Below are 144179 nucleotides of genomic sequence, written 5' to 3'. Positions count from 1 at the left end.
ATGGCCCATGCCACGTAGGACCTGTATGAAAGAGCTGAGGCAGAGCCTGTGCTTTCTGCATGTTCATACTTCATGGCAGATATAATAGACTGACAGAGATGACTGAACAACTGTATGGGTGATGACAAATGTGCTCATTAGGTGCAACAGCTCATTAATTCAAGAATCTCAAATTTTGAAAAATAACAGCAAGCCAATAAGTAAAAATGAGCCTCTGAGCATCTAAAATAGAAGTCACTGGGTCTATCAACTAAAGCTCATGTGCTTTATTTGCAGAAAAACAGTTCAGGCCTTTGTTTGAACCAATTTACTCTTATCTCACACAAAATTTTAATGTGTTTGGGTATTTGCTTGTAGCTCACAGCAAATTTAAAAAGAAACCTACTTATCCTTGGGCATTAGTCAAAAGAAGAGATTAGATTTCCCTCCAAAATATTAATAATTTTGTTGAGGGCTGGTTCTGTTCACTTGAATTGGGAGATAGTATTGAAAATGCTTTTAGAAATGCAAGAAGCATAAAACAAACACATTTGATTTGACTTTCTTGTGAAGGATGTGATTGAGCTTAAGTCTGTTTTCAAAGCCACCATACCTTTTATTGAAAACAACTGCATCCGTTACCCTTTGCTTCATCCCCTCTCATTTTCCATTTGTGTGTGCAACTGACAATGGTTCTAGTGCATTGATAACAGGTCCAGTCAATTACCAACTACAGAGTTCCTGCAAACCAAAAGAGAGTGGCTTTTAATCTTATACCCCATAGTTTAATGAGGATCTGGACTTCAAATGGAAAATCTCAAATTGGAGTTACACCATTTTTTTGGCAAAGGAGTACTTCCTGGAGGCTGCCTAAGTTGCATCATGTCAGTGGCTAGACTAGGCTTCTCCAGAGAACAGCAAGAGTAACGAGAAAGAGGCTCTATGAATCAGTAGGGGAACCAGTGGGCACACTCAAATCTGGGGTGAAACTACTACTGGTCATCTGGGCAGAGAGATTATGGATCTTGGCATTAAAAACTTCCTTTTGCAGGTGGTACGTGGTTACTTCATTGACTTCTAAGGGCTTTTTTTTTTTAATTGTAGGAATATGTGGTAATATTTATTGGAGGAATGTTTTAGGAATATTTCTGAGAGTGGACTTATAAAGTACCATCCAATGGTATTTCTGTTCGTGAGGGGAGGAAAGAGGCAGTAAAAAGGAAGGGCTTCATTTTCACATTTTAAACAATTGTAATATGTTAGTTACCTAAGGAAAAGTTTATCTTTGAATCTAAAGATGCTAAAGATGAGATATCGATGATAAATTTCTGGTCTTTCTTAGTGATATAGGAAAGGGACGTATAGTGCTTTAGTCAATTTTAAGAATCCCATATTTGGACACAGAGCAATTGAGAATTTGACCAAGAGTAGCAGAGTAAGTAACAAAATGGGGAGAGCTGCAAATACAATGAAGATTGCTTGACTTGCATCTACATGTTTGCATGTGCTAGTCTCATGCTTTTGTAATCCATTTGGATGAGTGGCTCAGTCTTCAAAGATTAACATTTTATGACCAAATTACTGAGAAGTATCCATCTCTAGGTTAAGATGGTGAGTGAAGCATGGTATGAGGGATACCACTGGATAAGAACAAGACAAGGGATAATGTATTAGTCAGGGTTCTCTAGAGGGACAGAGCTAATAGAATATATATATTCTATTATATATATATAATATATATATATTCTAATCTATATAGAATAGAATATATAATATATATATTCTAATATATATAGAATAGAATATATATATTATATATATATTCTAATATATATAGAATAGAATATATATAGATATAATATAGAATATAATATATAGAATAGAATATGTATATATTCTATTAGTATTAACTAAGTATTATTAGTATTAACTAAGTATTATATTGTATTAGTAGTAGTATGTTATATTATATTAGTAGTAGTATATTATATTAGTATTTACTAAGTATTAACTCACACAATCACAAGGTCCCACAGTACGCTGTCTGCAAGCTGAGGAGCAAGGAGAGCCAGTCTGAGTCCCAGAACTGAAAGACTTGGAGTCTGATGTTCCAGGGCAGGAAGCATCCAGCACAGCGAGAAAGATGCAGGCTGGGAGGCTAGGCCAGTCCTGTCTTTTCACATTTTTCTGCCTGCTTTATATTCTAGCTGCACTGGCAGCTGATTAGATGGTGCCCAACCAGATTAAGGGTGGGTCTGCCCTCACCTAACATCTGACTCAAATGTTAATCTTTTTTGGCAATACCCTCACAGACACACCCAGGATCAATACTTTGCATCCTTCCATCCAATCAAGTTGACACTCAGTATTAGTCATCACAGATAATATATTTGGTTTCACTCTCAAATCTCTATTTCTAATAAAAAGGTTGTCTGTTGTTCAATGCCTATACATACAGTCAAATGCTTAAATTTGGTGTAATTTTATACGTAAAGAAATTCATAGAATTGGAGACTTATTTACCCAATGATTAAGTGCTTAAGGCAAAAGTTGCCTTAAAAATGATAAACATACATTAGACATATATAACAAAGTTTATTTACTCACTTTCTTTCTTGACCACTATATTTAATCACGCTTTGTACTTTTGTAGAATGTTACGTAGTTTGTAAATTATCCAAATATTTTCTTTACCTTACAGTCTTCTATTATAACATTGAGTACATAAAATCATCTTCATCACCATCATCATCACCTTCTCCATCATTATCATCTGCTGTGGTTTGAATGTTTGTCCCCTCCAAAACTCACGTTGAAATTTAATTGCCGTTGTAACAATATTAAGAAGTGGGACCTCTAAGAAGACATTAGGCCATGAGGGCTCCACCCCATGGGTGAGGTTCATACCCTTATAAAAGAATGAATTTGGACCCTCTTGCTCTCTCTTACTTTCTTGTCTTCTACTGTGTTATAACGCAGCAAGAAGGCCCTTGCTAGATGCCAGCACCTTGAAATTGGACTTTCTAGCCTCTAGAACTTTAAGCCAACAAATCTGTGTTCATTTTAAATTACCCAGCCTTAGATATTCTGTTATAGCAGCACAAGACAGACAAAGACACCATTATTGTTATTGAGCATGTGTTAACAACTTAACACATATCAACTCACTGGTGGCTTTCAATAAACCAATGAGGTGGATATTATTATCCTGATTATTTTTGTGAAACTGAGGCAAATTTTCATAATTTACCCAAACGTGCGTACCTGGTATATACAACTGAAGACAGTCTCTTAAACATTATTCTATATTGCCTTTGACCTGGTGAGACCTTAGGCAATTTTAATTTTAGTCCTTGGTTTTGCAAAATGAGCAAACTAAGGCCCATTGAAAGGAACTGGCTTTTCTTTGACATTCAAAATTCTTGATAGAATTTTGATTAGAATTCACATTTTTTGACTTTTAGTCCAGTGATCTAGTATTATGCTTTGTCCCCTATTTTCTAGGTAATATAATCTCCAACAGAATGTCCACTTCATAAGGGAAAAAAGGTAGAAACCAAAGCTTTACACTCTTTCACAAATACAAAGTTTGGTAGGAGTGGGGACTCAGCCTATTGATGAAATTGGACTCTAGGGATATTTTTATATCCATTACTACCTGTGAGGCCCTGTTAACCAAGATATTTCATAAATAGCATAGAATAATGATTCATTTTTAACCTTTTAGGGAAGGCATTTTATCTCCAGCATCCTTAATTCTGGAGGGTTGTAGTCCAGTATTTTTATATCTATTGTCTTCATATCATTCATAACTGAGTAATATTGAGTTATATCACAAAATCATAGCGTACCTTTCTAATATGTAATAACAATAAATTTAAATATTCACAGTCCTAGAACAAAGTTGAACTGTGCTTAAGTAACTTTGAACGAGACTTGGCTTGCCTTTTTTAGTCCTTGCCCCATTCTATTCCAGTTCATGATTAGTTCCTTAGGTGTATACAAGAAAAATAAGTTGCTTGTTTTGAAAACTGAAACATTATTATTGGTTAATAGGTGTTGAATACAACTAAAGATTCAAGTACATGAAAGAACATGTGGAAAATAAGCTTTCTTCTTCTTAATAGCTGACATTCTAAAAAATATGGAAGGGAAGGTCTTCTAGTATTTTAGGGTGCTCAATAGTATTCAATTGGGAAAACTAAAGAGCATGTTTCTTCTTATAAGTTCTATTAATTACAGAACAGAATCTGGCTTGAATGAATTAATTTTAATCCTTCTTTGTGGTGAGGAATTTAGATTATGGAGTACCCAAAGGGCTTCATTATGAGACAGTTTCACTTATAAGCAGAGCATCAATCTACCTATTTGCTTTTGAGCAAGATTTAAACTTAAGGGTAAAATATTCCCTTGGGTTGAGGCAGATGACTTGAGAAGTTGCATTAATAACTATTTAGAGTAACTCTTTATGATTCATGAGCTAAACAGGGTTATTTTCCTGTGGCCCACCAGACCATCTGTAAATTGGCCTGACATAGAGCTTCAAAAGAATAAATACATACTAAAAAATTCAGAGTTAGAATTGAGGCTGTTTGCTTAACTTAATTTGAAATCCCAGTTGTTGTTTTGAGACTGAATCAAGTGTCTTTTATTTTAAGCTCTTTTTCATCGAGGTCTAAATGTTGACTATAGGTTAATTTCAGCATATAAACTTTAACATATGGTACGCAAGTAAATATTTTTCAGTTATTTGATATGTATTTCCTAATGTTTGAGTATTTTGAGTATATCAAGTAGAAAATACCATAGAAACTCAGACAAAAATAATAATATTATATAATCACTGGGTCCCTAACTTATCCATCCTCTGAATACAAATAATGTCTCCATGACTTAAATTATGAATAATATACATTTTTAACCATGAATGTAACACATTACTTTATAAAAATCAAACAACACAGAAGTGAATTAAAAAAAGTGGTTACCCACCTCCACTCCCTATTTCTTAGGTATCCATAGTGTATGAAATTCCAGGGTCTTTTTCACAAACATATCTATGTATATGCAGCTATAGGCACATTTAAAATGTTTGTTTTATAAACATTGAGATCAGATTATACTCACTGTATGGTAACCTGTTTTTTAAATCTTAAATTTAGCCACATATAAAGATCAAATTAATTTTTTAACAGCTAAATATTATTCCATCTATCATCTTTTAAAAAATCATTTCCATGTTTATAGATATTGAAATCATCTTCTAAATTATATTCTATAAAATGATTCCTGGTGAAAAGATTCTTGTAGATCTCCCAATAGCATTAATAATAATTTTTATACTTGATTAAAATCCATACTTGACTCAAAATGCAAGATACACACATATATGGTAAGAAATAAGTCTCCCCCCCACTCCTATTTCCTAGCCACTCAGCTTTTAAAGAGTTCTTCTGGGGATTATTTAGTGTGTATATATGTACATAAAATTTCTCTGCACATAAGCTACCATAATCTATACACTCCTATGTGCCTTGCTTTTTAACTTAATAATAGATCAATTGGTTTAAACCGCCTATCCCTTTTTTCTTTCTATTATGAAGTGTTCCATTATACGGCTATAGTGTAATTTATTTAACCCATTACATATTAAATAGTTCCGTATTAATTTGTTTTCCATCTTCTCTATTACCTTATACATATGCCATTTTCACAGATGACCATATGTCTGTAGCATCAGCTGTATGTGGAATTGGCGGGTCAAAAACTATATGCAATTTTGTTTTGGAAAATTTCAGATTTTAAACCTTTTGTATGGGGAAGTTGTAACGGTATACCTTTGTAACAGGAATGTATAAAAGCATTTTCCCTACAATTGTCTGGCACAATTTCTCTCTTTCTTTTTCTCTCTCCCTCTCTTTTTATGACGTCCAAACTGAGAGATTAAAAAATGATACCTCATTATGATTTTGTTTTCCATATTTTAAAATTATCAGTGAGGCTGAAAAATAATTCATGTGTTTTAGAACCATTTGTATTATCTTTTCTATTTATATATATGTATACATATTTTTTCCTTTTCTTCCCAATTTGATTCTTGGACATTTCTTGGACATTGAAGAGTCATGTAAACTCTTCACATACAAGGCCTTTTACTGGTGATGTTAACAGCAAATTCACCTACCCTGCCCCCTCAAGCAAAATTTATCATTTACCATTTGGCTTTGTGATTATTTTGCAATGAAAAAAGTTTTCATTTTTATCTAGTAGATTTTATCATCTATTTTTAGTGGTTTCTGAGTTTTGCTTGATATTTAATTTCCTCTTCCAATTTGTTTTTAAAAATCACTTAATCTTTTTAGTACTTCTGTGGCTTAGTTTTTTCTCCTTTAGTTCTCACATTTGTCTGAAAACTATTTGGTTTATTTTTACATACCAAGTTTTAAATCTACTTATACTGATTTAATGCTCAACTTACATTACACAAACTCCTATTTACCAGATCCAATTATATCAGCCATTCCATTAGTCTCCGTTGGTTGTTTTTTTGGATATTCCCAAAGGGTTACTTCACAAACTATCTGGTATGAGAGAGAATAATTCCTTGGTTATAATTTCAGTTATGACTCTGTTTACTAGCTGTGGCACCTTCAGGAAATGTCAGGAGAAGCTAATGACCATAGTAGTGGTCATGTCGCCATCATAAGGTTGCTGTGAGGATTAAATGAGATGATACATGCTAAATGCCTGGTATATAGTAAGTAAGTGGTAATGTTAGCTGTTATCTTCATCATCATTATTATTAACGTTGTTTTTGTTAATAATTAATAATACTGTTTTTGTTATTAATTGCCAGTAGAGTCTCAATGAGGTAGCTTTCTCTGCTGATCTGGAGAGGATTTCAGTGATGTCAAAGGTACAGTTAGTGTCCAGGCAAGGTGGCTCACACCTGTAATCTTAGCATGTTGGGAGGCTGCCTCCTTGAGGGGTGGATCTCTTGAGCCCAGGAGTTAGAGACCAGCCTGGACAATATGGCAAAATGCTGTCTAAAAAAAAAAGTGCACTTAGTGGGAATGTTATTGTCTAAGGTGTTGTCTCTAGTCATGCCATACTACAAAAGCCACAGAATTTTAGAGCTGGTTAGGACCTGTTCGCTAATTGTGCATTGCACATTATCATTTGACTTTCAAGGGTCCTGCTTATGCCCAGTGTCCACGAAGCTTTTCAAGAAGCCTGCAGACTCACATCCATCTAACTGTGAGATCCAAATCCAGGTCAGCAGGCCTGGTGGGTAACAGGTATAGAAAATAAAGGAGAATATATTTATAACCATGAGGTAGGTAAAACCTTCCTGGGAATTCCAAAATTCTGAAGTTATAAAAGAAAGCCTCAACAGATTTTAATATTTAAAAATTCAGAATATTTCCATGCAACTGATGTGAAAGAACAAAGTTAAAAGACAATTGTCAACCTGGTAAAAAATTTTGCAACATATATACATAAAAAGATAACAACTTTAATATCTAAGGATTTCATGCAAATTAAGAAGAAAAAGACAACCTAATAGAAATTCAAAGAATTACAAATGGCTAATAAATAATGTGAAAATGTTTAAATGCAAATTAAAACAGAGATATGTTTTTGGCCTTCAGATAGGCAAATACTTTAAATATTTATAATAGCCAAGAGCATGGGGAATTAGGTATTCATACATTGCAGGTAGAATGCAATTTGGGAGTAAGTAAAAAATTAATGATATATGTATACTTTGAACTGACAAATGTTACTCTTAGATATCTCTTCTACATACTTCTGTGTGTGCATTAAGATATATGACTGAGGGAATTAATTGCAACATCATAAAGAAGAAGAAACAATCTAAATATTCATCCATGGAGGAATGGTTGATTTGGAATGCTATATAATGGTTAAAAAGCATGTAGTAAATTCTGATATGACAAGATTTCCCAAGCATATTATTATATAAAAAAGCAAGTTGCAAAACAAAATGTATGTGATGAGGAATGTATAGTGTGATAGTGTCATAAGTGATGAGAAATCCTCCAGACAAAAGTACGTGTCATATATATATAAATGTAGAAAAATGTCTGGAAAAACATACAACTAAGTGTTAATTTAGAATGCTTCTAATAAGGAGAGTGGAAGAACGAGGAGGGCAGGGCAGTGGGGAGGTAAAAGAATATGGAGATTTTCGCTTTTTATTCTCTGTACCTCTTTGTTGTTAAAAACATTTATAACTAGAACGTATTCATGTGTGCTTCCGTAAATAAACTGGAAAAAAGATACCATGGTTAACCTTACATAATACTGTTTGCTGTGATGTGTAATGGAGTGATTGCTTCTAAAATTTAGCCTAGGATAATTTATATTTTCAGAATACAATTGGAGAATCAATTGTGAAATTACAAATACTTAGGGCATATAACAGGATTGTTCACAAACCACCAAATATAGGTGCTGGTTTTGCTGCAGCACATTTTAAGATAATGCCTAGCTCCTCATTAGAGTGGGACATGGGTTATAATGAGGTGATTTTTGCCAACAAACTGCACCCAGCCCCATCATACTAAATTCTGCTCTGCAGCAAGTAGTGTCACATTCTGGAATGGACTTTCTCTCTCTGCTGTAATCCTATGGAGCTTTTGCTCTTTAACATGTAAGAAAAACAGTGGCAGTATAAAGTTTCCCTGCTGTCATTGAAATTGTGAAACAGACTTACAGTTGTTTGGCAAAGCCCTTGCTCAAGGACCTTGTTAATCTTCCTTCTTGAAATTTCATGAGAAAGAGATTGATGCCCTAATATCACTAAATTTTCTGTCTCTTAGACTGGCCCTTTGGGTCTGTCATTTGTTTTCCTGTTTTTGACAACTATTTGTATAAGCAAACGACAGTGCAAACACGATGGTAAACATCAGTGATATTCATTCGCAGTGTCAGGGAGGCATCAGAGAATGAAGAGAACTGTGACAAAATGGTAAGTGCATGCCCCATCCAAAGAAGGCAGCTCTGTTCAGCTCCAGTTGGTCGTTATCATGTTGGAACAGAGCCCAGTGTTGTAGATTTTCTAATTTTTAAAGAGCAGCAAATTAAAAATTTCTTGATTTTATATAATTTCCCCTCAATTTTTAAATATTGGATAGTGTAAATATAAAATATAAAAATAACTTAGTCAACCCTATAAAACTTACGTGAAAACCAAATGGTGGGCACCATTTTGCAACCTGTAAAAGTTATTAAAAATACAGAATCTCAGGCCCCACTCAAATGTACTAAATTCAAAACAATATTTTTAACAAGCTTCCCCAATGTCTGTATACAGTTAGCTCAAACACAGCTTCTGGCTAGCTTTCAATCAGCTATTATTGGGATGGTAGATGGGATCTATCTGAAAGGCAAATTCCCATCCTTTAATGGTGGCTGCCTGGAACACTGATTTGAGGAGGACTGTCAGACTGTTCCCCAGGTTGAGGGGAAAAACCAATTGGTGATCTTTTAGTAATGTCTATCTTGGGCACAGGCAAGTGGATAGAGTGGCTAGAGGTGATACATGTGCAGTTTCTGTTCTGATCTATGCATAGATCCATAGTATAGGATCTATGCTCAAATAATATTTGTGTCCCACCAAGATATGGTCTCACCTTCTTCCCTAAGAAGTTTGTGTGTATGTGTTGAGAGACAGAGAGAGCGAGAGAGAAGGCAGAGATAGAGAGAGAGAGAGCATGCATGAAAAGCATGTTTGGAATCAGGACTCCAAACCATTACTTCTAGGTTTCTAAACTTGGATTTCTGGAAAGTTTTTGAGACTTGAATAACATAAATTTTCATCTAGTAGGTGTTGGTCTAATTAAAGTATTGGGCTAGGAAGAAAAACACTTTCTTTCCTGGGCTGTCAATCCCATTTCTAAGAAGACCTTTTTATTCCAATCTGTCCACTGGCTATTCTACATTCCTCATTCAGGCTGTCTTGTCGGTCACAATTTTGAGGAGAAGTGGCATGTCTGTGAATATCTATTTGAATAGTTCAAAACAGTTTGTCACTGTTTGCATCAATTAAGATGCTTTTGATTGAAAGCAAGCAGATTAAACTATATAGTTATGTACTATTTATTGCAGGAAACTAGAGGTGAGCACTCTCAGTGTTGGTTTGGTAGATCAACATTGTCATAAAGAACCAAGGTTTTTCTTTTCTTTTTCTTCTGCCATGCTCAGTGGGTCAGCATTGTCTCTCCTTATGGTCTCAGAATGGCTGCCCTGCTCTAAACATTACTTCCTCATGAGAGTGTCCCTGGCAGGAAAGCAGAGAGTGGGGGCAAAGAGAACCTTTCTCCTTGAGCACTAGTCTCATATCAGGGACATAAGACTAACCTTGAAGGCTTAGCTGCCCTCCCCTTATATATCATTGGACAAAACTGTGTCATAAGCCTAACCATTGGCAAAAGGGAATGAACTGGACCAATGGCAGTTTACTCCATGGAGCTGAATGCATTGTAACCAACACATCAGAAAGGAGAGGGTAGTGAGTGTTGAGGAAATAAACAACAGTGTGTGCTACATCATATCTAGAAATCAATTCAAAGAACAGGTCCTAGTGCTAGGATGTTGAGTGCCATCTCACACCAAGGATGGCATTTCTAAAGATTAGAGATTCATGTTCATAAACAACTTGGAGCGTAGAAGATGCACAGGAGTGATAACTACTATGAATTCAGTTGTGGTGTTAAGACATATTCTATTTAAAGACGCTCTAGTATCTGTGCACAAATGGGATGTATTTTGAAAAATTTCCATTATTTCAGGCCATTAACTGGTGCCAGTTAATAAAGAGATTTTAGTTAATAAGTAGGATTATTATTATACCAAGATATTCAATAAATTCTAGTTCTTCTCAAACCTGGCTATGATTCTGAGTCACATGGGCTTTAGAAATTCCGAGGGGCTACGGATGGGTGAATAGCACAAATGTGAAAAATGGAATGGCCCAAGGTATTTGTAATTTGAACAATAAAAAGCTAAGAGACATTTAGTGACCTATACAGCTTAGAGTAGCAGTATATAAAATAAACATGCATGCCCTAAGCACATTGATGTTCTTAAATGGTGAATAAGGTGTGGTCAGATGTAAGTAGAAACCTTCATTAAAAAATAGAGCAAACCAACTTGTGTTTGCCTCTATCCAGTGGTTTTTAACCTTCTGGGTTTAAAAGCCTCATTGAGAATTTGAACAAGGTTATGGAATGCTTCCCAGAGAGATGCACATTTGCATATTTACAACATGCTTTGAATATTAATAACTTCTTCTCTAATGTTCTTGGTCCTATTAGAAAAACTAAAGCAGCATCACTAATAACTAACAATAGATACTGTTAATTGAGTTCTTACAAGTATTCCAGGTCCAGATTCCACCCAGATATACTGAACTAGAAGCTTGAAGAGCTCAGAATACATAATTTTGTAAAGTTTCTTCATTGTTTCTGATGAAATTAATTGGCTCCTTCTCGATTAGTCAGAGAAGCAAGGGCTTTAGAGTCAGACAAACTTGAGTTAAAAATTAAAACTTTGCACTCGCTGAGCAAGGGCAAGTCACCCAAATCCTCTGGTCCTTAGTTTATATCACCTGTGAGATGGGAAGGATAACTATCCTCAGAAAAATGTGGTAGAGGTAAAATGAGATAATGTATGACAGCATCATAGCATGCCACTAACATATGGTGTGTGCTATATTTATTCTTTATCATAGGCACTCATAAGGGGGTTTGATTTATTTGCAGTGAAGATATTGTCCAAATATTAAATTTATGTTTAATTAAATTATTTGAGTTATTTTAATTAAATTATTTGATTATTTTAATTAAATTACTTGAGCTGAAAAATTCATGGCTATAATATTTACATTAAATGTTAAAAACAGAAATTATGACACTGAAACAAAGAAAAAAATAGCAATGGCGTTATCCTGAGATGGCTTTTATTGGAGCCACATAATGTGTAAACACATTAGCAAAGCAAAGCTTCAGTAAATAAAGCTCACTGACCTCTAGATCCTCAATTCTCATCTTGATTCTAACCCTAATTTTGTAAGGCTTTTGAAAAGTTTTCAATTCCTAAAGCTTTACGATGTTCATGTCAAAAGGGTACCTTCTTAGCTGTGTGGAGGGAAACTCATACAAGTGTCCAAAATGGTTCTGAATTGGGAAAAGAGTAAAAGAAACCATGCTGTATGTTCAATAACAAACCAAATAGAATCTTTATGATACAATGAACACTGTAAAGAAGAGTAAAGATTTGAAGATTTACTCTGGTTGTCTGCTGAACTACAACAAAAAAGAATATTCTTATTGCAAATGCCAGCTTTAACAAGGACAAAAATGGGGAGTCAGGGTTAGGCCAAAATAAGGTCAATAAAGGTGTGGGGAAAAATAACTCAGGGAATAGGAAGGGAGAGATAGCAGACAAAAACAGAGGAAGCAATGGTGACTACTGGCATTTTTGGAGGGATTTTAAAGTAATTTTGCATAGCTCAGTAACTTACCTGGGAGATTTTCTATCATTTCTAATATTAACATATCTTTGACTCAACCAAGGACATAAGGGGTGAGTCAGGAGCATTAAAGTCAACAACAGAGTGTCCAGAAATGGAATCAGAACAATAAACGCTTAGGGCCATTAACAGCCAATGAGGCCACTATTATTTCTTAGGGGAACAACATAGAAGATAGATGCATGCCCTGAGCACATGAATGTTCTCTCTAAATTGAGAGTGGGGAACAGTGGCTATGTCAGTACCTTCACGAAGAACAGAGCCAACTTATGTTTGCCTCTTTTCACTGTGTCTTTGCATTTTTTAATCATGGGCCTCATTGAAAATCAGAAAGAGATTATACATATTCTTCCTAGAGAAGTAGTTTACATTTACATATACATATATGCACAGTGTTTTGTGAATTGATCACCCCTTCTCTAATGTTCTTGGTCATGTAGGGAAATGGAGACAGCATAACTAATAGCCAGTAACAATAGCTTCAATTAATTATGAATTCATAAAGCTAACAGTAACTAATAGCTACTATTAAGTCCTTACTGTGTTAAAGACATTATGCAAAGCCCTTCATATGCATTATCTCATTTAATCCTCACTTCTACCCTATGAAATAAACAATATTATTGACCCTCATTTTAAGAATGAGAAAACTGAGGCTTAGAGAAGTTAAGTAGCTTGCTCTACTGCTAGCAATTGGCAAAACCCGAAATCAGACTGAGATCTGTTTGATGCCTAGCATATACTCTCAAGTACTCCCTTATGCTACTTCTAAATTACTTTTTATAGACACTTGACATCACATGTTTCAACCTGGGCTCTAAGGGATTTGTGAATCATCTGCATTTATATGCTATGTTCTATATGTGTGTATGAGTGTGTTTTTGGGGGTCCATAGCTTTCATCGGATTCCCTTAGAAGATCTCATTTAAAACAGCAAAGAATCAGTCATCTAGCTCTTCCGGGGTTTAGCTCAGAATTAAGTTAGTCGTTTACACAGTCACATCATTGGGTCACACTGATTCTCTTCCTTCCACTCCTCTCACCTCACAGAATTGCTGTTATTAAGTTGTTTTGGAATCAAGTTTAAGTCTGGAATTAAGGAACTCTACCAGAAAAAGGTATACAAAATCTACTACTGTATTTACTTCAGGAACATTTTTGAGTATGTTTCTTACTGTATCTTTCAGTGTCTTCAAAACAAAATTCCAAGTAATAAATTGTGTTTAGGAGAAAAAAAATCCTTATGCATAATAAAGAATACAATGGTGTTTCTCTTTACTCAAAAGCCAAAATTTCAGACTCAAATCTGCAATCCAACTTTAGTACCTATGTAGGAGTCTTTGACCTACATGTTGCATTTTCACTTCTCCCTCAGTCATAACCATCTACTCCAATTTGTATTTTCCTTTTTCTGAATATACATACTTATATTTTATTCCATGTATTCTTATAAAGCATCTCAAATTCTGTGTGGAACAAATAGAAATACAAATAAAAATTTAACTTTTTCTCCATCTTTCTCTTCTACCATGCCATGCTTCAAAAGAGGCAGAGTTTTGAAATTTGCAGAAATTTGTTCTTTAATACCTTAACCTTCAATGATGCAAGGAAACAATCCCCAGTTAGGACAACATAATAGACTAAAATGATATCTTCAATCACCGCTACTTTTCTTGCTGATAATTTAACTAGTAGAGGAATGTATCTTGCTTCCCTCCTCCCAGACAAATACTTTTCTCAAGGAAAAATAGACTTATTTCTTTCATGATTGGGTTTTCTAGGAAATAGCTGTATTGTAGCTATTTTGTGTTGTGAATGGAATGAAAGTCATATGGTTTAAACTCCAGCATTAAAGGGACAGAGTTCTCTTTCAGTTGTGTACCCTTGAGTACATGAAATTGAAGTCTATCTCAGTGAAAAAATCAACACACTGGCACAGGTGTTGGCCAATACAGTGGTATCTACACATAGAGTCAACATTTTTCTTAGGAAAGAATTTTAAATTGTCTTAGACAGTTACCATAAGTAATTGGTTAAGAGTCTAAACCTTGGTGCCATAGCAAGAGTCTTGGTAATGTTTTAAGTCAGGTTGAACCAATTGTGAGCTTTGCTAGAAGACTATAAAAAATCAGGGAGCACTTCAAGACAGTTTCATTGAAGGTCTAGTCTAAAAACATGTATCCAGAAAATCTTACCCATAATCTTGGCTTTAATTACCTTCTGTATAAGAGAACTCACAAATTTTTACTTCCAGCCACATCCAATCCTCTAAGCCCTAGATCTATATAGCTACCTACTGACTTAGCTGTACTTGGCATCTACAGCCGTTCCAAACTTAAGGTCGGAAAAGGATTTTGTACATATCCAGCCTGACCCTTCTCAGTGTTCCCTCTTGAGTGAATGGCATCTTTGTCCACCTAGTGCAGACATTAGAATCCTGGGGGATACCTTGAATCATTCTACTCGATTCCTACCTCCTCCTCTTCCCTCAACATAATTCTGTTTTCTCCATCACCCCTGCTCATACTGGTTTCTGTTAACATCGTTTTTCTTTTCCCAGATGACTGCATAATCCTCCCAGCTAGTGGCCTAGATTTCACTCTTGCCTAGCCACAGCCCACTCTCCATACAGAAGCTAGAGTGACATTTTTAACATTTCCATCTAATTATATCATCTCCTTGCTTGAAATTCTTCAATGACTTCCCATTACTTTAAAAATTAAGACTCAAATCCTTAACATGGCCTAAAAGCTGCCTGCCTGATCTGAATACTTTTTTGGAGTCATCTCTAGCACTTTTCTTATCTTGCTACATTGGCCTTATTTAGCTTCCTCTAAAACCAACTGCCTTCTTTCCTTGAGTCATTTATACACACACACACACACACACACACACACTCCTGATGCCTAACTAATGTCTGTTCTACTGTCAAGATATGTTTGACTCACTCCCTAAGAAAAATCTTTCATGCCATCTCTGACAGATTCAGCCCATTATGGTTTTTATAGTACCCTGTATTTGCTCTTTGTAATACTTATTGTAATTTAATAAATTGTGTAACTACTTGTTTAAGATATTTCTCTTTTGTTTGACATAAATTCCATGAACAGGGAATGGCATCTCTCTTTTTCACTCTATGTACCCTGTGCCTGGCATATTGCATTTCACATAGTAGGTGTTGAAAAAATTAATAAACGAATTAGGTAATAAAAGATGACCCATTCAAATTAGTTAGAAAATCCCACTCTAAATAGTTATATGATTTTACCTTGTGGAAATTATTAAAAATTAACTTTTAACTGCTATTTAATTATAGGAAAATTAATTCTAAGCACAAATTTTAGTAAAAACCAGGAATTAAGAGGATGAACATTTATATTTATTGAGTACTTGCAATGTACAAGGCCTTTAAGTAATTCAAAGAATACTAATTCTAATGTAATTCTTATAATTATTCACTGTGAATTAATGGGAAAGTAAAAAGACCCAAGGAGTAAACTGACCATAGTTACACAATTATCACATGGTAGAGATGGCAATAATTCCATAGTTTAACAAAAATAAGCCCACTCCCTTGAAACAGGACCAGACATATCTCCTTCTGTATGACAGGGCTATGATAACACCTTCCATGTGGAAGGCATTCAAGAAATATGTCTGAAAAATTATGTCAATTTTTTAAAATTTTGTTAACAAAAGGGGACACTATGACCTAAATCTGTTTGATGTATGTGTCAAGAAACGATTCCCTTCACACAGTAATATTTCTTCATTTATGGAATTAATGAAGAAAAGAAAGATATTAGCAATACTGTTTCAATATACTCTAAAGATGTATAAAGACCCTGAAAACTTACAATTTATATAAGACTTTGAGACTTTATGGAAATAATCAAATCAATACAGAAAACCATAATTTTTCTGTTTGCCTCTGTGCCATGGCCTGTCAAATAGTTTGACCTCTGAAGTTTATGAAATAATGTGGAAAATCATCTTTCTCCATTTCATTTTTCCTAAGGACATAGAGTTTGACAGGTGTATCAGTGCTATAGCATATGTTCCAGGACTTTGAAGAAGCAGATGACAACTGGTTGTCCAATTCTCAGCTCCTACCTTATTTTCTAGGTTTGGTCTCTTAAGGGACAGCTGCAGCAGGGTGATGGAACAGGCCACCTTCTTCAGGGGCAACTCATCTCTGGTGCTTTTGCATGCAAACTTGACTGTCAATCATCCACAAAGACATAAATCTAGTGCTGCAATGGATTGGGTACTTTGCTACTGTGGGGATGGGGAGTGTCATAGTGGGGGCAGGGGGTGTGTATGTCTGAGCCTTTTTTGGTGTTCTTTTCTTTTATTCTGATATGGTTCTTCTGTGAAGTGGTAAGGCCACACATGTTGGGTGGAGGAGAGTGAGGGGTCTCACTTGAGAGAGTTGGATATTTTTGGGTCCAATCATGTGGTGAAGAGGTGGATTCTTGGAAAAGAATGAGAATTTAGAAGGTGGGCTTTAAGGAGGCAAGAGGGAATGCCTCTTGCTCTCAGAAATTAGCCTCCCATTCATGTTAGAGGCTGCCTTTGCTGCCTGGGCCACAGGAGAATGAGCCTGGAGCAGAGGAGGAGATGCCTGTCTAGAAGAACACAAGATAAATCATGAGCAAATTATATTTTATGAACTATATTTCCTGGTTATGTGTTCCTATCTGGTTTTGTTTCCTTCTTTATTATCTGTGAGCTTTAAATGGAGTTTGTTGACATGTTCCAGCCCCGTGTTAACTCTAATACTAGGAATTCAGAAAACAATTTTGTACGACATTGGAGCTGGAGTATTAGAGGGTGAACATTTTCTTCTACTTGTGGTCTCTCATGTCCCCACTCTGGGCTCATGTACTGGTGGCAGAATGAATTATTGAGAGGTCTATTTATCTACCTCTCCCCCACAGGATAATATTCTCTGCATTGAAACTTCAGAAGATATTATACTCAATTAAGGCAGATTCTGGTCTTCTTACAGGAATACCTTTGACATCTTCTTGACAGTGAGATTTCAAGTTTCTCCATAGATCTCAAATTTCTGTCTAATGGGATTGCTATTTCTTGAAAGTCTTTTAAGAATAAATTTTCATTCTTCAAAACAGGCTTACAGACACAATATACAAATAGCTGGCTATAGTAATAGCCTGACAGAATCTTGTTTATTGTGAAATATAATTGATCAACAATAAACATATGATTTCTGAACATTTCTTGTTCGCATGGGAGGAACGGGTGAGAGATCAGGAGGCCATTGTATGGGAGGAAGGAGTAAAAGAATATGGAATAAGAAAGGCTGGAAAGAATCAAAGATGGGCTAGGGTTACTTAACTTTTTTGCATGGGCTGAGGCATATTTTCTTTTAACTAGATTTGGGCCAACAGGCCCTGCCCCAAGTCCTTTGGCCTTGTGTAGCTGAGGTATAGGGGATGATAAACTTTGAGCTAACTTGGCTTTGAGTGGTGGATCAAGTATTGGGCAATGTTTTCTCCCAAACACAGCAGAGTTTCTTAAGAAAAACTTGATTCTCAGAGAATTAATGACTATAGGTATCAGAGTTATTTTACATCTCTATACAACAGATAAAGACAGGGGAGCAAGTAAATAATACACTCATCTTCCAAAATGTCAGAGTGTGCTGTATATAGTAGTTCATCATTTTAAGGTAGGACTGATCTAAATAAAAATGGGTGGTTTGATAATGATTTATTATAAACTTATTAATTCCTAAGAGCAGAGACACATTTTGGGGCTCTTATTAGAAGAAAGATATCCTTTTTGGCAGTAGAATGGGAAAAGATATCGGATCACATGGTAATCAAACCGGATATTATTAGATTTGAATTTTTATTGAGATCTCTTAGCATCTTTCTCTTCATTCTCAAATTTGCACCTCTGGAACCTCAAGTGGTAGTGTTTTCTATCATTGTTGTTTTTTTTCAGTTTCTTTTCCTACTAGGTTTCATATTTGTAATCTGTTTCATTTTCTACATTTTGTTTTGAAAAACATGGAGAACCAAGTTCCTTCCGGACAACACAAAAACAAAAACAGGCAAATAGAAGAGAACACACACAATTGTGTGGTCCCTTTCATTTGGAAATGGGTCATTTATGGCAACCAATATCTGTACATAAACTCTTATCATCAGAAAAGGAAAACAGAGATCTAGCATTTTTCAAAGACGTTTATCAACCACATAACTAAATACTTGTAAATTTTAATTATATTTAGTATTTTTCTCTTTTTTCTCACATAAGTAATTAAGAACCTGTTCCTTGTATTTGTCCAATTTTTTTAATTCAAAAAGGCTTTCCCATAATCTTACCTCATTATCAAATGTTTTGTGTGTGTGAAAATATGATTTTTCCCATTTTGCTGGATGTTAAAGGACCTTTAAGCCAAAAAAGGAGGTTTGCAATTTTACCTGAAGGTAATATTAAGCCATGGAAGGTTTTATGTTTTTGTTATTGTTTTTATTTTATTGAGACATGATATTTTACATATTTATGGGTTACATATGAGTGTTTGTTATATGTGTAGAATATGTAATGATCAAGTTGGGAGTTTGGGGTACAAGGGTTTTTTTTTAAGTTGGTGTTCAGTGGCCTCAGGATCATGAACATCACCTTCATAACTCAACACGCTAAAGTGGATTGGTGCTCATCATGTGCCAGATGCCCCTTGGCACTTGCATGCTATGCCATTTAATCTTAACGTCAAGCGGAGGAAGCAGCTACAAATATTACCTTCATTTTACAGATAAGCAAACTAGAATTTAGGGAGGTTAAATAATAAATAATGCCAGTGTTAGATCAGGCATTATATTTTAGATGGGATGGTTTTTAGTGATATGCTCACATTTGTGCTAGAAGAAGATCTCTCTGGCTTATGGCTGTGGAATGGGTCAGAAGGGAGCGAGCCTCAGGAAAGGGAGGATTAGCTGGGTGTGGTGATGCACGCCTCTGATCCCAGCTAATTGGGAGGCTGAGGCAGGGGCATCGATTGAGCCTGGGAGGTCAAGGCAGTGAGCCCTGAGAGTGCCACTGCACTCCAGCCTGGGTAATAGAGCAAGACTCTTTCATGGAACTAGGCTGGATAGTGCCACTGCACTCCAGCCTGGGTAATAGAGCAAGACTCTTTTATGGAACTAGGCTAGTGGCCGTGAGGTGGAGAAAAATGAAAAAAACTGGAGAGACTTTTATGAAGACTAGAATCCATAGAAACTGCTGATTAACTGGATATGAGGGATTGAGGGAGAGGAAAGTGATAAGGAGAAAAATAAGGTAATTGGCTTCTTTAGTGACAATTACTGAAATAAAAGAGACAGGAGGAGGAGCAGGTTTGGGGAGCAGAGTTCTGCTTGACACATGTTTGGTTTGACTACTTTTGGGCTATTTAGGTAGAGATAATAGTATATACAGATTTGCAGTTTAGAAGCAAGATCGAGGCTAGAGACAGAGATTTGGGTGTCTTAAGCACATAACAGAAATCAAAACTGTAGTTGTGGGAGTGGAGGAGATCATCTAGGAAGAATGTATGGAAATGAGCTAGGGCAGTGGTTCACAAGATGTGGCCCAGATACCCCTGAGGGTGCTCAAGACCTTTTCAGGGTCCACAAAGTGAAAACTACTTCTGTAAGTAATACCGAGATGTTATTTGCCTTTTCCTCTCTTGGTCTCACACCAGTATATATTGAAATTTTTCAGAGGCTACGTGATGTATAATCATGTCATTGATCTGAAGGTCAATGAAATATGTCTTTGCATATATTCCTTTGTTTTAAAAATTTCTCAGTTTTAGTTTCTAATATAGCAAATATTGATAGATGTAACCCATTTAAACATAAACTCTTAGGGATCCTTAAAATTTCTGAAGTGTGAAAAGGGATAATGATATACAAAATTTAAGAACCTTTGTGCTAGAAAATTTTGCCTTGATTCCATAGGCAAGGGTGATCATCAAAGACTGGAGGGCAAGGAATAACATAATAAGAGTCGTGCTAATAGAAAGTTGTCCTGATGGCAACCTCGAGGATACATTAAGATTGGGATAACGTGAAGATACAGAGTTGATTTAGTCGGCAATTACAACAATTCGGGTATGAAATTACTCCAGCTCCAACTATGGTAATAACAGCTAACATGATAATAGACAACAGAAAACAAAAATAAATGTGACTTGCTTATTGACAGAATATGAATTATTATTGAATAAATGAAAAGAGTAATAGATAACTGCATTTGGAGCAATGTGATTGGAAGAAAGATCTTTGATATGGCTTGGCATCATGTCCCCACCAAATCTCATCTTGAATTGTAATCCCATAATCCTCATGTGTTGCAGGAGGGACTCGATGGGAGATGATTGAATCATGGGGGCAATTTCCCCCCCATGTTGTTTTCTTGATAGTGAGTGCGTCTCACGAGATCTGATGGTTTTATAAGTGTCTGGCATTTCCCCTGCTGGCACTCATTCTCTCTCCTGCCACCCTGTGAAGAGGTGCCTTCTTCCATGAATTTTTTTTTTTTGAGTTGGAGTCTTGCACTGTCACCGTTGCTGGAGTGCAATGGTGCAATCTCAGCTCACTGCAATTTCTGCCTCCTGGGTTCAAGCGATCCTCCTGCTTCAGCCTCCAGAGTAGCTGGGATTACAGGTGTGATGCCTGGCTAATTTTTTGTATTTTTAGCAGAGACAGGGTTTCACTATGTTGGCCAGGCTGGTCTCAATCTCCTGACCTGGTGATTCGCCCTCTTCGGCCTCCCAAAGTGCTGGGATTATAGATGTGAGCCACTGCGCCTGGCCTTACCATGATTATAAGTTTCCTGAGGCCTCCCTAGCCATGCAGAGCTGTCAGTCAATTAAACCTCTTTTCTTTATAAATTACCCAGTCTTGGGTATTTCTTCATAACAGTGTGAAAATGGACTCATACAGTCTTGCTGCTGGTACATTTCAAGTACAGGAAAAATAATCTTTAATGTTGAATAAGGATTCATTAGATCAGCATTATCCAGTAGAAATATAATGAGAGCCACATATATAATCTAATAGCTGTATTAAAATGTAAGAAAAGTAAAATTAATTTTAATAATATATTTTATTTAACCCAAAATATCAAAAATATTATCATTTCAACGTGTAATTAATATAAACATTATTGAGATACTTTAAGTTTCTTTTTTTTGGTATTAAGTCTTTGAAATCTAGTTTGCATTTCATATAGTATACATCAAATTAGACAAGTGACATTCAAGTACTCAGTAGCCACAAGTGGCTGGTGGCTGCCACCTTTGACAGAGCAGCTTTAAACTACTCATTTACTTCAGTCAAGATAATCAGAACCCTCACGTTTTTGTCTGGGGTTTTTAATAACTACCTTCTTTGAGTCTTCCCAGGAAGTAATAGACTTATACTATGCCATCTAATTCTCTTACATCCTTGTGACCTCATTCGGGTGGGGTGTAATTATGGGCCCATTCTAAGAATATGATCCAAGTGGTGTGACTTGCTTACTTGGAACTGAATCTCTGACCTGCCTTTTATAGGGCCTATATAGAATATAGCTTATCAGCCCAGCATACTGACATTGATCAGTGAAAGGAAAAACAGACAAAATTTGAGTTATAGGAAAATACCCTATCAATAGTATTAAAAGGCTACGACAATCAGTAGGGCAATGAGATGCCATTTTATACCAGTCAGAATGGCCATTATTAAAAAGTCAAAATCAACAGATGTTGGCAAAGAGGTGGAGAAAGGGGAACACTTACACACTGTTGGTGGGAAAGTAAACTTGTATGACCTCTATGGAAAGCAATATGAAGGTTTCTTAACTAAAAATAGAACTACTATTCAACCCAGCAATTTCACTATTGGGTATGTACCCAAAAGAAGATAAATCATTATATCAAAAATACACCTGAACTTGTATATTTATCACAGCACTATTAACAATAACAAAGTCATGGATTCAGTCTAAGTGTCCATCAACAGATGGTTGGATAAAGAAAATGTGCTATATATACATCATGGAATACTAATCAGCCATAAAAAGAATGAAATTATGTCCTTTGCAGCAACATGGATGGAGCTGGAGGCCATTATCTTAAGTGAAATAACTCAGAAACAGATAATCAAATACTGCATGTTTTCACGTGTAAGTGGGAACTAAACAAAGGGTACACATGGACATGAAGATGGGAAAAATAGACACTGGAGACTCCCAAAGAGGGGCGGATGAAGGAACCTGGTGGTAAGGGTTGAAAAAGTACCTATTTGGTACAGTATTCACTGTTCAGGTGCTGGGTACACTAAAACCACAGACTTCACCACTATGTATTACATGCATGTAACAAAACTGCACTTACATCCCTTGAATCTATAAAAATAAAAATAATTTAAAAATAAAGAAAAGAAAATTAGTGAAGGAGTGTAACCACTTTGGAAGGTGGTGAAAACAGATAATGTAAGTACTGAAAATAGACTTTAAGATTTAGCAGCAGCAGTTGAGCTAAGAAACAGTTTGATATCTGCTCGTTAACCATGTCCACAGAGGGGTCCATATTTTTCTTCTTTATGAAACCAGAGCTGCCTCATGAGGTAGATGCATTGAGGACACATATTGCAAAATTTCAATAAAGGTCCTGAAACACATGAGTATTTTCATGGAATGGAAATTAAGAAAAAAAAAAAAAGAATAGAAGTGAAACCAAGATTTCCCAAAGCAAAGATTTCTGGGATTAAGAGATGAGATGAGATGAGTGAAGCTGAGTGTGCCATGCACTTCTTTAGGGGTAATGTGAGTTTGGGGAAGGAAAAATGCAGTAAAATGAGAAAAGATTAGGCCTTGATAGTGCATAGCAAATTATTGTAGCATGCCTCCTCACCATATGCTCATTCCATGATAAATTCATGTTCCAAGATGAAATGAGAAATTAAGATGCATGGGTTTGGAGATTCTGGAAAGGATAATAATAAAAGGAACCTGCATGATAAAAAAAAATCCCAAACAAAAAACCACACCCAACAGATAGTCTTTTTCAAAGCTCAATTATTACACACCATTCTCTGCCTTATTAATTTGGGATGTTATTCTGCAATGTATCAAATCTTTACAATTTACAGTTCCTATACCTGGTTTCCTTGCTTATATAAGATTTACTCAGACAAAATCTGTTTTGCTGATGGGCTATGAACCCCTCAATTATTTGTTGTTGTTTTCTTTTGGTTTACGAGAATACAGGAGTCATGATGTAATGTTGCTATGGCAATGAATATGTACAAATAGAGATTAAGGTGGCGGGGGGGATGTTAAATCTTGAAAAACACATTTGCATGTAAATTCTTTCCAGTGAAATAAAAGAATCTTGCATGTAAATCTTTTTCTGTTATGTGCAAAAATATGAAAGAAAGACGTGTTATATCACATCTTGAATAATGCATTTCTATTGTTTATATTAGATGACATGAACAACTAAACATGGTCCAAAGAGTATTTTTTATTAATGGTTCATTTTAAAAGACATTGGATTAAGACCGGATTAATTTCCATGGGCGTGTGTGTGTGTGTGTGTGTGTGTAAATAAAGTATAATTGAGACACATTATAAGGATTAAGATCTTTTCTTGGTTGCCATGAGTGTGGTATTAAGAACTCAAGCATATAACGAATATTTATAATTTCCTAAGAGTACACTTTGCTAGCTATTAGGATTCCATACACTGAGAGTGGTTAACACCTTACTGCAAAGCTTTCATGGTACTGACATTGGAACATGCACAAGAGGGTGGGGAAAATGGTATTTAAGACCTAGTTTAAAATATTCCTACAAATAAAGTACTTAGATTTTTGATGTACTAACCTTTCTTGATGTTTTACAGAACTTTGAACCAATAATTTAAAAGATCCTGATTCCTTTATTGGCTGGCCATATACTGACTGACAAGATACCTAACTACTCTTTTTTTTTCTATATATATACTGTTCTTAAGACAAGGTAAGGATCCTTGCCATCTGATAAGGATTCTTTAGGCCAGTACTGTCCAGTAGAGATGTAATGTGGGCCACCTGTGTAATTTAAAATTTTCTAGTAGTCACACTAAAAAGTAAAAAGAAACAGGTAATATTGATTTAATAATATATTTTATTCAACTCTATGTCCAAAATACTATCATTGCAACATTTAAGCAAGATAAAATTATTAGTAATGTATTTTATACCTTCTTATTTTTGTACTAAATCTTTGGATCTAGCATGTATTTTTTATTTACAGCATATGTCGATTCCGTCTAGGCACATTTCAAGGGCTCAATATTCACATGTGGCTAGTGGCTACCGTGTTGATAACGCACCATTAGACTAAGAGGAAAGCATTGAGTTTGTGTAGAATATTGAAATTATTCAATATTTGACTTCTTGGAATAATAAGCTTTTTTTTTTTTTTTTTTTTTTTTTTGGCGACGGAGTCTTGCTCTGTCGTCCAGGCTGGAGTGCAGTGGCGCCACTTCGGCTCACTGCAAGCTCTGCCTCCTGGGTTCACGTCATTCTCCTGCCTCAGCTTCCCGAGTAGCTGGGACTACAGGCACCCGCCACCACACCCGGCTAATTTTTTGTATTTTTAGTAGAGACGGGGTTTCACCGTGTTAGCCAGGATGGTCTCGATCTCCTGACCTCGTGACCCTCCCGTCTCGGCCTCCCAAAGTGTGCTGGGATTACAGGCGTGAGCCACCGCGACCGGCATTTTTTTTTTTTTTTTTCTTTCAAATGAGAGCTTTACAACTTGCAGAGGATGTTGCTTTAGAGACAAAATAAGTATGTGGGGAGTAAATCCCTGCCATTGTTGTAATGTGTATGGTTTAACAATGCTCTCTCATACACTACCCTTTTTGATCCTGGTCAAAGTTCTGGGAAATAGGGAGGAATTAAGTTCCATTTACTTTTGAGGAAGCAGACCCAGAAAGTTCACTACATTTTGCTATTTAGGCTCCCGGTATCATGATCTATTGGCAGATCACAATTTAAGGTGCAGTTATCAAATAATTAGCAAGCCAAACCAGACAAAATATAATGTGTCCTAGCATTTTCTTGCCTTTTTAAAAAAGCATCTGTTTTGTGGGTGTCTGAAAGGGCTCAGATTTGTCCCACATCTCCAGTTTTTTGTTTGTTTGGATCCAGGATAAAACGAGAACAAAGTTTTTTTGTGCTTAGGAATATAAGATGGTGGCAGAAAAGATCCTCAGGATGCCACCCACATCTCAAAGTCCAGCAACCATCTCATCTCCAATACTGTAATCCTTTGATAATAAAGTCAATTACATACAACATTTCACCATAGGTCTTTCATAGAACTTAGAAAGAACACCTAGCATATAATTTAGTGTTGAGCTAGGTGAAGAAGCAAGCAATGTTTTACTCTAAAGCAATTTTTATGACGCTATCACTTTTCAAGGAACCCCCTAACAGTAGTAATAACACCAGTATTGTATTCTTGCTTTTTCGCGTTGTTCAGATTGAAATAATCCCATTCACTTTAATGTTCAGGCTCCATAGGTGAACTGAATTTAATTTCTATAAATTGGTAATGTTGCCGTTGTCCTTATATTTTCAGGCACAATCCACCTGGGAAACACACCCATTTGACAGTGAGCCTCTAGGGATTAAACAATACTCAAACAAGTTTTTCATATACTACTTTAAACAATTCTTCCCCTTCCCTTAATCCGTGTGTGTGTGTGCGTGTGCGTGTGTGTATGTTCATGTTCCCTTAGTTCTTCAATTGCTGAAATTGTAGCTGCCGAAATTATCTTCCATAGGTGAGGTCTTTTACCACCAGACGTGGGTCACACATTGTAGATGGCCACATCACCTGGCGCAGGTGTTCCAGCTTTGGTTGCCATTCATAGAGGGAAGGGTTCCCAAAAGGCACCCAAGAAGAGACGAAGTTTGTTAAACCAAAGCTTATAGGTCCAGAAGGCAGTCGGACAACTGGTCATTTCCAGGGATGAACAGAGAGGGCGCCCTTCCCCAGAGGCACAAACGGCCAGGACGCAGGGGTGGGACAAGCCAGTAGGAAGCCCGCGGGGCTCTAACAGCGCAGCCTGGTTGGACTTAAGGACCCTGGACAACAAACGTCAGGAGAGCTAGGAGGCTGGCTCTTCTGCGGGAGGTTATAGAGCGGATCACCTGGGCGCAATCGCCGCGTAGTTGAAGTTTCCCTAAAGTCTCAGTGGGGCTTTTCCTCCCGTGAGGAGCCCCGTTCCTGAGTATCTAGTCCCGGAGGCTCCGCGCCGCTTCCCCACGCCCCCTCTTTCTTCGCCCCAGCTCTGGGCGATCTCACTGCCGGGCACAGGGCCGCCTTTGCCCGCCTGCCCTGCAGCAGCAGGCCCGGGCGGCTGCGAGAGGGCGCAGGGGGCGGAGGCGCGGCAGGGGCGGGCTCTGCCGCCCGCCCCACCACCCCCTCCCCGCCCGGCTGCGGGGCCAGTGGCAGGAGCGCCGCGCACCGCCAGCCGCGGGGGGCGTGGGATGGGGGCGGCCGGGGAGGGGGGCGCCCACAGTGACTAGAGCCAACCGCGCACTTCAAAAGGGTGTCGGTGCCGCGCTCCCCTCCCGCGGCCCGGGAACTTCAAAGCGGGCCGTGCTGCCCCGGCTGCCTCGCTCTGCTCTGGGGCCTCGCAGCCCCGGCGCGGCCGCCTGGTGGCGATGACCCGGGCGCTCTGCTCAGCGCTCCGCCAGGCTCTCCTGCTGCTCGCCGCGGCCGCCGAGCTCTCGGCAGGTACGGTGCTGGTTTCTCTCCCAATGCCCGCGAGGGTGGGAGTTGGGAGGAGGTCTGCGGGTGGGCACGGGGGTGGGGGACAGCGGGTGCTCCGAGCAAACTGACCTTCGGGGCGGACGGGGAAGCGCCAGTCGGATTGAGGGGGCGCGGGATAGGGTGCAGCGTGGGCATCTGACGTCTGGCAGCCGTAGGGGTAGACAGGTGTGTTGGGGACGAAGCCACCGGAAGAGGGAAAAGGCAGCAGGGACGTGGGGGAATAAATAGTAGGGGTGAGGTAGGTGACTAATTTGTGGGCAGTTTGCAGCGAAGAAAATAGGAGAGCGTTTGTGGGTGCGCGCATGGCTGGGAGCTGGGTTTACCCTGCAGGGACCGGGAGGGCTGCAGGTGTGCGTCGGACGCGCTCTGTGCTAAGCCCCTGAGAGCTGCTCAAGGATGGTGGCATGGTGGTGGTGGGAGGTGGTGATTTAGTCTGAGTTTTAGGAGGCGGGGAATACCCCAAAAGCCGCAGATGCCAAGCTATGGAGGCGAGAGTGGGAGCTTAAATCTGTGTGGTTTGCAACGCACATTGCTTTCGAGGTACGATCTTTACTCAGAGTTCCTGGGGAAAAAAATTCTGGCAAGCGCCCCAGAGTTTATAACAGGTCTGTGCCTTGATAGGCTAAATAGAGCCCTCTACCCAATCTAGAAGCCAGACGTTTCTTTATAATGTTTACTAGAAAGTGGGGCAAATGCATCTTTGGTAAAATCATAATATGCTGTGACTAAAAGCCCTTTACCTCGAAAACTATTTTCATTACATTGTCCTGGATTATGCAGAGGAGGAGCAGATTCTTTGCTAACTCATTCTTTAAAAATTTCTATCAGACATTGAAGACATTTGCACATAAAAATCTGGTGTTTTCCCATAGAGCTGTGTTTTGTCCGAAGCTGATTTTGATGCATTTTGTTTTCCCAGATGACAATCTGTTTGACATTAATAGCTATATTCATGGTGGGTCGTTTTCCTCTTAGTGACATGTGCAAGAGAATGATTTGAATGATATGATTGCTGTCATGAACAGATTTCAGTGGCCTGAGAGAATCACTAAATACAATATTCAAACATAAATTTGATTATTGAAAAGAATTAATTGACAAAATCTGAGGATTAAAGCATTCCAGTTATCTTTTAGGAAAACAGCCCAAGACTGTTGGAAAGATGATGGGATGAAGTGAAATATTTGCATTTAGAGTTAATAAATTTATAAGTGGGAGAAAACCAACTACGGGAAAGTCTTTAAAAAATGGGTGAAAACTCTGCTAACTTGGGATACTGAAAGTGCTCTTGACAATTTAATAGAGCTTACAAAAAAAAGTCTTCAAGGTATCACAGTTTTGATGGGGTGAAACTGCCTCTGGAGGCTGTCTGTACAACTCTTTTTATTTGGAGGAGCTGATAACTTGGCTGCACACAATTTTACAAAACAGATTCAATTCTTTTTAATGTAGCTTCAAGGGTATATTTTGTTGTATACCCAGAATCTTTAGAAAATTTCAGAGACCTTGAGCATAGCAACATGCCTCATGTTCTTGAAAAGGCATGGGAACTTTTGACATTGAAATATGAAAAAAATAAAAAAAAAGATAATCCATTCAAAGTCGCTCACTTAAAATTTGAAGTCTAAGAAAAATGCATGATATGGAATAATATAGTAGAGACGTATTTATTGAAGTTGAACTTTTACAAAAAACTTTTCTATGTCAAGTGCAATCGTTTTCAAATCTCCTTAAGAAGTTTTTACCCCTCTGTGTCCCACGTTAACAATGTATATTGCTACTTACAGTATTTATTCTTAACTTTATATAAATCTCTGGCTATTTAGTAGAAAGATTCAAGGTAGTTTTGTTTTGCTGTTCACTTTTTCAATTGGTTTTATCACATGGTTAGCCAACTGTATTTTTACCTGGTCACTTTTACAAATTACACTGTTAATCATATTGGCCATTTATGACATGTACTTGCCGTTGTTGGAATGTTATATGAGAAGTTGTTCTTGATATAATGACATAGTCAGTGAAACTGTGTGACAGAAGGCACCACCTTTCATCTGGATCTGCAGAGCAGGCCTAGGACTTTAAATATCTGAACACATGATAAACCAGTAAACCTTTTTTACTTTGGCTGCTCATTCCCCACATTGTTGTCACCTTAGGGGTGTCCATTGCTCCTTTTTGAGAATCTCAGAAGATAACAGCTGGTAGAGACTTAGAAAAACTATTTATTGGTCTGGACTGGAATTAAAAAAATCAGGCTGGCTGGGTGCAGTGGCTCATGCCTCTAATCCCAGTACTTTGGGAGGCCGAGGCATGAGGATTGCTTGAGGCCAGCAAGTTCAAGACCAGCTCAGGCAACATAGTGAGACACCGTCTCTACAAAAAATTTAAAAACAATTAGCCAGTTCTGGTGGCACACACCTGTAGTCCTAGCTGCTTGGAAGGCTGAGACAGGAGAATTGCTTGAGACCAGGGCTCAAGATTGCAGTGAGCCATGATCACACCACTGCACTCCAGCCTGGGTGACACAGTGAGGCACCGTCTCTAAAAACAAGAGAAATGAAAAACTCAGGCTCCTCTGAGTTGCTCTGATTATGTAGGTTCTGGATGCCTTGATGTTTGATAAGAGAGACCTGACATGGCTTCACAACATTCATCATGTGTACCCAAAAAAGAAGTGGCAGAAAATGTCCTGGAGTTCTCTACTTTGAAGCTGTGATTTGGATGTTACATAGATTTACATATTGTGCATTCTCTTCTAATTTCTTGAAACTCCTTTGTCCTCTGGTCCAGAAAGGATTATTAAGAGTCCAGAAAGCCATATGTTGTTACTCCAAAAATTGAATAAATATTTCCTTAATAACCAGGGTGAGAGTGGGGATTTCAAGTAATGAAATTCTTCCCCCCACCCCCCTGCACCCCCTGCACCCCCTCACCCCCACCGCTAACAATAGTTAGCAGTTTCCACTAAGAGTTTTCCACAGTGTTGCTGGAAGTGAAAGTGAAAGCTCAGGGCTGACTGAGCTTATAAATGCAAAAGATGTTGCCACCTTTGCCCTTCTTTAAGCATAGACATTTCTTGGTTGATTGACACAGATGTGGCAAGAGGCTCCCTGGTTCCAAGGAAGACATCTCTGGCCCAGGAGAAACTATGCTTAGAGATTTCCTCTGAATTGCTAAACTCATACAAAAAATAAAGGACTTTGAGGTGTGAAAGTGAGTAGCTAAGGATGATGCTACATTTTTGACCCAAGCAATGGAAGAATGGACCCTTAATTGGGGTGGGGCAGACTGCAGGAAAAGCTGGTCTGGGGAGAGAAGGGTTGGTGCTGACAGATCACAGGAGCTCAGTTTTGGATATGTTGAGTTCAAAATGCCTCTCAGATGCTGAAATGGAGATGTCAAGTAAGCAATTGGTTTTCTGGGTCTGAAGTTCCGGGGATAAATCTGGACTGATGATAAAAAATTGAGAGCCAGGGGCATTTACTGATAACTTTTCAAAGACGCATTAAATAGAGCCACAGACTTAGCAAATGAGGCAGAGAATACCTTGTTAGATTGAATTTGAGATAAACAATGAATACCTCTTTAGTATAAGTGTGTCACAAGTATGACATGGAACACAAATATATTAAAAATTAATCGCTGTTTAATTCCAATTTAATTGGGTGTTCTGTACTTTTAGCTTGCAAACCAACATAAAAGAAGTCCTGTTGTGAGATAAACCATTCCTGATGCATGTATTTCTGGCTCTTTTATTAAAAAGAGAAGTGAAGACCTATTTTCTAGTCCTCAGCTCTAAAAACCTCTCCTGTTCTAGCTCCGTTACTGTCTTCATTTGCGTCTCCCAATGTGTCACTCCCAACTCTTTGCACAGGATATCTCTCTTCTTCTGTGTGAACCTGAAAGGATACCTAGTTTTCTCCAATCGTACATGAGTATCTAGAAATGAAAATATGGGTGAAAGAAACTAGAATAACTCTTGATTCCCTTGATTGTTGTATGAAAGCCGTTGGTTTTTCCCAAGTTTGCTGTATTTTGGAAGTGGTTATTTTCAGATGCGGTTTTGGAGTAGCTTCCTTTTGAATACACTTTCATGTTTCTCTTTTAGGGGAAATGCTTTCGGGCAGTAGCCAAGACCCACTTTGTTGTACTTTTCTTGGCACTACTTGCATCTCTTGCCGTAAATAAGGTTAAGAGGAGAGGAGATTGGATAGAGGCAGGAATAAGGAGGCTGCTGAGCCCTGTGGGACCTGTTATTCTGATATAGTTTGAAGTTTTAGAGTATGTTCCTAAGAGAGCAATGACAAGATTTTGGGGAAGGGGCTTGAATACATAAATGTCATCCTGAAGCTGTTTAGTTCCTGCTCTAGCTCAGTCTTGACCTACCAAATGATTAATGTTATCTTCAATTTGAGATCTGTAGTGTCCTATAAATGGACAACTGCAGGCATGGATCATTAAAAAGCTCAGATTATGTTGACATATATATAAAGACTCTTTATATATTTTAATAAATAATAGAACAAGAGAATTAATTTTCAAATATATTTAGTAAACAGAACAAAACAAAGGAAAAATTCTAAGCATAAAGAGTGTACTATGTATTATACCTTATCATTAAAAAATTTTAAATTATTTAAAAAAACTTTTGTGGGTGCATAGTAGATATATATATATGTATGGGGTACATGAGATGTTTTGATACAGGCATGCAGTGTGAAATAAGCACATCATGGAAAATGGAGTATCCATCCCCTCAAGCATTTTATCCTTTGAGTTACAAACAATCCAATTACATTCTTTATTTTAAAATATGTAATTAAGTTATTACTGACTATAGTCACCCTATTGTGCTATCAAATAGTAGGTCCTATTCATTCTTTCCATGTTTTTGTACCCATTAACCATCCCCACCTCCCCCACCAACCCCCTACTACCCTTCCCAGCCTCTGCTAACCAGCTTTCTATTCTCTCTGACCATGAGTTTGATTTTTAGATCCCACAAATAAGTGAGAACATGTCGTGTTTGTCTTTCTGTTCCTGGCTTATTTCAGTTAACATAATGATCTCCACGTCCATCCATGTTGTTGCAAATGACTGGATCTCATTCTTTTTTTGGCTGAATAGTACTCCGTTGTGTATATAGGCCAGATTTTCATTATCCGTTCATCTGTTGATGGACACTTAGGTTGCTTCCAAATCTTAGCTATTGTAAATAGGGCTGCAACAAACATGGAAGTGCAGATCTCTTCCATATACTGGTTTTCTTTCTTTTGGGCTATATCCATCAGTGGGATTGCTGGATCATATGGTAGCTCAAGTTTTAATTTTTTAAGGAACCTCCAAAGGGTTCTTCTTAGTGGTTGTACTAATTTACAATCCTACCAACAGTGTACAAGTGTTCGCTTTTTTCCACATCCTTGCCAGCATTCATTATTGCCTGTCTTTGGAATGTAAGCCGTTTTAACTGGGGTGAGATGATATCACTGTAGTTTTTATTTGCATTTCTTTGATGATCAGTGATGTTGAGCACCTTTTCATGTGCTGTTTGGCATTTGTATGTCATCTTTTGGGAAAAGGCTATTCAAATCTTTTGCCATTTTTTTTATTGGATTATTACATTTTTTTCCCTACAGAGTTGTTTTAGCTCCTTATATATTCTAGGTATTAATCCCTTGTGAGAGGGGTAGTTTGCAAATATTTTCTCTCATTCTGTGGATTGTCTTTTCACTTTGTTAATTGTATCCTTTACCATGCAGAATCTTTTTAACTTGATGTGATCCCATTTGTCCATATTTGCTTTGGGCATCTGTGCTTGTGGGCTATTACTCAGGAAATCTTTGCACAAACTGATGTCCTGGAGATTTTCCCCAGTGTTTTCTTGTAGTAGTTTCATAGTTTGAGGTCTTTAATTCATTTTGATTTGACTTTTTTTTGTATGTAGTAAGAGACAGGGGTCTAGTTACATTCTTCTGCATATGGATATCCAGTTTTCCCAGGACCATTTATTGAAGAGACTATCCTTTCCCCAGTGTATGTTCTTGGCACCTGTGTAAAAGATGAGTTCACTGTAGGTGTGTGGATTTCTTTCTGGGTTCTTTATTCTGTTGCATTGGTCTATGTGTCTGTTTTTATGTCAGTACCATGTTGTTTTGGTTACTGTAGCTCTGTAGTATAATTTGAAGTCAGATAATGTGATTCTTCCAGTTTTGTCCTTTTTTCCTTAGGATAGCTTTGGCTATTCTGGGTCTCTTGTGGTTCCATATAAATTTTAGGATTTTTTTCCTATTTCTATGAAGAATGTCATTAGTTAGACCTTATAGTATCTTCTTGGTTTTCCATTGCTTTGGTCTTCTAAGTCTTATATTTTTCACAGTCAATAGTCAAAATCTCAAGATTTATCCTTACATTGTTGAAGAAATTGGGATAGTATGTTTAAGAAATTGAGATATGTTCATAAATGATACACAAATGACTCTTTTGGTAATGGGACCTAGGAATACCAAAACACTGTCTTCTGAGTCTCATCTTCAGTTAAGAGGTGACATCTAGAAAAAGGAGGTGAAACAAGGCAAAGTAACTTTTTCTTATTACCTGGAGCTTTTGTCCCCAGTAGCATGGCAAACTTGAATACGCTCTTCTTTTCAACAACTAAATAGCCCAAGGATAAAGGTAGAGGAGCTGTGATAAACCCGAACCCTGGATCCTAACTCCAGGAAACCATTGAAAGGCTATTCAGTCCTGGCAAAATGAAGCCATAGAGGCTATGGAGCAAGGGACCTCTATTTGCAATACCTCACATTAGTCCAGGTCTCATGGAAACTGGCAGGAGTTCCAGGCAATAATTTCAGGGGCAACTGCTAGGTGAGGGAAAAAGTAGAAAGTCTGTGGAAAGAGGTGGCGGGATCTCTTCTACCAAGGAAGCAGGTTGTACCCTTCCCACACTTGCTGTGGAAAAGAAGGAAGACATAGCCATGACCATAAGCCCCTTGTTTTTCTTGTTCTTTGAAAGCTGGATCCCTAAATCATGTGGGCCACTTGGTTCCCTGAAACCCGAACAATACAAATCACTACTCCTCCTACTTAGGGATCCAGTAAAAAGTAAAAGGATGGAGGAGGTGAGTGGGAGTATGAAACAGACAAGCAAGACCTTATTTCCATAGAAGCCAACACTTTGCTTCTTCTCAGGAGCTACCATTGCCTCATGATGTGCCCCTTGAATTCACTGCTCTGATTGGCCAGCCAGGCTAACACGGCTCTGCTATGTCCTGATTCTTCACTTTTTTTCCTCTAGAATAGCTTCTACTTTCTGTTGTTCTCTTCTGTCTTTTAGACAGTAGGCATGCAAAGATACTGTTTCTTTGGAGCTGTTTTAAATTAATCTCAAGAATTCATGGGTGATTCACTAGGTATGACTCAAGAGCTTGGCTTATTATTATTATTTTTAAAACAATTTAAATTTGCCAATGACTTAAACATCCCAAATTAGATCAATTCCACTTTTTCATTAAACTTTTCACTTCAAGAAAATCATTAGGATGCTCCCATTTTGAAAGTGAAACACACATTTTCTCCCAATCTATTTTGTCATTGTTATCTCATGGTTAATAAAAAGACAGGGATGGATGCTACATCTCTGCATATTGATTAAGCACCTTATACTTTTTTTTTAATGCAACTCCATAATTGACTGAAATAAAGACTCTATGATCAAAAACAGGACTAGAAAAAAATCTAACTCAGGATGTGGACATGTTCAAATAGCTAGAAGACCAGATTTTGAATGTTCTCAACATAAAGAAATGATAAATGTTTGAGGTGGTGGATATGCTAATTCTCCTGATGTGATCATTGGACACTGTATACATGTATCAAAACATCACATTGTATCCCATAAATATATACAATTATGTGTCAATTAAAAAATAATTCAAAACAACAAATATAAATTTTTTTTAATGCATACGTATCCAAGAGATGTTAATTCAGAAACTGGTAATCCGGATTAATACAGCTTAAAAAACCAGATTGTTTTACAACAGAGCCAAAATATATTAAAGAGTATTAACTAATCATGTCTCACAACTTTATCTGATGGCATTTTCCTGGCCTACTCCCTGGAAGTGTATCTTTTTTTTCTCTATCATCTCCATTTTCATTCTCCAAGAGTAAAAATTCTACTCTGTGGACATTTGCTTGCTCTGATAGTCATGGTGAGATTGTGTTCTCACTTAAATTCTACTTGCAATCTGTCATTTGTATTTCCAGAAAATAGACATTACACAAAATTTGACAGGTTGAATACAGAATAATTATATAATTAGCAGAAGATTCCCTATAGAATAATAAATGTGTAACTGAATGAAACTCTTTTTGAAAATCTTTATTTCCTACAGCTACTCTTTAGCTATGTTCTATTAAAAGGCATTCCCTTTTGTAGAGAGAAGAAAGTTGACTTCGTTAAAACAACTGGACCCCTTTAGAAGTATAGAGAGTTATTGTGCCAAATCAAGATGATGTTCCCCAGAATGGCTTTTACTCAACTATGCTTTGGATATTGCCATTACCATGAAGTTTTTTTTGCCATATTTCCTTATTATCCTTTTAATATTTATAGGATTTGTAGTGATGGCCCCTTTAATATTTCTGAAATAGGGAATTTGAATTTTCTCTTCTTTTACCGTGATCAGTCTAGCCGGAGGTTTATCAATTTTATTGATTTCTTGCAAATAAATAGCTTTTGGTTTTATTTATTTTCTCTGTTTGTTTTCAGTTATTTTCTTCTCTTCATTATTTTCTTCATCTACTTTCTTTAGGTTTAACTTATTGCTTTTTATTCCAGGTTCTTTAGCAGGTACATTATATCAAGTGTTGGCAACATTTTCTCAAAGGGCCAGAGTTTATCCTATTTTAGGCTTGTGAAACAAATAGTCACTGTTGTATCCACTTAACTCTGCCTTTGTAGTATGAAAGCAGCCACGGACAATACATAAACAGATAGGTGTTGCTGTATTTCAGTAAAACCTTATTTATAGCCAATAGGCCATAGTTTGCTGACCACATTCAATTATTAATTGAAGACCTTTCTTCTCTTCTAATATAAGTATTTAACTTCTAAGTTTCCCTCTCAGCAACTGCTTCAGCTCATCCATAAATTGTGGTATTGTGTTTTTATTTATACTGAGTTAAAAATATTTCCTAGTTTCCTTTGTAATTTTTTTGGAGCTGCCTGTGTGTTATTTGGATGTCTGTTATTTAACTGCCAAATATTTTAGTAATTTTCAGAGCTTTTTTTCTTCCAGAATTCTACTTTAAATCCATTTGGGCTGAAATAACATAATATATATGATTTCATTTATTTTGAATTCATTTGTGTTTGTTTTATAGCCTGGCACATGTCTGACCTCGTGAATACTCCATATGTACTGGAAAATACTGTGTATTCCACTTTGGATGAGTGGAGTGTTCTGTAAGTGTCATTTAGGTCAAGTTGCTAGACAGTGTTATTGAAGTCTTTTCTATCTTTACTGATTCTCTGTCTTCTTGTTTCACCAGCTATTGAGAAAGGATTGTTGACATCTCTAATTTACTTGTGGATTTATGTATTTCCTTTTTTTGTTTTTTTCTAATTGTTGCTTCCTATGTTTGAATATTTTGTTTTTGGGTACATACACAATTAGTATTATTATGTCCTCTTGATTCATACTTATGATTGGGAAAACTCCTACTTTATCCCTGGCAATATTTGTTATTATGACATGCTTATCTTTATTACTGGTAATATGCTTTGTGTTGAGGTCCACTCTGTTGATATTAATATAACTATCCCACCTTTCTTATGGTTAATATTTATATATCTACTTTTTTAAACTATTGATACAGTTACTCTGTTATTCTAGTTTTCTTGTGCTGAAAGCCTACATATTATAAATTTTCCATTCTCTTATGCTTAACTCATATATATCTTATTTATTTATTTATTTATTTTTGTTTTAGTTTTTTAGTTTTTTTATTTTTTAACTTCTTTTTTAAATTTTATTATTATTATACTTTAAGTTTTAGGATACATGTGCACAATGTGCAGGTTAGTTACATATGTATACATGCGCCATGCTGGTGTGCTGCACCTATTAACTCGTCATTTAGCATTAGGTATATCTCCTAATGCTATCCCTCCCCCCTTCCCCCACCCCACAACAGTCCCCAGAGTGTGATGTTCCCCTTCCTGTGTCCATGTGTTCTCATTGTTCAATTCCCACCTATGAGTGAGAACATGCGGTGTTTGGTTTTTTTTCCTTGCGATAGTTTACTGAGAATGATGATTTCCAATTTCATCCATGTCCCTACAAAGGACATGAACTTATGGCTGCATAGTATTCCATGGTGTATATGTGCCACATTTTCTTAATCCAGTCTGTCATTGTTGGACATTTGGGTTGGTTCCAAGTTTTTGCTATTGTGAATAGTGCCACAATAAACATACGTGTGCATGTGTCTTTATAGCATCATGATTTATAATCTTTTGGGTATATGCCTAGTAATGGGATGGCTGGGTCAAATGGTATTTCTAGTTCTAGATCCCTGAGGTATCGCCACATCGACTTCCACAATGGATGAACTAGTTTACAGTCCCACCAACAGGGTAAAAGTGTTCCTATTTCTCCACATCCTCTCCAGCACCTGTTGTTTCCTGACTTTTAATGATTGCCATTCTAACTGGTGTGAGATGGTATCTCATTGTGGTTTTTAACTCATATATATCTTTACATTTAAATTGGGTTTCTTATAGAGATAGCATATGTTTGGGTCCTGCTTTTTTTAATCCTGTCTTACATACTTGTCTTTTAACTGGAGCATTTACAACATACACATTTAATATATTTACCAATATGGTTGTATATAATAAATCTGTCATCTTATTTTTATATATCCTCTTTCATTTCCCCCTCTTGCCTTCATTTGGTTAAATTGACTAAATATTAGCTTTATATATTATTTTCACTATTAGTTTCTAAGCTATGCCTCTTTATTTTTAGTGATTGTTCCAAAATTGATCATATTACCATAGCTTATTTAAGAACCTTACCATCATATGCCTCCATTTCCCTCTCTTTGTCTTTTGTGCTATTAATCTCATATGTTTTACTTCTAAATATTTTGTAAACCTTGAAACTTATAGTTATTATTTTGGCTTTACGTATTACCTTTAAAGAAATTTAAAAAATGAATATACTATTTTACATTTACCCACCTATTTATCACTTTTAGTACTCTTCATTACTTTGTATAAATCAAAGTTTATATCTGTTGTCATTTTCTTTCAACCTGAAGATCTTCCTTCAATTTGTATAGTTCAGTTCTGACAGCAACACATTCTAATTAATTTTTGTTTAGGGAAAGTTTGATTTTGCTTTACTTTTCCTCCCAACTTTTATTTTTAAGCTTCAAATATATACTAGAATTAAAAGAATTTTAGTTATTGCCCATATACTGACCAATTGGATTATACCATTATTATTTTATTATATAATTTTGCCTTATCACATATATATCCATTTATCCATCCTTCTATCCATTAATATATGTTATCTTCTGATGCATCTCCAAGTAAATTACACATAGCAGTATATTTCCTTTGAAATACTTCAGCAAGCATATTATTACACAGAGTTCAACACTTTTCTTTTTGGATAAAATATTTATATATAATGACATTCACAAGTCTTTTGTGTGTACTCATGAAATTTTGAGAAATACATTCACCTAATCTTTTTCAAGATATTAAAGATAAACATCATCACAGTGAGCTCCCTGATGTCTCTACCCAGTTATTCTTCAATGCGGTACTCCCAAAGGCATCTGCTGTTCTTTATTCCACCATAGATTAGTTTTGGCTGTTGGGTGTATTGTTTTGTAAATGCCAATTAGGTGAGGTTTATTGATAGTGTTGTTCTCATCATCTATATTTCTTACTGAGAGGAGTGTGCAGCTATACTTATGTATTTGTCTGTTTCTCCCTTTAGTTCCATTAGTTTCTATTTTATATATTTTGAAATACTTAGGCACGTGCACATTTACAGTTTCCATGCCTTCCTGATGCAATGACTATTTAATTAATATAAGACATCCCTCTTTATCTCAGTAATACTCTTTGTCTTGAAGTCTACTCTAATAGTAATATAACCATGCCAATTTTCTTATGTTTATTATTTGCATGTATTTTTTCCCTTTCCTTTCCTTTCTATCAGTGTCTTTATAACAAAAGCACATCCTTTGTACACAGCATATAGTTAGTTCTTAACTTTTACCTTTTAACACTCGGATAGTAATTAAGGTGTTTAGTCCATTAACAATTAGTATAGTAATTGGTAGCCTACCATCTTGCTATTTATTTTTCTTTTTATCATTCTTCTGTTCCTCTTTTTTGGCCCTTTTTTTGACTAGTAATTTTTTTGAGTATTTCATTTTACTTTCTTTATGGATTTCTTAACTCTCTCTCCTAATTATTATTTTTAACTGGTTGCTCTATGTTTAACTGTATTCTTTCTTAATGTTCCTTTTGAATCAATACTGTGTAATTTCACTCATTACTCTTCACACCCGACACTTCATTCTTCTTACTTCATGCTTCTCTCTTTACCCTGACACCTCCAGTTTTAGTATAAAGACCTTGTAATAGTATAATTAAATTTACTAATAGTATAGTTATATTTACATCAACCAATAATTATGAGGAGATACTTAAGAAGAAACCCTACTCACAAGTGACAGAGCACTCAATAGAACCTGATTTAGATATGATGCAGATTTTAAAACTATTAGGCAAGGAATTTAAAATAACTATGATTAAAAACCGTAGTGGAAAATGTGGAAAATATGCATGAACAGTTGTAGCATTTCAGTAGAAGGGTAGAGAGTGTAAGAAAATGTCAAAAGGAAATGCTAAATATGAAAAACAAATGAAGAATGCCTTTGGTGTGCTCATCAATTGACCTGACACAGCCAAAGAAAGAATCATAAATTTGAAGATGGATCACTAGAAATTAGCTCATAATAGTGTACTTATACTTGTTTAAAGCCATTACACTAAAGAGGGAAGCTTCCAGAGGTAATAAAGAGGGAGGAGCAAAAAGACCCAACAGAGCATCCAAGAGGTATGGGGTAATAACAAGTAATATAACATATGTGTAAATGGAATGCTAGAAGGAAACAGAGGGAGAATGGGACAAAAGAAATAGTTGAAGAGATATTGGTTAATAATTTCCAGATATAATGAAAGACATCAAACCACCAAGCACAGAAGCTCGGAGAGCCCAATCCAGACAGATTTCTCTCCTCCCAAACCCTACACCAATAGACCATATCTGTCATATTCTAACTGATGACATTGAAAGATAAATAGAAAATCTTGAAGGCAGCTTGCATTAAAAAATACCTCTTACATAAAGAGGAACAAAATTAAGAATTGCAGCAGACTTCTTAGCAGAAACTGCAAAACACGAACCAATGAAGGGACTTTATTTTTTTTAATTTTTAATTTTTTTACAAGAACAGACCTATTGCAATAAAGTGACAACTTTAAATGCAGTGAGTAAAAAATTGCCAACCCAATATTCCATACTACATGAAGTTTTTTTAAATGAAAGAGAAATAGACATTTTCCAATAAATAAGAACTTATGTAATCCCAGCACTTTGGGAGGCCAAGGTGGAAGGATTACTTGTGCCTAGGAGTTTGAGACCAGCCTAGGCAACATAGCAAGACCATGTCTTTACAAAAAATGAAAAAAATTAGCCAGGTATGGTTGTGCACACCTGTAGTCCCAGCTACTGGGGAGGCTGAGGTGGGAGAATTGCTTGAGCTTGGGAGGTCAAGGCTGCAGTGAGCTATGATCATGTCACTGCACTCCAACCTGGCTGACAAAGTGAAATCCTATCTCAAAACAAACAGGCAAAACCCACAAAAACCTCAAAAGCATGCACCACACCTGGCTACTTTTTGTGTATTTTTTTTTTTTTTGTATTATTGTTACTTGTAGAGACAGGGTCTCACTACAGTGCTCAGGCTGGTCTTGAACTCCTGGCCTCAAGTGATCCTCCTGCCTTGGCCTCCCATAGTGCTGGTATTATAGGCATGAACTACTGTGCCCAGCTGCAGGGGCATCTCTTAAAAATATTTTTAAAATGGTAAAAATAATAAGCTAATAATGTAAATAAAATGGAATAAAAATATTCAATTAATCCAAGAGCATGAGGGTAAAATATCCAAGGGATCAAAAAAAATGAATGGAAAACAATGAACAATATGGTAGATTCCATTCAGTTATACCAATAATTACATTAAATGTAAATGGTTTAAGTATAGCAATGAAAAGACTGAGATTGTCAGACTGGGTAAAAAAGCAAGATCTATATGCTATCGTAAGAAATCCACTTTAATATAAGAAATGTACTTTAAATATAAAGAGACAAATAGATTGAAAATAAAACTATGGAAAAAATTATACCATGCACACACTAACTATAAGAAAGCTGGGGTGGCTATATTAATAACAAACAAAATAGACATCAAAAGATAAGGTGCTGCAAGGGATATTCCATAGTGATAGAAATATCACTTCACTGACAAGATATCATAATGTTGTGTATGCTTCTAGCCATAGAGCTTCAAAATGCATGAAACAACAATGGATAGAACTGAAAGGGAAATATACACATCTTTAATTATATTTTGAGTCTTCAAACTCCTCTCTCATATCTGATAGAATAAATAAACCAAACTTTAGTAAGGATATACAAAATCTAAAAAATAATTTTAACTAACTTGACCTAATTGACATTTATGTAACATTCCAACTAACAACAGCAGAATACACATATTTTAAAGTGTGCATAGAATATTAGCCAAGATAGACCATATTGTGGGGGCATAGAACAAACCTAATACATTTTTAAAAAATTAAAGTATACAGAATATGTTCTCTGAATATAATGGAAAGAAACTAGAAATCAACAACAGGAACTTATTAAGCAACAAACTTCTAAATACTCGTAGGTCAAAGTGGTTCACCTTAGCTAGATTTACAAAGAAAATAGAGGGAATACACAAATTACTGATGTTAGAAATGAAAGAAGGACATTGCTATCCACCCCACAGACATAAAACTAAAAATAAAGGAATATTGCATTTTGTTCACAATTAAAAAATTTAGGTAAAATGAGCAAATTTCTTGAAAGATATAAACTTCCAAAGACTAATCAAGAAATAATAAATAACCTGAATAGTCCTAAAGAGATTAAAGACATTCATTTTATAGCTCAAAGCTTGAAAACATCTAACAAAAAAGTCTCTAATTTCACATTACTTCACTGTGAATTCTATCAACATTTTTAGGAAGAAATAATGTCTATTCTACATGAACTTCCAGAATGTGCAAATGGAGGGAACATCTTTCAGCTCATTTTATGAAACCAGTGTTACAGTGAAACCTAAACTAGGTAAAGACATCACAATGAAAGAAAACTATAGACCAGTATCTCTCATAGAGATGCAAAAATCCTCAACGAAATGTTATTAAATTGAACAAAAATATAACAACAGGGTAATACATTATTTTCCTGTGGAGTTTGTCCTAGGAATGCAAGCCTGGTTCAACATTCAAAAATCTAATATTTCAATTTACCATTTCAGCAGACTAAAGAAAACCATATGACAATATCAACAGATGCATTTAAAACCAGATGACAACACTCACCTATAAAACACAGTTGAAATAATTTAAAGTAAACCTAAATGAGTGGAATCCTATACAGTTGGCCCTCCATATCTGTGGGTTTCACATCTGCAGATTGAATCAACGGCAGATTGAAAATATTTGGAAAAAAACACAACAAAAATTAACAATACAACAATAAAAATAATGCAAATAAAAAACCAATACAGTATTAAAACTATTTATATAGCATTAGGTATTATAAGTAATCTAGAGATTATTTAAAGTATAGAGGAGTTAAGATGGCTGACTAGGGACATTAGACACTCACCCTCCCCAGAAAGAAGAACCAAAATTGCAAAGAGATAATCACACCTTGAATAGAACATCTAGGAGAGATCACTGGAGATCAACAGAAAAGTCACAGGAAACAACTGAGACACGGAAGAAAAAGGAAGTGAGCAGCCAGTGGCTGAGATTGGCTGGGAGCCCAGAGGGGCTTCCTATTGCAGGGAATGGATAAGTGAGAGACCCTTAGCAGTTCACATCCTCACTAGACTGTTGCCATGGGAGAGCTCCTCTACCTGTATGAACCCTTAGACTAACATGGGCAATGATTTAGAGACTCTGCGGGGACATTACACTAGACAGGGAACTTGTACTGGGTCACACACATCCCTGAGACCTAAGCAGCTGCAAAATGGCATAATTGTGAGAGTTCTGCTGTCACTTGGATTCATCCTGCCCTGGTAACCATAGCCCCTATAGTTCTACATTCTGGAAGCCTCCACTGACATTCCCCAGTGTCTAGCTAAAGGGCTACAGGGGCACAGTGCTGGCTGGACCCAAAGGTGTTGTGTGGTCCTTAGTACTCTAGTCCACATGGAGTACTACTCTCTGGGGAAGGAACTGTGCAGCACACCAAGGAGGTGGCTCCTGGCACAAAGGAAACCAGAGTGTATACTTTCCATAGCCTGAGAGTTCCCTGTATGGGGCTGTGAGAAGTAACCCTGTCCCCAGCAGTGGCATGGACTCTGACGTTGGGCTTGCAATCAGAGTGGGACCCCTTCCCAACTCCACACACTGCTGCAGCAAGTTGCTGCCACTGGGAGCTGAGGTGGGTGAGCCTGAGTGCTGATGGACTGGGAGTAGCAACCCTGTTCCCGCTAGCAATGTGGCCCTTGTGCTCAGGCTAGCACATAGAAGAGTGAGGTCCTGTCCCTCACTCATACCACTGCAACACAGCTGCCTTTGCTGCTGCCAGAGGCTGGGGTGGGCTGCCTGTTTGGAGCTGCCTGTCTGGGGCTGTGGGTGGTGACTGAGCCCCCACTCTCAATGTAGCCTCTATTTTGGGACCCATGCAAGTAGGGCAGGATCCCTCCCCACTAACCCCCCAAAACATTGCAGTCACTCCTGCAGCCAGGAGCTGAAGTAAGTGCTACCCAGAACCTAAGAGCTCCCTGTTTGGGATTGTGGTCACCAACTTTGCCCACACCAGGAGCACAGCCTCTGTACTCTAGTGTGTGGCCTGAATACAGGCTCCCCACACATTGTTGTGGCCACTGCTATTGCCAGAGACAAAGTGTGCACTTCTCAGACCCTGAGAGCTACCCACAGGGGACTGATAAAAGCAGTTCCATTTATCCCAATAGCATGAATGTTCTGCTCTAGAATGAGTCCTGGAGTCATGTTCTCCACACCCTTCACCACAGATTACCTCACCTTGTCTACTACAGCCCATGCCCCTGCATATCACCAGGGGACCAATGTCAGACCTGCCCACCCTGGCACCACAACCACAGAGCCCAAGCATGCTGCCTGAGAACCTGGGGATCACCCTGCCCATTTCACCACCTCTGGCATCTGTGCACTTCCCTCAGGAACTTTAAGAGCTGGCCCACCCAGCTTGCTGTCAACACCACTGACAAAATATACCCACACATGCCACCTAGGAGCCTGGGGACTGGTCTACCCAGCCCATCACAGATACTGCCAACACCAGCACACACTGCTCAGGACCCAGAAAGATGTCCTACAACTGCTGTTGCCATTGCCCACAACAAGCCTATTGCCCAGGGGCCCAAGAACCCACCCACCCTGCCAGCATCCCAAGCAGCTACCTGGAGGCCCAAGAATGGACCCATCTGGACCCACTAACATCATAGTCAACATATGCCACCCTGGGCTCTAACGACAGGCATGCTCAGCCCACTGCTGCCACCACTCATGCCTAAAGACTGGCCCACCTGGAATTCCTGTCATCAGCACAACTTCACCACAGCCTCCACTCATAACCATACTCTAACTCACTGAGGAAATCACAGATACCACTGATGCTGTTTATTGCAAAAAAGTCGTACAGAGACTACACTACTGCGTGCACCCAAAATCAAAGAGGAAGGGCCCTACCCAACCAATGTCATAGATACATCTTCAGGAAAAAGTCCTCTCATACAAAAGGAAATTTGAAAAATTGGAAGAAGTAACTGTTATGCCAGATGTGCAGATATCAATGTAAGAACACAAGAAACATTAAAAAGCAAGGACATATGACACCTTCAAGGGAACATAATTCTCTAGCAACATATAACAATCAAAAAGGAATTCTACAAATCCCAGATAAAGAATTCAAACTGTTGAGTTTAAAGAATCTCAGTGAGATACAACAGAACTTTGAAAAATAGTACAAAAAATCAGTAAAACAATTCAGGACATGAATGAGAAATTTATCAAAGATATAATAAGATATCCTGGAACTGAGGAATTTACTGAATGAAATACAACATACATTTGAAAGCTTCAACAAAAGACTAGATCAAGCAGAAGAAATAATCTCAGAACTTGAAGACACGTCTTTCAAAAAAGTCTCGTCAGACAAAAACAAAGATAAAATAATAAAAAAGAATGAACAAAGTCTTCATAATATATGGGACACAATAAAGGAACCAAATATACAAATTATTAGTATCCCAGAAGGCGAAGAGACACCAAAAGGGTTTAAAAACCTATCCAGTGAAATAATAGATGAAAACTGTCCCAAGTCTAGCAAGAGATTTAGACATTCAAATACAGGGCCCAGTGATCCCCAAACAGATACAGTGCAAAAATGTCTTCTTCATGGTACATTATAATCAAGCTGTCTAAAGTCAAAGAGAAAACAGAATTCTAAAAATAGCAAAAGTATCTCGTCATCTATAAAGGAACTCCTATCTTCTTAAAGGCTGAATTCTCACCAAAAACCTTATAGGCCACAAAAGAATGGAATGATATATTTAAAATGCTGAAAGAAGAAAACTGATACACAAGAAAACTATATCCAGTGAGAATATCCTTCACAAATGAAGGAGAAATAAAGTCCTTCTTAGACAAACAAATGCTGAGGGAATTTATCACCACTCTAAGAAATCCTCAAGGGAGTCCTAAACCTGGAAACAAAAAGACAACCATCATGAAAAAGATTACCATTATGAAAACACATGAAAGTATAGAACTCACTGACATGACAAACACACACATATTTGGAAGAGAAATAAATAGGACCACTACAGAACCACTAAACCACAAGGACAAATATTAAGAGAAAAAGAAAGGAACAAAGAATTTATAAAACAACTAGAAAACAATTAACAATATGACAGGAACAAAACCTCACATATCAATAATGACCTTGAATAGAAATGGATTAAATTCTCTACTTGAAAGATACAGACTGGCTGAATAGATACAAAAAATTATCCAACTATACACTGCCTACAAGAAATGCAGTTTACCAGTAAAGACCCATATACACTGAAAGTAAAGGGATGAAAAAAGATATTTCACACAAATAGAAACCAAAAGTGAACAGGAGCCATTATACTTATATCAGATAATAGGGACTTTAAGTCAAGAACAGTAAAAAAGAAGACAAAGAATGTTATTATATAATTTTAAAGGGATAAATCCAGCAAGCAGATATAACAATTCTAAGTATGTATGTGCCCAGATTCATAAAGCAGATATTACTAGTTCTAGAGAGAGAGCAAGACTGCAATACAATAATAGTGGGAGACTTCAACATCCCCCTTTCATCATTAGACAGTTTATCTAGACAGAAAAGGAACAAAGAAACATTGGATTTAAACTGCACCTTAGACCAAATGGACCTAACAAACATATACAGAACATTCTATCCGACAACTGCAGCATATTCATCCTTTGCATCAACACATGACACATTCTTCAGGAGAGATCATGTGTTAGGTTGCAAAATAAGTCTCAACAAATTTTATAAAATTAAACTCATATCAAGTATCTTCTCAGACCACAATGGAATAAAACTAGAAATCAATACCAAGAGGAAATTTGGAAACTATACAAATACATGGGAATTAAACAACATGCCCCTAAACAACCATTGAGTCAAAGAAGAAATGAAAATGGAAATTTAAAAAAAAGTATTGAAACCAATGAAAATGAAAATAGCATATCAAAACCTGTGGGATATAGCAAAAGCAGTGCTAATAGAGAAGTTTATAGAAATAAATGCCCACACTAAAAAAACCACACCTGATTTTAAATAACGTAACAAGGCACCTCAATGAACCTCAAGAGCAAACCAAACCCCAAATTAGCAGAAGAAAAGAAATAATAAAGATCACAGCAGAACTAAACGAACTAAATAACAAAAAAAGAAAGAAATTCAAAGAATCAATGAGGTGAAAAATTGGCTCTTTGAAAAGATAAACAAAAGTGATAAACTGTTAACTAGACTAAGAAAAAAAGAGAGAAGACATAAATAAACAAAATCAGAAGTGAACAAGGAGATACTATAATTGATACCACAAAAATACAAAAGACCATCAGAGACTGTTATGAACAACTATAAAGTAACAAACTGAAAAACATAGAGGAAATGGATAAATTCCTGGAAACATACAGCCTACTAAGATTGAATCAGAAAGAAATAGAAAACCTGAACAGACCAATAACAAGCAGTGAGATTGAGTTGTAATGAAAAGTCTCCTAACAAGTAAAAGCTCAGGACTAGACGTATTCACTGTGGAATTCTACCAAACATATAAAGAAGATCTAATACCAGTTATCCTAAAACTATTAGAAAAAATGGAAGAGCAGGAAATTCTCCTAAACTCATTTTTTAAGGCCAGCAATACCCTGATAGCCCTAGACAACGACACAACCAAAAAAGAAATCTACATGCCAATATCCCTGATGAACAAAGATCAAAAATCCTCCACAAAATACTAACAAATTGAATCTAACAGCACATCAAAAAGATAACATATAATAATCAAGTGGGATTTATGTCAGGGTTGCAAGTATGGTTCAACATACACAAATTGATAAATGTTATACTTCATATCAACAGAATGAACAAAGATCATATGATTTTTTCAACAGATGAAGAAAAAGTATTTGATAAAATTTAACAACTCATTTTGACAAAAAACTCTCAACAATCTAGGCATAGGAGGCATATACCTCAAAATAATAAAAGTAATATGTGACAAACCAACAGCTAACATCATACTAAATGGGGAAAAATTGAAAGCCTTTTCTCTAAGAACTGGAACAAGGCAAGAATGCTGACTCTCACCACTCCTTTTCAACATAGTACTGGAAGCCCCAGCCACAGCAGTCAGACCAGAGAAAGAAAGAAAAGGCATTCAAATTGGAAATGAGAAATAAAAGGCATTCAAATTGGAAATGAGGAAATAAAATTATCCCTCTTTGCAGAGGACATGATCTTATGTTTCGAAAAATCAAAAGCCTCCACCAAAAAAATTCCTAGAACTGTTCAATTCAGTAAAGGTGCAAGCTACAAAACTGACATTCAGAAATATGTAGCATTTATATACTTCAATAATGAAATAGCTAAGAAAAAATCAGGAAGGCAATCTCATTTAAAATAGCTACAAAAATACATAGGAATAAACTTAACCAAGAATGTGAAACATCTATACAAGAAAAACCAGAAAACACTGATGAAAGAAATTGAAAAGGACATGAACAAATGAAAAGACTCCATGCTCATATATCTGAAGAGTAGGTATTGTTAAAATGACATACTACCTAAAAGTATCTATAGATTCAATGCAGTTTCTATCAAAATACTAATGTCATTTTCACAGAAATATAAAAAAAATCCTAAAATTCATATGGAATCAAAAAAGAGCCCAGATAACCAAAACAATTCTAAGCAAAAAGAGCAAAGCTGGAGACATTATCCTAACTGACTTCAAAACATATTGGAAGGCTATAGTGACCAAATGTCATTTTTCACAGAAATATAAAAAAAGAATCCTAAAATTCATATGGAACCAAAAAGAGCCCAGATAACCAAAACAATTCTAAGCAAAAAGAGCAAAGCTGGAGACATCATCCTAACTGACTTCAAAACATATTGGAAGGCTATAGTGACCAAGCAGCATGGTATTGGTATAAAAATAGACACATAGACCAATGAAACAGAATAGAGAACTCAGAAATAAATCCATGTATTTACAGCCAACTGATCTTCAAAAAAGCTGCCATGAATACACATTTGGGGAAAAGACACCCTTTTTAATGAATGATGCTGAGAAAAGTGGATAATTATATGCAGAAGAATGAAACTGGACCCCTAGTCCTCGCTGTATACAAAAATCAACTCAAGATGGATTACAGATTTAAATCTAAAACCAGAAACTATAAAACTACTAGAAGAAAACACAGGGGAAACACTTCATGACATTGGTCTTGGCAAAGATTTTATGGCTAAGACCGTGAAAGAACAAGCAACAAAAACAAAGATAGACAAATGGGACTATATTAAACTAAAAAAAGTTTCTGTATAGCAAAAGAAACAATCAACAGAGTGAAGAGACAACCTGTTGAATGAAAGAAAATATTAATAAATTTCTTATTTGACAGGGGACTAATATCCAGAATATTAAATGAACCAAAACTCAACAGTAAAAACAAACAAACAAACAAACAATCCTATTAAAAATGGGGAAAGATTATGAATAGACATTTCTCAAAAGAAGACATAAAAATGGCCAACAAGTATATGAAAAAAATGCTCAATATCACTAATCATCAGGGAAATGCAAATCAAAACCACCATGAGATATCATCTCATCCCAGTTAGAAAGGCTATTAGTAAAAAGACAAAAACAACAGATGCTGGCAAAGTATCCAGAGAAAAGTGAACTCTTATACACTGTGGGTGGGAATGTAAACTAGTACAATCACTATGGAAAACAACATGGAGATTCCTTAAAAAACTAAAATTAGAACTACCATTCAATCCAGCAATCCCCCTACTGGGTATTTATCCAAAGGAAACAAGTCAGCATATCAAAGGGATACCTGCACTCACATGTTTATCAAAGCACTACTCAAAACCTACATTGTGGATTCAGGCTAAGTGTCTATCAGTGGATGAATGGATAAAGAAATGGATAAAGAAAATGTGATATATATATACATGATGGAATATTGTTCAGCCATAAAACAGAATGTAACCATGTTATTTGCACATGATGGAACTGGAGGTCATTTTATCAAGTGCAATAAGCCAAGTACGGAAAGACAAATACCATATGTTCTCATTCATATGTGGGAGTTAAAAAACTTGCTCTCATGAACATAGAGAATAGAATGATAGATACCAAAAGCTGGGAAGGAGGGAAAGTGGGAGGGGGTGCTGAAGAGGGGTTTGTTAATGGGTGCAAACATATAATTATTTAGAAGAAATAAGTTCTAATGTTTGATAGCAGATTAGGGGCACTGTACTGTCCAACAATATATTGTATATTTCAAAGTAACTAGAAGAGGGGACTTGAAATGTTACCAACACAAAGAAATGATAAATCTCAAGGTGATAGATACCCTGACTTGACTATTATACATTCTATGTGTGTAACAAACACTGATATGTACCTCATAAATAAGACATTATGTGTCAATAAATATTTAAATAAATAAAAATGAAGTATAGGGGAGGATGTCTATAGGTTATAAGCAAATATTATGCTGTTTTATGTAAGAGACTTGCACATCCATGGATTTCGATATCCTCAGGAGTCATGGAACAAATTCACTACAGATATTGAGGATGTATTGTACTATATTCACAGAATCAATTGCTCAGTGTTGTCAGTTTATTAATTTTCTCCAAATTGGTCTATAGATTGCAAAGTTTCAGTCAAAATCTCAGCAGGAATTTATGTAGAATTCACCAAGGTAATTCTAAAATGTATAGGGAAAGGCAAAGGAATGAGAATACCCAAGTCAATTTTGAAAAACAAGAACAAAGTTGGAATGCTCGTAGTACCTATTTCAAGATTCATTATAAATCTACAATAATTAAGACAGTGTGGTATTGACAAAAGTAGAGGCACATTGATCAACAGAATAGAATAACCAGAAATAGACCAACATATATATATGTCAATTGATTTTTTTGGCAAAATTATAAAGGCAATTTAATGGAGAAAGAATAGCCTTTTCAACAAATTACATGGGTACATTCATAAGCAAAAATCAATAAATAAGAACATCAAAATCTCTTGCATGTTTACAAGTATTAACTAAGATGGACCTAAGAATAAAATCTGAAACTATAAAAACTTCTAAAAGAAAACATAGAAGAAAACATTTTGATCTTAGGTTAGGCAACATTTCTTAGATGAGGGTACTAAAAGCATGATCTGTAAAAGAAAAATATTGAATAAATTAGACTTCATCAAAATTACAAACTTCTGTTCCTTGAAAGATGCTGTTAAGAGAATGAGAAGACAAGATGCAGGCCAGGAAATAATGTTTGCAAAACACATATCTTATAAAGCACTTGTATCCAAAAAATATAAAGAATACTCAGAACTCAATATTAAGGAAACAACTCAGTAAGAAGTGGACAAAATATATAAGTAACTGGAACTCTCATACATTGCTGGTGGAAATGTAAAATGATACAAGCCCTTTGGAAAACACTTTGGCAATTCTATGTAAAGTTAAATGTACATCTTCTATACAAAATAGTAATCCCACTCCTAGATATTTAGCGAAGAGAAATAAAACTTACTTTACATAAAAACAGTATATTAATGTTTATTACAGATTTATTTCTAATCCAGAAAAACGAGAAAAAACCAAATGTCCTTTAACTGATGAATGGACAAACAAATGGTTGTATATGCATTCAAAAAAGCTCCTGATGTATGCAACATGGTGAATAAATCTCAAATACCTTAAACCAAATGCAAAAGCCAGATTCAAAAGACTGCATTCGTTTGACATTCTGAAGAAGGCAAAAGTGTAGGAACAGAAAAATATCACTGCTTGCCAGCAGTTGGGACAGAGAGAGAAAATGTCTAAAAAGTAGTATAAGTTTGGCAGGAGGGATTATGGAATTGTAGTTGTCAAAACTCATACAACTACACTAAAATAGTTACTGTAATAATTGCTATATGTAAATTACATCTCAGTAAACCTGGCTCTCCTCCCCAAATTGGAGATCCTATAGATAAACTAAGAAGTCATACAGATCAGGAAGTCAGCAGATTATGTTTCAAATTGGTTAATCAGGTATATTTTTAGAATTAATGTCCTAACATAATGTCCCAAAGAATAACAACAATAGTTAAACGTGGGTACCTCTGGGAAGTGGGAGTGGGGAGATGTGGGTCACCAGATGGATGCTTTTCTTTTAAATTCTTCCTGTACTATTTTTTTGCCATGTGCAGTTATAACATTAATTCAATAGAAATATTTTGAAAATTACAAATAATTAAAATTTACCCAAGTTTTATAACTTCTTTGAAAGTAAGGAATTTCTGTACATATTAAAATGTTTTTGTCTGTGTAATCTTCATTCTGCAAAATGGTATTAAGTAGATAGAAATGAAATCAAATTAGGATAAATTAGGTTATGTTTAATTTGTTAACATGGAATAGTGATTTCTTCTCTTAGCAAAGGAAATTGCAGTCAGGGACATTATCCGTACACAGATAAAGCTCATTGTAAATGCAACATTTGCTCACCTGTTCTTTTAGGTGAAAGCACTTGGTTGGACTTGAAAGGTCATTTATTACCTACAGGAGAACACTTATGGGCTACTTGGACTCCTTTTCTTGCTTTACTATAGAATTAAGCTTGCTTATGGAGAATTTTGCTTGCATCTGCAGTCTCTACAGAGGATCATTAATGTGTTAACAAACCTATTTTGCTGAGTCAGATTAGAGGTACCCCTTGTTGAGTACAGTGCCATGCACATAGTGGGCAGTCAGCATTTTCTTGATTATCTTCTCCAGTCAGGGATAGTCACTGTGTCTGTTGTAACCCTCTCTCAACAATTAAAAGGTAAGAGGAAAAGTATGGAAAGATCATCAAGCTAGGCTAGTCTTATTTATGTCCCAGAGATCAGGTAAGTTTCCATGTAGCGTAGGAGTCATTTTATGATGATGATGTATCTGAATTTTCAGGGACAGCCCTGCTTTCAAGTATGCTAGCCTATTTCAGACCAGAAATTCCAATTTTTGGACTTGAAAACAAATTTGCTGTAGCTATGGTGTAGTATGGCAGTCAAATCTGTGGGTGTTTACCCAGACCCCACCATCAGGATTATTTTAGAGGCCTTTGCTGAAAAGCTGACTGAAGATGTCTCTGTGATATGTTTAGCTACTCCCTGTGAACTAAATACTTTGACGGAACAAGAAATGACTTTAACAAATTAATATTCATCCCCAATTACAGCATATTAATATATTCTTTATAGGAAATTAGGAAAAAGTGTTGAAAAATGTAAAAATCATCTTTATTCCCATACCTCAGAGATAACCACTATTAATATTTGAATGTGTTTCATTCTATTTATTTCAATGCATATATAAAAATTGAGTTCATATCCTGTATGTTTAATTATTTTACTTTTCATATTTATAGTGAGCAAGTTCCAACCTAAATAAATATTACTAAAAAGGAGGATATTACTTGATTTGGGGGTGTTTAGTCTATTTCTGTTTTTTACTTTTGTGAATAATGACTCTGTAATGGAAGTTTTAAAGAAACTTTTGTGTTTATTTCATGTAGAAGTAGAAATACAACCACAAATATCATAAATATTTTTAGGACTTGAGATAAACATTTCAGATTGTACATCTAAAAGTTTGTACCAACTTATACTCTACCAACTGTGTATGAAGATGAAATTTCATTGACGAACCCCCCAACCATTTCTGCGTGTTATAACTTACAAAATCATTTCCAATTTGGCAAATGAAAGTTATGTCTTTGCATTAATTTTCTGTTTTGATTATTAGTGAGACTTAAATTTTTCATGTTTATTGATAGCTTTTCTTTCTCTGTTCATCTACTTTGTTCATTTTTCTGTTGAAATTATTGGGCCCAAGAAATAATTGATTGAAAGGGAAAAATTAGTGTAGTAACCAATATGGGAGTTAATGTTCCAGTTACATCTACCCCTTCGTTATGTACAGATGCCAATTTTTTTTTTATTTTAACAAAAATGTCTATCTTGATTTGGAGCTGCTGATTTTATCACCTTAGTGTGGCAGTGTCACTACCAAGGGAAACGTTAATCAGAACCAGAAAGTTGTGAGAAACACTGAAAGTTATTTTTAAGGAGTGTGGTTTGTGCCTTAAATGTTGAGCTCTGAATAGCCCATAACTTGTAATAGCAGGAGCTTAATTTTCGGGTGTTCTTTTTTTTCTTTTTCTTTTAACATCTGTGGTGTGTTAAATGTGTTATCTAGAATATCTCTTTTTAAAATTTTCATAATAATCCTGTGAGATAGGAATTATTATCCCTACTTCATCAGTGCATGGACAGATTTAGAGAGGTCTGGTAACCTCTCAGGCTGCACAGCAGGGTTAGAGGTGGCTCAGGATTAGAACTACAGATACGCATCTTCCAAAGTGCAGGATCTTTTTTACTGCACCTTGCTGAATTCCAACAATGTTAAACTCAGACACAGCTACAAACAAGGTTTTCGTTTGTTTCTTTGCTATAGTTTTTTGTTTTGTTTTGTTTTCTATCACTATAAAAGAAGCAGCAAGACTCAGATGACCTACCTTAGCCTTTCCTTTCGTTCTGGTTAATATGAATTCTTTGAGACTTTTTGGAGGTCCTATAACTTCTTTCTTATGTTTCCTCACTTTTATACGTTTATGTCTTGAAATATATTTGGGGAGCTGCAAAAAAGAAACAGGCAGTTATTTTACTTAACAGTATCTTGATAGATAAAAGGAACCAGGAGAAGCCAGGTAACCTACCTTCTTTTTTATTTTTTTATTTTTATTTTTATTTTTTGAGACTGTCTTTTTTATCGCCCAGGCTGGAATGCAGTGGTGCAATCTCAGCTCACTGCAACATCCCCCTCCCGGGTTCAAGTGATTCTCGTGCCTCAGCCTCCCGAATAGCTGTGATTACAGGAGCCTGCCACCAAGCCTGGCTAATTTTGTATTTTTAGTAGAGATGGGGTTTTAACATGTTGGCTAGGCTGATCTCGAACTCCTGACCTCAAGTGATCCGCCCGCCTCAGCCTCCCAAAGTGCTGGAATTACAGGTGCAAGCTACCGCGGCCGGCCGGTAACCTACCTTCTGAAAAAGTTATGATAATTCCTAGAAGTCTAAGAATTATATCTTTAAAAAGCATTATGGATTTTAAAAATGTGCTCCCCATTCATCAGCTCCCTTTCCCACCCATATTCTTTGAAGGGAGGGGTAGGTGATGTGCCCTTTTTATGTTTGCACAATATATGAATTCCTCATAGTATCCAGGGTAAACTTTTGAGCCTCATGGTCAGTGTTGGAAAGATGCTCAGCTAGGATCAGCCTTGATAAAACAAAAAGATCCTTCCAAATCACTTGTCCTTCTCTTCCCTTTTCAACTCTGAGCTTGCCAGTCTATTTTTAGCTAGATCAGCTTCTTACTTAGGATAGTTTCCTTTTATTTCTACATTGAGAATTATCTATTCTTTACCATATCTGATCATATATAAATATGTAACTGTGGATTGTGGTAAAAATTTCTGACAAGTGAGCCCCTGAGAACCCTTGAGGACTTTACCTTTTCAATTTTCTTTGCTATTTTCATTCTAAACTTGAGACAGATATTTCTGTCTTTTTCTATCTCTTCAATCTTGTAACTGTGTAATATGACTATTAATTGTTTATTACTTACTGGTTACTTTTAATTGTTTCCTTTTAACAAGTCAGAGCTTTCTTAGCTTTTAGTTTGGAACTTAATGTTTTTTGTCATTAATTTTTTGTATTTCATGGCATATTTCCCAAATAGATTGAGTATGCCATGTGGTCCTTTCATCACTGAACTCTGCTCTTTTCTCGTTTGGTTTCTATCTTCTCTACTTTAATAGAGACTGAAAACACAAAACCAGATTTCAGTGACTTAACAGACCTCCAAAATATGAACTCTGATTATTCATGTCAGTCTTTATAAGAATACATGATTCTCCTGAACAGTTTTCTTCCTTAACTGTGATTCTAGGGCAACAACTTGGTTTTCTGGGTATGCTGTCACTCCTATTGCTCTTTCTGATACTGGATGGTGGCCATTGACGCCTTCTGCTTTTAGGGTTAGAGAACGTTACAACTGAAAGGCACATTAGAGATCATCTAATTGAATTCTTTCTTAAACAGATCAGTTGAACACATGAGGCCCAGAGGCCATATTACTAGAACTAGGATTAGAACCCCAAGTCTCCTAACTTGTTCCCTAAATGCCCTGGACTGGATTAGGGATCCTGTGGTGTTTTTTCTTTACACAGGTTCACCTCTCCATGCCACAGAGTAGTAATCCCTGCTTATCACTGCAAGATATTGCTGGAAATAGTATCCTTCAGGAGTTGATTATAATTGGTAATCATTTCCTATGGAAACAATATTTAAAGTGTATGGTGTATTCTTGATCCAGAGTTAATCATCAAGTAAATCATAGATTTGACAAACAATATATTGAACCCAAGACTGTACTAATTCAAAAAATTCATACTATCTTCCAAGTCCTATAAAATAGACCAAAGTGTGCAGGCTGATCAAATACAGTGTTAAGATTTGTGCTCCAGTACTGATGGAGGCATTGCCAAATGAATTTCTGGTAGGTGAACATCTTATCTAGAGTGAGCTTGTTGAACCAGGAAAGCTCAACAGCCCTGTTCCCTGGGCAGAGATGTCCCTTGTTAGCTAAACACCTGGTCTGCCATTATTAGCTTTCTCTGTAGCTTGGGAGTGGGTGGCTATTATTATTCAGGTTTTTTTTTTTTTTTTTTTTTTTTTTTGAGCCCAGGCTAGAGTGCAGTGGCGCCATCTTGGCTCACTGAGAGCTCCCCTTCTCGGGTTCACGCCATTCTCCTGCCTCAGCCTCCAGAGTAGCTGGGACTACAGGCGCCCGCCACCATGCCCGGCTAATTTTTGGTATTTTTAGTAGAGACGGGGTTTCACTGTGTTAGCCAGGATGGTCTTAATCTCCTGACTTCGTGATCCGCCTGCCTCGGCCTCCCAAAGTGCTGGGATTACAGGCCTGAGCCACCGCGACCGGCCTATTCAGCTTTTTTCAGTTTCCAGAATATTCCATATTGAGTAAAAATAGCACTACAGAAAATTGCCCCTTCCACTTGAGACAACATTTCCATGTGGAGTATGGCCGTTCATTGTTAATACAATAGGTTGGAATAATAACAGCTTGGACACTCAGCTCCACTTTCTGATGCAGTCAACCCCCAGATTAATAATTTGTATTAGAAAAAGACTGCTAAAGCTGGGCAGGTGACTCACGCCTGTAGCCCCAGCACTTTCGGAGGCCGAGATGGGTGGATCATTTGAGGTCAGGAGTTCAAGACCAGCCTGGCCAACATGGTGGAAACCCTGCCTCTACTAAAAATACAAAATTAGCCTGGTGTGGTGGTGAGCGCCTGTAATCCCAGCTACTCGGAAGGCTGAGGCAGGAAAATCACTTGAAACCAGGAGGTGGAGGTTGCAGTGAGCCGAGGTTGTGCCACTGCACCCCAGCCCAGGTGACAGAGTGAGACTCCATCTCAAAAAAAAAAAAAAAAAAAACTATTAAAAAAAAAGTAACATTATAAAATACAATTATGTTTATCCACATTTGAAATTTTTAAAAGATAGCCTTGATTTTGGTAAAGTCAGACCTTAATTCTGGGATTTATGTCTTTACTTTCTTGATTGGTAGTATAATGCTCTTTTTTCTTTTTTTAATGTGAGCTATTTTATTTTTATTCTTTTAATAAATATTTTAATTAACAAATCATAATTGTATATATTTATGAGGTATAATGTGTTGTTTTAATATGTATACAGTATGAAATGATTAAATCATGTGAATTGACTTCTTTTTTGAAATCATAGTAATGGAGGATGCTTTTTTTTTTTTTCAGTGTTCTTCCTTGACAACACAAAAATTTGGTGTAACCCTTGGTTGGGTCCCCAGATTATTTTTGAAATTTTACTGCTCAGTGAAATTTCCAAATCTGGTAACCACCATTATCAGGTATGATTTTATGTGAGCATAAATATTACATCTATAAGACCAATAGGACCTACGTGAATATGCAAATTACAATACACATTAGGGGCTTAATTATCAGTTTCTCATTTCTTCTTACAATTTAGAAAGACTTCACTGGCAATATTTGGATAGGTGGAATCTTTTGGTTCAAATAAGAGATTTCTTTCAATAAATACCGGTCTAGCAAATCCTCCCAGGCTAGAATGGTGATTTTCAAGGGCGTTCACGAGTGGAGGGCCACTATTTCCAAATGAAAAAACGTCATCAAATCATCACTGCATTGATTTGCTTCTAGACAACGCATTTTATTTTAAAATTTCAAATAACAGAAAATCGAGAGTGCGACATTTTATGATTATTTTAAAAGACACACAGGTTTTAAAAATGCTTGAGAAATGCTAATCCGGAGTGGAGGTCATTCTGTAAAAAATAGCCTGCCTCCTGCTTCTGCTGCCACTAGATGGTACCCGGGTGCGCCGGGAAGCCGTCGGAGAACGTCACCCTGGGGTTGCGCTGCCGTCGGGCAGGTGGCCGAGCCCCGCGGGAGCTGTCTTCGGGGCCGAATTCACTGCGCCAAGGTCCAGTGGAAAGCTAGGGCGTCCCGGTGACCCAGGGTGCCCCTTCGCAAATTCATCAGGCGAAGGGGAGGCGGAGCCCCTGGCCGCTGCTCTGGGGGAGGGCTCCGAGCTCCAGCCTGCAAGTCTAGGCAAGGGGAGCTCCCCGGGGGCGGGCCGGGGTGCCAAGGTCCTTGTTGCGGTGGGGAGCGCGCTGGGGACCGGGAATGGAGTTCCATCAGGGCAGTCAGTGTTACCAAACCCGTTGACAAAGTGGGGGCAGGTTAGTGCACATGCAGTGCCGCCTCGCAGCAGGAGGTATTTCCACACTGCCTGGTGAGGGAGGACTGCAGCGGTTTCCTCAGGCTGGTGGGTGCTGTCTGGACTGTCTTGGAGGACTACTGAGAGGATGGGCTGGGACTCGTCCTCCGAACGGCAGGAAGGCTGAACAGGTGTGCTTCTCAAGATTCACCTCCAAGAAACCTTCCCGTCCCTGCCCCATCCCTTACCCGCAGCCCCAGCCGGATTCAGTAGTGCTCCACCTCTGTGTCCCAACGCAGCTCACAGCTCCTACATGTGTCCCTGACTCAGTTTACCACACTGTCCTAACATCCTTTAACCTACACGGCCAAGTTCCTTTAGTGCATGTCTTTTCTCTCTCCTCTCTCCCTCCCTCCCTGCCTTGACTCTTTGCCAAAGAGTTTGGCATATAGTAAAGTACTCTTTAAATAATGATTTTAAAAACTTATCTAAAGACTTGCCATAAAGTAATTCATTTACTACTGTCAAGGAGATTTGTATATTATCTATGATTTGGATGATCCGTATCAAAATTGCATATATATTTAAGTGTCTAAAAAACAAATCATAAATTGGAAAAAAATATTGACTATTTAGAAAATATCTGGATGGGAGATTTTCTAAGCTTTAAAGCAAAATAAATTGCAGAGTAAAATATTGATAGACACAGTTTATGTCTATCATGTTATTAGGATTTTAATGAGAACATCACTATGCATATCTAGTGTAAAACTCCACGGAGTAATATTTGGAGAGGTTGTATACATTACTGGTTTGGGGATTATGGGATTAGGAGTGATGTATTTTATTTTACTTCCTTCTTTATGTGTATTACTTGACTTCTTTTTGACAAGGGGCAAGTATCTTTCTGCCCCCCACCCCCCAAATAATGAAGGTAATGTGTTAGGAAAAAAGCAAATAAATATGAAAGTGGGAAAAGCTATATGTAACACATATGACAAAGGATTTCTATATCTATTCTATATCTATTTCTATTCTATTCTGTTCTATTCTATATCTTTATAAAAACCTCTTTCAAATTGAGAAGAAACTTTAAAATTCATCCAAGAGATAAATAGCATGGACAAAAATTTCTTCTGTACTTTGCAGTTTTCTACAATTTGTAATTCAGTACATCTTTATTGGATTTTACCGCACTGCCAGACCCTATTCTAAACGTTGGGATGTGATGGTAGATAAAACAGGAGAAGGGCCCTGCCCTCATGAAGTTTTCATTCTAGTGGGTCTAATACAATTAAAAAGCGAATTACAGATTGTGATACATAGCAGGAAGGATGGGGAGCAGATCCTTGAGCAAGGGGAGTCACTGAAGATTTCTCTGACGTGGTGACATTTGAGCTGAGACCTGGAGAATGAGAAGAAAGGGGAGAATACTACAGGCAAAGGGAACAAGAAGAGCAAAGGCCGTGAGGTGGGAAACTTGTTATATCAAAGCTGTGAAAAGGAGACCAGTGCTCCAGAAGGCTGAGTTATGAGAGATGAGGTTGGAGGAGTGGGAAGAACCCAGACTATTAGCCTATCAGGTCATGATAACAATTGTGGATTTTGCTTTATTCTAAATGTAATTGGAATCCATTAAACACCAATATTCTCCTAAGCAGGAGACAATAGATTAAGAAACCCCAATTACTGGGGAACAGTTTGATGTGGAACCATTTAGGCTGCCAGGGTAAGAAAATAACCTTTCAAATTAAGGATTATATGTGAGGAGTAGCAGAGGAAATGTGTCCTGTGATTGGGAATACTCTTTTCTTTGACACTTCAAATAGGGTCTGTTTTTTCCCCCTACATGGCTGCAAAGTCTAAACTGGGCCAGCAGACTCCAGGTAGTCTGTATCCTCCCTAAGGAAACAAAGATTCAGCCTTGGAGACACTGCTATATACCCAAGAGCAGTTATCACCAACTGCTACCCCTGCTAGCCTGTTGCCCACTCATGCCTTGACTTCCAAAAGCAGGAAGGAGAAGGCTGCCATCTTCCTATCTAAGAATCCTGCATTTTCATCCTTTCAAAGGGATGTTTTAAGAGAATCCACACAAATAATTTTGTCGTGAACCGTTTTGATTATGTTGTATCCCTTTATGGTTGATTAATAATTGTCCCACACTGGAGGAGCTTAGCAGCTAAGGTTATTAATGGTGTTTCTGGAAAAAGCTTTCTTTGAAAGGTGAAAATTTCAGTTAATCACCACACTGATAAGCAGAAATGCTAAACTGAGAAATTTTCCTTTAAGTTTTTAAATTGCACTAAAAGCTTTATGACGTTGTGTCATCATACGTGTCCTTTCCATATGTATTCAAAATTTTGAGGCAGTAAGTAAATAAATAACACTCTTCTAGCCAGTTTTAAGCTCTAATTGCTGTCAGCCATTGAAATATTATTGGGAAACATTCTCATATCTACTTAGTAGAATGTAGACTATTCAGATTGCTGAAGTGTGGTGCTGTTTTGAGTCGCTTTTGGTCTTGCGTACCATTTCTGTAATCCTGTGGATACTAAGATTGAGGGACTCATCAACAGTCTCTGGATGTCTCACATAACTCAGAGAGGCTATGAACATTTTCAGGCCTCTATCACTTTTCCCCCATTGCCCCCAAATTTCATGCTGATATTGGAAAGAACGTTCAATTATCATGTAATACATATAGTACAGGATAAATAATTTTTAACATTAATTAGAGATGTTTTGTTGACTTATAAACCAGTAGAATTCTCTCACCCACTGAAATAGGGTGTGAATTTGGGGGCACAGACCTATCCTGTTCACATACCCAACCCCAACTCTCTCTTCATCTATCATAGGTAATCCTTAAGTCACTTATATTGAGAATTGTGACACAAGTTCAGAGTAGCAGAGGACTATAGACCCGGAGGGATCTTTAGAAGTCTTCTAGCCTGCTTCTTGACCTCCTCATTTTACAGGTGAGGAAGATAAGATCTGGAGAAATTGGGGGACATGTCTAAAGTCTCAGGTGGCTGGTGGTCAGGTGAGCTAAATAAAACCTCCAGTTTCAGTCAGTGTTGCCTTTGGACTGAGAAAATTCCAAATGGTTAGTACTAATAATTTACAATATGCTGAATTCTAACTAAATTGAGCCCTACAGCTGGAAGTTTAAGCAGTTCTCCCGGACAGAATCCCTGTTGGTAGGGTGGTTTCATTCCTTCTCAGCTGTAAGGGTGAGGCCTTCTTTAACAGGGAACGTAATTGCTACTTTGTGCAAAGGAACAGTTTTTCTTTGTGATGGGTGTTTTCCCTTATTTGTGGAGTTCTGAATTTTTTTGGTTGCAGCCTGAGAAGTAGTATTTCTACCAGCTGAATCTTTATTGAAAGCTGATTTGGCCAAAAAGTTTGCATTTATATTGCCCATATTTTATTAATGCTACTTTCTTTCTTTCTTCTGTTTTTCTTTACCATTAAGAAAGGCAAATGCTTTGAAATGACCACATGACAAGAAAATAAAATTTTGACAAGGAATAGAAAAGGAAGCTAGATCTTTGCCCGATTTCCTTTGACCCCGTCTGGCTTTCCTTCAGATTTGCTAGTGCTAGTTTTCCTGGCTTCTTTCCTGCTGCTGTACTTTTCATATTCAGCACACTGAAAAGCTTGAATTGTTCCCTTTGTTAACTCAGAAGCCTGCAAATGATGAAAAGATTACATATTCAGCAGGTCAAATCTGAGACAGTTTTCTGAATTAAAAAAAATATTTTGTGTTTCATGGCCTGGTCTAAAACTAGAGAAATTGAATAAACTAATGTCTGGAAAAGAAGAAAGAGTTTATGTCAGATGTTTATGTTAAGCACTGGTTAATTTTAGCATATAGACTCCAAACATAGGAAACATAGTAATATGTAACCAACATATTGAGAATACTGTCTAATTCAAAACACCTAATATTTGCCAAATAAATATTTGGCTTTCTAATAAGAATAGCACATAAATGCAGATCAACAAATTTGGTTCTTTTTTGTAGTCAGATGGTTTTTATATTTCTGGACACCAGGGTGTGCTAGCCATCACATGTAAATATGGATGAATATTTATTTTCTGGTTGGTTAAGAATGTGCACATCCTTTAGTTGATGTGGGTAACAGATGTCTTGTGGGTAACAGATGTCTTGCCTTTTAGAGACGAATTGGCAAAGAGTGGATAAAAGGGGATAATTAAAGGGGTAGGAGGAGACAAAAGCAAAGTACAATCTTCCTTGTGGTGAAAAATCTAATAAAGCTCCTTATTATGGGTAATTGTTTTCCTTCTTCAACCTCATTTGCTGTCCCTTTCCATAGGACTCAAGTACATTGTAATGGGAAAGTATAGAATAAACATGAGACAAGACTACTGCCTACTAACAACCAGATTTGTTCTGTCACAGAATATTGTAGTATAATTGACTCAATGAACATCAGATTTTTTTGAAAAAGACAAAATATGAAATCATGTCTAATCACTAATGGCAACTTACATTGTAATTGGCAGCACAAAGGTTCTATGTTGAGGATGATTAATATAAATATAGTTGAATTATATGTCAAATGCAGTGATATAGTGGACTGGTGGGAAATGAAATATGAGAGGCTGAGTATGTCGTATGTTACTTATTCATCTTAGGTCCTATTTAGTTTGCTGTTTGTTCGCTGTCAGTCCTATCATACTGCCAGTTGAACTGGAATAAATGGGAACATGTAGCAGATGTTTGAAGCTATTATCATTAACAAATCCTCAATTTTGCCAGTGTTTTTCATCGTGCAAGATTTAAAGTAAGGTGTCACTTTCTGTCTTAACTATATCACCTAGGTCTATATTATTCTTAAGATTTGTACCTTTTACTTTTAACCAGAGTAAATTTTTATAGCTTGTTAAACATTCAGTGAGTATCCGCATAATTCCTTGGTAAGAACTATTATGTAATCATTTTCATAAGGAGCCAGTAGTGCTTCAAAGAGAAAGTATCAGATTATGTACTCAGAGCCTTACTTAATACAGAATTTAGATAAAGCTATAAGGTGAGATTATTTATTTTAGATGCAAGGCACATGATATTGAATTTTATTTGACTGCATGTCCCCTCAGAAAATAGGTAGGTAGAATTCGTTTCAAAAATACCAACTGTGTTTTAAAGGCTATTAGAATAATACAGATCAGAATCCTAGTTTTCAATTGTTAATTAGTTATCAGCTTCTTTCTGCTGTATTAGAATTCCTTTTTATTCACAATTGCTAGAAATTTGTGGGGTGGGAGATTTGTTCACATACCCATTATTTTATGGCACCTTACTCATGAAAGGTACCATTGCTTGAGTAGTCCAGAGACTGTTACGTAAGTCAGTCACTTTGTCTTTTTGAGCCTTATTTTGTTACGTATGAAATGGAGATAGTGACAACTAACTCCCACAGTTGCAGTAGGATTATATGAGATGACGAATGCATGTGAAACTAACATATATTTAATTGTTGAGTGCTTTATGATTGTTTTCAGTCAGTGGATTCATATTCCTTAGTTAGTTGTGTCAGTTGCTAAGCTTCTCTTGGAAATAGAGCGTACAAGGAGATTATGATGAAATGTCTAGTGACAAATGGTTTGAAGTTGTGTGTCAGAAGAGTTACTCTTTTTCCTGCCTTTAGCCCCTTAAAATATACAAGTGAAGAATAACCATAGTGCAGCAAGTTTCTTAACATTAAATGAGTTTTCCTATTTTGTAATTGTAGATTTCCATAAGGTGTAAATAAGTAGGGTCATAAACTATTGGTGTTACGTAAGAGTTTAACATTTTTGGACCCACTTTCCCTATGCTGTTCATTTTCTATTTTCAGAGGACAACATTGAGGCTCTGTAAGGTTAAATGTCTTCTCCAAAGTCAATCAGCAAGTTAGTGACAGAGTGAGGGCTGAGACCTTTGTCTTTTCCCGAATTCTTTGGCTGGACCATCACCAGATACTACCTGCTGTGTGACCGTCTAGAATCTAGTCTGGGTCATTAAAAGAAGGAGAGCAGTCAAATCACTCTTGACAGAGCAGAAAGAGATGCATTTCTTTATTATGCCTTTTAAACGGTCTCTGCACCCTAGTTCATTTGGCTGTTCCTTTATGGATTACAAATATATTTTGATTGTTTCGCTTGTTTGTATAAAGCAACTGACTTTATCCCCTTCAGTAGTAGGAGAGATAGTCCCTAAGTCTTTATATAGTATTTTCTATGTGCCAGACATTGGTCTAAGGGCTTTATGTAGGTTAACTAATTTATTCTCCACAACAACACTATAAGGAGATATATTATTATTAGTCCTGCCTTTCATATAAGAAAATGGAGGTACAGGAGACAAAGTAATGCCTAAGATTACAAAGCTAGTATAATCAGATTTGTAAGATTAGAACTGGAGAATACTAGAAAGATTTCATTGTCAGTAGAAACCTAGATGAATGCTTGCCCATGATATGACTTCTCTTTTTGCAAGGAAAGTGCCTTGAAACATGTTCTAAAGCACTAGATTTTATCTATATAGCTCTATAGAATCCCAATCAAGTTAGAATATATGGTTCTTCTGTATCACATAAATATTGATGAAAAAGTATATTTATTAATGTTGGTCACCACTAGAATAAATAGGAAAGTGAGCTGTTATGCTTGGTTCAATGTTGATAACAAAACAGTATTTTATTTTAGGATTGCATTTCCCTTAGGATACCAGTAATAAAAATGTTTTTAGAAATGATGCTTCATCAGTTAAGAAAAATTATTGATAGAAGAGAATAATTTCTATATGATTGACATAGAATTTGTTCTTTCTTAAATATTGTTATATAGGAATAGTACCCATTTTTGCTCCCATATCGGTATTTGAAGTTAAGTAAAAGTTGTCATTTGTGTATCAAATATTTTACAAGTACAAAAGCAACTCCAATTTGAGCGATTAGCAATTTAAAGACTTTAATTTTACTAACAATGATTATATGGTAAAAATTTGAACATTTAGATAATTATGGGAGGGCAGTTGTGATTTAATGAAAAGTTCATTACATTAATAATACATTTATTTATTTTTGTTTTTGTTGCATTTGCTTTTGGGGTCTTAGTCATAAATTTTTTACCTAGGGAATGTTGAGAATAGTTTGTAGGTTTTCTTCTAGAATTTTTCTGGTTTTAGGGCTTAGAGTTAAGTCTTTAATTCATTTTGAGTTAATTTTTGTATAATGTGAGAGGGGGATCCAGTTTCATTTTTCTATGTGTAGCTATCCACTTTTCCAAGAACCATTTATTGAACAGAGTATCCTTTCCCCAGTGTCAGTTTTTGTGTGCTTTGTCGGAGATCAGTTGGTTGTAAGTACGTAGCTTTATTTCTGGATTCTCTAATCTGTTTCATTGGTCTATGTGTCTACTTTTATACCAGTACCATGCCGTTTTGGTTACTGTAGCCCTATATTTATAGTATAATTTGAAGTTGGGTAATGTGATGCCTCCAGATTTGTGCTTTTTGCTTAGGATTACTTTGGCTATTCAGACTCTTTTTTGATTCCATAAAAATTTTAGGATATTTTTTCTAATTCTGTGAAAAATGATGTATTTTGATAGGAATTGCACTGAATCTGTAGATTGCTTTGAGCAGCATGGTCATTTTCACAATATTGATTCTTCCAATCTATGAGCATGGGATGTTTTTCCATTTGTTTGTGTCATCTATATCACTGCACAACCAAAGAAATAATTAACAGAATAAACAGATAACCTACAGAATGGGAGAAAATATTTGCAAAGTATACATCCAAAAAAGGATATATCCAGAATCTACAAGGAACTCAAGAGAATCAGCAAGAAAAAAGCAAATAATCCCATTAAAAAGTGGGCAAATGACACGAACAAACACTTCTCAAAAGAAGACATACAAATGGCTAACAAATATGTGAAAAAATGTTCAACATCACTAATCAACAGGGAAATGCAAATTAAAATCAGAGTGCGATACCAGCTTACCCCGGCCAGAATGTTCACCATTAAAAAGTCAAAAAACAATACATGTTGGTGTGGATATGGTGAAAAGCAAATGCTTATACCCTGCTGATGGGAACTTAAATTATTACAGTGTCTATGGAAAACAGTATGGAGAGTTCTCAAAGAACTAAATATGGAACTACCATTTGATCCAGCAATCCCATAATTGGGTGTCAAAAAGATACGTGTAGGTGTATGTTTATTTCAGCACAGTTCATAATTGCAAAGATATGCATCAACTTAAGTGCCCATCAACCGATAAATGAATACAAAATGTGGTGTGTGTGTACGAGCATGTATATATATATATATATATATATATACACACACACACCATATATATATATATATATATACACACACACCATATATATATATATATGGTGTGTGTGTTTGTGTATATATTTGTGTATATATGTGTGGCATATATACCATAGAATACAACTCAGCCATAAAAAAGAATGAAATAGTCTTTTGCAGCGACTTTTGATGGAACTGGAGGCCATTATCCTAAGTGAAGTAACTCAAAAACAGAAAACAAAATACTGCATGTCCTCACTAATAAAAGGGAGCTAAGCTATGGGTATGCAAAGGCATACAGAGAGACGTAAAGGATATTGGAGACTCAGGAGGTGGGGGAGGGTAGGAGGGAGGTTAGGAATGAAAAATTATCTATTGAGTACAATGTACACCATTCGGTTGATGGGTACACTGAAAGCTGAGACTTCACCATTATACAGTTCACCCATGTAACCCAAAACAACTTGTACTCTTAAAGCTATTGAAATTTAAAGAATTTTTAAAAAATAATATAAAGCTTATTTAGTATTATGCTATTTAGAAACAATATATTTAAATGAAATTTGAGTAAATAACTCAACCACTAGACGCTTCATGCTGACGAATGTTTTACATCAAAACATAAATAGGCACCACTTTGGACATGTGAGTTAGTGGTGAGTGTGTTTGTGTGTGTGTGTGTGTGTGTGTAGTAAGTGGAGAATGTTGGGGAGGTGTAGATAGTGAACAGATTAGTTTAACAAAGTGTAATTTTTCACAGTTGTATTGGTATAGATATTCTAAATTCTATTATTGATTTGCCTTACTTTATGGACTAGATGTGTGCATTAAAGAAAATTACCTGAAGGTCATGGTGTCTGTTCAAATGATTCATTCTAATATACGTTCTTTAGTGAAGAGGGGAAATATAGTGGCTCACCAATGCCTTAAAGGAACTACGACAATAACAATTGTGTTAAAGTGTCACAGAAAATAAAGTGTCACAACTATTTTTTTAGAGACATAAATATCTATGGTTAGCTTTGCGTTTAGCACATTTGCTTAAAAGTTTAAAGGAAGGAGGGCAAATGAACAGAACACACTGAATTGTTTGGTTACACAGCTGCCATAACCCCACTTTAATGTTCTATGAGTGTTGCTGGACAGCTCCCCTTGGTTGCTGTGATACTGTTTCCTAGCATTTACTAGGAGCTATTGATTTAGGAATGAGCTGGTTGAACTTAATATAGGGGTATTTAGAGCATGGATGAGGAAAATGCTTTAAATATAGTAGCAACTGAATAAATCACAAAAATATTAGCAATAGTAAATGATCATTGGACAGGATGTTTAGTGAAATACATGATGGAGAGGGAGTAAGAGCTAGCATGTGTTTAGCAAGTGTTTTTATTTAAACCCTTTTTCCATTTTCATTAAGATTGAATTTATATTCCCAGGTATTATCAAATAAAGTAGCATGATGTCTTTTGTATTTTAAATCTTTTTGCCTTACTCTTCCCAGGACTGAAGTGTGTATGTCTTTTGTGTGATTCTTCAAACTTTACCTGCCAAACAGAAGGAGCATGTTGGGCATCAGTCATGCTAACCAATGGAAAAGAGCAGGTGATCAAATCCTGTGTCTCCCTTCCAGAACTGAATGCTCAAGTCTTCTGTCATAGTTCCAACAATGTTACCAAAACCGAATGCTGCTTCACAGATTTTTGCAACAACATAACACTGCACCTTCCAACAGGTAAGGGGTTTATCTTTGTTCATTCCAAATTTAATTTTACTCTTGGGAAACTATAAGAATGGTAGGAATCAAACTGTCTTATGTTTCTTTAAATAAGAAAATCTGTTTTACAGTTCTCTTTTTGATTTTGGCTGGTAAAATTCTCTAGAGTCTAGCTGAGGTTGAGTTTTTTAAAAATTGCACATCATTGTCAAAACATTGACAATAACGTAACAATTTTGAAGAAATTTGTCCACGTGAATTGTATTTTTGAAATGATTAATGAACCTAAAGTCAAATGTAAATTTTTATGGATTTTTTAAAAAGAAATTGAGATTGCTTCTTGGCCTTTTGGCTAAGATCATGTGTAAAAGACATTGAGATATATACTGAGAAGAAAAAGAGCATAACTAAAAATAGCAGATTGCCAACTTTTTTGGGGACAGAATCTTTTTTTCAGGGATATCCTCTGCATATCTTCTTCATCTACCCACATTCAAGTGAGAGCACACCCCAAAGAAATAGAGGCAGAATGGAATTCGACCCTTCATCATTGTTCAGATATATTTCTGCCTTTTGTCGTATTATACAGTGCTTTATCCCAACTTATAAGAAGCTAAAAATCCTGATCTGGCCCTTTATCAGGAACCTGGGATCTGAAACTTTGGGAGACATTAAGGGTCATGTAATTCTGAATTTAAAAGTAGTTTATGATGTGAAAATTGTCCTGCTATTGAATTTCTTTAAGATTTTTAATATAACAATAATTTAATGATTATCAATACAGATGTATCTATACAGAGATACATATACTTCCTTACAAATTAACATTTTAAGGCAATGTTATCCAATCTCAGCTGTTCATATGTCATCATATCAGTATACCACTAAAGTACTTTTTACCTATTTTTTAAATTAACCACCTTTTAATTGAAAAGCATTTATTTTATAAAATATAGTATCACTATCACAAATTAAAAACCAGTGTACTTGCCCTAAATAGAAGATAACTATGTAAACAAACAAACAATGTTCCTGCATTTCAGTTAGGTATTTTGCATTTTCTCTTTTTTAAAAGAGAGAAGAAGTGTAAAAGACATACTAGCAGGAAAGGAGACTTTTTCTTACAAAATCCAAAAAAACTAAGAGAATAAGAGAAGGAATCATAATATGACTCAGTGTTATGTAATATCATGTTTGTTTGCCATCCCAATTCATCTCAGAAAAAAGCTCTTAAAGTAATTCCATGTACCAGCACTAGTACTTGTCCCAGTCCTTGGAAACACTGTTGTAAGGCATTATCATGTATATTGCAACCTCAAAAGTTATGCTTGGCATATTTCATCCCTGAATGCTACTTGCAGTCGTGGATTTTAGACCACACTTATTCTCTCTATCTCAGATGCCATAGACTTCCTTGCTTTGGTGGTGATCTGGGATCTATTATGGGCACTTGTTTCCTTATATTTTATCCCCCAGTTTATCTGTGCACCAGAGACACCTTAAAGTGAATGCTCCTTATGTTTAATGGTCTTCTCCATGGCCAAATACAAAGGTTTTTAGGGGTAAAAAGGAGAGTCTCCTCTTTAGCTGTGGCAGTGACTTGTAATGTGTCTTCCCAATAGTGAATGATCCTCAAGACTACATTCTTTGACTATAACAAAAGGTATTAGAGGGCAAGATGTCTCATATGCAATTGGGCAAATCAAACGTATTTAATGCAGCTAGAATGTAGGTCCTTCCCAGCCCAACTGTAAGCTCTACCAAAGTACTGAGAGGTCTATATGTTCTACCCTTAAGTTAATCAGTCACCAGTCTTTCTTTTTCAAAAATCTACTTTATTAAGGTCTAATTTAGGTATAATAAAATGCACAGGTTTTATTATTTATTTATTTATTTACAAAAAATAATTTCTTTATCGAGAATATGTGTGATGAACAGTGGGAGGACAGCGGGTGATTAGATCTGTGTAATTAGCATATTCATAATCTCAAACCTTTATCATTTAAAATGCACACATTTTAACTATGTAGTTTGATGAGTTTAGACACATACATATGCCCATGTAACCACCACCACATCTCCATTACCTCAAAATGTTCTCAGTCCCACTTCCACCAGGGCTAGACCACTGATCTATTTTCTATCATTGTAGATTGGATTTATTTTTCCTAGAGTTTCCCATGAAAGGAGTCATCACGAAACATTTTTTAAGGGGGGGGGAGGAACTGGCTTTCTTCAGTCAGCATAATAATGTTTTTGAGATTCATTCATGTTGCTGGGTTTATCAGTAGTTTACTCCTTTTATTGCTGAATAATGTCCCATTCTATGGATATATTAAAATTTTTAAAAATCCATTCATCCATTGATGTGCATTCAGGTTGTTTCCACGTGGGGCTGTTATTTGCAAAGCTGTTAATGAGCATTCACATACAAGTCTTTGGATATGTGCTTTTATTTCTCTTCGAAAATACCTAAGAGTGGAATTGCAGGGTCACATGATAAGTATATGCTTAACTTTATAGTCTCCCAAATAGTTTTCAGACTGCTTATAATATTTTATATCCCTAACAGAAATGTATGATAGTTTCAGTTAGTACATATTCTTGCCAACACTTGGTATAATCAGTCTTTTTAATTTTAGTCATTCAAGTGGTTTTTGTATTGGTATTTTATTGTGGTTTTAATTTGCATTTCCCAATAATTAATAATGTTAAATTATTTTTCATGTGCATATTGGTCATTTATGTATCTTCCTCTATGAAGTGTCTATTTGAGTGTTTATTAAAAATTGAGTTTTTTTGGCCAGGTGCGGTGGCTCATGCCTGTAATCCCGCAATTTGGGAGGCCAAGGTGGGTGGATCACAAGGTCGGGAGATCGAGACCATCCTGGCTAACACGGTGAAACCCCGTCTCTACTAAAAATACAAAAAAAATTAGCCAGGTGTGGTGGTGGGTGCCTGTGGTCCCAGCTACTCAGAAGGCTGAGGCAGGAGAATGGCGTGAACCCAGGAGGTGGGTTTTTTTTTTTTTTATCTTCTTCTGGTTGAATTGGAAGAGTTCTTTATATATTCTGAATACAAGTCCTTTATCAGATAGATAAATTGTGACTATTTTCCTCCTTTCTGTGGTTTGCCATTTTTTTTTCTTGAAGGTATTTTTTACAGAGCACAAGGTTGAAATTTTGATGAAGTCTGATTTATCTTTTTAAAAAAATTATGATAGTTTACTAGTTTCATGTCCTGAGTTTTTGTCTACCCAAAATTCATATGTATTTTTATGTTTTCTTCCAGAAGTTTTAATATTTCAGTTTTTACAATTAGTTTCAATCTTTGCATTCAGTTTCAACTTAATTTGTGTTATTATGTGAGGTTAAGGTAGAGTTTTATTTTTTCCATGTGGATTTGAAGTTCTTTTAGCATCATTTTTTGAAACTCTATTCTTTACTCACTGAGTTATGGTGGCACTTTGGTTGAAAATAAAGTAACTATATATGTGGGTATATTTCTGGCCTCTTTCTTCTGTTCAGTTGTTCTATATGCCTTATACTATCATCAAACTGTTTTGATTATTGTAATTTTATAGTAAGTATTGAAATCAGGTTTTGTGAATTCTCCAACTTTGTTTTTCCAAATTGATTTGCCTATTGTAAGTCCTTTGCATTTTTATTTAAATTTTAGAATCCACTTGACAATTTCTACAAAAACACACGCTGAGATTTTGATTAAACTGAGTTGAGTATATAGATTAATTTGCAGAGAATAATCATTTTCACAATATTGAACTTTTAATCCATGAACATAGTATTTTTTTATTTTATTTTATTATTATTATACTTTAAGTTTTAGGGTACATGTGCACAATGTGCAGGTTTGTTACATACGTATACATGTGCCATGTTGGTGTGCTGCACCCATTAACTCGTCATTTAGCATTAGGTATATCTCCTAATGCTATCCCTCCCCTCTCCCCCCACCCCACAACAGTCCCCGGAGTGTGATGTTCCCCTTCCTGTGTCCATGTGTTCTCATCGTTCAATTCTCACCTATGAGTGAGAATATGCAGTGTTTGGTTTTTTGTTCTTGCGATAGTTTACTGAGAATGATGATTTCCAATTTCATCCATGTCCCTACAAAGGACATGAACTCATCATTTTTTATGGCTGCATAGTATTCCATGGTGTATATGTGCCACATTTTCTTAATCCAGTCTGTCATTGATGGACATTTGGGTTGGTTCCAAGTCTTTGCTATTGTGAATAGTGCCGCAATAAACATACGTGTGCAAAATATGGTATTTTTTTTTCTTCACCTATTTAGTTCTCCGGTTACTCTTAGCAGTGCTTTGTAGTTATCAGAGAACAGGTCTTATAAATATTTTGTTGACTTTAGTGCATGTTTTTGATGCTAGTGTGAATGGTATTTTTAATATCTCAATTTCTAAATGTTAATTGCTAGTATATGATAATAAAATTAATTTTCCTCTTATTTTATTTATGACATCCTGAAAGCTTGTGAAAATAACTTATAGGCTGGGTGCAGTGGCTCACGCCTGTAGTCCCAGCACTTTGGGAGGCTAAGGCAGGCAGATCACTTGACGTTGGGAGTATGAGACCAGCCTGGCCAACATGGTGAAACCCCGTCTCTACTAAAAATTAGAACGCGCCTGTAGTCCCAGCTACTTGGGAGGCTGAGGCGGGAGAATTGCTGGAACCTGGGAGGCAGAGGTTGCAGTGAGCTGAGATTGCGCCACACTGCACTCCAGTCTGGGTGACAGAGTGAGACACTGTTTCAGAAAAAAAAAAGAAAGAAAGAAAAGAAAAGAACTTATATTAGTTCTAGTAGCTTTTTTCTAGATTCTTTGGCATTTTCTGCATACATAATCATCTTATCAATGAATATAGACCAATTTATATCTTCTGTTCTGATATGTAGAAGATATAGAATTTTACTTCTTTTCCTTGCGTTTTTGCACTGGATGGGACGGCCAATATAATGATGAATACGAGAGGTGAGAGTGAAGATCCTTGCCTTTTTCCTGATTCTAGGAGGAGTGCATTCATTCTTTTACCCTTAAGTATGATGTTAACTGTGGGTTTTTTGTAGATGCCTGTTATCAGTTGAGGGAATTTACTTGTATTCCTAATTTGGTGAAAGTTTCTCTTTATTTTATTTTATTTATTTATTTATTAATTTTTTTAAATTTACAGAAGAGTTTACTGGAGTGGCTAATAAACTTGTGAAAACATGTTTCATCTCAGTTATAATCAGAAAAATTAAAATTAAAACAATAATGAAGTACAGTTTTACATGTAACAAATTGTCAAAACTCTATCAATAAATATGACAATGTCAAGTTTTAGGGATGATGTAGAGAAATGGCAACTTTTGTACAAGGCTGATGGGAGGTAAATCATTACAATGACCTTAAAGAACAAGTTGCTAATGTTAGATAAACTTGAAGGTTCTTATACCCTCTATGCCAAAAGATGTTCATCTACTTTCTCTTTAAAATCATGAATGGATATTAAATTTTTAAAAAGTAGCTTCATGAGTTTATTGAGATTATCATGTGATTTTTCTTCTTTAGTCTGTTCATATGATGGATTGCATTAATTGGTTTTCAAATGTTATCTATAATAGGGAAGATATGTGTTGTCTGGCCACTAATTAATATCTACAAGAAATGCTATGGAACATTTAATTGAACTTAAGCTTCTTTTTAATTAAAAAAAATTTTTTTAAGGCAGTGTCTTGCTCCATGGCTCACTGCAGCCTTGAACTCCTGGGCTCAAGCGATCTTTCTACCTTAGCGCCTTGAGTAGGTGGGACTACAGGCACATGCCACCACATCTGGCTAATTTCAAAAAAAATTTTTTTTTTTGAGATGGGGTCCTACAATGTTGCCCAGGCTTATCACTCATGGCCTTAAGCAATCTTCCTGCTTCAGCTTCCCAAAGTGCTGGGATTACAGGCACGAGCCACTGTATCTGGCCAGATGCAAACCTTTTTATTTGAAAAAGCTGGGAACTTTCAGGCTGAGCACTGGATGATGAAACTAGTGCCAACAACTCCACTGTTTCTGTGTCATCAGTGAGTGTGATTGACATCTCCCCCTCTGCCTGTAGGGATTTGTCAATTTCAAAGTGATCACAAAACAGGAAATATAGAAATGTACTCTGAAAAATAGACAGTGTGATATTTCTACAGTACTTGATAGTCTGCGTCATGTTCATGTACTACACAGTAGAAGAAAGGTCGGGAGGTGACCAGAAGAGGTTGGACAAAATCTCGGACTTCCCTTTACAGTTTTACCTGAAAGCCAAGTGGATCCTTGCCTCTCTGGCTCTTTCATCAGTCACCCCAGATGGTGGGGTCATTTCTGGGTAGCTGACTTGATGTAAGTGCAGTAACTCAGTCTCATGCTTCAGCTGGTCCTGTCTTCTGTACTTAGATCCTATTTGTTATGGTTGGGCCTTTGTTTTATTTTTTGTGTGTGTGACAAAATTTTTCTCCTGACTAGAGCTCATGACTCCCCTCCCGTCTCCCCCTAGTAGGTGTGTATCCTTACAGTGGTTTCTGTCTGTGAGCCCCCTAATCAGTCCCCCTCAATTCTCCTCACAATTCCTTCCTGATTTCGTGTAATTTCGGCCTTCTGTCTCTATTCAACATCTCTTAAACCCTTTTTTTTCATATTTTCTAAGTTTTGAATCTTTGATGATTTCAATATCTATAGTCTCTGTGGGTTTGGTTCTGCTGTTTTTGATTCTGCTGATTCATATTCTTGGTGACTTCTTTCCTTGTGTTTTTTAATGATTTATTTTATTGTGAGCTCATGGTCTTGGGAAACCTTATCTGGAGGAAACTTTTGAAGCCTGTATTTAAAATTTGTTCCTCCAGAGAAGATTTATATTAGCTTCTGCCAGCTGCTTGGGGGGTGTTACCAACCCAAAACCATTCAGTGTTTTGATTAGGTTTTTGGGGCCAAAGTAATAGAGTGAATTCTGACACTAAGCCTGCCTGTAGAGGATACACACTTGTAGTGAGGAACTCTCAGATTTTTTTTTTTTGGTCTTTTTTCTGCTTTACCCAAAGTTGGGCTTGAGACACACAAGCATATACCCTATCTCTCTCTGTAGAACTTTTTATTTTGTTGTCTTGTTTTGTTTTCATGGCAGTGCCATTCTTAGTTGCCTGATTTATGCAAGAATCGCTGATCTGACCTTTCACTGTTTCGGGAACCATATTTTATTTCCCAGCCTCGTGATACAGTGTGGTAAACTGAGCACTTCACCACCAAGAGCTGGCAGATGCCTCCAGGGTCAAGGCAGCCACAGTGCTCAATCCCCTCTCTGGATTTGTACTTTACTCTTGGCTGTCGAGCAATTCATTTATTTTCGCACCAGCTTTATCATAAAATAGAAAAAAATTATTGATATTTTATTCAGCATTTTTATGTGTACTGTAGCAAGAAGGGTTTCTGTGGACATCTAAAGTGTAACTTGGCAAAAAATGGAAATTCTAAGATAGTTTATTTTTGAAATGATGCTGGCATAATTATCTATCCATCTGGAAGAAAACAAGACTGTACCACAGTGTCATACCATATACAAAAATAAATTACAGCTTGATTAAATATCTAATTGTGAAATATAAAACAATTTAAATGTCAGAGAAAAATTTAGAAAAAAAGATTTTTTATGACTTTATAGTATGGAACTGTTCTTAAATAAGATAGGAAACCCAGCTGCTATAAAAGGAGAAGAAAGATATAATTGACTTGATGAAAACTAAAATAAAAATGAATGATAAAAGATAACATAAATAAAACCAGAAAACAATTTAAATATTGGGTAGAAATGTAGAAGTACTTGTAGTATATATGACTGGAAAAAGATAACTATTTAAAAGATAAATAGTGCGCGCGCACGTGTGTGTGTGTGTGTGTGTGTTTGTTAATTGCAAGACGGGGGTTGGGGAAAGAGAGAGGGTGCATGAGAGAGATTGAGAAAGGGGAAATGCTAAATGAAAAAGAATGAGAGGGCATAAACAAATTTTATAGAGGAGAAAATCCAAATGGTCAAATATTGAAAAGATGTTTAACCTCACTATTAGCTGGTATTCCATTTTTCCCACCTATTAGATGGGCAAAAGTTAAAAAAATGTATCAGCCAGGACGTTTATAAATAAAAGTATCCAAAATTTGGATAATAATATCTTAATAAGGAAATTCAGTGACTCATATGACAAGAAATCTGGAAGTAGTCAGGGTCTATTGTTTGTTAATAAAGAGGCTTGACAATGTCACCAGCCTGCTTCCATATTTCAGTACTTCCAATAACCAAGCATACAAGGATGTGAGGCGGTATGAATAAGGACAACAGAAAAGAGCATCTACCAGAAACAGACGATGGCTTCACATATTGGAATTAACAGACAAAAATTATGGACCAAATGTTTTCCAAATGTAAAGAAACAAAAGGCAAACTTGAAAATATTTTTAGAGAATAGGAAACCATTAAAAAGTGACCTAGCAGATTTAAACAAGCACAGAAGAAAACTCTTAAAAATTAAAAATACAGTAACTAACTTACAAAACTTAGGGATAGGTTTAAGAACAATTAGCATAAGAATGATTGAGGAGAGAAATAGGGGTCTTAAATACAGGTCAGGAGAAATAATTTTGTATGCAGTCTATAGAGAATACAAATGGAATATGTGGAAGAGAGGATGACAAATAGAGGAAAGTGAAAGAAGAGTTAACACATGCTTTCACATACGAGTCCAAAAGAGAAGGGAGAGAAAATTGGGCAAAAGCAGTGTCTGCAAAGATAACAGCTCAAAAATTTCCAGAATTGAGAAGAACGCCCGTCCCCAATGCCAAGAAAGTCAATGAATATCAATAGGATGAATAAAAAAGCTTAACACATTACAGTAAAACTACAGAACACCAAAGACAAAGGGAAGTCCTAAAAGTTGACAGAGGAAAAAAGTTAATTAGAGCTGAATTTAATTTAATGTTAATCAATTTAATTGAATACAATGTTAAGTTCAATTTAACATTAAATTCAATTAAACTCAATTTAACATTAAATTCACCTAAATAGATTAACATTAAATTCAGTTCCTTTGAATTGTCTTAATTAAATTCAATTAAATTGAATTCAATGTTAATCAATGAACATTTATTAACATGTTAACCCAGGTAGAATTAACATTGTCTTCTCAATAGCAAGAAGTGAAAAGAGAAACAGTGTAATTATATTTGCAATATTTTGAAAGAAAATAGCTAGCAACAGAATTCTATATCCAGCAAAAATATTTTTAAAGAAGGAGGGTAAGGAAGAGGCCCTTGTAAAGTAACAGAAATAGAGTGAGTTTGCTGTTAGTGACCCCTTGATAAAGGAAATTCTGAAGGATGTACTTCAGGCAGAAAGAAAGTAACATCAAAGTTCTGACATGCAAGGAGGAACGAAAAGCAAAGAAAGTGAGAACATGTGACTAATTCTAAAGAACATTATTGACAATAACAGTAATAATCATATAGGGCTTTAAAAATATTAATATAAACCATTCAGTGTAATAATGGCATACTGGATGTGTCAGGAGAGGGGCCAATGGAGTTAAAATGTTCTAAGGACCTTATTCTGTCTAGGAGAAGGGTAAAAGAATTTTTAAGCATTAATGCTTTAAAATGTGCCTGTTGTCATTTCTGTGTTACTTTTAAAAGAGTAGAACGTGAGTATATTCTTTCTAATCTTCAGTACGGAAAAATGGAATAATAAAAACAAATCCAAAAAATGTCAAGAGGTCTGGGCATGGTGGCTCAAGCCTGTAATCCCAATGCTTTGACAGGCCGAGGTGGGAGTGTTACTTGAGCTCAAGAGTTTGAGATCAGCCTGGGCAACATGGCAAGACCCTGTTTCTACAAAAAATTTTTAAAAATTAGTCAGGTGTGGTGGCGTGTGCCTGCGGTCCCAGCTACTTGGGAAGCTGAGGCAGGAGGGTTGCTTGAGCCCAGGAAGTCAAGGATGCAGTGAGCCATGCTCACACCATTGCACTCCAACCTGGGTGCCACTGTACTCCGGCCTGGGCAGGAGCATGAGACCCTGTTTCCAAAACAAAAACAAAAACAAAAAAACAAAAACAAAACAAACAGAAAAACCAAAAGAAGCCAAAAAAAGAGAGAAAAGGAAGCACACAGAAGATATGACAAAGAGAAAGCACCCAAATATATCAGTAATAATTAAATGTAAATAATTTAATGTAGATAGACTCAGCATTCCAGTTAAAAAACAATGATTATCAGAGTGTAGAAAACAAATTCAATTAAATGTTTAAAATACGTATCTAAAATGAAGGTCTACAGAAATGTTGAAATTATTGTGATGGTAAATATATATCATACATATATTAAACAAACAAAAGTGTTAGTTTACTTAAATTAATAGAAGACAAAACAGAATTTAATGCAAAAAAAATTACTAGAGTTTAAAAATGTCACTTTTTAACAGCTGAAGTTTCAGTTTACCAGGGATTTTTAAAGAAATCTAAATTTGTATGTACTTAAGAATGAAGTCTCAAAAATAAAGAAAATATTTACGGATCTATAAGGATAAATAGAGAAGTCCACAATCTTGGAGGGAGATTTCAACATACCACTGTCTTGGTAATTGAGATTACAGTAGGTTTTTTTAAATTAGGAGAATATACAGGGTTGAAACAATATGATTTATGAACAACCTACTTTTTAGAAAATTATAATTTACTGAACCTGAATAGTCTTGTGATATTAAATAACTTGAATCAGTTATAAAATGGACAGTAAAAATATATTCTCATTAAGAAAATTTCAAAGCCCAAAAGGCTCTACCAGAAAATTGTGCTAAACTTCCAGGAACAGGTAATTCTTACACAAACTCTTCCAAAGCGTAGACAAGGAGGAATCTCATTTTATGCATAAATTTGATATCAAAACCAAACAAAAACAGTATAGAAAAGGAAAAGTCCAAGCCATTCTCATTCATGAACATATGTGCAAGCATCCTAACTTTGACCTGGAACCATATAGGAAATGAGACTCTGGGAGCCATAGTTCAAGTTTACCCAAGTTGACAAGAAAATGATCAAGCACAATGGTAGACCTATTTTTTTAAGGCAAAGAAATGATTATTCCAGGCTGGGCACAGTGGCTAACGCCTGTAATCCCAGCACTTTGGGAAGCTGAAGCGGGCGGAATCCAAGGTCAAGAGATTGAGACCAGCTTGGCCAACATGGTGAAATCCCGTCTGTACTAAAAATACAAAAAATAGTGGGGCGTGGTGGTGCATGCCTGTAGTCCCAGCTACTCAGGAGGCTGAGGCAGGAGAATTGCTTGAACCCGGGAGGCGGAGGTTGCAGTGAGCTGAGATTGCGCCATTGCACTCCAGCCTGGTGACAGAGTGAGACTCCGTCACCAAAAAAAAAAAAAAAAGATTATTCCTGAAGCCAAGATAATGGTTGCCCTGGGGGAAGGGATAAGCTTGTGATCATGTGGGGATTTCTCAGAATGGGGATGCCAATGTTGAGCAGAGGGGGGATTTACATAGACATTTATAATTATTTGTTATATTCTACCTATATATTGTACATAATTTTCTGTATGTTCATTATATTTCACAACAAAAGAAGAATAAAACATCAAATTTCAAAGTAATGTGTGAGTATAGGTAAATCTATGGAAGTTCACACATTCTGTTAATATCTGGAGTAGGTACTGGAGACAGCTGACAGGCAGAGGACATTCTTTAACTCTTCCCTTGTCAATTTTTGTAGTGTCTGACTTGTTTTGTTGCACATATATTCTTTTTCTAATAAAAAAACCCTAATGAGTCAAAAGTTAATATAACTATAAATAAGTGTATCAAAGACATCTGGTTTTCTTCCATACCCATTTCACAGGAGAACTTAGACTTTTTAGCTGGTTGTGTGGCTGTCTACCTAACAGGCAATATTTTCAGCTACTCTTGCAGCTAAATGTGGTGATGTAACTAAGTTCTGGCTGATTAGATAAATGGCAGTGTTTTGGAGGACTTTGGAGAAGACTCATTAAAACAGCACTGTTGGCCAGGCATAATGGTTCACACCTGTAATCCTAGCACTTTGGGAAGCCCAGGCAGGAGAATCTGTTTAGTTCAAGACCAGCCTTGGCCAGATGGTGAAATTGCATCTCTACAAAAAATGAAGGAATTAGGCTGGGCGCAGTGGCTCAAGCCTGTAATCCCAGCACTTTGGGAGGCCAAGGTGGGTGGATCACCTGAGGTCAGGAGTTCAAGACCAGCCTGGCCAATACGGTGAAACCCTGTCTCTACTAAAAATACAAAAATTAGCTGGGCATGGTGGCACATGCCTATAATCCCAGCTACTCACTCAGGAGGCTGAGACAGGAGAATCACTCGAACCCAGGAGGTGGAAGTTGTAGTAAGGCAAGATCGCACTGTTGCTATCCAGCCTAGGTGACAAGAGCAAAACTCCGTCAAAAAAAAAAAAAAAAAAAAAAAAGAACTCTGTGGGTATGGTGGTGCACACTTGTAGTCCCAGCTACTTGGGAGGCTGAGGCAGGAGGATCCTTCAAGCCCAGAAGGCCAAGGCTGCAGTGAGCTATGATTGCACCAATATACTCTAGCCTGGGTGATAGAGCAAGACCCTGTCTCTTAAAAAAATTAAATAAAAAATACAAAACAGAATTGGCACATGAGTATACCACCATCATCATGCTGCCCGGATGCAAAGGTTGGAGTTATAGCAGCTGCCTTGGATCATGAGGATGATGTTTTCACTGTAGGACAGCAGCAAGGGAGCTGACAGGGGCCTGACTGAAAACTTTATGAAGCCATCCTGCTACTATTGGACTACCCATCTTCAGATCTCTTTCCCATGAGGGAGAAAAACAATTGATTTATTTGGTTTCCTCTGTTATTTGTAGTTAAACCCAATTCTAATTAACGTAAAAGCTGCAAAGCAAGTCATCCAGAGAGGCAGCAAAGCAAGTCTACCTGCCCATAGAAGGTAGAATTTTTGTTTGTAGATCAAATAAAACCTGTCTATGAGATAGGCCCCTAGACAGGTTTTATTTGATCTACACAGTTTCTGGGGAAGAAAAATGAATTTGTTTATAATGTTAAACATTAAGAGTCTGCTATGGTCTAAATATGTTCCCTCTAAGTTCATATGCTGAAATTCTAACCTCTAAGGTGATAGTACTAGAAGGTAGCAGTCTTTTGACTTGATTAGGTCAGGAGGGTGGAGCCCTCATGAATGAGACTACTGCCCTCATAAAATGGGTGCAAGGGAGCTCCTCTGCTCCCTTCACCATAAGAGGACACAGGGAGAAGGTGCCTTCTGTGAGCCAGAATGCAGCCCTTCACCAAACATGGAATCGCTGGCATGTTGATCTTAGACTTCCTAGCCTCCAGAACTATGAGAAATAAATTTCTGTTCTTTGTGAGTTACCCAGTGTATGCTATTTTACAGAATGGATGAAGATAAAGTCTTAATATAAAAATCCAGATTCCTGGCTGGTCTTGAAAATTCAGAAGATATGACATCCTTGAAGTCTCATGCTATCAGTTGGCCAAAGCTGAGTAGTGACTGACTCTTCTGTGTCAGGCATGGGCTTTTCTTATTTATTTCATTCATTCATGATGTATTGTGCTTATATCCACTGGCCTAGAGTTCCCACTATCAATAGTTTAGTTATATTTTAGCATAATTGAGTTGTTCTGTTTAATACAATTTTGTATCTTACTTCCTTAATATTAGACAAGTATTTTTTTCCTATGTGAAGGAATCCCATTTTGTTGCTTGGTTCCTTTATGGCTGGGTTGTATTTTGGTGTGTGACAGAATTGATTTCTGTAGACTCTGGGTGATAGCAGAGACATGCTCAGAGAAATCATGATGATGTCAAATAGCACCAAGAGCACCTTAACATTGTCCATGAAAATTCATCCAGAATAAGATCAGGAAGTCTGGGCTAGAGAAGCTGGAACTTTTTAGGGTTAATTTTGATAAGAATTGCTACTTAGTTCATGCTTGCACTAATTACAGCCCTTCATATGGAAATAGACTATTCAACAAAAAAAAAAACCTTCAAATTTCAGGTATCTTTGTTCACATTTTGCTACCAAAACATACAGTGCTTAAAAGGGTAAGTGTAGTAATAATTTCTGATTTTTCCCTCCAGATTTCAATATACTATTTTAATAATGCCATTATATTTTTCACTAATTCAAATAATTACTTTAATAAAGAAAATATGACAAAACATTAAAATGTGGACGCTTTATTAACTTCAGTACAATTTCTGCCTTCCTGTTCTGTTCTGAATTGCATAAAGAGGAAAAGGAAAATTGATAATTTAATCAATTGTGGTAGGTGTATAATACATATTGATTAGGCACATGTCTAAATTAGACTTTTTAAACCAAACCAAAGGTTTGCATTTGAAAGAAGATAAACTGCCAAAACATTAAAATCAAATTTATCAAAAACTAATAATTTTAAAGCAAACTGTAATTACAAGAATTGCAGACTCAGAAAGTGAGTGTTATTCTTTTGGGAGTTTAAAAGTCTTGTTATTTTCATTCCTCTTAAAAGACCCATTGCTGTTTCTTAACTTTCTTCTGGTTTTCTATTTGAGACATAAATTCATTGCTCTAGTCAGGAAAAGGTGACATGTGCATGCTGAGGAATACTCACTGGACCCCTTGTGGAATTGTTCTGCCATCACATGAACAAATCCATTTATAGCTCACTCTCTGGGGACTCAAGGCACAGCTGACAGGTGTGCCAGACAGGCTTTTTTCCCCCCTAAAATGAAAGGTGCTATGATTTTTATTGTTTGGAAAGTGCTCTGAAATATAAGCATCTAAAAGTCAGACTTGTGTTTTAAAGTTTCATATGGGAGGCATTTCTTGTCTCCAGAAACAAGTACACTGATTTACGTTATGAAATTTTGTTCATAGAGATGTAATAGGAAATTGAAAGCAAAGTTTACAGCCAATTCTAAATTGAGGATTCTATATTATATAAGGCTTTACTCTCTCAGTTATTTAAATACCATTACATTTTTACTCAAATATTTTTGAGGTGATTGTTACGTATAGGACATTGAGCTATATGTAAGCTGTATGTGAGCTAGGTCAAAATGTGATTATTTCACATCAGCTTTTTCCAAGTGAACAAGCTGCTTTGTGTGAATATATTAGCTGTGGGAGAAGTTATGCTAGCATAGAGTTTAGGACAGAGAAGTATAACTTTCCCCTGTCATCAGTATTTTCAGTGTCTTCTGTGAATACAGCTCTGTACTATGTGCTGGGGAAACAGAGATTGAGAGATGGGTGCTGCTTCCAAAGACTTTCATTTTTTTATGTAAAAGGTTGATTTAAGAAAAAAAGAACTCTAAAATATTTCTTGAATAATTACTATCTAAGTTCTTTACAGACATGCATTATTTGAGAATATGTGTTTTGATAACAGAGATTAAGAGACTATCATTTCTGCTAGGTATGTGTCCTGAAATTAAGAAAACTGATTATGGAACTTATTTATATTCTGCTTACATTTTATTAAGCTTACCTCTGCTTGAGTGCAAGTTCTTTATACTTTTTATGACAGCGATTATATTCTTTAATCCAGGATTCTTGTTTCTTTAAAGCGTAAAAATGTTATTCTTCTTAAATTCCAATGCCAATGGATAAAAGAAGATTTGCAGCCTCTTGGTGTTCGTCATCTACTCCCAGAAAACCAGCCGCACAAGGAGAACATGTCCAGGAAATATTTTTATGTGTGGCACTCCCTGTCAGCTATAAAATTATGAAACCTGCCAGATGAAGATCGTTTATGCAAATAGCCATTTATAGACTGAGCACCAAACAATGGAATGGCCCATCAATAGCTCGTTTGATTCAGTTAGAAGGGAGAGATAATTGTCATGTTATTTCTGCCTCTGTCATGGCTTGATTTGATCTCTGGATTAGAAAATCTTCTGCCCTTATTCAGTATATAAGGTTCATATTGATCCCAAATAACCCCTCTGACATAATTATGTTTGCTGTTTGCAAAAGGGAGGCCATTTGCTGCATGGCAAATAGAGCATGTTGGAGGGATCTAAGCGAATTAACTTGTAATTGGATGATTCTTGGTGAAACTTACAATGGTCACTACGAAGAAGTGATAATCTTTTTCTTATTTCCCTCCTCCCCCACTCTTTTTTTTATTTTTAAAATAATTTTACTTTAAATTCTGGGATACATGTACAGAACAGGCAGGTTTGTTACATAGGTATACGTGTGCCATGGTGCTTTGCTGCACCTATCAACCCATTATCTAGGTTTTAAGCCCCACATGCATTGGCTATTTGTATTAATGCTCTCCCTCCCATTACCCCCCACCCCCTGACAGGTCCCGGTGTGTGTGTGTTCCCCTCCCAGTGTCCATGTGTTCTCATTGTTCAACTCCCACGTAATAAGTGAGAATATGTGGTGTTTGATTTTCTGTTCCTGTATTAGTTTGCTGAGGATGATGGCCTCCAGCTTCATCCATGTCCCTGCAAAGGACATGATCTCATTCCTTCTTATGGCTGCATAGTATCCCATGGTGTAGATGTACCACATTTTCTTTATCCAGTCTATCATTGATGGGCATTTGGGTTGGTGCCATGTCTTTGCTATTGTAAATAGTGCTGTATTAAACATATGTGTGCATGTGTCTTTGTAGTAGAATGGTTTATATTCCTTTTGGTATATACCCAGTAATGGGATGGCTGGGTCAAATGGTATTCCTGGTTCTAGATCCTTGAGGAATTGCCCCACTGTCTTCCACAGTGGTTAAACTAATTTACATTCCTACCAACAGTGTAAAAGTGTTCTGATTTCTCCACAGCCTCGCCAGTATCTATTGTTTCTTGACTTCATAATCGCCATTCTGACTGGCATGAGATGGTATCTCATTGTGGTTTTGATTTACATTTCTCTAATGATTAATGATGTTGAGCCTTTTTTCATATGCTTGTTGCCTGCATAAATGTCGTCTTCTGAGAAGTGTCTGTTCATATCCTTTGCCTACTTTTTGATGGGATTTTTTTCTTGTAAACTTGTTTAAGTTCCTTGTAGATTCTGGATACTGGACCTTTGCCTGATGGGTAGATTGCAAAAATTTTCTCCCATTCTGTAGGTTGCCTGTTCACTCTGATGATAGTTTCCTTTGCTGTGCAGAAGCTCTTTAGTTTAATTAGATCCCATTTGTCAATTTTGGCTTTTGTTGCAATTGCTGTTGGCATTTTCATCATGAAATCTTTGCCCATGCCTATGTCCTGAATAGTATTGCCTAGGTTTTCCTCTAGGGTTTTTATGGTTTTTGGTTTTACATTTAAGTCTTTAATCCATCTTGAGGTGATTTTTGTATAATGTGTAAGGAAAGGATCCAGTTTTAGTTTTCTGCATATGGCTAGCCAGTTCTCCCAGTACCATTATTAAATAGGGAATCTTTTCCCTTTTGCTTGTTTTTGTCAGGTTTGTCAAAGATCAGATGGTTGTAGATGTGTCATGTTATTTCTGATGTCTCTGTTCTGTTCCATTGGTCTATGTGTCTGTTTTGGCACCGGTACCATGCTGTTTTGGTTACTGTAGCCTTGCAGTATAGTTTGAAATCAGGTAGCATGATGTCTCCAGCTTTGTTCTTTTCACTTAGGATTGTCTTGGCTATACAGGCTCTTTTTTGGTTCCATATGAAATTTAAAGTAGTTTTTTCTAATTCTGTGAAGAATGTCAATGGTAGTTTGATGGGAATAGCTTTGAATCCACAGATTAATTTAGGCAGCATGGCCATTTTCATGATATTGATTCTTCCTATCCATGAGCATGAAATGTTTTTACATTTGTTTGTGTCCTCTCTTATTTACTTGAGCAGTGGTTTGTAGTTCTCCTTCAAGGTCCTTCACATTGCTTGTTAGCTGTATTCCTAGGTATTTTATTTTCTCTGTAGCAATTGTGAATGGGAGTGTATTCTTAATTGGGCTCTCTGCTTGTCTATTGTTGATGTGTAAGAATGCTTGTGATTTTTGCACGTTGATTTTGTATCCTGAGACTTTGCTGAGGTTGTTTATTAGCTTAAAGAGTTTTGGGGCTGAGATGATGGGGTTTTCTAAATATAGAATTATGTTATCTGCAAACAGACAGTTTGACTTCCTCTCTTCCTATTTGAATACCCCTTATCTCTTTCTCTTGCCTGATTGCCCTGGCCAGAACTTCCAATACTATGTTCAATAAGACTGATGAGAGAGAGCATCCTTGTTTTGTGCTGGTTTTCAAAGGGAATGCTTTCAGCTTTTGCCCATTCAGTATGATATTGGCTGTGGGGTTGTCATAAATAGCTATTATTATTTTAACATATGTTCCATGTATACCTACTTTATTGAGGGTTTTTAATATCAAGGGATGTTGGATTTTATAGAAGGCCTTTTCTGCATCTGTTGTGATAATCATGTGGTTTTTGTCATGTGATGGATTACATTTATTGATTTGTGTATGTTGAACCAGCCTTGTATCCCGGGGTGAAGCCAACTTGATCTTGATGGTTAAACTTTTTGATGTGCTGCCAGTTTGCTTAGCTAGTATTTTATTGAGGATTTTCGCATTGATGTTCATCAGGGATATTGGCCTGAAGTTTTCTTTTTTTGTTGTGTCTCTGCCAGGTTTTGGTATCAGGATGATGCTGGCCTCATAAAATGAGTTAGGGAGAAGTCCCTTCTTTTCAATTGTTGGGAATAGTTTCAGAAGGAATGGTACCAGCTCCTCTCTGTACGTCTAGTCCTGGGCTTTTTTTTTTTTTGGTTGGTATGCTATGTATTACTGCCTCAATTTCACAACTTGTTATTGGTCTATTCAGGGATTCAACTTCTTCCTGGTTTAGTTTTGGGCCTCCTCCCCCAATCTTAAAGTTTTCTTCATATATAAATATATATGTTAATTATATATATTTATTATATATTATATATATTTATTATATATTATATATATTTATTATATATATATTTTTTTGAGACGGAGTCTTGCTCTGTCATCAGGCTGCAGTGCAGTGGTGCGATCTCAGCTCACTGCAACCTCTACCTCCTGGGTTCAAGCGATTCTTCTACCTCAGCCTCCCGAGTAGCTGGACTAGAGGCACGCACCAACCATGCCCAGCTAATTTTTTGTATTTTTCATAGAGACAGAGTTTCACCATGTTGGCCAGGATGGTATCGATATCTTGACCTCGTGATCCGCCCACCTCGGCCTCCCAAAGTGCTAGGATTACAGGCGTGAGCCACTGCGCCCAGCCTTCTCCATATTTTTACTTGTGAAGTTGCTTGGGAATTGTTCTCTAGATGGGTCATATATTAAATAGTAGATCTTAAATTCCGCAAGGTCGTGGACTCTGCTCTGCTTTTCTGGCGTTTCCTCTAGAGAATTTTTCTCAGTCAGTGCATACAAAGCAATCCATTTGGAGCTAATCTTTGAGCCAACTTAGTAAAGCATCAAGAAACCAGTTAGAAATGTGTTCTCATTACCATCTAGCAAATATTGGAAAAAATGGTACCCACATTTTAGGATGCTGTGAAGTGGCAGGTTAAGGGAGGTTCATCATGATGATTTAGGAGATTTCTCCTTGCTCAACATGTCACTCTGTTTTTTACAAAAGCAATTATTCCTATTGAACTAATAAATGAGCTAGCTTTGAATGTTGTAGTGGTAGTGTATTCTCTCTTCTATTTCAGCTGTACATATTATTTCCACTTATTTTCCCCCAGAAACCTGTGAAGTAAATAAAGACTCTTTAATTGAATTCACAGGAGTGTGTCACAGGTTTATAGGGGTGGATGGACAGAACATCATCACGTCATTCAGTTGACAGTGGTAGCATTTTTCCCAGGTGCCAGGACAGAAACAGACCCATCAAAAAGCATCTCCAGCAATATTCCCCTTTTGGTTGGTGTGTTACCTGAGAACATTTCAAAGTCACAAGCTGGAGAAAGAAATGCTTTCTTTTTTATGCGTGAAAGAGAGTGAGAAAGCAGTTGAAGACTTGATATTAATAGTTATACCTTCATGAAATGGACCTTGCAAAATGTTATCTTTTTACTTGGGAAAAACTATTAATAAAAGGAGGGAGAGTGGTTTTAATGCAAAATGACAGTGACTTTTGGGATGGAAGCACTAATCTTGAAAGGTTTTACAAGAATGGACTTTGTTTGGATGAAGGGCTCTGTTTTTTGTTTGTTTGTTTCTAAACAATTTTCCAGCAGGACATATCTCTTCACTCCCTCTATTCTCAGAGGGTTTCTAATATGTCACTCCATTGTAATGCCTTGGTTTTTAGTCAGCTGATTGCCATTTTAATATAGTGGGGAAATGTGTCTGTAATTTGAAATGTAGATATTATACCAGAAGATTTCCATGCCAGTAGTCCATATGAATTATTTGAAGCAATTGATCAAGTACACACCTCCACTTCTAAGTGTGAGCAAAAGTTCTGAGAAGGAATTTAAAGGAAAGATATTTTATTCTAGTAAACAGTTTGCAAACTGGGGAGAAATAGCCCTCAGCTTAAACTGAAGGTGCGTTCCAGAGAACAAAGGCAGGGTTTGTTTGGCTTTTATAGAGAAAGTTCCCATTTAGGTTTTCAGTCAGGTCCTCCTATGAAAAATGAAAGATTAGAACTTACTTAGTTCAGATTGGTTGATGCAGCTGAGTTCTGATTGGTTGATGCAGGCCACAGCCTATTGGTTGATTCAGGTAACATGGGCAAGAACAGTTAATCATGAAAGTTTCAAAGTTAAGCAGTTGTGTGGCTTTTCTGGGAACTCAGAGTATGTGTGTAACCTCTAGTCAGCCAATGGCCACTTGGTTCTATTTTAAATTTAGGCCCCGTTTGCCACTCAGGATTCATCTTGAGGGATTGACTTTTTCAGGTTCACATAGCCATCTCCTTCTTATAGCATATGCTAAAGAAATGTAAATTAATTAATTTGAAAGTCACGTAAATCTCATAAACATCAATATTTTTTCATACTTTCAATAAAGAAGGAGCAGAGAAGGAAATGTGGGGATCATGCCTACATTGTCTTATCTTTTTCTTTTCATCTTGAGGCTCTCCTTAAAGCAAGAAATAGGAAGTAGTGAGGAGGTAATGGGAATAGTAAACTGTTCTGGGAGAAGCTGATGCATTTAAACTAAGTCTTCACTTGGGCAGTGGCAACCACCAGTGACTTTCACAATCGCCAGGTCCACGCAGGTCTCCAGGGAGAGCTGCAAAACTCACAAAGATAAATTAAAATTTCCTTCCTTCCTTCCTTCCTTCTTTCCCTCCCTCCCTCCTTCTTTTCTTCCTTCCTTCCCTGCCTCCTTGCTTCTCTCTTTCCTTTTTCCTTCCTTCCTTCCTTCCTTCCTTCCCTCTCTCCTTCTCTCCCTTCCCCCTTTTCTTCCTGCTATCTTGTTAATAATTCCTTCCCTTGCATTTTCTCAGTTTGACATATTGTAGGGCTTATTTGGGGAAATATTTGTCAGCCAGGCCCTCACCTTTCTGGGTTAGTGCTTTTCTCTCATTTTCCCCATTCTCTTCAATCTAATTTTCTAAGGAGTGAAATCACTTGAATTAACAATGCAGCACTCCTCCCACCTCACTTTTGGGATTTAACGTGTCCCCCCATGGAGCTGCTAATTCCATGGAGAATGCATCTCACTTGGCACAGAAAATCCCCTAAATTGCAAAGCATCAAATAATAAGAGTTTTCCTGTGATCAAGAATGTAAAACCTGCTAGAAAAATTAATATGTTCATCAAAGTTAATGATTATTGAAACGTATTCTTAGCTGCGTGATTGTTTTCTTGTACCCTGATTCGCTGGATGTAGACTACAGTTTTATTTTTTTCATTTATCCCCTCTAGTGATTATCATCAGCATTAGGTTTAAAGCATAGTTTTACAAATGTTTGCTTTTAAAATTCCTCAGTGTTTAAGGAGTTCTTACCGAATGGTGTTGCTAGACTTTTTCTAGCTGAGTAATCTCTTTTCCTTACTAACTCACATTGGTGAATTTGTTCACAAAAGTAGAAACATTGTTCATCTATAATAAACATCTCTGAGAGCCATAGCCATCACTAGAGCAGTGCACTTTTATGGAGATTATTCTATTTTTAGGGTTGCTGACCTTTTGCTTTTTTATTAGTTGCTATAGTGATGATCTGAGCTCTGCTTAATAGAGCTTTACAAAAATGATGACGATCAATAAGCTTGTTAATGCTAATGTTTATATTGATAGTTCCTAATAACACATATCAAAATAAAATTTAGTCATGTAAATGTATTCAGTAGTGGAATTGTGTATTTAAAAACACTTTTTAAATAGATGTTTATGTAAGATGCAGGAGATTAAATGCATTCTGTGGCTTTTTTAGAAAAACTAGAATACCTTTGTGCAGACATAAAAATATGGAGACAGTTTGAAAGATCATTGTGAAATACACAATAAAATCATTTTATAACAGCAAACTTCAGAAGTTGGAAGTACCATGGCTAATGATTACTAAAGCAAAGTCAAGTCAGATAATTCTTTTAGTACCTATTCTAAGAACACTCTAGGCCAATTTCTCCTCATATGCACCTGTATAACTACTAATGATTTCAGAGGAATTCTGAAACACTCAGGGGAAGAAAAGTTGGTAATCAGTTAAAATTCATCTGGCAAAGTAGTAGAACAGCACAGATTATGATTGTTTCTGAAGTTCACTTAATAATTTTTAAATCTTTTACTTACTGATAGTAGATAAACTACTATCTTTGGCATTATAGTGAAATTTCTATGAACACATTTGTGAGGAATTTGATTCTTTTTCCTTCAGAATTAAATAATATTTGTTTTCAAATGATAGTCATGTATTTTTTGACACATTGTAGGTGAAGTGCAAGAACGTCTAAGATATTAAGCTCTTTAGCATCGTCAGTGCAAAGAGGACATCTGGGGAATGGCGAAACTATCAAGGCCCATTATCATTGCAATTTGTTTAGATGCTAAGGTGCTGGTGTCAGGCTATTGCTTTCCAAGCATAGTCTCCCATTCTTTCTCTGTCCTGTGAAGAATCATCCGGGGAGGCAGTTTGCCAAAGGTTCACAGCAAGAAGATGGTAGCCCACAGGTGGAACTGGTTTCTCTCTCTCTAGAACCTGGATTCCTCTCCTTCTCCTTGATGTTTGAGAACCTAAGTCTCCTCAATTCTGCTCCCATAGTCTATCAAATATGCTCTAAGATTTATTAAAAACAAAAATCAACACCACAGTAGTAGGACAAGGGGATGAAATGGGATTGATGCAGAGGCTATCTTTAGTCAACGAAAAGGAAATGAACAATGTGTCAGTTTCAAGTGTCAAAATAACTTCTTTGAAAAACACAGGAAATTATCTGTCATCATAGATTTTTCATGTATCACTTTTTTTCTAAATTAAAAAAAGATTTCTTAAATGCAAGATGAAGTTTAAGCAAAAAAATTGGCTTCATGTGTTTTTAAAATTAGAATCACAAATTTAATTATATCCTTATGTTACTTGGTTTCAATGATCACATTTATTTTTCTAAAATGAAAAGTCTTGTCTCTTATAGGAATACCACTAGTAGAACTTTTAGTGATTCTGTCATTTAAGAACTATTTACTGATCATCTACTATGTGTCAGGCATCATTGTAAACACTGGACATATGGCTGGGAACAAAGCAGGCAAACTTCTTCCTCTCCCGAAGCTGATGTCCTCTGGAGGGAATTGGGTAATCAATAAATGAGTATATGTGTCAGGTGGTGATCAGAGCTAGGAATTAAAATCAAGCAGGACAAGGGTCTTGAGAGTGTACAGGGAATGGGAAAGAAGTGCTATTTTAGGTAAGGTTGTCAGCCAACACCACGGTCTCCCAACTGGTTTCTTGCATTAGGTTTCTGATTGACCTATTCACTTTTATTCTTGCTTCTCTAGTGTCTATTCACACAGCAGCCACTCAGAATAAAAATTAGATCGTGTCTCTTACCTACCAAAACCCTGAAACAACTTTTTAAAATAAAATTCACAGTCCTTTCCTTAATCCTTTTCATCTCACCATCATCACTCCCTCTCTCTTTCCTGCTTCATTTTTTTTTCTGTAGCACCATTCTTTCTTGCTTTTGTGTTAAACATCTGTTTAGTAGATGAATGAGAACATATATGACTCAAGAACAGGAATTTGGGCTCTTTCCTCACCATTGTGTCTCCAACACCTGGAATAGCAGCAACACATTGCAAGAGCCCAATAATTATTTTGGCATGAAAGAGTGAGTGTACATGCTTTAAAAGTGGACTGCTGTGGCCAGGCACGGTGGCTCACGCCGGTAATCCCAGCACTTTGGGAGGCTGAGGTGGGTGGATCACCTGAGGTCAGGAGTTTGAGATCAGCCTGGCTAACATGGTGAAACCCTGTCTCTATAAAAATAGAAAAATTAGCCGGGCATGGTGGTGGGCACCTGTAATCTCAGCTACTCAGGAGGCTGAGGCAGGAGAATGGCTTGAACCTGGGAGGTGGAGGTTGCAGTGAGCCCAGATCGCACCACTGCACTCCAGCCTGGGTGATAGAGTGAGACTTCATCTCAAAAAAAAAAAAAAAAAAAAGTGTACTGCTGAATAATGGAGGGAAAATAGTAGACAGAAAAGAGTGAAATGCTTCAGAGATCCTAAAACAGATCCCATGTGCTGGTTTCCATTATCATAATCATATTTCTTATTGTCACCTGCCATAACCATTCCTAGCTGCAGCCTAATCTTATTTCTTTTTCTCCATCTTTGCTTATACCGCAGAGAGCCTTTACCAATGAATGTAAGTGCATACTGTGTAGCTGAATATTCTGGATGTGAAATTTTGGTGATTGCAATTCCAATTCCAAAAATACTTAAAATGGGTTGATTTATGGTCATGTTCTTTCTTCTTTAAACTGTAGCATCACCAAATGCCCCAAAACTTGGACCCATGGAGCTGGCCATCATTATTACTGTGCCTGTTTGCCTCCTGTCCATAGCTGCAATGCTGACAATATGGGCATGCCAGGGTCGACAGTGCTCCTACAGGAAGAAAAAGAGACCGAATGTGGAGGAACCACTCTCTGAGTGCAATCTGGTAAATGCTGGAAAAACCCTGAAAGATCTGATTTATGATGTGACCGCCTCTGGATCTGGCTCTGGTATGTTACCATTGTCCATTTTTTTTTTAAAAATAAGAAAACTCTTTATTTAAAAGTAAAGAAAAACTTTTTAACAAAAAGGGCCCAAATATTATGAATTCCATCTTGAAAGGATACATGGTGAGCTCTGGTATAGGAACTCCTTTTAGTACCTGAGGAAGAGAAAAACCATCGTGGCCTATAGAATTAAGTCTTCTCAGTTGCTTTTTATAGCTTTAGGTGTTCAGATTCTTACATTCACTTTCCTTCAGAATTTATTTCTGAAGCAAAAAAGCAATTTCCCTTCTCTACTCCCTACTTCCCCCCATTATGGTTACGAACAATCACTGTTGCTTTCTTGATAATGTTTTATGGACACAAAAGGGTTAGGGTTGTAGTATTTAGGGTGTTGAGTTCTGAGGGAAAGATGTTGGTTATACAAAGTAGTGTTCTTTGAGCACTTTTGCTTGTGGTTATGAGGATTTTCAGAATCTATAGACATCCCCTGAGATGTGTGTGAAGCTAACAGGGAACTCACCTGAAATTAAATCAAGAATATGTTCTTAAAGCAAAGAAACAGAAGATTAAAGAGAGCAGTGCAGCATTCCTGTGCTGGCTTTTGCTGGCAATGGTTACATACATGACTGTCTTCCTCTTTAATGGAACTCCAGAACCCCCGGTAAAGCATTCAAAGTACCAGGCTGTATTATAGCCTAAATGAGCCTTTCTCACAACACAAAGCATTTGAAGGTTTTTTATTTTTATTTTTATTGTTTTTTTTTTATCTTTTGGCAGGAGGTTGGGGGAGTGGGGGGACAGTTTTCCCCAGAATAAGAAACTCCCTAAAATGGTAGGGGATTCCATATATATATATATCCAGAAATCCTGCCAGCTCATGGTTTACGGAAATATGAACAAGAGTAACCCTAGGTGAGCCACTTCAGAGGCCCCTGCATCTCTTCTTGTTTTGGAAGGATCATTAAGATAGTAGCCCAACATTTTGAAGAACTCCCTTGCCAATGGCTTTTGGGAAAATCCAGGCAGTAACAATTAACAGAGGTAGGTGACAGAGGGGTGATAACATCTCTATGTGCATCTATATTTAGCATGAAGCTGCTTTGGATTCATCAGAAAAGCAAAGCATAATCAAACCCAGAGAGTTCGCTCCTTCTGGGGCAAAATCACCTGGCCTCCCACTGACGAAGTCTAAATGTTTACACCATCACTGTACACATTAGGTAGCATCTTTCAAAGGAAGAATACTGGTAAGAAAACCCCCAAACTGCAAAGTTTTAAAAACCGGAATTTAAATTAAATTAAATTATTGGCTAGACGACTGGCACCTTCCTTCCTTCCTTTGTCTCCTTCCTTCCTTCCTTTGTCTCCTCCCTTCCTTCCTTCCTTTGTCTCCTTCCTTCCTTCCTTCGTCTCCTTCCTTCCTTCCTTCCTTCCCACCCTCCCTCCCTCCTTTCTTTCTTTCTCTCTTTCTTTCTCTTTCTTTCTTTCTTTCTTTCTTTCTTTCTTTCCTTCCTTCCTTCCTTCCTTCTTTCTTTCTTTCTTTCTCTTTCTTTCTTTCTTTTTCTTTCTTTCTTTCTCTTTCTTTCTCTCTCTTTCTTTCTTTCTTCTTCTTTTTTTTTTTCCCAGATTCTCACCCTGTTACCTAGGCTGGAGTGCAGTGGCGGTATCTTGGCTCACTGCAACCTCTCCCTCCTGGATTCAAGTGATTCTCCTACCTGAGCCTCCTAAGTAGCTAGAATTACAGGTGTGCCTCACTACACCTGGCTAATTTTTGCATTTTTAGCAGAGATGGGGTTTCACCATGTTGGCCAGGCTGGTCTCAAACTCCTGAACTCAAGTGATCTGCCTGCCTCGGCCACCCAAAGTGCTGAGATTACAGGTGTGAGCCACTGCACCCGGCCACATTTTTCTTTAAAATGAAAACTTGTTGATATTCAATATTGTTTCCTTCTTTGACTCTGACACTTTGAGGCCCACTGTGCCCTGATTTCTTGAATATTGACAACATTCTAGGCACAGAGACCTCTGATTTATGACAAGTTTCTTGAAACCTTATATAATTTCTGTATAAGGTTCAAGAGGTTAAATAACTCTCTGCTTAATCCCCATCCCCAAAAACATTTTAATTTATCTGAAGATGTTAGATAAAAACGTGCATTTTGGAGCTATTCCTTAAATACATTTAAGATAACCAAAGATTTTCCTTTCAAATGAAAGTAATTCAGATTTTAATACTAGAGATTGGGATTTAGTTTGAGAAAGTAGTCATGGGCTAGGGCATAAATCAAAAATTAATGTTACATTTTCTGGTGTTTTTTACATGTTTAAACCTAAATCTGGAATTACTGATTCTGGACTCTCTCGTTTTCAGATTATTCTAAGATCTCTCATTAAAAAAAAAAAAAAAAAAAAAGTAGTAAATGTGTCCAAGCATGGATGATTTCTTTAAATACCAATCTGAAAGAGCTTTAGGCATTTTTTCCCCTGAAGCCAGTTGCATACGTTTGGCAGTGACCAGTGGCTGAAAGTAACAGAAGGCCTCCCTGCCTTTGATAATCAGAGAATGGGTGTATCCGCAGTGAGGCTTCAGTCATAAAAGCTCACCTGTAGGGAGGGGATTGGAGGAGTGGAGAGTCTGATTCCCTCTGCTTTTCTTAATTGGCCAGTAACTTTAAATGTAAGACAGTTTTGTCAGATGCTGAGAAACAAAAACTGTGAAGTGTATTCTTGACTGGGTCAGGGGCAAATTTCAAAGACATGCATAATGCCTGCAAGAGAGGAAAATGGATTGATGAGAAAGGATGGTGTCTCAGATGGCTTCCAAGAAACTGGGTAGGTTGCTGCTTTTCTCTTGTGGTGTAACAATTCTGACTGATGGTGACATTATTGAAAGCTAACCTTCTACAACCCCTGGTTAAAAGATTGAAATGAACCTACAGGGAGAAGCAGAAATCCATGTATCTTCAAATGAAATGTCTAGGTGCATAACAGAAGAATTAGATTCATTTTGGTGGTTGCTTTGAAAGATACCAAAGCAAGTTTTATTGAGTTTTAATGTCTCAATTTAATTGCTGTCTCAAGTACTTTATATATTGTTGTCTTACTTTGTTCCTGATCTGCACCACTGATTATGTACTTGATTAATTTGCAGTTTGAAAGCATAAGCTTATCTAGCTCTCCATCCATTTGTTGTGTTTTGGGTAGTGCTGGTTGGTGGTAGTGATGTTTCTGTGAGTGTGCATGTATGTGTGTGGATAAGACTAGAGGTTAGCAGGAGGAAGGGAGAGACTGAGATTGAGATTTGGCCTAATAATTGTTAGCATAACTTTTAGTGTGTGGTCAAGTAATAAAATTGATTGTTGCCTGCAAAAACAGTCCAGGCTGGGCTCAGTGGCTCACGCCTGTAATCCCAGCACTTTGGGAGGCCAAGGCAGGTGGATCGCTTGAGGTCAGGAGTTCGAGACCAGCCTGGCCAACATGGTGAAACCTCTCCTGTACTAAAAATACAAAAATTAGCCAGGTATGGTGGTGCACACCTGTAGTCCTAGCTACTCAGGAGGCTCATGTGGGAGAATCGCTTGAACCTGGGAGGTGGAGATAGTAGTGAGCTGAGATCATGCCACTGCACTCCAGCCTGACAGAGCAAGACTCCATCTCAAAAAACAAAAAAACAAAAACAAAAACAAATGAACAAACAAAAACAGTCTTATAGTTTGCTTCTAGAGAGGAAGAGTTTGCACTGAAGATCAGTGTTTTAGTTCTAGGTCTGCCTCTCACTAGCAGCATAATCCTGGGAAAGACTTCGATTATCGAGGGGCCTCAGTTTTGCCATCTCTAAAATGATAGGGTTGAACCAGATAATTTCAAAAGAACTTTCTGCCTGTAGGGTTTTGTGACTAATTGTTGAGATCCGTAACAGCAGATTTGTAGTCTGTGCTTATTTAGCCTGTGCTTATATGTTCATATGAGAACATATGAATGAACAATGACTCATTTTAGGTGCAGGGACCAAAGCCCCCGCAAGACAGGGTCATTGCTATGAGGGCTCCCTAGCTGTCTGAGTACAAAAACAGTAACTAAATGTGACTTTTCAGAATAGACGTAGACTGTAACCTCTTTAACTATTTTTCCTTTGATTTTAAGAGTAATAAATATCAATTGTGGAAATTAAGAAAATGTGGAAAATTAGAAAGAAGACTATCATAACTCACCCCAGTTTCACCAAGAGAAATAACCATCATAACATTTAGCATGTTTCCTTTTGAGTCTTATTTTCTGTGCATATTTTGGATAGCTAGATACACTTATATTTATAAGAATAAAATGTACTATGCTGATTTTATTTAATATAGCAAAAGTATTTTTTCATGTTATTAAATACTTCTTCATAAGCATCATCATTATTATTGGCTCTGAGTATGCCATCCTAAGATTAACATAATGTTAACCATTATTGAACATGTAATATGCCAGATACTGTGCTAGGTGCTGAACATGCTTATTAATTCTCATATCATCTCTATGAGATGTGTAATATTGATTATCCCCAGTTTTTCAGATGAAGAAGCTGAAGCGCAGACACGTAAAATAACTTGCACATGATTACCAGGTGGCAGAGCTGAAATCTGAACCCGCCTGTGCTCTTAATTTCTGCACTTTATTTCACAATTATTCCATTACCTGACACTTTTACTTATTTTATTCCTATAAATAATAATAAGATATTAAACATCTTGACATAAATTTTTCCACATTTTGCATTAAGTATTTGCGACAGAATTCTAGAGGTGGAGTTAGTAGTTCAAAGAATATAAGCATTATACCTACATTCAGGATATATTTTCTTTGAAATTTTTTTTTTGTTCCACAGAAAATATTCATTTGATATCTTATTTGACTATATCTTGCTTTTAGTGTAATGTCATTATCTCACATGATCATTGTATTTGATTCTTCACTTTCCAATTTCAGCTTGGTTTTGAAAAAATTCACAAATAATTATTTTGCTCTTCCAGTTGTACCAGGAACCGTACATTTTATTTTAGAGGCTAACACTTCGTTTTTTTTTTTTTGCTTTTACTCTTGTGTACTTAGTAAACCTGACTGGCTTTGATAGGCAAATGAAGGAGATTTGCAGCAATTCTTGGAAATCAGATATCTGCAGCAGCAGGCTATGTTCAAAAAATTTTTACTTGTGAATACAAGAAGACAAATTCATATTCATAAGTTGAAGTATTTTTTTCAGCATGCTTTGACATTAAGTTTGCTATAGTGGTACTTATTCCTTCAAAATAGATAAAATTATTAAAGCACTTAAATGTTTGCTTTTTTAAAATCTTGAAACAGTGATTATTATGAGAGTTCTTTTCTGGCATTTGTGTTTAATCATCAATTCCATCTTTTCTTTGGCTAGGTCTACCTCTGTTGGTTCAAAGGACAATTGCAAGGACGATTGTGCTTCAGGAAATAGTCGGAAAAGGTAGATTTGGTGAGGTGTGGCATGGAAGATGGTGTGGGGAGGATGTGGCTGTGAAAATATTCTCCTCCAGAGATGAAAGATCTTGGTTTCGTGAGGCAGAAATTTACCAGACGGTCATGCTGCGACATGAAAACATCCTTGGTTTCATTGCTGCTGACAACAAAGGTATTTCTAATCTAATTGTGTTCAACAAGTAAAAAATGTTGTCTAGAGCGAGAATCTGTCTCAAAAAAAAATGTTGTCTAGTATCAGATAAGAAAAAATAAATTCATCTCTTCTTCGTTTTTTTTTTTTGTTTTTTTTTTGAGACGTAATCTGGCTCTGTCGCCCAGGCTGGAGTGCAGCGGCGCAATCTTGGCTCACTGCGAGCTCCGCCTCCCGGGTTCACGCCATTCTCCTGCCTCAGCCTCCAGAGTAGCTGGGACTACAGGCGCCCGCCACTACGCCCGGCTAATGTTTTTTTTTTTTTTTTTTTTTTGTATTTTTAGTAGAGATGGGGTTTCACCGTGTTAGCCAGGATGGTCTTGATCTCCTGACCTCGTGATCCACCCGCCTCGGCCTCCCAAAGTGCTGGGATTACAGGCGTGAGCCACCGCGCCCGGCCCATCTCTTCGTTTTAAGAAAGTCTATATGAAAGTCTAATTTATATAAAATCCTTTCCTCTTTCTCACGGATAAATGTACAGAACCATACAATGAAGCAGGGTAAATGAGTGATGGGAAATCATGATGTCCAGATAGCCAGGGCGGTGCTTAAAATGTTTGCTGACTGGTTTGGTGCAGGAACCAACTAATCAGAACAAAAGCCTCAACTGCAACAGAATCCTGGAGAACTCTGCCACGCCAGGTTTACCCATTAGTTGCTGCTTGGTCATGAAGAGATATGGAGGCATCTGGGTGTCTAGGGCAAAGGAGTATCATTGGGAGTTTTTATTTGTTTTATTGAGACAGAGTCTCGCTATGTTGCCCAGGCTGGAGTGCAGTGGCACGATCTCAGCTCATTGCAACCTCCGCCTCCTGGGTTCAAGCGATTCTCCTGCCTCAGCCTCCCAAGTAGTCCCAAGTAGCTGGAACTACAGGTGCCTGCCACCACGCCTGGCTAATGTTTGTATTTTCAGTAGAGACAGGGTTTTCACTATGTTGGCCAGTCTGGTCTTGAACTCCTGACCTCGTTATCCGCCCCCCTCGGCCTCCTAAAGTGCTGGATTTACAGGCTTGAGCCACCCCGCCTGGCCCGGGAGTTTTGAATAGCAGCTATTTACCAACCAAGACAGAAATATTTCAATATTTTAATAACCAATACAGACATACCAATTAATACTAGCTGAATGTTCAGCTTTGTTAGGGCTGTATTTTTCATCCGTATAACAGCCTTCATCTTCAAGACTCAAATTTTCTGAAAATATTATCTCTTTTGATTGTATTAGAATGCTGGCAAGTGAGACAATTTTAGTGAACTTTTCTATTAATGTTACTTTGAGCACGATTTGTATCTTGAGGCCGCCATTAACGGTGCCAAGTAGTGTTTGTTATTTTTTGAGTTTCATAGAGCAAGTCAGAGCATCAGCTTTCTGATATTTAAAATAAGTACTCATAAAATATTGTACCCATGCTTGTGTAATCACAGATTTGATATAAAGTTCATTGATTATCTATGCTTTTTCTCTTCTTTTTTACAAAATTGTTACTCATCTAACTGTTCATTAGTGCCCCTAATAGGTAACAAAAGTGAGGAAAACTTGATTCAGTCAACTTTTAAACTTTAGCTCCAGTTAGTAATACTCATGAAGAACTTTGGTAGAGTCAAGATTGTAACCCCAATCTAGAAAAGGGTTAAGACAAATTATCTATGAATGTCAAGGATCCACCATTGCCTGTGAAAATTAAGAACCTATAGTTAATTTTATCTAATATAAACTTAATCATAAAAGTATCCATTATTAATTGGATGGAAAAAGAGAGGCTTAGCATTTAGCATACTTTTTGGCCATAATTATGTTTACTGATGATTTGCCATTTCTGATTTGCTAAGGAGAAATAGGGTAAAGGCAAGATGGCTAACAAAAAAAGTTCTTTCCAAATTTGTAACTACATATACTTTGAAACTATATCCAGATCACTGAGGATGAGACATTTCTCATTTAGCTGTTAAGAATGTTTTCTTTTCCCTCCTAATCTTGAGCTGAACTGCCTACTGGTTGGATTAATCAGCAATGCTGTCAAAGCAGTTATGATTGTACATGGATCATCTTCATGGGCTAGTTTAATCATGATGTTTATTGGATTATAAAATAATATGCATTGGCTAGGCACGGTGGCTCACACCTGTAATCCCAGCACTTTGGGAGGCCAAGGTGGGCGGATCACCTGAGGTCAGGAGTTCGATATTAGCCTGGCCAACATGGTGAAACCCCATTTCTACTAAAAATTAAAAAAAAAAAAATTAGCTGGGCTTGGTGGCAGACGCCTGTAATCCCAGCTACTCAGGAGGTGGAGGCAGGAGAATTGCTTGAACCCAGGAGGTAGAGGTTGCAGTGAGCCGAGATTGCACCACTGCACTCCAGCCTAAGCGACAGAGCGATATTCTGTCTCAAAAAAATGAATAAATAAAAATAAAATAATAATAATAATAATATGCACAAGACGTATTATCCTTGGTTTTCTCTTCTTGAGTTTAACTGGTCTACCTCTATCATCTCTTAACTTGTCAGTGGCTTTTTGCATGATTCCAAATGATCTCTAACTTCACTTTCATTTTTTAATTCCTTTACCTTTTGCACCATTGACAGTTTCACTCTTTAGTCAACTGTCTGACAAAAGCATTGATGTGAGAGGGCAAGATAGCCACTTGTGTCAATCAGGGAGAGAGGTGTGAGTAAGGGTTATTTTTATATGTTGTATATTAATGAGCTTTACCATGTTATGTTGACTTTTAAATTCTTAGGAAATTTTATCACTACCCAGATTTGGAAATTAAATATTTGGATAACAAAGAGCTGTTGTACATACAGCATCTGGCCAGATAGGTCCTTAGCAAATGTTCATTATAGATCCTTTCCCTGAGTGTCAGAACTGGTCAGGACTGCTCAGAGTTACTGTAGACATTTTATTTCAAAAGCTAAAGCTCACTCTACTAATATGTAGAAAAGTTTTAGGGTAATTTCTTTTCTAGAAGTCTTTTACAAGCTGGATTAGGTTTTGGCTAAATGAGATAAATTATTTGAAAATGTCTAGTAATTGTGTTTGGCTCTTACTATAAGCTTTTGGGGAAAATAATCAACTCTGTATTTTGAAAGGTGAATAACATCAACATTTTTAGAATGTTAGAGCTTTTATGATAGAAATAATACTTTGCATAAATTTGTTATATTTCTGATATTTATTGGTATAATTTTTCTGAAAAGCTCAGAGTAGTTTATAACACACACTGAGCCTAAATGCATCTCTCAGTGGTTTCTCCTATAATGTGGTTACTATTGCCAGCAGGTACTGATAGAGAGGAAATAAGAAAGGAGTTGTTCAGTTGTTAGAATCAATCACAACCTCACAACTTTCTATTTTTATGGTGGGCACATATAACAAGTTCCAACATATCAATATCTTCAGGAATTCATTGAGAATTTTTTGTTTACTAACTTGGACTGTAAGCATTACCACTGAAGCAATTAACTTTGCTTTGTTAACAATACAGATTAAACACTGATATTTGTTAAAAGCTTTTGGCTTCTTTCTCAATATGTATTTACAACAACAAAATTATGTTTTCTTGTTAGATAATGGAACTTGGACCCAACTTTGGCTGGTATCTGAATATCATGAACAGGGCTCTTTATATGACTATTTGAATAGAAATATAGTGACCGTGGCTGGAATGATCAAGCTGGCGCTCTCAATTGCTAGTGGTCTGGCACACCTTCATATGGAGATTGTTGGTACACAAGGTATGTATTTCCTTTTCATTTTTTTTCCACTTTGAATATAAGGATAGAAGTACTTAGTTATATTTTAATTTATTAGGAATAATTAATTATTATTTCTTTAGGCTGGGCATGGTGGCTTATACCCATAATCCCAGCATTTTGGTAGTCTAGGTGAGAGGATCACTTGAGGCCAGGAATTTGAGACCAGCCTGGGCAACATAGTGAGATCTCCATCTCTACCAAAAAAAAAAAAAAAAAAAAATCTGGTTGTGGTGGCATGTGCCTTTAGTCCCAGCCACTTGGGAGGCTGAGGTGGGAGGATCACTTGAGCCTGAAAGGTCCAGGCTGCAATGAGTTACGATTGCACCACTGCACTCTAGTTTGGGTGACAGAGCGAGACCCTATCTCAAAAAAAAAAAATAAATAAATAAATAAATAAACAATAAAGGTAATTTTTAAAGCTAAAGGTGTTGTCATGATACAGCCAACTCTCATCAGTTGCTCACTATTTTGTATCTTATCCATAATAATATTTTAAAAAATTTATTCCTAGTGGTTCTATCTTTGCCATTTAGCATATGTACCCAGAGATCTTGCTTTAGTGGCAAATGTCCTATATCCAGAGAATACAAATAATTTAAATGTTTACCTTTGATAATTTAAAAAGTAATTGGAAAGTATAATATGATTTTGAAAAAAATATTTGTATATCATGTACTTGAAGCTAAATAGTACCTACCGCCATTTCTATTTGTTGAGTTAAGAGGTTGGCTCTAGAGAGTCAATTATTCTAGACAGGGCAGTGGTTCTCACATTTGAACTCATGATCTCTTTACACTCTTAAAATTATTGAGGACTACAAAGGTTTTTGTGTATGTAGCTTATATCTATTACTATTTACAATATTAGAAATTAAAATTGAGGAATTTAAAAGTACTTATTAATTTGCTTAAAATAACCAATTAAATGTTAATATAAATATTTTAAATATAACAACATTTTTTTAATGCTAAAACTGATTAAGTGAAAATAATGGTTTTGTTTTACATTGTTGCAAATCCCTTTAATGTCTGTTTTAATGTCTGGATTTTCATACCTGTTCTTCATTCCGTCTGTTCTCATATGTTGTTTTGGTTGAAATATGTGAAGAAAAGATGGTGTCACACAGATGCGTAGTTAGAAAAGAGTTGCAAGGACCTTGGGGATCTTTTGGCTACAATTGAGAACTGCTGGTGCGGGGTAATAGAAGTTTTCAGACTTATTTTGTAAAAGAATATTTGCCATGTTCTTATGAGCACATAGCAGTACTAATTCTTTCCCCATCTGTTAAAAAATGTTTATTAGTGATCTAGTCATCTAGTGCTCTAAGCAATAGAGGCATGGTGATGAACAAAACAGCTACTGTCCTTATTCAGTTTACAGTTTACTTGGGAGAGACAGATGATTCAGCATGTACATAAATAAACAAGATAATTTAGATAGTGACAAGAGCTTTGAAGAAAACTGTTTTTGAATTAGCTCATTTTGAGCTAAGTCTTCAGGATGATTTCTCTTGAACAGTCTCCGGTAAAGAAAAAAACGAATATGTTCTTCTTTGCTTCATAGGTAAACCTGCTATTGCTCATCGAGACATAAAATCAAAGAATATCTTAGTGAAAAAGTGTGAAACTTGTGCCATAGCGGACTTAGGGTTGGCTGTGAAGCATGATTCAATACTGAACACTATTGACATACCTCAGAATCCTAAAGTGGGAACCAAGAGGTAAGATGACTGACTTGGGTAGCATCGTAAGATGTGAGAGTACCCAATAAGCATGAATGTCCTCATGTGTGTGGAGGAGGCTGAGGTCCAAACAGGAAACCACTGGGCCCAAGAAATCCAGAAGTCTTCTCTGGGTCGCTGAGAAGTTAGTGGGTGCAATGGTTATAAAGCAAGGACAGCTGGCATTTTGGGCCATATGGATTGCAGCCATTTAGGTACAGAGTCCAGTGGAGAGAAATGATGGAAGAGATAGTGGTGTATTATTTTTAGTGTGCCATTTTCTGAGAATGCATTTTCCTACAGATAAGAAAAAAATGTCAGCAGTATGTAGCTCCTCCAAAGCCTTTATATCCCATAAATGAACTGAAACTCAGGACTAGTTCTATGTACTCAGGTTCTATACAACAGACACAGAATCAATATGTTGAAATAGATAGGTAGGGATTCTATATGCTGAATACACTTATGTGCTACTATATTCCCTTATTCTTTAAATATATTATATAACAATTTATGTATTACCTATACTTTTACTTATTATTAAATCTCCCAAATTGATATGTATTAAGATAATATAAATTTGGATACAATTCCCACTTCCGAGGAACAGAATCTCTGAAGATTAAGAATGAGCATGAAGTAACAACATATACCACACATGTGTCAGGTCAGGCCCATTAGGAATGGGATTTCTGGTATTTTTCTTGTTATAGCCAGCCTGTGGCCATATGTCCAGCCTAGTTCCAATTCTTTTTACTTGAATTTCAGGCTCTACATTACTTTGGCAAAATTCCAGAGTTCTTGACCTTGAAATTAGAAACAACCAAAATATTTTCTTGGAGTTGTTAAAGGCCCTTGAGAGTAGAGAAATTCTAAGTTGCTATAGCTGGCCTTCAAGCCGTATTTGAGATTCCAGGACAGTGCCTGTGAATGCCTCTTGTGATTCACTGGGAGACTTTCATAAGCCCCAGGAACACTTCCGGGCAGTTTATTCACACTGGGCAGCCCTAAGGAACTTCTTTTCCCTGTACAAGAAAAGCCGTACCTTGCCCATCTGATTATCCCCACATCAGGAACCTTCAGGGAAGCTTTGGCTGCTGGATTCCTTCAGAGGATCTCACACCCTTTCAAGAACTTGGGAGGGTGTTGCATCCTCACTTCAATATTCTGGGAAATCTCCAAAATCTCCCTAGTACAGCAAGGCTCAGTCAGGCCCATGGACTGTAGATTTCTTATACTGACTCTTGTTCAAACATGGCTATATTTTTTTGGAGCCAATGTGTAATAAAATTGTTCACTGAGAGAAAGTATGGGTGGAGTGCTGCTGAGCACACTTGATGGTTGAGTCAATAATGTATTCTTTAATTTTATTCTATTATAGTGCCTCAAATCTGCCTTTTAAAATGGCATAAGCTATCTTAATTTATTAAGATTGTTTTACTGGACTGCTATAAAGTCATACACAGAATCTGAAATGTACATGTTTTTGAAGGTATATGGCTCCTGAAATGCTTGATGATACAATGAATGTGAATATCTTTGAGTCCTTCAAACGAGCTGACATCTATTCTGTTGGTCTGGTTTACTGGGAAATAGCCCGGAGGTGTTCAGTCGGAGGTAAAATTTTGGAAATATCCTTTGTGTTTGCCTTTCCTTGATACTCTGAATACAAGATGTGATATTCTATCTTTTTTCCCCAAGCACTATATTCAATCAGTTTCTTAGTATTTAAGAGAATACCTTTTGGTGATATATTTCCAGTGGCAAAAGTGGGATATCTTGCATATAATGGAGATTTTATATTGTGATTACTGCTTAGCGGGGTGACAGTTCTCCTGATAATTTTTATTTCCATATGACACTTTATGAAGTACTTGAAAATTATTTGAGTTTGTAAGCTGTAAGCTGGTATTCCTAACTTATATCCCAAATAAGTTAAATGATTTGCTGAGGCAATAGGACTTGAAGGGTTCAGTTTCTTAAGCTTTTCTTGTCTTTTTCTTCCCTGTGATATGATAAATACTGTGGGGTTGGATAAAGGTATGGGAAGAGGTGGGCAAAGACAAACTTCCTACCTTTACTGCTCCCAGCAGTTTAGAACTTAATAATGCACCTGGGCGCGGTGACTCATGCCTGTAATCCCAACACTTTGGGAGGCTGAGGCAGGCAGATCACTGAGGTCGGGAGTTCGAGACCAGCCTGACCAACGTGGAGAAACACGTCTCTACTAAAAATACAAAATTAGCTGGGCATGCTGGGCATGGTGGCTCATGAGCTGAGATTGCGCCATTGCACTCCAGCCTGGGCAACAAGAGCGAAACTCTGTCTCAAAAAAAAAGGTACTTAATAATGAAGAATTAGGGAGGGGGAAGCCCTGTAAATATGTCTGATGAAACAGTTGCATCAGTGGAGAAAAAGTTAAATGCTGGTAGAAAATGATTTCGAGTTTCCACTTTCAAGTGAGACAGACTTAGGACTAAGCGTTGGTTTAGCAATTCCTTGAATGTCCGACTTCAGGCAAGTTTCTTAGTTGTAATTTCTTCATCTGTAAAATGAAGATAATACAAAAACTGATCCCTTGGGCTTTAAGGATTTAATGAATTAATTCATGTGAAGCTTTTAGTACAGAGCCTGTTCACAGTAAACATTCGATTAAAGACCTGCCATTATTAAACTATTGTCTTTTTTTTCATTTTGTATTGATGTCATTTTGCATTACATTAATCTCATTTTTTAAAAAACGTTGCAGACTTTATGAAAAGCTTCTAAGGTTAAAATTATGTCTGAATGAGCAAACATGCATACTTTTTCTCTTTTATTCATAGATGATATTATAAAACATTCAGGGATCTAAAACTGTTTATAGAAGCAATAGAATTATAGTGGTGCCGAACATGGACACTAGGGTTTGAATTCAGATTTGCCACTTACTAGCTCTTATGTCTCTGAAAAAATTCATAACATTCTGTGCTTCAGTTTCCTCGTCTATAAAACAGAAATAATGTTGTACCTTCTTTAGTCAGTAGTTTTGAGGACTGATTAGTTAAAACCTGTAAAGGCCTTAAGGCAATGCATGGCAAATAGCAAGATTTCAAACATGTTAATAATTTTTTGTAAAAATTTCATATTGATATTAGTCTAGATTTGCTTTTAGATTTTTCCTTAACTTTTCTTCAACTGTAAAAATAGTAATTTAGCAGACATGAATTATAGTTAGTTGTCTAGTATTATGGCATGTCTTACATATTTTAAGTTAAAAGCACTGCAGTTAATTAAAAAGATTTTATAAGGGATTTCTTGGAATTTAAGTAGTATTCTAATAATTGAGGTCTTCTTTGTCTTTGAGACTCTTTAAATATTAATCTTCATGTTGAACTGTCTATCTTCAACTACCTTTGGCTTCTTCTCCAGAACATTCTCAGGTTCAGTAGTTCTAAAGTCTAAATGTAAGAAACCCAACGTTAAAAAGATTGCCTAAAAGTTTTCAAAGAGAGAAAGCTGTTTTGTTTTGAAAAAGTTATCTGATGGGAAAATATATGTACTTCATTCACAAAGCAATGAAGCTGTGCTACAAATTTCATAATCAGAAGAAAGTAGGCATTACTTTTAAATTGTATAATGGCATTTTAATTGAATAAAAATTTACATAATTTTGATAATAGAAAAATATAAAATTTATTTTATATAATTATAAAATAGAAATGTTATATATTATATAATTATTAAATTATGTTTTTATATATTATAATTTTATATAATCTTATATAAATTTTACATTTATGAAAACATTTATAATACAAAATTTAACTTTATGTAACTATTCAACTGGGTGATTTAAACTTATATCTGATTTTATAGTGACACATTATTTTAATAAACTTGACTTTCCAGTTCCCTGGGGTGTCACTTGTGCCTAGAAAACTTAATTGGTATTACTTAAAATAGATATCTTTGTTTATTATTTGCATATGGAAATTTATTATACAAATTTCTTACAGGAATTGTTGAGGAGTACCAATTGCCTTATTATGACATGGTGCCTTCAGATCCCTCGATAGAGGAAATGAGAAAGGTTGTTTGTGACCAGAAGTTTCGACCAAGTATCCCAAACCAGTGGCACAGTTGTGAAGTAAGGCCATGTTTTTATCTATATTTTTCTTATTAAATTTTTGAGGTGAATATCAGGGAGACTTTTCAGAGACCATATAGTTTTTCCAATTCATTCCATATATGTAGACATATGTCTTTTTATAAGTCTTCAGAAGGATTTTTTTCCCCTTTAGTGCTGTGCATGCATAATGCTAGGTTACGTGACAGTAGCAAATCCTGAAATCTCAGTGACTTTCCACAAGACTTTATTTCTTGCTTACACAAACTGCTCTGCAGGTTAGGCAACTCTCCATGGCACCTGTTCTCATTGTAGTAACTCAGTAATCACTCTGATTTGATCCTTGGACACATAGTTTCCAGATCTCTAGGTCAGGTGAAGAGAGGAGCTGGAGGATCACACACTGACTCTTTAATGCTTTGGCATCAGGTGACACACATCTCTTCCACTCATGGCTCCTACCAGAACTTGTCACATGGTTCCACCAAACTGCAGGGGGTCTAGGAACTGCAGGGAACATGGGTAGACTCAGTGGGTAGTTAATGTCTCTGCCACACAGAATATTACAATTCCAATCATCTTTACATTCAATAAGTTATACCTCATCTCTAACCTGCTAAAGTTTGAACTTATTCTCTCATTAGAAAAGCTCCCTCACATCAGACTCCATTGTCATTTATCTTGTCATCTCCAGCAAACCAGTATTTAACCATAATGTACTAGACAAATAGTAAATGGTTATTGCAATGCTTGTTATGCCTTATGTGAAGATAGAGATTTTTTCTAGCTCTTACAAGGAAAAAGAGTAGAAGGTGGGAAAAAGACTCTAAATCATCTAACTAGTTCCAGAACCATTCTGATACTTTAATCTCTCTCATTTCAGTTATTGCTGTCTATTTTTTGTGCCATATTTTAATGTAATGAATGAGATATTTTTTAGGTGATGTCTTTTAGCCTGGCTTTGTTTTAGGGAATATTTTATATATTTGCCTTTTTGCCTCATTTTTCTGTTCCTTCATGTTTCTCAACCCTTTTCTAATTTAATCATGTTTCTCAACCCTTTTTCTAATTTCTAATTCAAAACACAAGATTTGTGTTTTGTTATTTTTGTATTTTGTGTAGATGCCTTACCTACATACTTGAGAAGCAAATTTTGAAGCATTTATAATTTAATTGAAATTAAATTAAAATTTTTCTAATATTAATAATTTATGTACATGACACAATATAAACTTACAGTGTTTAAAGTATAATAGAATGAAAACTAGTGAATCCACTACCAGGTTGGAAAAATAGAACATTTTCAATACCTTTGAAGATTCCTTACCCCTCTGAGAGGTTACTTATATTATAATCAATTATTTCTTTACTATTTTCTTGCTTTGCTTTTGAATTTTACTATACTTTTTTTTTAGAATATATACGTATATCCAGAATAACAATATGTTGTTTACTTTTGCATATTTGTGAAACTTACATGATTGAAACTTCCTGTAGATATTCTTTTCAAAATGTTTTTACTCTCCATTATATATGTGTAGCTATAACCTGTCCATTTTCATTGCTGTGTAGTATTCCATACAATAGAAGCATGTGCTATATCTATGAGGTGATGATACAGCATTTTGCTTTAGTTTTTTAATGCAATGACTTACATTTATAGATTTTCCAGTGTTAAACTAAATATACATTCTTGGAATAGACCCAACATAGTCATTTTAGTGTGATCAATTTTGTACATTCCTGATATATGCATTTTTTGTCCAGTATTTTGTTTCTGTCTTGTTTTATGTCAATCTCATGTAATAGATATTGGCCTCATTTTATACCATCATTATTTAGACTTATTCACATGTTTATAATTTTCTTTGCTCAAAATTTCTTCTTACCTTTCAAATCATTTTCTGACTTCCTGATGTGAATCCTTTAAAAGTATTTTATTTAATTTTTTTAGAGAAGGCCTAGTGGTTGTAAGATTTTTCAGTTTGGGGATATCCAAAATGTCTTTATTTTGTCCTCAATCTTGAACAAATAGTTTGTCTAACCATAGAAATTTAGGTTAACAGTTATTTTCTCTAAACACATAAAAGTTATTATTCCACTATTACCTATCTTCCATTATTGCTATTGAGAAGTCAGCAATAATCAATCAATAAATTTTTGGTTAATTTATCTTTTCTTTATGACTACTTTTAAGAACTTCTCTGTCTTCAGCATTCTGCAGTTTCTCTAAGATGTCTTCAGTGTAGATGTCTCTTGGTTAATCTTGCTTGGAATATTTGGACTATCTAATTCTAGTGGTTTGTGGCTTTCCTCAGTTCTGGAAAATTTGGAGTCATATTTCTTCAAATAGTTTTTTCTCTCATTGTTTCTATTACTCAGTTTTGGAGAACTCATTAGATGCATGTTAGAGATTTCATTACACTTTGCTTTTTTTATTCACTCATATTTTCTATATTTGTGTCATTATGGTATGTATCTCTCAAGATTTCTTTTTCAGTTCTTTAATTCTGCCTTCAGATATGTCTAATTTGCCATTTTACTCCTCCATTGAGTTTTCTACTTTATTTATTTATTTTTGAACCTCTATCTTAGAGCATTTAGACTCTTTGTATGTGCCAAGCCTGGCTCAGTCCATAGGGATATGCCGATGAGGGGACCACAATCCTGTCATCACGGAACTTAGAGGATAATGAGGAGTCAGGGCAGAGAAGTGAACAACGTATATGTTGCTTAAAACTGGAGGCAGAATTCATGCTCTCCTGAACTCTAGTCCATGGTCCTGCATAGCTACTGTATTTATTTATTTTTTTGAGACAGAATCTTGCTCTGTTGCCCAGGCTGGAGTACAGTGGCATGATCTCAGCTTACTGCTACCTCCGCCTCCCAGGTTCAAGTGATTCTCTTGCCTCAGCCTCAGGAGTAGCTGGGATTACAGGCATGCGCCACCATGTTGGCCAGGCTGGTCTCAAACTCGTGACTTCAGGTGATCCACCCACCTCGGCCTCTCAAGTGTTGGAATTACAGGTGTGAGCCACCGCACCTGGCCAATTGTTATATTTTTGATATCAAGATATTTTATTGGTACTTTTTCACTTTCTAAAACATTCTCATTTTTACTCATATTTTGTATTTCTCTTTCCTTTTAAAAACATATTTTATATACTTATATCATTTAATTCTAGCATCTAATGTTTTTATGGGCCAAAACTACTATTTACAATGGACTCTTGGTTATGGTACCTTTTTCCTCATGTGTTTGTGAATTTTCGTTATGAGCTCAGCAATGTTTAAAGGCATGGGCTTGCTTTTTCCTTCACCAAGAGCCAAGACTTAGGCAATTTCCGTTAGAAGGACTTAGGCAATTTGCCTTAGAAGATTTCAGGGAAATAGTCATCCTTAAATTGAGGGCTTTCTAAGCATTTTTTTTTTTTTTTTTTTTTTTGGACAGAGTCTTGCACTGTCACCCAGGCTAGAGTGTAGTGGTGTGATCATGGCACACTGCAGCCTTGAACTTCCGGGCCTAAGCAATCCTCTCACCTCAGCCTCCTGCATAGCTGGGACCACCACACCTGGCTAAGTTTTTAAAATTTTTTGTAGAGACAGGGTCTCCCTGTGTTACCTAGGTTGGTCTTGAACTCCTGGGCTTAAGCAATCCTCTCACCTCGGCCTACCAAAGTGCTTGAATTACAGGCATGAGACACTGCACCTGGCTGGCATCTTGATCTGAAACTTTCTGTGTGCTCTGGGCTGTACTCTCTATTACATGCGATCCATCAATTCCGAAGTTCTAGACCATGAGAGTAGCAGATACCCCTATGGCAGCCACTTGCTTCAGCGGTTTCCTGTATTTCTCTGGTTTCATGCATTTTCATTGTTTTCCCCTCTTAGTATTTGTCTTATCTCTTTGCTAGTTCATTTTTAAAGTCCAAGATTTTTGATATTTATACTTGGATCATAATTTTTATTGTAGTATAATTTACATTTGGTAAAACTCACAAATCTTAGTATACAGATTGATGAATTTTTTTCGTATGTTTACACTTGTGTACTCATCACCAACATCAAGATACAGGGAATTTTCAAGCCTTCCCATATCCCTTGATGTTTTTCATGTCCCATATTCCCAGAAATCAGTGGATTGAAACATTTTTTAGTTAGTCTCTACAAGGTTAGTATTTGAGTTTTGGTAGAGTTTTTGAAGGGGTTTGACCCTAATCTTCTTATATTGTTTTAAATTTACTATTTCTTCATCAAAACTTAGTTAGCATCAATGGCAGGTACAGTGGTGCATGCCTGTGTCCCAGCTACTTGGAAGATTAAGCAGGAATATCGCTTGAGCACAAGAGTTTGAGGCTGTAGTGTGTTATGCTTGCACCTGTGAATAGCCATTGCACTCCAGCCTGGGGAACATAGCAAGACCCCATCTCTTAAAAAAAAATAAATAAATAAGCTTAGCATCAATTCCTGGATTTATGGCTTTACTTCTTTTGTGCTCTGTTTTATGTAGAGTAGCTAAAGTCTTTGATATTTTTTTTTCTCTCTTAAAGGCACTCCGAGTCATGGGGAGAATAATGCGTGAGTGTTGGTATGCCAACGGAGCGGCCCGCCTAACTGCTCTTCGTATTAAGAAGACTATATCTCAACTTTGTGTCAAAGAAGACTGCAAAGCCTAATGATGATAATTACGTTAAAAAGAAATCTCTCATAGCTTTCTTTTCCATTTTCCCCTTTATGTGAATGTTTTTGCCATTTTTTTTTGTTCTACCTCAAAGATAAGACAGTACAGTATTTAAGTGCCCATAAGGCAGCATGAAAAGATAACTCTAAAGTTAAGCATGGGCAGGAGTTGACTTCATCCAATCTCTAAGTTATATTTAATTTTATTTTGAAAGCAACACCCCAACTCATCTTTTTGTTTAATAAGGAAGAAATATATTACAAAAGTATAAAATAAGCTCTATAAAAATGATATAGTCATTAAGTTTTTATTTTACTTGAACCAAGAGCACATGAATGAACAGGAAAAGATGTAAAAACATTTTTTTCTGAGATGAAAACATATTAATTAAACATGCAAATTAAAGCATGCTATCTTAAATAGAAGTTTAGGTCATGCAATCTGTTTCCCCCTTTTTAAGTTAGCAGGACCTTTTAAAAATAAATATTGCTCTAAACTTTAATATATCAAACATGTGAAAGTGGAGCTGCTCAGTGGAAGATGTAAGTGAGGTGGGTGTCCCACGTGCTTGGTCTCCCCTTCTGCTGTTCTGTTCTTCATAATCCACTACTGCATCAGTCCCTGAACCACTAAACTTGTTCCTTTCATTTACAAAAGCGATACCTGACATCCTGAGACACTGAGAAATGTCATAAAGTCACACAGCTAATGGCAGAACTGGCACTAGGTCCAAATCTTGTGATAATGAACACCATAGGGTTAGCTAGCTTCCTACTTTCCCTTGAATAGTGCTTTTCTCCCTATGTAATATCTTTTATTGTGATATTTGTGGTTTAGTCATGCAGAAGGCATATTGAGTTAATTTGCAGAATCATAATGGACCCGCACGAAATCTCAGAACCATATCTGTTGACATTTTTTCTCATAGAAATATCATGGTTACCCCATTTGTTAATGAGCATTAATGTTTTCTGAACACTTCCAAAGATTAATCAAACATAAATATTCATTGTCTGAAAATGTCTTTAAGATACAATTCAGAGGTCCCTATTTCCTTTGTACATACACACTTAGAAAGAAAAGACAGAAAAGGAAGAGGAAGGAAGGAAATATTTTGAGAATATATTGAGAAGAATTAAGAAAACTCTTCAATGAAGTGTAACAACCAAACCCTACAGACGGTATCAGAAACAGCAAATAGATATTCCTCTACCCTTTCACAATGAGTGAGTGAGTACAGAAGAATGCTCATGATAGTTTTGCCTTCATTCTACTTTCTGTGGACACAGAGTAATGAATATTTAATGGGACATCAAATATGCCCTTCAAATATGTAATGCTACTTTGGTAAACGAGATTTAACATGATGTCTTTTATGCTCCTAAAACATCTTTTTTCAAACTCCATTCCTTAGAACATTCTTCTACTGAGATGATCCAAGACCAAAGTGTTCTTTGATACTTGCTTATAAAGTGATAGTACATGTTAGCATATAATGTATTTTGAAGAGTGAAGTAAATGCTATTGATAACATTAAAAAAAAAACTAATAACAGTAAAGAAATGCTACTTGATTTTTTTTTAACACTGGGTTGCTCAGATTACCTGATCATGGTGGAACCCTTTTATTAAGAGAAGGGGAAACTTTTACTATCCCATATTTAACTGTTCTGTAAAGCAAAGCACAGCTTGGGTAATAGCGTTCTGAAGGATATACTTCTGTATTTTCTCATAGAGTACAATTTAGTGATTATGCTTCATTTCATTATGGAAATATGTTACTGAATCTATCTTCATTTTACTGAGTTGAAATAAGGAAGGCAAAAAACTGACAGCTATGGAGTTTGCGTGTACTTCCATACTCGTTAATGCTCTCATCCACTTATTAAATAATCGTAGAGCACCCATATCTTGCTTGCCACAATATCGGGTACAAGAGGGAATACAAAGATAGATAGGTCCTGCCCTCAGGGATTTTAAAGTCTAATTTGGGAATGGGAATAGGGATGTGAGTGTGTGGGGGAAGAAAATAAATTGACAGATAAAATACGAAGTGGGATGTCTTGAGTTCTGCATGACAGTGGGTTTCTAGGATAGGTCTGAAAATTGCTTTCATTTGCAACACATTTAGAAAGTAGCTTTATTTGGATATTACAGACAATCTAAATATATCATCAGTTTTTAAAAGTGCCTATGTGAAGTGATTTTTAAAAAGAGTCTATGTGAAGGGGTAATCTTGCTTGTGCTTGTTACTAATTTCTCATAGATTGTTTTTCTGCATATATAAGAATGAAATTATTTATTTACTATGGTTGTACGTGCCTCAAATAAACAAGAATGATATTTCCTGTTTTATTTACTTATGTTGGGTAAATATGCTTATTGAATTTTTAAGAGAGGATTTTTTAACATCTCCATTTTTCTTGTCATTATGTTTTATAGCTTATTTGAAGGTGTCTAAATATAATTTCGTATTTTATTGGTTCAACTTTCACTCTGAAGAAATCCGTATGTTTGTACATTTTGAGGTATTTTTCTTGTTCTTGTGTTGGTTAACTATGACTCCTAACTGAGTAGTCTTATATTTCAATTACAAAATACATTTTTTAAGAAAGGGAATAGAGCAGCAAAAATGATAAGGAAAATGTTAAAAGTTGTAATATTTCCTTTACTCTTAACAGGATTATATATAGAACATGCTCACTTACAAAAATAGGATGATGAAGTTTAGAGCATAAGGCAGGCTTCTTGTATATACTTATGCTGTCAAATGTTATATTGTTTTTAATGGAGTCCCATTGTGTAATATTTATTTCTTTTACATTTTGTTATAAGCAAAAAAAAAAAAAATTCTCCTTAGGTTAGGTTCAGAGTATCAGTGTTCTTTACTCCTTACAGATATTTTGGCTTTGGGGTATAATACAAGACTTGGGAAAACACTATTACGAATTTTCAGTACTGTATAAAGTGGTGATGGGATTTAAATGCAGCATCACTTTCTGAAAATAAGAGAAACATTATTTGTTGTCAGTATTTCAGCATGAACTTGTTGCCTTGTAAATTTTGCCTTTAAGTTTGTAATTGGTACAGATTCTGTTGTACGCTTTCTTCTATGTCTAAAATATTTGGCATGTCATATCTAGATTTCTTAATTTATGTTCTGACTTGAGAGTTAAGTGAAACATGACTGTCGTGCACTATTTTAGGCATAGCACTTGCTTTTCATCTTTATACTTTCAATTAACTTTGCATTTTAAATTTCCATGATTGTATGAAAATAGTAACCTGGTTGCAGTATCTGAAAAAATTAAAATTAGCTTTTATTTAAAAATGAAAATCTACAATAGATTCATTAGGTTAGAAGTTCCAGAATAATTTATTATTTTATTACACCTACTATTGTAGAATTACTAATAAAACAAAACAAAACTACTTCTATTTTCCTGGAATTTTGCCACCATGTGACTTATTGGGGCAGAGAAAACTCAGGGTTATCTTTGAGTCTGTGCAAAAGTACCAGGGAACCTGCTTAGCAAATCATCTGAAAACAGGGAGCTGATGTTTGCCATTATACAAAGTTTGAGTAAACAACTTAAAATTGCTTGTTAGGGCATAGTCTTTGATTGAAATAAGTATGAGAATGTATTTGGCTAAATAAATTTATTTAAAATATACAAATTTTATTTCCCACTGGAAAATTAAGAAAGTAACAGTACCAAATGAATAAAAGCTGGCAGTTGATGTCTTCAATAATCATTCCTTTAAAATAAATCACAAACACATCATTACAAGCTACTTAGAAATGTTTAGTATTCGTATCTTAAAATGGCACCATTGTGGTTTTCAAAGATATTTTAAACATCTTTTGTGAAACATACCATTTCTGTTTGGCAATGCTTTGTTCTAGCTCTGTGTGCTGATACCTACATGGAGTTTTTCTGCTATTTTAGTGAAAACAGTAATTCTTTTATCTTGAGAGCTGCTTCTAAATAACAAAAAAGTCAATTGGAATATGTTTTTTAAAAATGTTAATATTAAATAGAATTTTTATAATACGGGCATTTTTCAAAACATTTTGATGAAAATATATAGATATTTGACTTTCTTTTTTCCATCTAGCCTTGCTTTATATTTCATTATTTTTCTCACTTTTTTTCTTAATATTCCCTCACTATCTTTCAACATTATTATTAGTTCCTAATTTTAAAAATAACTATTATTTAACTTAACCATCTGGAATTTATCCTTCTAATGAAAGAGAATCCCTTAGTACTCTCAGAGATTATATAACTTTATTCCAATTTTGTTTAGATGACGAAACCAAGGATCAGAGATTAAATGACTACTAGTTACTAGCAGAACTCTTATGTAAGCCTGGTGGTGACACCCAGCACTGTTCCCTGCCATATCCCCAACTTTTACTGATTAAAAATTAATCCACATGCATCTAAACCTACCTTGAATGCACACTAACGTAATGTGCCATTCAATGATGATGATAAAATCCCACTTCTCTTTGTGTTTCTACTAAAATAATTTACTCACTCAGGGTGAGGTCAATGAGAAAAACTAAACTAGGCTAAGAAAGAGTTGTAGAATGGTTGTTGAGCTAAGTAGGCCACCACTGGGGTGCTGACAAATTAATGTATAAAATTTAGGAACCGTGAGAGTATAGAATTTCTTAGTGCAAGTAATGATTAGAGAAGCTTCCTGACATCCCCCACCCTTTCTGTAAGGATTGTTCTTTCTCTTTGTACCTTGGAATGGGGGTGAAAGGTGATTTGATAGCTGAATTTGGGACTATGTCCAGTGGGATATTATCTAACTTTTCTCTCTTTCTCTTTTTTTCCCCTCAGTTTCTCATTAGTTTGTCTTTGGCATTCATCTTCTTTTAGTGCATTAAAAAATGTTTGGCAGATCTCATCAATCCCAAGTCACTCTATAATTCCTGTATTTCTTTAGTTATCATTTAACCTGTCCAAACTTCTACACAATGAACTTCTTAACAAGATTTTAAGTTCTCTGTATAAGAGGTTTCACCTCATAACTTCTCCAGTAATCCTTCATTTGGCACTATAGAGTATTTGTTAATGGCAGAGATGATTTTTCTTTTCAAACCTAAAAAGACTAGCTGTTATTTGTATTCTAGCTTTTAGCTAACATATAATGTCTACTTTTGCTTTAATGCTAAATTCCACTTGAGAAATAGTGACTGGGAAAGACAATTTGAAATATATGCCCCATAGTGTGATTGTTAAATTTATTTCTGCTGTTCCATACCATTGCTTTGTTTTGCTTTTGACAAACTAAGCCATTATGCTATTAGTTTGGAATATAATACTACAGCAAAATTAGGTAACAATCCCTATTTTAAAATTCCCCTAACAATAATAGAACTGCCAGCATACTTTTCTCTTTCAGTTGTAGATGAATACATTTGAGAAAATATGAGCTCTATTTCATCCTAGATTTTAATATTTTCAAATGTGACTGTATTTCCTGATCATTGGTCCAAGTTATCCTAAAAGAAATTTTTCTCTCCAGACTTAACAGTTTTAACTGCAAGAGTTTACTGTGGGTTATGTTAATCTGAATTTTAATAGGGCCACTAAGAATCTGAGTGCTTTAGGAGATTACCCTTATACCCACTGCCATCACATCCAGTCAGGCCTGTTGTGCTCTATACAAATCTTCCCAGCTGAGGGGCAGGTGCGGGCTAAAATCCAACTGCAATTGGCTCCCAGACATAATTTTATATTTTACAGAGAAGCATCTTATTGGCTTATATATGTTTAAAGAATGGTCTGGCTTATACATCTTCAGAAAATGAGAATTAAAAAGTCAAAATAATTCTGGACATCTGCAAATTGAACAAAGAACTTAGAAGAAATAATACTTTATCTTTTCATCCTGGCATTCCTTAGAGAAGAGAAATTGATTGTTTATCATGTTGGTTTAATTTTTCAACCCAGACAATCTGCAGCAAGGCCCATGGACCCTAATTTTGATATCGTCCATACAGTTTTCATTCTATGCATGGAGCTAATTACTGACTTTGCCTGTAAAGAGAGGATTGTGCGCCTAAATTTTGTCTAACAAATGCAAGCATAGAATGAAATTTACTAATATTTCTATTTCTTCCATAGGCTAAATAATAGTAACTAAGTATTTTTAAGGACCCAGCCCTTTTTTCTCTTTATACAAAATGAGAGTATCTGAGCCAAAATATTAAATTCTAGTACATTTCCGCAATGACTAGTGTCAAGCTCATGTACTCTTCTGATTCTAGACTGGAGAAGATTATTCAAACTTGATCTGTGTTTCAGGTTTTTAAATGTCCTAAAAACAGAAAATTAGATTCAGATCTCAAAAAAGGAATTTTGGATTGACTTTCAAAGTACTAATACCAATTATACTTTTCTTTTGGTAGTGTGACTCTTCTTATACCTAAGAACATATTACAAATGTCAAAACCATTGCATTTTGACATTGCAAAACATGCCTTGAACTCTTGAACTACTGTGAAAAGAATCACCGTTGTAAAGACTTTTTGTAAGCTAGCTGATACTCTTAAGTATGTAAAAAGATTGTCTTTCAGCCGACAGGCCCAAAGGAATGTATATAAGGAAGGAATATGAAAAAATAAATTAGGTTTTAAAATAGGAATTGGGTAATAAACTGTATCAAAAATATGTAGATGGATTTTAGTAGTTCTAATTTAAATGTTGAAGGTGAAGAGAATTTCAAACTCCAAAGAGAAATGAATGATATTCAGATGTTTCATTAATTTAATTTCTAGTCTGAAAATATGCATTTTATAGTAATATGTATAGACTTATTTTATTTAGAAATAATAGTGTTTTAGAATTTATTAAAAACTCAGTGATAGCCTTTATACCAAAATGTTTAACTTTACCAACAGCAAGTCATAAAAGTATTTATTTTAAAGCTTTTTAATATTATCGTGTAACTTTCATCTGTCTTCAGATGTAAATAATTATCTGCCTAAATGTTATATTTTTATGTATGCATTTTCTGAAAATGTATTGTTTTGTAAAGTGGGAAAGATAATAAATCAAGCACTTCTTGCACTTGTTTCTGTGAAGCATATAGAACTCTATTTTAAATAAAGGAAGATGTGCCATATTTTGGTTTTTATATAATTATGTTCTATTATTTTTAAATTGTGTTTTATTTGTATGCAGTGTCTGCGGAGGGTGTTGGAGACTTAAATGTTGGCTCCAATGGGCACTGAGATTTTACTTCCTTCATTCCTTTCAACCAAGGAGTTATAGAATTCTAGAATTTCAGAGCTGGAAGGGATACTTCTTCAATAGCCATTTCTCTACATGGCATTTAGGACAATAGTTTTTGTTTCTTTTTTTCTACCAAGCAACTGTTTTTTTGCACTTTTTAGACAATTACTAAATGACTGCTGAGTTGACCTGCTCTCAAACCTAAAATAGCTCCCATTACACTTAAAATCACAAGCACGTGGTCTACAAGCCTTTTCAGACACGGAACCAGACAACTGCTCTACCTTCATTTCCAGTGTCCCCACATTCATCCCCACCTGTTCTCCAGACCCTGGCTTCATGTTGTTTCCTGAACTTGCCAAACACATGCCTGTCCCGGGGCTTTGCTCCCACTGTTTGTTCTTCCTGGAATGTTAAAGGTCTCTGTAAGAATGCCATCACACCAAATTAACCTTTCTTGCTACCCTTTCAAAAGTAGCACATTTTGACATTCACTACCCATTTCCCCTGTGTAATTTTTTCTTTACAGCATTTAGCATTAATCGGCATTCAATTATATATCTGCTTGTATGTAGTATCATAATGACTAAATCCTTGAGCACTGGAATTGGGAATTAGGGATCACTTCACTTATGTTTGAAGATATAGTTTTAAAATATTAAGAGTAATGTATTGTTTGGGACAGTAAAAAAATACTCTATGAAACTCATTATTCACACCCCAATATCTGCAATAAACGTTAGGATTGTGTTTCTTACCCAGTCAAGAATAGTTCAGGTTAATTTCTACTTCATGATGGCTGTTTCAGAATGACATTATGAGAAGATTAGGTGTTTGGTTTCTATTCTGAACCCTACAAAGTTGGTGTTTTCTGAGACTTAGCGTAAGAGGCAGAACACCGAATTGGTTTTACTTTTGGTATAGATTCTTAACTTCTTTTGCTTATCTTTTTTTTTTTTTCCATTTTGGGGGCAGTTTCGTTTGTTTGTTAATAAGTGTCCTGAATATTTTGCATTAAGTCAGTACTAACCAGCTTCACTAGCCAAATATTCTTGGTTAACCATCATTAAGTCAAGTTCTTAACTGCTTCATTATTAGCTGCTGCTTGGAGTTGCGGAGAAAGGCAAAATATTTATTTCATATCAGTGTAGATTGTGAAACCTATGCATGAAATAAAATGAATGCTTTAGTTTCAGTGGCATTAGCAATAGCGTTTTCTTCCTTCAATTGTAATTCTGCAATTTCAGCATCTTAATTTTAAAACACTAATATGTGCAAACTTTGGCAAATGTTCACATTGATGCAACAGTTTACCTACAGTGTGAACATAAAATTGGATAGTTACTTTTTTGCATCAGGATAAATTCCTGGAGATTAGGGGATTACTGAATCCAGGCTGTTTTATGGAGTGTTCTGGAAGTGATTTTCAAGAAATGCTCTGTGACTTTTAGAAGAAATATACATATTTTGGCAGAGAGTTATTAAAACATTGATTTGAATAGTTTCTTTGAAATCTATTTATTAGAAACATTTTCCCACAGACTGCTTTAAGTTTTTTTTTGTTTGTGTCTTGTTAATGATGTATGTAACAAACTTGTAATTACAATCACTTTTATATTTAAAAGAAGTTAATATTCTTTTTCCTTCAAATATTAGTTAACAAATCTTTATCAAACATTGCTGCAAGAAAATTGACATGTTGAAGCTTGTGGGATGGGAAAGATTTGTTTAAGTAGAATACAAGGAAGAGGTTGTCACTGGTTGGAAACGTGTCTAAAACAAGGGCTGATGCTCATGGCAGTGAGTAACCTACAGAACTGGGATTGAGGGATTCTGTAAGGATTAGATTACAGCATTTAAACTTGATCCTGTCATTGAGGGAAACTCTGAAGGTTTTAAAGCAGCAGTGATCATGTGAAGTGGCATTTAATAAAGGCAGTAAAAGAATTATCCTCTTAAGAGATTTATCAAAGTAACCTGAAGATTACAACATACCCTTTCTTCCCTAAGTGATAAATATTTAGAGATAGTACACAGGTGAAGAATTTCAAGATGAGCTATACAAGCAGTATGATGTGAGTGTTTTTATGTGGTATATTTTCCCTACTTTTTAATGTATCTTAAATGCAAAGCAAAATATTGTCATAAGGAAGCCAAAAAATAAATGACATTTAATCTTTAACATTTAGTTTTATTACAATTATGACACAAAGAATTTTAAAAATACATACACAGAAAGAAACAATCATTTATAAAGGTCTACCTTGTAATTCCATCTTTGCACAAAGAAATTTCTAGGTGCCACTGAACTGTATGCATTAAATTTCAAATATAATCAAATCAGGTTTAGAAATACTAATGGTGTTTCATAGAAGAATCCTTGCTTCAGCAACTTAGGAAATTACACTTGATTTTCTTTTGAGTGTTATTCAATTGTGCTTGAAATTGTTCATTTGAACCCTTCTAAACAACAAGCAGGTGGTTAAATGTGGGCACTGTTTAACATTTACACAAAAAATTCCAAGCACAATGCACTTTTGCTCTGTGAATGTCAACTGGCTTTCCCTTCTCTCTCATAGCCTGTCCTTCCCTGGCCATTAGATTTGACCTTGCTACATCCCTGAAAAGAGAACTGGCTGAAATGTAGCTACTTGCTAGGGAGCATTAGACTATTTTTATAGTCCTGCAGCTAAAGCTTTTAATGTGGCAACTGCTGGTTACTGAAGCAGTTTAAGAAAAAGGAACTGCTGAGTTTGCCTTTTATTTTTAAATGGAGAAACACAAGGTGACAATCATATAAGATATAAGTGAAGCGGAACAGGGGAAATACAGCCTAGGATTTCTGTATAGAGCAAAAGCAAGAATTTGCAAAACACATTTCATTTTTCTACTGCAATCTGGATCTTCACTTTTATATAATACATGAACTAGTTCATAAAATGCACTTTTCTCTATGTCAGCTTTTCCTTTATCAGAAATACATGGGTGATACCATAAACATCTTACTGAGAATTTAGTCACTGTGAGGTATTTGTGAAATAACCAAAAATTTACAATTGGGTGGAAATATGACATTTGCAAAGACATAGACTTTGTAGTTCTTTCCTTTCCAAAGCAAACTTTTGTAAGTGTAGGTTTCATTCTCTGTCCCCATTTTCTTTCTGCCCATTCACTCCTTGACCCACTACAATGGAACTTTTGACTCTTCCTATAAAATGACCTCCTCTGTGCTAAGTATTTTGTAGTAGTCTAGTGCAAGGATATTTACCCTTTTCTTCCTTTGTTCCCCTCTGGCCTTTGCAACAGACTGTCCTCTCCCATAATTATTTTCCTTTGCTTGATTGTCCTCCCCCTACCTCTTCTTTTCCCCCGCATTCTGCACTTCATCTTCTTCTTCTTCTTTTTTTTTGTTTTTTTGTTTTTTTGAAACGGAGTCTCACTCTGTTACTCAAACTGGCGTGCAGTGGCATGATCACAGCCCATTGCAGCATCGACCTTTCCAGGCTCAAGTGATCCACCTACCTCAGCTTTCCCAGTAGCTGGGACCAGGCGTGTGCCAGTAAACCTGGCTAATTTTTCTATTATTTGTAGAGACAAGGTTTCACCATGTTACCCAGGCTGGTCTCAAACTCCTGGGCTCAAACGATCCGCCCGCCCGCCTTGGCCTCCCAAAGTGCTGGGATCACAGGTGTGAGCCACTGCGCCTGGACGGTATTTTCCTTTCTTTGTGTCCCTACAATGCTAATATTTACCTGTGTCTAGCTTTGGCTGTCCTAAACACTCCTCCTTGGTGATCTCATCTACTCTTTTGTCTTTAATAAGGCTGGTGATGTTCAAACCTGCATATTTGTCCCAGACTTCTCTTCTAAGATCCAGGCCCTAATGTCCAGCCTCTTCTTTATGTATCCACTTGGTTATAACATAGTCACTTCTGATTCCAATGTCAAAATGTAATTTTTTGTGTCTGACTTCTTTTGCTTAGCATACTGTTTTTGACATTCAGTCATGTTGTTAAATGTATCAGCAACTTGTTCTTTTACATTGCTGGGTACAGTTGTATTCTATTAACATACCACAATTTGTTTATGCATTCACCTGTTGAACATTTGGGTTGTTTCCGGTTTGGGGCTACTATGAATAAATCTGCTGTGAACATTGACGTTTAAGTGTTTTTGTGGATATGTGTTTTCAATTCTCTTGAGTAAATACCTAACACTATAATTGCTGGAGTGTAAATACTTACAAGTAGAATTAGGTAAATACTTAGGGGTATAAAGTGTATGTACCATTTTATACTCACTATCAGTATATGAGAGTAATAGTTGCTCCAGAGTTTTTCATTGTAGCTTTTCTGGTGAGGTGCAGTAGTATCTCATTGTTATTTTAAATTGAACTTCTGTGATCACTAATAATATTTAGCTTCTTTTCCTACAAATACTGACTTTGTGTATTTGGAGTACATCAAAATATTTTGCCCACTTTTTTACTGGTTGTTTGTTTTCTTATTACTGAGTTGTAAGTGTACTTTATGGATTCTGGATACAAATATTTGACAAATATCAAGTCATTTTTTTCATGACAAACCTGTTTCCCTGCCTGTGATCCCTCTTGTTCAACCCAACAACCCAGTCCTATTGTCCCTTCTTCCTTAATATATCTATCCTTCCTCTTCATCTGTATGCCACCATACCACTGTCTCACTTCAGGCCCCTACCAGTTGTTACTTTGGTGTCTGCCATGGTCTTTTCTCATATTGTGTCTCCATTTCCACTCCTATTAATTTACTCTCTTTCAGATAACTACTAGTGATTGTTCTAAATTATAAGTATAATCACCTTATTTTCCTCTTTAAAATATTTTTAAATCTTAATTTGAAACTGTCTGTTTATTTCTGGACAAAAATAGAATTTCATAGCAACTCAATTTCCTTCCTTTTCTTCTCCCTCAGCTAATCCCTCACCTCTTTCTCTAATATACCTGTCAACTAGATCTACTGGCAATGCTATAAACACTGCATGTGCATCTGTGATTCTAGGATTTCATGTAATTATTTTTCCATCTTTCTGGAATTTCCCTGTCTCTGTCTAACTCACATGATTCACTTTTATTTCTCATCAGGCTCAGTTTAAACATGATCTTCTTTTGAATGTTATTTCACTAATTCATTCTTGATGTAGGTACCTGTCTTAATCGGAATTTTCTAGAAAGAGAGTCTGAGGAAGGGTCTAGGTGTTGATGGTTTACTTGGGAGGTGCAAAGCTAGTGCAGCCAAAATGAGGACCTTCACTTTGATTATTTCCCTTAAACTCAGATGAATAATTGGGATAAATAAATAAGCATGTGTATATTTGAATCTTACATTGTTTTCTGTAAATCACAGCAAATCTATGAAAAACCTACAGTTATACCTAATGGTTAAAGACTATACTTTCCCCTAAGTCCAGAAATAAATTAATGTTAATTTTCACAACTTCTATGCAACATTGTATTGGAGATCTAGTTTGTGAAATAAGGTAAGAGAAAGAAAGAAAAGAAATGCAGATTGGGGCTGGGTGTGATGGCTCATGCCTGTAATCCCAGAACTTTGGGAGGCCGAGGCAGGAGGATCACTCGAGGTCAGGAGTTAGAGACCAACCTGGGCACCATAGTGAGACCCTGTCTCTACAAAAAATGTTAACAAAATAGCCAGGCATGGTGGCATGCACCTGTAGTCCCAGCTACTTGGGAGGCTAAGGTGGGAGGCTCACTTGAGCCCACGAGTTCAAGGCCACAGTGAGCTATAATCACATCACTGCACTCTAGCCTAGGCAACAGAGTGAGATCCTGTTTCTAAAAAAGAAAAAAAAAAACAGAGATTCAAAAATAAGAAGTAAATGGGGTCAGGTGACATGACTGTGTATATTAAAAAATCCTAATGAATCTAATAAAAAGCTACTAGAATTAATACTTTAATTCAGTGAGGCCACAAGATATAAGATTGATATGAAAAATCAATTTAATATGAATGGAATTATACAGTATGTACTCTTGTTAAGTGTATGCATTTCAAATATTTTCTTGCAGTTGGTAATTTACCTTTTCATTTAGTAAGAGCAGAAATGTTATTTTATTTATTTTTATTTTATTATCTTTTTATTTCCATAGGTTTTCCCAGAGCAGGTGGTATTTGGTTACATGAGTAAGTTCTTTAGTGGTGATTTATGAGATTTTGGTGCATCCATCACCCAAGCAGTATACATTGTACCCCAATTTGTAGTCTTTTATCCCTCACTCCCCAGCAGAAATTTTAAAATTTGATGAAGACCAATTTATTAATTTTTTTCTTTGTGGTTTTGTTTTGTTTTGTTTTGTGCTCTATCCAAAAATCTTTGTCTACTTCAAAAATATGAAAAATCCTAGCCCACGTTTTTTTCTAGAAGTTTTACAGTTTTAGCTTTAACTTTTTATCCCTGATACATTTTGATTTAAGTTTTGTATATGGTGTGAGATAGACGTCACATCCATATGGATGTCTCATTGCTCCAGTTGTTGAAAAAAATTCATATTTAAATATATTGGCACTTTTGTCAAAGTTTGATTTGTCATGTATTTGTTTCTATATTTCCTATCTGTTTCTTTTATCTGTATGTCTTTGCTGTGTCAGTTGCACACTGGATTATCCTCACTTTATAGTAAGTCTTGAAATGATGCAGTATAAGTCCTCCAACTTTGTTGTTCTATTTTGAAATTGTTTTGTGCTATCCTAAGTCTGTTAATTTCCATATAAATTTTGGAACCAGATTGTCATTTTTGACACACACAAAAAAACCCTGAGAGATTTTTATTGGGATTGCATTGATGTCATAGATCAATTTGGAGAGAATGAGTTCCTTAAAAAATATTGAGCCTTCCAATCCATAAACATTTTATGTGTCTCCATTTGTTTATATCTTCTTTAATTTATTTAAACAATGTTTTGAAGGTTTTCTCCCCATCTATTTGTATTGCACTTATTTTGTTTAATTTCTCCCTGAGTATTGCCTGCTTTTAAGATAATATTGTTAAAGGTGTTTTTAAAATTTTCATTTTCCAATTTTTCAACTGTGGTAATGTTTGGAAACACAACTGATGTTACTAGATCAGTTCCCCCAGGGCTTAGGCTTCACCTTAACTACTTTTCATTTATCCACAGTACTGAGAACTGAGGCTTAGACATACAAAGCAATTGGTAAATATATGTTTAGTTTAGTGAATTTATGCTTTGAGGATTATTTTAGCTCAAAGTCTAAGTTCAATCAGTGAAGCATTAAAGTTTTAGTCCCCAGAAAAATAGAGATGCTGTATATTCTTCGTAAACTTTAAAAATCCTGTGGCCGGGCGTGGTGGCTCACGCCTATAATCCCAGCACTTTGGGAGGCTAAGGCAGGCGGATCACTTGAGGTCAGAGGTTCGAGACCAGCCTGGTTAACATGGTGAATTCCAGTCTCTACTAAAAATACAAAAATTAGCCTGGCGTGGTGGCACACACCTTAAGTCCCAGCTACTCTACTCGGGAGGCTGAGGCAGGAGAATTGCTTGAACTCGGGAGGTGGAGGTTGCAGTGAGCCGAGATCATGCTACTGCACTCCAGCCTAGGCAACAGAGCGAGACGCCATCTCAAAAAAAAAAAAAAAATTCCTAAGATGACTTTTTTGACAAGTGATTGAATAAGTAAATCAACAATAGCTTTTCATTTACAGGTGAGAAAACTGAGGTTTAGCTATTAAATAACTCGTGATATATGGTAATAGTGGTAGTCATAAGCACAGAAATCTGAACGGTTTAGAGAAAAGTGACATGCTAAAGTTTGAATTTCACAACTGGCTATTTCCTCTAGATTGCCAAAGAGCCCAAAGATGAATTTTAAAACAAGAGAGGCTATTCTACCTGGAAAACTTCAGTGGATAAAAATAGAGTGTGGGTGGAGGTAATATTCCATTCTCTTTTTTTCTACTTGTCAAAAAGGCACGAGTAATTTCTGCATGTATGGATTCTGCTGCATATATATTTGACTAATAATCCCCTGGAAAAAAACGGGACACCTTCTCAGAAGTTGACAGTGTTTTTCCTTTGCCCGATAGCATGTTATAGTGGACCTGGCTACTAGAATCAATCTTCTGAGTCGAAAACTAGTTCTCTTACTTAATGATAGTTTTGTCCTGAGTTGTTCAGAATCTGAATGGTTTCTATCCTTTTCAATTTATTGAGTTGTTTTATGGTCCAGAATATGGCTTATGTTGGTGTGTGTTCTGTGAGCACTCAAAAAGAATATATATTTGTAGTTTTGTGTATAGTATTCTGTAAATATAAAGTTTGACAATGTTGTTCAAATATTTTTATCCTGATTTCTAATTATTCTACCAATTATTGAAAGAAAGGTGCTGATATTCCCAACTATAATTATAGATTTGCTGATTTCTTCTTGAACTTTATCAGTTTTTATTTCTGGTATTTTGAAACTTTTTAGGTGTGTATGTATGCACACCTAGAATATTATGCCTTGTTGATGAGTGAATTCCCTTATTATTATGAAATATCCCATTTTATGTCGGATAATATTCCTTGATCTGAAGCTACTTTATCTGATATTAATATAGCCACTGAAGCTTTGTTATGATTAGTATTTGCATGGTATATATTTTTCCATACTTTAATATATATGGGTCTTATATTTAGCAGATTTCTTATAGATAGTGTACAGTTGGGTCTTACATTTTTCTCTAGTCTGACAACTTTTCACTTTTAAAAATTAGAGTGTGCAAGGAACAGAAAACCAAACACTGCATGTTCTCATTCAGAAGCGGGAGCTGAACAATGAGAACACATGGAGACAGGGAGGGGAACGACACACACTGGGGCCTGTCATGGCTTGGGGGGCGAGGGGAGGGAGAGTATCAGGACAAATAGCTAATGCATGCGGGACTTAAAACCTAGATGATGAGTTGATAGGTACAGCAAACCACCATGGCACATGTATACCTATGTAACAAACCTGCACATTTTGCACATGTATCCCTGAAACTTAAAGTAAAATAAAAAAAATTGGAGTGTACAGACCATTTATAGTTAACGTAATTATCAACATAATTAATTTTAATTTTATTACCTTACTATTTTTTCCACTTTTCTCATCTCCTTTTTTTTTTTTTACTTTTTTCTTGTTTTTGATTAGTTCATTATTTTTAATATTCCAATTTATTTACTCTATGACTTATTAGTGATTTTGCTTTTTTTAAGGGTTTGTTTTATGATTTACAATATACATGTTTAACTTATCATAATCTACCTTCAAAAACTGTTATGCCACATTACATATAATAACAATCTTACAAAGTATTTTTAGTTTTCTCCCTCGTGTCCTTTTTATTTTGGTTGTCATACATTTTATTTCTGTATCTATTTAAATTTCACAATGTAGTGATGTAATTTTTTGCTTTAAACAGTCCATTTTAAATAATTAAATTACATTGAAAATATTTTTAATATGAACATTTTTTTTCTCCTATTTACTGTAGCCGATGCTCGTAACTTCTTTGTATAGATCTGAGTTTGGACTGATATTATTTTTTTCAGTCAGAAGATTATTTTTAATGTTCCTTATAGAGCATGAAATTCTCTCAGCTTTTTTTAGTTTAAACATATCTTCATTTTTGAAGGATATTTTCAGTGGACATAGAATTCTAAGCAGTTTTGGGGATTTTCTGGTTTATTTTTGTCAGCACATTAAATACATTGTTTTATCTTCTAATTTGCATTGTTTCTGACAAGGTCAGGAGTAATTCTCTTTCTCTGTTTGTATTGCAACTTTTTTTTTGCCATCTTAAGATTTTTCTTTTTTCATGAGTTTTCAGAAATGTTATTATAATGGGCTTAGGTGTGGTTTTTGTTTGTTTTTATCCTACTTTTGTTTCACTGAACTTCTTGGATTTGTGTGTTTATGGTTTTCATTAAATCTGCAAAATTTCTGTGCTCCACTATGTCTTCGGAGTTGTTTTTCTATTCCATGCACTATTTCCTCTATTCTAGGGTGCTTCAAATACATGTATATTAGACAACTTGATATTGTTCCATAGGTAACTGAGGTTCTCATTTTTCTGCAGCTTCTTTTTTTCCCTGTGCTTCAATTTGATTCATTTCTATTGCTTATTTATTAAAGTTTATTACTCCTTTATTTTGCATTTTAAAATCTCCTAATATACCCTTCCAGTAAGTTTTCATTTCAGATACTGTATTTCTCAGCCCTAGAAGTATCACTTGTCTCTTTTATATAGCTTCCATTTGTTTACTATTTCTATATTTACTTTAGTGCTTGACCATATTTATAAAAGCTATTTTCAAATCTTTGTCCTCCTCTGAGTCTGTTTTTTTAAAACTGCTCTTTAATTTATGAATTATATTTTTTCTCTTTGCATATCCAGTAATTTATTATTAGATGCTGGACATTTTAAAGGTTACATTATTGAGTGTCTGGATCTTATTGTCATCCTTTCAGGAGAGTTGAAGTTTGATTTGGAAAGCATCTAAGAGCACTGAAGAATAGTTTGATCATTTTAAGTCTTGTTTTTAAGTTTTGTAAGGGAAGGTCTAGAGTAGCTTTAACGCTAGGACTACTTTAATCTTACCACAAAGGTGTAACCCTCCTGGATTTCAACTGAATGCCCCAGGTTTCGGTAAACTCTCTACACTCTTCTTGGTCAGTACACAGACATCTCCCAAGCTCTGTGTGAACTCTGGGGATCGTTCTTTTTACTGCTTCTCAAAAATTTTTCTTTGCTTTGTTTCATGAAGGTTCTCCTAAGTAGGTACTATGTAGTATGTAGAAAAAGACTCAAGGGTACCTCACTGCAGAGTTTCAAAGTTGCTTCCTTGTGAAGCTCCCTCTGGTTCTGCAAATACCCATTATCTTAGACTTGTCAAACTTCAATATCTGTCTCCTTCACTTAGCAAGACTGCCATGTGATAGCTTAGCTTGGTTTGGCCTTTCTCCTCACAATCTTTCAAGAAGTGCCTCCAGGAAAAGAAAGACCCTGGGCAATAGTGGGGCTCGGTTCATGTGTTTCCCTTATTTTAGGGATTATAATCCTATGCTGCCACCTGTTGTTAAACGCCTGAGTTTTATTTTATATGTGTATATATATAGTTATATATATATTTCACACGTATTTCACACATATACTTCACACATATGTTATACATATATATATATGTTTCATTCATATGTATATATCTTTTTTTCTCCTGATTTTTAGCTGTTTATGGCAGGAGGGCAATTTTAGTACCAGATAGTCTGTCATGGATGGAAGCAGAAGTCCCTGTTTTAATTTGTAAGATTTTTAATGCGTTATATTTTGTTTATTCAATTACTGATTTAAAAGCTTATTTATTCTATGGACTAGGTCTTTTGAGACTGAATCAAGTCAAGTGCAACAGAATAATAAATGCCTAAAATAAAATTTTAGACATGACCAATTTATTAAAATGTGTTCATATGACAGAGACAGACAGAGAAAGAGCATGAGAAGGAGAGAGATTAAAAGAGTTTCACAATCATTTATTCATATTGAGGGAACTCCTAAACATATAGTTCAAGGTGCTGAATGATAACAACTTTTCAGGGATGGACTACTTGTAAGCTGTTCATACATCTACACAATTACGCCTGCAATGATCAATCTCACTGTAGGAATGGTTGGAATATAATATTTTTTATAGTGCCTATGTTCCTTGTATGTTTAAGCTTAGTTATCTATGAAACAGATTATCACAGATTTTTATTCAGAATGAATGTAGGTAGTTATATATACTTTCAACATTTCTATTTTCTTTCTGATAGTTACATTTCCCTCCCCTCTGGCATGTTAGTGGCTGGAGGGGCAGGTGCTTGATATGTCCCCAGTGTGACACTATGCCTCCTTTTCTTACTCCCACTTTTTCTTCTTTTTCTTTCCGATTTTGTGTATTCTTCCATTTTCCAGTCTTGGTTACTCAAGAAGCAATAGATAATCACGACAGTAGTGCTTAGGGCTGGTTTAGAAGAGGAAGTTTTGCTTCATTACTTCCTCCTTCACGTGGCTTGGTCACCTCTGAATTATGACTCATATAAATCTAGCATAAAGCTACATTTAGGCTCTTTTGAGGCTAGCTTCATGAAACCAGAACTTGTATATTGAAATTTGAGAAAGAACCACTTTGGGGCAGATCGACGCAATCACCAGTGGCTTTTAGTTTCATCGTAATGTACCTTCTTTCATGCCCATTCTAATGAAATAGGAATGCTGAATTACTGCAAACTGATTTCTGTTTCAGTTGAGAGAGCTTATTTAAGGGCAAGATGGAACAAAAAGAGAATGTGTGCTTGCTTAAGTATATGCAATTTGTATCTATTGGATTAGAAAAAAAATTTTAATTTAACCTTTTTTGTGTTGATATGACTTTTTTTCTCCTGCTAATTTTTCTGAAGGAAACATCTGTAAAGTTCACCTTCAGCATTACAGAAAATAGGTCACTTTCCTGAAATATATTTTAAAAATACTCTTCTCAATGATACAGACCATAGAAATGTCTATTTTTTCCTGGTCACTGATATTTTAAGAACTTGATGGGTTTGATCAACATTAAAAAAAGTATACATACATTTACACTCATGAGATTTTACATTCAATCTAAGATGTCTTTAAAGACCATCCATATACTTCATGTTAAGGCAATATTTTGGATTAAGATGGAAGAGGAATGTATATTTTACTTGAGGCAGGGAACTGACATGTGGTAAGTATCTTTTTTTTTTTTTTTTTTTTTTTTAATGAGGTGAGTCTTGCTATGTCACACAGGCTAGTCTCAGGTGAGTCTCGCTGTGTCACACAGGCTGGACTCAAACTCCTAGGATCAAGGGATGTGCAACTGTGCCCAGTTGAGCATCTCTTTCTTAATGTAAATTATTTCATTTAACCTTTTTTTGACATGGATTGTGTTATCCAAAAATGGCAGAAACAATATTTTTAGTCTCACGTGCTCTTCTAAAATACTACCACCTGAACTTACGGGTCCTGTGTCACTGTCTCAATAAAAAGAATGCCTCAGAAGTGCCATACATGACTTTAAAATATATAAATCTAAGGGGTACAAGTGCAGTTTTGTTACATGGATTTATTGTGTAGTGGTGAAGTCTGGGCTGTTAGTGTAACCATCACCCAAATAATGTACATTGTACCCATTTAGTTATTTCTTATCCCTCACCCCTGCCTTTACCCTCCCACCCTTCTGAGTCTCCAGTGTCTATTATTCCACACTCTATGTCCATATACATGACTTTTGAGGCTAATTCATAAAAGGCAGTACTTCTTCCTGGCTCACTACTTCTCTCACATTCTTGGAAACCTGCCACCCATGTTGTTTGGAAGCCCAGGACACATAGACTTTATATGTAGGTGTTCTGGCCAACAGCCCCAGTAAGATCTCAGCCAACATCCAGTATCGACCATTAGACATGAGTGTGAACAAGTCTTCAGAGGATTTCAGGTCCTAGCCTACAAGTTATCCACAGACATTAAGTCTACCCACTGAGGTCTCAAATATCATGGAGCAGAAACAAAATGTGAATTTAGCCTTCAGCTTTTGAACTGCCCCTGCTAAGGCTGAGTTAAGCAGAGATGAGCAATCCACACAGAATACTCCTCAAATTGCAGGTTTCTGAGCAAAAGAAGTGTCATGCTTTCAATTCATTAAGTTTTAGGGTGATTTTATTGGCAGCAGTAGATAGCTGGAACACTCCAGGAATTGAAGTGTAGCTAAAACTAAACCTAATACATGTGGCAATAGCTTTAGGGTCAGAGGCAGGTGGAAATGGGAAATGTCTTTAGGGGAGTGTTACTGAAAACTTAAAAGAGATCAAGGAAACTATCAGAGGAAGCCTGGTGACCTTGAAAAGGCTGTTGGTGAGAACTTGAAGAAAAGAGAGAAAATGTTTTTGGAAGCTGGAGGAAAGGGGACTCATGTAGTGGCAGAAAGCTTAGCAATAATGTCTCCTGCAGTAAAATGGAAAATAGGAAATATACCTATATTCTAGCTAAAGAGTTTTGCAGAAAGAGGGTTGAAAGTGCTTTGCCTTCTGTCTGCTTCCTAGCTGCCTGTAGTAAAATGCAAGGAAGAGAGATGAGCTAAAGAAAGCACTGTTATATATAAAGTCTCCAGGACTTGCTGGGTTGGAAAAGAAAACTGTTTCTCATTCCCAGCCTCTCCAGATGGCAAATGATGCTAAAATTAAGATGTGGCTTGTGAGCAGAGATCAAATCCAGGGTGCTGTCAGGAAAACATGGTCTAAAGATAAAACCTTTTGTTAAGGCCTCATAAAGTTTTGAGATAGTGTATTTTAGACCATTTTGAACAGAAAAAAGCCCATTAATGACCTTAAGGGGTGTTTCACAGACTACTTCCATATAACAATAGGGTTTCTCAAAATCTTAAGGGAAGTATTCTTAAAAAGAGCCAAAGTTAGAAAAAGTCTTATCTCTGTGGGATTTGGGCATGTGGCTTTTGTCTAATGGAGTGGATTATAAATTGATTCATAAGAAATCCACAAAGTGTTTAAAGGAATTTTAGCATCTTGTATTGAAAAGGATGGAGACAGAACAAAATTAAAAGAGGATTTTAACTCCTAAATTTCCATGAGCAGGAAGCAGACCAAGAAAACTTTAACTACAAAGACAACTTACATTTTATGAAATGGGAAAGATAAGTCAGTGGGTCAAACAGCTCAAAAGGCAGAGTAAAGAGCTATGGAGAATTCCTAGGTAGCAGGACTGATTCCTAATGAAGGAAATGGAAATATGTACGTGGCTGTATTTCAGAATGATTCAGTACCTGCTGTATTTCATCTGTTTTCTCCTTATTGAATGTGAATACACTTAATGGTTTTCTTCAATCTATCACATTGCATGTCAGGTGTATGTGGAGTAGATGAATCATCTTTTAGTTCACAGATCTCCATTTCAAGAGGAATGACATTCAAAGGGCTAAACTTAAGGAATCACATTTAAGGAACTTCATCTGATTTAGATGACAGGATCCTGAACCTCAAGCTTGATGGGCTTGGGGAAAGGGTTAAGTGTATTTGCATGTGGAAGAGATGTGAATTGTTGTCTCCTGAAAATGGGTAGTGGCAGATTTTAGTTTCCAATAATGACCTCCATAATACTTTTGATCTCAATGCTCTTACAGAACCTTGCCACTCCCCCTTTAATGGATACATGTCCCACCCCGTGAATCCTGGGTAGGTCTTTGTGACTATTTCAAAGAATATAATGCTGCAAAAGTGATGCTGTGTGACTCCTGAGGCTAAATCATAAAAAGAAATAGAGCTGCCACCTAACTGCTCTTTGTCTTGGAATGCTTGCCTTTGAAATCTGGGCCCCATGTTGTGAGGAAGCCCAAGCTACAGGGAGAGGCCAAGTGTAAATGTTCTGGCTGTCAGTACCAGCTAAGATCTCAAACAATAGCTGGAATCAATTGCCTGACTTCTGAGTAACTGAGACTTCAGATGATGCTTGTTCTCAGCCTTCAAGCTGTCCCAGACACTGAGTGGAGCAGAGATAAGCTATCTTTAACATACCTGATCACATGACAAAATTATGAGTGAAATACATATCATTTCTAAGTTATTACAATATGAGGTGATTTCTTTATGCAGGAGCTGATAGTCCACCAAGAATACTGTAAGTTAAGTACAATCATCTATGTTACAAAAAAGGAAATATGCTAACAGCCACATAGCATGTAAGTGGCAGTGCTGAGCTGTGAACCCGTGTGTTGGAATCCAAAGTTTGAGTTCTTTCTAATTTTTGACCCACTCCTGTAAAAGGGCATAGGTTGACTAGAAAGACATTGAGTTGAACTAGAAAGTCCATTCAGCTCTAGCCCAGGATGATTGAACCCAGTAGAATGAAAATGAGATTTGTAACCTGCAAGTGTAGAGGCTATCCTCGAAAGCAAGGCATGTTTTGTGGTAAAAAGTTTTTATGGTCAAATTTTGCCCTTATATCTAGAAGACTTAGTGGGACTTTGATCAAGCTATATAATTTCTCCGTGTGCAAGTTTCCTCAATTGTGAAATAAGGATATATCTAACTTGCAAGTTGTAAGGATTATAATTTTGTACGCAAATAAGGGAAACTCTTATGTCTGAATATCTTAAAGTAGTCATCTAAAAGTCACGCTGGAATATGAGTGGCACACACCCATTGCTCTCTGACTTCTGAACAAAAATGTCTACACTGAGCTTGGCCACTGCCCTTTTCCCTTTTGAAATCTTGCTGCCACCTGCCGTTTCTTCCCTGCCTTCAGATACTCACTGCCCTATGGGTCTTTGGCTGTCAGGAGTCTGGCTGCCTCTTGCATTACTCCTCTATAAAGCTCTTCAAATCTCCTGCCCCTGCCACAGGCTTTTCTGCCTTGAAATTTAGCTAATCTTGATTATTTGTTTAATGACATTCAGGTGCAAATGAAGCATAACCCTATAAGACCTTTACACTTTAAAAGAACAGCTCATTAACTACTTTGAATCTCTAATTGATAGAATTAGTGGGAGAGACAATTTTGTTCCCAGAGTTCTTTGCCTACTCTCCCTCTCTCCTCCCACAATAAGCAAAAAATACTCCTGAAAGTTACTTTGTAACCTCTCTGTACCCCTTTTGGGAAACAGTCTGTACTCTGACAGGACCTAATGGAAATGAATTTGTTGCCTGTGGGAGAACTGAGGTGGGCAGCAAACATAAATGAACTTTATTTTAAAATTGCAACAATTTTTTTTCTACCTCTTGTCCTTCTCAAATGGTGGATGGTGGTGTTGGTGGAGAGGCTACCATTTACTGACTATCTTGACAAGTACTTGATGCAATTCCCATTTAATGCCATTGTCTATGTATTTACTTTTTGGATTAGCCTGATTTGATCTTTTAAAAAATGTATTCATTATTGGTGACTATTTGAATTCTTTCTGGAGGGAAAGGGGAGAGAAAAGGATAATTATGCTGTTCCTTTGACTATGGCAGAGTGACTTCCATCCAGTTTGTTTAACACAGAAGCACAAAACATTTCTGTACACTGTGCAGTGGAAGGTCATGAGGCAGAAATGGCGTAGAACAAAGTACATCACTGGAAGGTCTTTTGAAAAGGTGTTTGTTTCACTCTTTAAGAAATACACAGAGATTTTCACAGTTCAGGATAAGGAGTAATATGAAGAAAGAGAACAGAGGTGGATAGAGTTTGTGTTATATCACTTTTTTTATACATTAATACTGTCCCCTAAATACATGAGATAAAATGCATTATAACCTGGGCTGGGTGCAGTGGCCCACACGTGTAATCCCAGCACTTTGGAAGGCTGAGGTGGGCAGGTCACTTGAGGCCAGGAGTTCGAGAACAGCCTAGCCAACATGGTGAAACCCTGTCTTTACTAAATAAATTAAAAAATGAGCTGGGTGTGTTGGTGTGTGCCTGTAATTCCAGTTAATCGGGAGGCTGAGGCACGAGAATCTCTTGAACCCGGGAAGCAGAGGTTGCAGTGAGCCGAGATCATACCACTGCACTTTAGCCTGGGTGACAGAGTGAGACTCTGTCTCCAAAAAAAAAAAAAAGTAGTATAACCTGATAAAGATATAAATATATTTTGTAATAAACAATGTGAATTCAGATTCGGAGCCATCCGAATCTCTGGCTCCATTTCCAGTCAATAGAGTTGTCCAGTTTATTACATTCTCTTTGGATTTATTACACTGAATTTTCATTTTGTTCAAATGTTCTATCTTACAATAATTAAACGTAAGATTTTATCATAGTAACCTCCCATTTTCTGGTTCCCTTTGATCACTGAGCCCTCTGTCCAGGAGTCACGTCTTCATTAATGTCACCGTGTGGTATCAGTACCTCCCTAGTCTCAAACTTTTCACCATGTCCGGCTATGTATCAGAAGTTTCTGGGCAGCTTGAAAATTTCTAAGGCCCGGCCGGGCGCAGTGGCTCACGCCAGTAATCCCAGCACTTTGGGAGGCCGAGGCGGGAGGATCATGAGGTCAGGAGATTGAGACCTTCCTGGCTAACAGGGTGAAACCCCGTCTCTACTAAAAATATAAAAAATTAGCCAGGCGTGGTGGCAGGCGCCTGTAGTCCCAGCTACTCGGGAGGTTGAGGCAGGAGAATGGCATAAACCCGGGAGGCGGAGCTTGCAGTGAGCCGCGATCGCACACTGCACTCCAGCCTGGGCAACAGAGAGACTCTGTCTCAAAAAAAAAACAACAAAAAAATACTTCTGAGGCCTAACCAGAGCGACTGTACCATAATGCTTTCATTTCTGTTCCTTCCTTTTCTTTCTCATTACCATAACCCGAGGAAAAAAACACCAGATCTTCCTCTCTCTGCCATACAGCAAGATACAGCCAGAAGACAGCCATCTGCAAACCAGGAAGAGGGTCTTTACTAGATACTTGATATGGTTTCGTTCTGTGTCATCACCCAAATCTGATGTTGAATTGTAATCTTCAGTGTTGGAGGTGGGGCCTGATGGGAGGCGACCGGATCAGGGGGGTGGTTTCTAACGGTTTAGTACCATCTCCCTAGTGCTGTCTTGTGACAGAGTTCTTATGAGATCTGGTTGTATGAAAGTGTGTGACACCTCCTTCTTTGTTCTCTCTTCCTCTTGCTCCAGCCATGTAGGATGAGCCTGCTTCCTCTTCACCTTCCGCCATGATTGTGAGTTTTCTGAGGCCTCCCCACTCATGCTTCTTATACAGCCTGTGGAACTGTGAGCCAATTAAACCTCTTTTTTTAAAAATAAATTACCCAGTCTCAGGTAATGCGAGACTTTATAGCAATGTGAGAATGAACTAATACAATATTGAGTTTCCTAGTACCTTAATCTTGGACTTCCCAGTATATCTTAAAGAGTGTATTTCTTTAAGAGGGAAACAAATGCCTGTTCAGAAGACCTTCCAGTGATGTACTTTATTCTTTGCCATTTCTACCTCATGACCTTCCATTGCACAGCACACAGACATGCTCTGTGTGTTAGCATTAAACAAACTGGAGGAAAGTCATTCTGCCATAGTTAAAGAAACAACATAATTGTCCTTTTCTCTCCCCACCTCACCAGTTTATTACATTCTATGTGATGATTATAGCAAAGCGACTTTAACTCTTCACTCTGCCACTGTTTGCTTCCCTATTTTATCATAGTAATTTCTCATTTTCTTTAGCCTCAATCTGGTTCCCTTTGACCACTGATCCAGTGGTCTAATCTTCTTCTAGATCCAAGTCTAAATCTTCATTTCCTGGGTTGTTGTGATTATCTATTAACTGATGTCTCCAACTAGTATCTTGTCTCCCCATCTCTGGCAAAGAATGCCTTTGTCAGATTGATCTTTCGGAAATAATACCTTATACATGCGGTCCTCAAGTTCAGTGATTGTTAATTGTATCCGTATCATCCCTGTAGTCCTCAGAAATATAGTCAATTATCCCTTAGTTTGGCATGCAAGACATCTACAACTTAGCATCTGCATACTTTTTCAACATTCTTCAGTTTTTATCTCATTTGACCTCCTACCATAACAAAAGTTTGGTGAACACTTCTGTGTTAGTTTGGGCTGCTGTAACAAGATACTATGGACTAGGAGGCTTAAACAACAATTTATTTCTCACAGCTCTAGAGCCTGGAAAGTCCAAGATTAAGGTACTAGAAGATTCCGTATTTGGTGAGGGCCCTCTTCCTGGTTTGCAGACAGCTGTCTTCTTGCTGTACATTCACACTGCAGAGAAAGGAAGCTGTGGTGTCTTTTTCTCTTCTTATAAGGGGACTAATTTTATCACTAGGCTCTACCCTCATGACCTCATCTAAACTTAATTACCTTTCAAAAGCCCCACTTAATACCATCACATTCAGGGTTAGGGCTTCAACATATGAATCTAGGAAGGACACAAACATTCAGTCTACAAGGCTCTCCTTCTGATTAAAGTGCTTTCTTTCTGTATTTCTTTAATGTCATACATTCTCTCTTTTTTTTTTTTTACCAAACTTTATGTTGAAATAATTTCAGACTTACAGAAAAGTTGCTAGTATAAAGAATTCCTAATTACCCTTCACTCAGATTCCCCATATGTTAACATTTTACCACATTTGCTATATCATTCTCTCTCTCCATATAGATATGTATGTGTGTATATATATACACGTATATATGTGTGTGTGTATATATATATGCATATATATATATATATATATCCAATATGATGCTTCTTTACTTCTCCCTACTTCAGTGTGCATCTCCTAAACATAAGAATATTCTACTGGATATCACATGGCAATTATCAAATAGGAAATTAACAATGACACAATACTATCGTTTAATCTACAGAAAGAGGAACTGCAAGGCACCAAACAGGAAAAAAATACTGGCAAAATCTCTATCTGCAAAAGTGTTGCATTGAGAATATAAAAAGCACTCTTATAATTAAATTATAAGAAAATAAATGCCCTCTTCCCCATTGGGCCACAGACTGGAACTTCTCACAAAAGAAGATTGACAAATGGTCAATAAGCACATAGGAATGTACTCAATATTTGAAATGGAAGTTAAAACCACAATAAAACACTACTGTATTCAGTAGAATACTTAAAATTATAAAGAGAACATAACAACTCCAAATATTGGCAACAATGTGGAGCAATTGAAACTCTCACACTTACATAACATTGTTTGACCACTTTGCAAAACTGTTTGAAAGTTTCTTATAAAGATAAAGATACATTTTCCCCATGACCCATAATTCCACTCCTCTTTAATTATCCCCCAAGTGAAAATATATGCCTACAGAATGATTGTGCAAGAATATTCATAACATCTTTATGTATAAAAGCAAATAATTAGAAACCACCCTAATGAGCACGAGTAGAAGAGATGAACTGTGGTGTACTCATATAATGCAATAGTACAGTAAAAAGAGACAAACTACTGAAAAAACCAGATCATGAATCTTATAGACATGATGTTGAGAGCAAGATGCAAGAAACAATAGAATAAAAACTATACAATTCAATTTATGAAAGTTTAAAATCTGCAAAAGTACTCTGTGATGATAGAAACCGGAATAGTGTTTGCCATGGCAGAGAGTGTATTGATTGGAGAGGGGCATGAGAAAAGTTACTGGTATGATGGAAATGTTCTATATCTTGATTGGAATGTGCATTTTCCAGGTGCGTATATTTGTTAAAGTTGATTGGTTTATATGCATTTCACTATGTCAATTTCACCTTAATAATAAATGTAAAACAAAAGTTGTTCATGGAGTACCACTACACTACAGGGATAATGCAGGAACCCAAGTCTAAAAGCAGTGGAACTGCTAATGTCTCTAGACAGAAGGGAATGGGTGGAAGAAGAGATATTCAAAATTCACGAGAGGCAATACTTTTCACCAGGCCACTGAATTGACTTCAATTAGCGATACAAATAATTCTTGATGAATTCGCAAGGATGAAACAAGTAAAATAAATAACTGTAACTCAATTTTTCTCTATTCCTCTTATTTCCTGCCGGAGTTCTCCGTTGTTTGAACCATTTGAATGACAGAGTGCATAAGGCTCTGTTGGTGTAATCCTTATAAGATCAGCTTCCCAGAACATAGAATGGGGAAAAGAAGGGACATTTGATCATCGGGGGAAATAAAAGGTATCTGGTATACATCTTGTTTTTATACCACTCTAAAGGGCACCATTTAATCATAATAATGGTGGCTTGGCCAAGGGATTGTACAAATTAAGAGAGGTCTGAGTGAATTGATAATATATGAAAGAGAGTGATTGCAATGATTGATAATATAATTTAAGCTGTCTAGTAATGAAAATGAGGCTATGATGAGAGGAGGGGCAGTGCAACTGTGGTAGAATCAATGGGATATAGACAGTGATAGAATCAAAGGATTGCTTGAATTGGGGTACTAGAATGGGTGTTTGCAAATGAAATTATGGAGGGATTTCAGTTAATGGTAGTGGAAGGTCAAGGGTATGTCTGTGGGAATCAGTGGCTAAGATGACATAGAATACAAAATGCTTGTAAGAGGAAATCAAGGAACTAAGAAACTGGGGTAATGGAAGGAGTATCTGCATATATATTGAAATCGTCAAGAATCATGGCAGGATAGAGAG

At 36.3% G+C, this 144179-nt stretch overlaps 1 protein-coding gene across 1 annotated transcript; it reads left to right on the top strand.

Moving 5' to 3' along the window:
• The first annotated feature begins 27044 nt into the window (after window positions 1-27044).
• On the top strand, window positions 27045-121861 carry ACVR1C (activin A receptor type 1C). Its single transcript, XM_054478800.1, has 9 exons — window positions 27045-27337; window positions 69294-69524; window positions 94531-94770; window positions 100181-100411; window positions 104019-104186; window positions 105771-105927; window positions 107420-107544; window positions 109926-110056; window positions 114586-121861. Exons 1-9 carry the CDS (start codon window positions 27265-27267, stop codon window positions 114709-114711), a joined length of 1482 nt encoding a protein of 493 aa, XP_054334775.1. The 5' UTR covers window positions 27045-27264; the 3' UTR covers window positions 114712-121861.
• The last annotated feature ends 22318 nt before the right edge of the window (window positions 121862-144179 follow it).

The sequence above is a fragment of the Pongo pygmaeus genome, chromosome 11 (assembly GCF_028885625.2).
Source record: "Pongo pygmaeus isolate AG05252 chromosome 11, NHGRI_mPonPyg2-v2.0_pri, whole genome shotgun sequence".
NCBI classification, from domain to species: domain Eukaryota; kingdom Metazoa; phylum Chordata; class Mammalia; order Primates; family Hominidae; genus Pongo; species Pongo pygmaeus.
The sequence above is the reverse complement of the archived record's forward strand: the minus strand, read 5'-3'. Positions and strand labels throughout refer to the sequence as shown.

Coding starts and splice junctions, on each gene's coding strand:
- ACVR1C (XM_054478800.1), top strand. CDS start 27,265: ATGACCCGGGCGCTCTGCTCAGCGCTCCGCCAGGCTCTCCTGCTGCTC. Junction 69,525..94,530: donor AACACTGCACCTTCCAACAG/GTAAGGGGTTTA, acceptor TTTAAACTGTAG/CATCACCAAATGCCCCAAAA. Junction 107,545..109,925: donor CCGGAGGTGTTCAGTCGGAG/GTAAAATTTTGG, acceptor AATTTCTTACAG/GAATTGTTGAGGAGTACCAA.